The sequence below is a fragment of the Sylvia atricapilla genome, chromosome 11, assembly GCF_009819655.1.
Source record: "Sylvia atricapilla isolate bSylAtr1 chromosome 11, bSylAtr1.pri, whole genome shotgun sequence".
NCBI lineage: Eukaryota > Metazoa > Chordata > Aves > Passeriformes > Sylviidae > Sylvia > Sylvia atricapilla.
In genome coordinates, this window is record NC_089150.1 from 21,471,534 (window position 1) to 21,593,429 (window position 121,896).

Genomic DNA, 121,896 nt, shown 5'->3' on the forward strand with positions numbered 1-121,896 from the left:
CAGGGGGAGGGGGTGGTGCCTTCTGTCCATGGGCAGATGTTAAACCAGGTGGGGCACGTTCCTTATCCCTTCCAGGACCCAGCCTCCCTCCAGGTGGAAAGCTTCTGTTAATGAGCCATTAAGGCTCACCAGGTGACTGAGACAATTCCACCATCCCATTGGGAGATGCTCCACCCAGGGGGCAGAGCCCAGCATTCCTACCTGGATAAAAGCTGGGATTCAGAGCACCAGCACAGCCTGTTTGCTCTGGATTCCTAGAGGAGCACTGGGCCCATCTCAGCACCACTGGGCCTTTGGAGAAAAACGCCACCCTCCTACTGGATCATCTCTGCTCCAACAGAACCGCATCTGCCCCTGCAGGAGGACTGGATTGGGCTGCTCCCAACACCCTGACCAACAGGGGGTCAGGTTGTGTTCTGGCTCTGTCAGTGTTTCTGGGGGTGTTTTTTGTTTGCTTGGGTTTTTTTGTACTGCTGCATTTGTATTTTTAATACTTCTAAGTCAAAATTGTTATCGCTATTCCAGTATCTTTGCCTGAAAGCTCCCTTAATTTCAAAATTGTAATAATTTGGAGGGGCGGGGTTTGCATTCTCCATTCCAAGGGAGGCTCTGGCTTTCCCTGGCAGACACCTGTCTTTCCAAACCAGGACAACAACAAGGAAATGTAAGTGCTCTGTAGCAGAAAAAGGAGCTTGAATCCAGCTGGAACCACCGCCAGCAAGCATTTAAGGGTTACAAGGTTTTAAATGTCTATTTTAGAGTCTCAGCTGCTTTCATCTCCTTCCTGCACTGCACTTATTTCCCTTCTGACAATAAGTTATGTTTGCACGAGCAATAAAGCTAACTCCAGGGGGTACAGCCATCAGAACTAAGCACAGTCCCAGAGGGAGCTGAGCCACAAATCTTATATAAACAGTTTGGGTGTTGCTTCCTTATCTTGGCGTAACTTTGCTGCTTCTTGTATTAGCTGCCCAAATAAATGATAGTCGTGTAGTGCTGTGGCATAGCAGGAGTGGATTTATCTGCCTCTGGGGTGCTGCCCATGGCTGCCAGCATTCCTGGCAGCTCAAGGGTGCACTTGGTCCTATCCAACATTACTCAGCTTTGCCTCATGCAGAACAGGAGCCAGGCTGTCTGCTCACACAAACTGCTGACCCAACCATCCCAACAGGGAATTTGTTTCACTTGCAGTCATATTATTGCATTTTAAAGCCACATAATAAAATTAAAACACCAGGAAACTAAATCATGGAATTCAGTGAACATAATGATAGAGATGGGAAGAGGAAAGAATTTCAAAGGAGCTGCAGAGAGCCAGGATCAAAGATACCATGCCTATAACTTTCTTCTTTTTTTTTTTTTTTTCCCCTAGGTTGAGATGTATCTTCTTTGTGAAGGAATTGTTTAATCATTTGTTCTACACTTCTGGGGATCAGAGAAACCCTTCCATTCTGGTACTGTTCTCTCTTCTTATTGAAGTTGGATTTGCCCTTTCTAATTTTCTAAGGGCCAGGCCCTCACCACCCTCATGGCCAATTCCTTTCCTGTGTCTCATCTAATCCTCTGGCAGTGGGAGGCCATTGTCCCTTGTCCCCAGTCCCTCTCCAGCTCTCCTGGAGCCCCTTTAGGCCCTGCAAGGGGCTCTGAGCTTTTCTTGGAGCCATCTCCTCTGCAGGTGAGCACCCCCAGCTCTGCCAGTCTGGCTCCAGCCCTGGGAACATCTCTGTGGCCTCCTCTGGATTACTCCAGCAGCTCCAGGTCCTTCCTATGCTGGCTCCCCAGAGCTGGCCACAGCTTCAGATGAGATCCCACCAGAGCAGAGGGACAGAACCACCACCCCTGACCTGCTGCCCACACTGCTGGGTACAGAAGCTGTGTGGGTCTGACAGGGGACTGAAAACTGCAGGCAAAATAGTTCACAGCATAACTATGTCTGGATAAGCACTGGCTGTTATTAATTGGATTAATCAAGAACTTAATTGGCTGGAGTGATGGGAAGTGCACCCATTCTCCTTTTTGCAGTGCCGAGCAAGAAGTGTGTTGCAGGTGCACCTTGGTGTATTGTACAGCAGAACTGAGCTTATTAAAGATAGAAAAAAGCTCTTTTGCTGCAACTTCCATGTTCTTGAATTTCAAGCACGTGTTTTTGATCTCTGCAGAGTATGGCCAGGATTGAAGAGGCTGTTTGCCAGCAAGCTACAGTAATTTGAATTTCAAAACTGAAGCTTCAGAACTGCAGGTCATTAGGGGATACCTGATTCATACCAAGGGGATATCATAAAACAATTACTGCAGCTTGCTGTAAGGTCACGTGTCTACCCATGAGAGGGATGAGTGGTGATACCCATTAAACAGCTGATGACAGTATTAAGTAAGTCTTCAACTTGAAAAAAACCAACTATATTATAAGTAGAATATACATCTATTTGCATATAAACAGAAGAAAAAGAACCATATTAGTTACTTAACTACTCAAAAGGGACAAAACAAGAAAAAACCCATCTTGTTTCCTGGCACGGTGGACAGATTAACAACAGCAAAAGAAGGCAGGCTTTCAAAATCTACCTCAGCCCTTTATTCGGAGAGCTCTCCCAGGGACAATGCTGCAGGGATCCTGAGCTGGCTGCTCCGGGAAGGCTCCACCACTTTCCCCACACCAGCTGCTCTCACACTGGGACACCTGCAGAAGCTACAGGAAGTCCCTGTGGGGGCCCAAAGTGCCACAGCACGACAGCCCATCCCTCCCTGTGCACCTCCCACAGGCTGGCAGACCTGCACATGGGCCTGGGCTGCACACTGTCTCTAAACACACAGCAGATGAATTAAAAGACCTCCCTGATACAAAACAATGCAGCATTTAATTAAAACCTTTTTTTTTGTAGTTGTATCATTCTATTTTGTAAAAATATAGGGGACTTTCCTTCCTGAAATTCTTACAAAACCCACTGTTTCCGAGAAGATTGGAATCTGAGGGCTGTGTAATTATCAGCAGCAACTTTATATGAGGCAAATATGCAAACTGGGTTCCACCTCTCTAGCTGTGCAGAAGGACATCATGCTTTTGCCACGGTCACACTGCACAGCACATCACAGAGAACAGCTCTAAACACTCATATCTTTATTTGTATCAGACCTTGAAGCATTCCTGTTAAATAACCATCTTGGAATATACAAAACTTACAACTCATATGAATAATGAACTTTCTATGTTGTCTTTAAGGCACATATTTCTATAAAAATTTCTTTTTGGTCCAGAGCAGCAGTCGCATTTCAGACACCAGCTATCCAGGTATCTGGCGGGTTGGTTTGTTGGAAGAATCCTTGTGAGTGTAGACCTCCACCAGGTGTATGGAGCTGGCCGCCGGCAGGGCAGCGCCGTGCCCCGGCCCCGCGGCTGTCCCGGCCCCGCCGCTGCTCTTGGCTGCCTTCAGCAGGTGACTCCTGCCTTTGCACCCCCCAGGAGCCGCCACGTCCCGACTCCACTCCTCCTGGGACCTGGGAGCACAAAGGGAAATGTTATTTCTGTCTCGTTAATTCTGCTGAGGGTACAGAATTTGTGCGTTTTATTGGCACATCAGTGAAATGAATGAAATGTAAGAAATTCCCTTTTTTGACACAGTCTGTCATTTGTTAAGAAAGTTATGCTGTTTAAAATGTTATGCCAGTTGTAACCTGTCTGTTAAGAAAGTTATGCTGTTTGTACCAAAATTTGTACCCTCAAAACCTTATTCCAAGTTGTATACCCCCTCTAAAACCCCGGGGTCCCCCCCCCTTCCGTCCGGCTAGGCTGTCGCCGTTCCCTGCCAGCTCCTCGAACTGCTGGCCCCGCCTAATAGGAAAATCCAAGGACTTCCATGGTGCACCGCTCCAAACCGAAGTGCAGTTGCCGGCAAACGGACCCAAAAGCCGGGACCCAGCACAAAATCCAGATAAAAGGGAGACACTACAACAACGAGAAGACCCTCAGCTACCTAAGGACTGAATTCTGCTTCTGCCGCCTCGCCACGACCACAAAGGGACTGGGAAGAAGTGACGCCCCTAGACCACACGAGCCCAGTTGGGTTGCCGGGAATTCCTGCGAGATCGGAGCTCCCGACTCTGCTGCGGCGAGAGCAGAAGGTCCGACTGACACCTGATCCTCAGCGGCGACAGGAGCGAGGGCGGCGACAGGAGCAGCGGCGGCGCAGGCGACCCCTCGAGTTCCCCCTTTAAAGAGCTGACTAATAAAGGCCTTTCAAAGGAGCAGGTCTCCTGGCCCATTTATAACGATCAGGCGTTTAGCAAATTATTTGTGCTGTAAGGTGAGGAATTGCTTCTCCCGGCACCAAAACCAGTCGGTAGCAGTGGGGCAAATAATTGTGTCTCTGTAAAAGCCTCAACAAGACCTCAAGTGCCTTTTTGCTGGGTTCCAACTGAGCACCGAGCACCCCTGTGACCTGCCAGCAGGGAACAGGAGCTAGATGGGGTAGTGCTGCACACCTCACTGCCAAAAGAAAATATTCTGAGATACTTGCTGCTGTGCATTTACTTATTCTTTTATAGTATAAGGAACTCAGGTCCATCTTCTTGAGGTGCTAGTCACAGGTCAAAACAAAAATCAAATCAAAGCAGCACATACACAGAGAAGGACTGCAATAAAGTTTTGTGTGGGCCAGCAGAACAACCTTTGAAAATAGAAGTATTTGCAAATTGCCCAGCTGGGATTATAGCTCAAGTCTATTCTGGTTATAGGGCAATAAATACAGCTCCCCTGGGCAGAAGTCATCCCACCTGATGTTTTCCCCTATAAAGCTCTGTGTTGTGGAACACTGTGATTACCTACAGTCCACCACCAGCTCAGGAACCCAAACTGGCTAAAACTGAACTTGGAGAAGAAATGTTCTCCTGCCTTAGCAACCCGTTCCTCCCACTTCAGGAACTTTTAAGCTCTCATTGACACCTGCCAGCATCTCTGGGTGCCCAGAGCAGCTGTGGCTGCCCCTGGCAGTGCCCAAGGCCAGGCAGGACACTGGGGCTTGGAGCAGCCTGGGACAGTGGGATGTGACCTGGCCCACAGCAAGGGATGGAATGGGAGAGTCTTTAAGGCTCCTTTCTGTTGTGACAGGTAGGAGAATTATAAAGAAAGGTCTCATAAAATCAGGCCTGCTCTATTAAATTAATAGCTAGCCTGTCATTTCTTCTAAGTGTAGTTAAGCAATTTGCAGGTTCCCATGAGAGAACAACCTTGGCATGAAAGGTTCGTTAACACAACAACCTATTTATTCATGGGTTGAAAAATAAGATCTGTTCTATGAGAACCCAGAAAGGAAAAATGTGAACAACCTAAATCTTAGCATGTACACACAAATCACCTTCTGACCAAAAAATTAAGCAGTCAGAAAACGACCAATGTGCTGCACACGAGGTGTGTGAACACTGTATAAAACAAGTGATGTGAATAAAGAATAGGCTTTTCCCAATGAAGAAAATGGAGTTTCGGCTGATTTATTCCAGCATCCGATGACCCGAGGGGATCGCGGGAGGCGCCGGGAAAGGAGCCGAGACCGAACCGAATGGAACCGGGACCGGGAACACAAAGTGCCGGGGAAGGAGACGGGACCGAACCGAACCGAACCGGGAACACACAAAGTGCCGGGAAAGGAGGCGGGGCCGAACCGAGCCGAACCGAACCGGGAACACACAAAGTGCCGGGAAAGGAGGCGGGGCCGAACCGAGCCGAGCCGAACCGAACCGGGAACACACAAAGTGCCGGGAAAGGAGGCGGGGCCGAACCGGGACCAAGAGACAGGATACACAAAGCCGGGAAGGAGCAGCCCGCAGCGCAAGGAAATTAAAGCAGCGGATGCACAAAGGCTGCGGCTCCAGCCGGCCCCGGGACGGCCCAAAATACACAAAGAACCGGGCCGGGAGCGGGACCCGAGCGGGGAGAGCACGGGGAGAGAAACAAACCCAGACACACATACAGAAACAAACACAAAACCAAACAGAGAAACAAACCGAGACATAAGCACGGAAATAAAGACAAAAACAAGCACAGAAACAAGGCCAGCTCCCGGGAAGGCGCCGCCCGGGTGCTCAGAACGGACCGAAAATGACATTGCGGCCGCTGAACCGGGGGAGGGACAGCGGTGTCAAAACGGCGGAATGGACGGTCAAGAAGCGGAGATGAGGGAGACACGATCCCGGATCGTGGCAGGTCACGGCCGAGTGCCAGGAGAGGCGGGCAGGGGCTGGAGAGCCGCGAGGGACACCCGGGGGACGGCCGCGGGCGTCAGCCGGGGAGACAGCGGCCAAAAAGGCCTGAAAAATGCGCTGTGCAAGATACGCGCCGCGGAGCGTCACAGCCGCGTAACTACGCAAATACTCCGCGGAGTAACGGAGAGTTTAAAATAGGGGCAACATGCAGGAAAACTTAGATCGCGAATTTCACCTGACTAAAAACCAGTAAAAAGGGTGTGGGCACTTATTTTGCACAAACAGGATAAAACAGGATAAAAGGAAAGCACGGACTTTATTGCTCTGGGTGTAGAAAACAATCTGAGAGTAGATGTACAGAACGCCTTTTCTGTCTAAAGGTAGGACGAGTTGGGGCAGTTTTTGTGGGCAGCGGCCATAAAGAAAGAGACAGTAACCATAAAGTGGTTACCTACATGTTATTTTATTAGAAATCCGTCTTAAAAAATGACAATCTGCTAAAGAAACCGCAGCTGCTGCGGCAACCGGGTCCCCGGCGAGCTGCGGAGACCTCTTGCTCACTATCTCCTGTGATAGGGCCGTTTCTGTTCCCTCTACCCACGCACGGTGGATAAGTTACCTTTCAATTCCGTTTTTCATGTAGAAAAGACTATCAAGACTGATACAGCTACTTATAAACTCTGTTCAGTCCCAGCCGGGCGCTAGCACCGGGAGGGGACCCGAACACGGGCCGGAAACGGAACTGTGTGCGTGTGCCTCTGCAAAATGCTTCCGGCGGGACACAGTGTCCCCAGAGCGCGGGGTTCCGCCTCCCGCTCCGCGGGTTCCGCCTCCCGCTCCGCGGCACGCCGCGGTGGCGGGCGGTGGCGGGCGGTGGCCGCGAGAGCTCCGCCTGGATGAGTTTTAACCTCCAGAAAATCTCCGAGCCCCGTCCGGTTCGCAGCTCCATATGGAACGCGAGAGCTCTGCAGACGGCAGGAACCAGACAACATTTCCTGCAACACAAGTTCTTCCCGGAGCCCACAGTTCCATTCCCGATCCCTCCCGGAGCTCACAGTTCCATTCCCGATCCCTCCCGGAGCTCACAGTTCCAATGCCGATCCCTCCCGGAGCTCACAGTTCCATTCCCGATCCCTCCCGAAGCTCACAGTTCCATTCCCGATCCCTCCCGGAGCTCACAGTTCCCATCCCGATCCCTCCCGGAGCTCACAGTTCCCATCCCGATCCCTCCCGGAGCTCACAGTTCCCATCCCGATCACTCCCGAAGCTCACAGTTCCATTCCCGATCCCTCCCGGAGCTCACAGTTCCATTCCCGATCCCTCCCGGAGCTCACAGTTCCCATCCCGATCCCTCCCGGAGCTCACAGTTCCATTCCCGATCCCTCCCGGAGCTCACAGTTCCAATGCCGATCCCTCCCGGAGCTCACAGTTCCATTCCCGATCCCTCCCGAAGCTCACAGTTCCATTCCCGATCCCTCCCGGAGCTCACAGTTCCCATCCCGATCCCTCCCGGAGCTCACAGTTCCCATCCCGATCCCTCCCGGAGCTCACAGTTCCCATCCCGATCACTCCCGAAGCTCACAGTTCCATTCCCGATCCCTCCCGGAGCTCACAGTTCCATTCCCGATCCCTCCCGGAGCTCACAGTTCCCATCCCGATCCCTCCCGGAGCTCACAGTTCCCATCCCGATCCCTCCCGGAGCTCACAGTTCCATTGCCGATCCCTCCCGGAGCTCACAGTTCCCATCCCGATCCCTCCCGGAGCTCACAGTTCCAATGCCGATCCCTCCCGGAGCTCACAGTTCCCATCCCGATCCCTCCCGGAGCTCACAGTTCCATTGCCGATCCCTCCCGGAGCTCACAGTTCCCATCCCGATCCCTCCGAAGCTCACAGTTCCAATGCCGATCCCTCCCGAAGCTCACAGTTCCAATGCCGATCCCTCCCGGAGCTCACAGTTCCCATCCCGATCCCTCCCGGAGCTCACAGTTCCATTCCCGATCCCTCCCGAAGCTCACAGTTCCCATCCCGATCCCTCCCGGAGCTCACAGTTCCATTCCCGATCCCTCCCGAAGCTCACAGTTCCATTCCCGATCCCTCCCGGAGCTCACAGTTCCCATCCCGATCCCTCCCGGAGCTCACAGTTCCCATCCCGATCCCTCCCGGAGCTCACAGTTCCATTCCCGATCCCTCCCGGAGCTCACAGTTCCACTGCCGATCCCTCCCGGAGCTCACAGTTCCATTCCCGATCCCTCCCGGAGCTCACAGTTCCCATCCCGATCCCTCCCGGAGCTCACAGTTCCCATCCCGATCCCTCCCGGAGCTCACAGTTCCCATCCCGATCCCTCCCGGAGCTCACAGTTCCATTCCCGATCCCTCCCGGAGCTCACAGTTCCAATGCCGATCCCTCCCGGAGCTCACAGTTCCATTCCCGATCCCTCCCGAAGCTCACAGTTCCATTCCCGATCCCTCCCGGAGCTCACAGTTCCCATCCCGATCCCTCCCGGAGCTCACAGTTCCCATCCCGATCCCTCCCGGAGCTCACAGTTCCCATCCCGATCACTCCCGAAGCTCACAGTTCCATTCCCGATCCCTCCCGGAGCTCACAGTTCCATTCCCGATCCCTCCCGGAGCTCACAGTTCCCATCCCGATCCCTCCCGGAGCTCACAGTTCCCATCCCGATCCCTCCCGGAGCTCACAGTTCCATTGCCGATCCCTCCCGGAGCTCACAGTTCCCATCCCGATCCCTCCCGGAGCTCACAGTTCCATTGCCGATCCCTCCCGGAGCTCACAGTTCCCATCCCGATCCCTCCCGGAGCTCACAGTTCCATTCCCGATCCCTCCCGGAGCTCACAGTTCCCATCCCGATCCCTCCCGAAGCTCACAGTTCCAATGCCGATCCCTCCCGAAGCTCACAGTTCCAATGCCGATCCCTCCCGGAGCTCACAGTTCCCATCCCGATCCCTCCCGAAGCTCACAGTTCCATTCCCGATCCCTCCCGAAGCTCACAGTTCCCATCCCGATCCCTCCCGGAGCTCACAGTTCCATTCCCGATCCCTCCCGAAGCTCACAGTTCCATTCCCGATCCCTCCCGGAGCTCACAGTTCCCATCCCGATCCCTCCCGGAGCTCACAGTTCCCATCCCGATCCCTCCCGGAGCTCACAGTTCCCATCCCGATCCCTCCCGGAGCTCACAGTTCCATTCCCGATCCCTCCCGGAGCTCACAGTTCCCATCCCGATCCCTCCCGGAGCTCACAGTTCCCATCCCGATCCCTCCCGGAGCTCACAGTTCCAATGCCGATCCCTCCCGGAGCTCACAGTTCCCATCCCGATCCCTCCCGGAGCTCACAGTTCCCATCCCGATCCCTCCCGGAGCTCACAGTTCCATTCCCGATCCCTCCCGGAGCTCACAGTTCCATTCCCGATCCCTCCCGGAGCTCACAGTTCCCATCCCGATCCCTCCCGGAGCTCACAGTTCCATTCCCGATCCCTCCCGGAGCTCACAGTTCCAATGCCGATCCCTCCCGGAGCTCACAGTTCCATTCCCGATCCCTCCCGGAGCTCACAGTTCCCATCCCGATCCCTCCCGGAGCTCACAGTTCCATTCCCGATCCCTCCCGGAGCTCACAGTTCCCATCCCGATCCCTCCCGGAGCTCACAGTTCCATTCCCGATCCCTCCCGGAGCTCACAGTTCCAATGCCGATCCCTCCCGGAGCTCACAGTTCCAATGCCGATCCCTCCCGGAGCTCACAGTTCCATTCCCGATCCCTCCCGGAGCTCACAGTTCCCATCCCGATCCCTCCCGGAGCTCACAGTTCCCATCCCGATCCCTCCCGGAGCTCACAGTTCCATTCCCGATCCCTCCCGGAGCTCACAGTTCCACTGCCGATCCCTCCCGGAGCTCACAGTTCCATTCCCGATCCCTCCCGGAGCTCACAGTTCCATTGCCGGTCCCACCCGGAGCTCACACTACCAAAGCCATTGGGCTCCGGGGGGAGGTGGGAGCCGCAAGAGCTTTATTTGTGTTTTTAACCTCTTCTGTTTTTGTTTTCGGTGTTTCCCCCCGCTTTTGCCACATGCGGCCTTTAGAGGGTTTTTGTGTGGCGTTTTCCCGTCCGGGTGTCCCCCGCGGGTGTTCGGGCTGTGCCGCCCGGGCACTGCGGAGTTGAAGATCTAATCCCTACGGATGGCAGCACAACTCGGCGGGGTTGTGGTTCCCTTTCCCCGCAGCAGCTGCAAGGCGGCAGCGCCTGGAGTTCTCTTTCCTCTCCTCTCCCTTTTCCCTGCGGGGCAGCACAACCTGCCCGCTCCTGCGCCGAGTGGATGCTGACTACCTCTGTTTAATGACGCTTCACACGCATTGTGTTTGTATGCCAAACGTGTTGATATAGGGTTTTTAAAGTTAATTTTGTTTTCTGACTGAATTCTAATTTTTACGTTTAAATTTTTATGTTTTAAAATTTCTAATTTTCAGTTTTACGGCACTTGCCAATGGGATTTAGAGGATTCACAAGAATATTTTCCTGTGTGACTTGAGAGCTGTACCTTGCTGGAGGGAAAGTACTGTTAACAGGACATCCGAGGTGTGTGAGGACACAGCCACAAAGCTGCCTGGTGCTGGCACTGGCTCTCAAAACAGCTTTTAGACTAGAGGATGGGAGGGGATTTTTTTGTTGCAGTATGCCTGGTGGTTTTGTACAAGACCCTGGGGTAATCAGGAAAGCATTATGAAAACAATAATAGCAGCTCTATTGAAAACACATGTTGCTTTCATGCCCCCTTCGAGCTCTTGCGATGACAATTAAGATTGAAATTCAGATATTGGTGTAACTTAAAAGCCAGTTTATCCTACCCTTTTAACAGGGCCCCAAGGTGAAACCACAGCTCACTTCCCCTGTCTCAGCTTTCTTTAAAACTTGCACGTCAAAAAGTACTGGGAAGATCTGAGCCTCTAAAAGATGGTGGTGGGGAACACAAAGCACAGGAAAAACAAGAGGGAAAAAACACAAACAACTCCATTAATAGAGAAGCTCAAGGCTGGACCAGCAGGGAAAAGCAGGGAAAGGAAATCTGCCCCTCTCCTGTGCTGGGTCTCCTCCCCTTCAGTCCCTAGTGCCATGAAACTAAGCAATTCCTGTAGGGAACAGTATCATTTCCATACAATTCTATCAAACAGGTCATTTGCCCTTTGCAGCCCTTTCTGGATGTTCTGTGTGCTGCAGTGTTAAACCCCACAGTGACATTAAAAATGCTGAGCTGCCTCTGCTAATAGCATGCTGGCTTTGGGATTTTCTACAAAACCTTTTCAGTTGGAATTCTTTGTTGTTGGATTGCCCTTACTTGCTTTTTGCCAAGTACAATGGTAAAGCATCTTGTAGTCAGTCAGAAAGGGCTCTGGTACCAAAATTTCAGCTACTAAAAATATCTTCTGTGGGAGAACATAGCAGCCTGCTTCTCTGCAGAAGGATTTTTTTCTTCTTGGTAATATGCTCCAGCTGTGTGAATAGCTGAAAGGAGGACTTCAGGCCTACTGAGACATGGGCTTTTCCATTTCACTCGCTCCTGCAGCCAGATCATCTACTTCATAGAGAATGTTTTATAACTTGACTTAGAGCTGTGAAAAATAATTCACCTCTAAACAGTCCAAATCTGGAATGCCCAACTTCTTCCAAACACTTCCACACTAGACAAAAACACACGCCAAATTTCTTTGATTCCCCTTAGATGCTCCAGCATTTTTGAGCTGAACTACTTTTTTTCCGGTTGTCATCTTAGCTGACAGAGAATGGAAAGGAGTTAGTGTACAGCTACATTCAGTTCTCTTGAGTGTGGAAAATGCTGGATCATCAGTCCTCCCTTATGAAAAATCAGCACATCCCTTGAGTCAAGGGACTATCTATTCCAGGACAGGTTACTGGACTTTTACACTGCAAAGCAACAGAAGGTGTGGTTATTTTTGACCATCACTAGGAAGCTAATGCAAACTGAAATGAGCTCTCTCTGCGTTTTCTTTACACTGGCTATCTGTGCTGCTCCTGGGATAGTATCTTCTACAGATGCTGATATATAAACAGGTTCCAAAAGAGGAGTGCCTGGTTCTTTAATGTCTCTTCATGCCAGAAGGGTTTGCTGTTTGCTTTCCCTATGTTACACTGGGTTCTGTGCATTTTGCCAGACCAAAAGTGGTTCCAATTGTATTCAGGCTTCCATTTCTGGCACAGAACATTTGCATCTCCTTGTGTTTTTAATGGAACTGATGGCTTCGCTTACAGAACAAGTGAAAATGCTACAAACTACTTAAACAAGCACAAGACAGCCCCCTCTCTGCATGGATGCTTAAAATTTAATTGATGTACATTACAGCAGGATAGGATAATTCTTTACAGATTTAAAAACTGGCAATGATGTTTATCAGAGCAATTGCTTATTTGTATTTCCTCATCCTGTATTTTCCCCAGAGCAGCAGCTCTGCTGAGGCTCTTGCACTAGTTTGCTGTGAAGCTTTGCCTGCTTGCTGAAAACTGAAACACTTTATAAGCTCTGTCAGTTTGGGGGAGGTTTAGGTTGGATATTGGGAAAAAAATTCTCTACAGAAAGAGTTGTCAATCCCTGGAACACCTTCACCTGGGGAGCAGTAGGTGGGTGAGTAGTGGTGCTGGCATTAAGCTGACCCCACTCTTCTCTTGGATACCATTTTTTTAACACAGCCTCTCTGTGACCTTCACCTCCATCTTTCAAACACTACCAGCAGCTGGCACAGAGGAAGGACAGCTGCCATTGAGAATCTCTTTATGGGTATTTTACCCTGTGCCTGTCACGGGGCAGAGGACAACCTGCCTTCCAGGGCAGCTGCCTGATGCCAGCTCTCCCACGTGGGATCCATCTCTTGCTGGGATGGCAGAGGACTCTTTGTCTCGGCTGCTGGGTGCCCAAGCAAGTGCTCCAGAGAAGAGTTACTGCAGGGTCAAGTATTATTCTTCATCAGAAAAGAACTGACTCAAAAATAAGACATGCTGGTACATCTTGCAGTCAGGCTGTGAGAGCCATTCCCAACATGCTGACCAGCCCTCTGCCCAGCAATCCTGGGGACTGCTTTGGAGGCCCATGGACATTGTTTTTTTCTAACTGCGTGGCCCAGGGCTGCAGCTAATCTCCCCTCCCTAGACACAGACCCTCGTTTTCAGCTAATCTGACTCAAACCTCTGCACCACAGAGAAAGCTGCTATCTCTGCTGCTCTGAATTTCTGAGAAGCAACGCTGGGGAAACACCTCCCTCCCTGCAGCACCATGATCTGTAACTTGTTTTTCCCTGCTCAAGATTATTTAGAATTTTCAATAATATAGGAGAGCAAATATGCTGTAAATACTTGCAGCTCATGCACATGAGACCTTCTGCTAAAAATTGGTATGTTTGTCCTCATTATGATTCTTTACATCCAAATGAAAGAGGTGGCATCTGGAGTGACTGCACTCTGTAGTTAATGATCCCAGGTACTTGTACACATACTTCTTACCATTTTAGAGCAATTTGTGCAACCAGCAAAGCAGTCAGAATGAGGCTTATTAAAATTAAAGCAGTTGCCACTAAAATCCAATGTTCCCCTGCAAAACTACACGATGTTTGTTCTATGCTTCAAACATGAGGGGGAAAAAGTTCTCATTTTGTGGCAGCCAGGTCCAGAACAGCACCAGGAGCCCCTGCTGTCACACAGCTGGGCTTCTCTGTTATTTATAACTTCTACACAGCAGCATTCTGCACCCACCTCGTGTCACCTCATTGCAGCCAAAATTATCTCGTCAGGATACTAAGGTGCGGCTTTAACTGATGAGAGTGTTTTAATCCTAAATTTGTCTGTAAACCTTAACAAATACCTTGCCTGCCTGAACGAATTGCATTTTTATTTTATGTTGCCTTACCTGAAAGAATTGGCTTTTTATTTTATCTCTCTTAGAGTATTTTGATCCTAAAGCACTGAATCAAAATGTTAATCCCTAAATCCATTCAATTAAGTCTGAAAAGTAGCACAACCTACATGGTTTTCTAGTCAAAAATAAGTTAAGTTGTACTCAAGAGAGTCTTCCTCAAGGGTGGAGGAGTTGTTACTCTTCCAGATACTCCATATGCTACAAGAAGCAGCAGAACAGTTTTCTTTAAGAAAAGAGAAAGCTGTCATAAAAATGACTGAATTTGTCAGGCCTCCACCCACTCCCTTGTCAGACACGGGCAGCGCTCGTCTCAACTTCCCCTTCTAAGTGGGCTGCAGAGCCACTTCCCATGGCTGGGCTGCAGAAAACAGCATGTACCACAGCCCTGCAAGAGGCAGGGAGGAAAGGATTCAACCCCTGTGCTTCTTCAGACAGCTCCTGCCTAGGAAAGCCAAGGAGGATAACTGCTGTGCTCAGAAATCTCATGGTGCATTGGGCAACTCCTCCCAGTGTCTGAAACCTTAGCACAAGAAGAGGATAGGGCAGGATAGAATAGGGTAGGATAGGGTACAGTAGATTACACTGGACTAGACTAGATTAGATTGAAATATTTCAGTTGGAAGGGGCTCACAAGGATCATTTGATCCAACTGCCTGACCAAAACCTAAAGCTCATTATTAAGGGCATTCTCCAAATGCCCCTTGAGCAACACCAGTCTAGGCCACCAACACCAACTCCCTCTCCAGGCCCCTGTTCCAGGGTCTGACCACCCTCTTGGTACACAAGTGCTTACTCATGCCAAACCTGAGCCTTCCCTGAGGAGCCCTGGTTAAATTCTCTTTTGGTTTGTTCTTGACCATGGATACGCAGAAATATAGTGCATCTTTCCTTTGGGACTGCCTGCCCCCTGTTCTGCTGCTGTTTGCCAACCATGCCACATGCCTGTATTTATTCCTTTGGACAATGCTGTAACAGCTTCACCCCTGCAGCAGCACCCACAGGTTTAGAGATTTCCTGCAGGCACAGGCTGCCAACATTCCCAGCTCATCCTGGAGGGGAAATGGTACCACAGCAATCACCCAGACAAGGGGACGTGTCCTTTCATGTTGGTCCTCCCAGCACAGCCCAGCTCCATGCAGCACCTCCCTGCACTGTCCTCCAGCTCCCAGCAAGCCACATGAACACGGGATGAGGTAACAGCCCAACGTGCCACACACACACACACAAAAGCCTTCCAAGTGAAATACAAAACCGACAAGCCATTTTTTGTCTTCATAAAATCTCTTAGCAGAATTCCCACATCTCACCTTCCATGTCTATTCATTTCACAAAATTAAAGAATAGAAATCAGCATCTTTTACTAATTATTTGATTAAACAGCTCTTATTTGAGTAGAAAAAGGGAACAAGGTAGGGTCACATCTGTTCCAAGAGCAATTCCAGGACAGTTTTGTTCAGAATCACCTTTAATGACACTTCTATCTCTGATTAGAAGCAGTGCCCACTCTCCATATACAAAACAGCCAGACTTTTGTCTAAGGGTGCACAGGCTGATATACCTGCCCTCACAGCTGGTTTTAGCTCTGGTTAGTGATTGCCAAGATCCCACCACCTCATTCAAACCAACTATATTTTAACAGCCTTACCTGTAGAAGCCTTGGTTATCATATGCCATGTTGGTCACGTCACCAAACACAGATGTATTCCTGTGTTTCTTCTTGTTGTTGTTATTGTTTCCTCCCTTAAAACCAAAGTAAGCAGCTTGCATGTGCTCTAGTTCTTCAGTCCTTAGCTGGTACCACAGCTGCATTTCTCTGTGAACATATCAAGCAGTAGAAACACTATTGTGATACGTGGCTTCTCCTTGGACTGGGCTCTGTTGCCAATGGGATGGAGCAGCTCCTTCAGGAAACAGGGAAAGGAGCACAGGGGCAGCAGGGAACGGAGAAGGTCTCAGCAAAAGGAGTAATTTTACAGCCTGATGACAGAATCAGGTCATAATGTCCAGTGGAGCTTTTCTTTTGTAAGAGAAAAATATCAAGTCATAATAATGGGAATGGCTAGTTTTTACAAACCTTCATTTAAAATAAATTAAAAACAAGGACTGTGATATGAATAGGCTTATCAAAAAGAAAAGTGGCAATTCCAAAAATGTCAATTAAACCTTTCATTTCAAAGCAACTTATTTCATACGAGGTACCCTGTTACACCGTATTAAAACTGTCTTTTTGACGTACCTTTGAGTTCTCCTCCTCTCACTTTTCTTCACACACTTGATCAGACAGCAAGTTAAGAAAGCCATGGACATCAGCAGAATGACAGCACAGCTCACAATGGAGGCAATCACTGCGACCTTAAAGCCAAAAGTCTCGTATTTTGATACAGCTGCAGCAAAGCAAATACAGAAATGTTTCTGAGATCAGTCCTCAAATTTATCTTTTACATTTTCATTAAACCATGCTGAAACTTGCTGCTCTGTTTTGGCCACAGACCTCAGAAAAAGCCCGAGCCAGGGAGGGAAAGCACTCCTGCTTCACCTGCTGTGGCTGTGGACCAACAGCAGATTCACTGGGTGCCCATCTGTCTGCCTGAGCTGCTGCATGAACCTTTTGGTCATTTCCCTGAGACAGGAGCTGGGGCCATCCTTCTCCCCACCTGGCTGCCAGCCCTTGTGGGTTTTTATCTTTCCCTGGTGTTTTGGGTTGGCTGGTTTTTTTGTTTGTTTGGTTGGGGATTTTTATTTGTTTTGTTTGGGGTTTTTTTGTTTGGTTTTGGGGTTTTTTTTCCAGGGGATGGTGGGGTGTTTTAAGGTCTGACAGTTCAATATCCAGCATTTATTCTTTTTTCCCCGTGCCATGTGGGCAGTCTGTCTGTCAAGAAACGGTTGAGTTTTTTCATTTTCATCCTCTAGTATTAATTTCTTATTGGTGGAAAGAGATCGTTGGAACCCTTTTTTTTAGAGGAAACACTCATTCCAGAGTGCCTTTCTCCTACTCTTGTCTCTAAACAGAGACACCCACACATCTCCAAAGAAGCACACAGCTTTAGCTAGAGCCACAGCTATTCCAGGTGCTGCCAGCGACATGAGATCGGGGATGAACACAACAGAGTCTTTTCTGTGTCTTGATGACGGCATGTCAGGACACATACGGAGCGCAATTACCATCAGTGGGGCAGCTTTGAAAATAATGGAATTTGTCGTTTTCTTTGCCCAGGTGTCTAGAAGGAGCCCCACGGCGGCGGCCGGGCAGGGCAGAGCAGGGGAGCTTTGGGCAGAGCCTTACCCTTGCAGGAGGGCACTCCGGCTGTCCACTGCGTGCTGCTCCCGTTCCAAACGCAGCTGACGACGGCCGCTCCCTCCAGCTGGTGCTCGGCCGAGCACTGGAAGGCGACCACAGTCCCCACATCGGTGCCGCTGCCCTGCAGGACCTGCAGCGAGCCCAGCCGGGGCGGGAGGAGGCGGCCGCACTGCCCTGCGGAGCGAACACACACACCATGCAGCTCCTCGGGGGTTTTACTGCCCCCAGACCGCAAATGGGTCACAGTTCCTGGCCCAAGAGCAAACGCAGGCCCCGGGAGGCCAATGCTGGCCGCTCTGCCAAGCCCCAGCCCGCGGCCGCTGCGCCCTCAGCGCCCTGCCCTCATTGCCCTCAGTGCCCTCATTGCCCTCATTGCCCTCATTGCCCTCATTGCCCTCATTGCCCTCAGCGCCCTCATTGCCCTCAGTGCCCTCATTGCTCTCATTGCCCTCATTGCCCTCATTGCTCTCATTGCCCTCATTGCCCTCATTGCTCTCATTGCCCTCATTGCCCTCATTGCTCTCATTGCTCTCATTGCCCTCATTGCCCTCATTGCTCTCATTGCTCTCATTGCCCTCATTGCCCTCATTGCTCTCATTGCCCTTATTGCCCTCAGCGCCCTCATTGCCCTCATTGCCCTCATTGCCCTCATTGCCCTCAGTGCCCTCAGCGCCCTCATTGCCCTCATTGCCCTCATTGCCCTTATTGCCCTCATTGCCCTCATTGCCCTCAGCGCCCTCATTGCCCTCAGTGCCCTCAGTGCCCTCAGCGCCCTCATTGCCCTGCCCTCAGTGCCCTCATTGCCCTCATTGCCCTCATTGCCCTCAGCGCCTTCATTGCCCTCAGCGCCCTCACTGCCCTTATTGCCCTCATTGCCCTCATTGCCCTCAGCGCCCTGCCCTTAGTGCCCTCATTGCCCTCAGCACCCTCATTGCCCTCAGCACCCTCACTGCCCTGCCCTCATTGCCCTCATTGCCCTCATTGCCCTCATTGCCCTCAGCACCCTGCCCTCATTGCCCTCATTGCCCTTATTGCCCTCAGCGCCCTCACTGCCCTGCCCTCAGTGCCCTCAGCGCCCTCACTGCCCTCAGTGCCCTCATTGCCCTCATTGCCCTCATTTCCCTCAGTGCCCTCATTGCCCTCATTGCCCTCATTTCCCTCAGCGCCCTCATTGCCCTCAGTGCCCTCACTCAGTGCCCTCATTTCCCTCAGCGCCCTCATTGCCCTTATTGCCCTCAGCGCCCTGCTCTCATTGCCCTTAGTGCCCTCATTGCCCTCAGTGCCCTCAGTGCCCTCAGAGCCCTCATTGCCCTCAGCACCCTCACTGCCCTCAGTGCCCTCATTGCCCTTATTGCCCTCAGCGCCCTGCTCTCATTGCCCTTAGTGCCCTCATTGCCCTTATTGCCCTCAGCGCCCTGCCCTCATTGCCCTCATCGCCCTCGGCGGCGGCACGGCTGCTCAGGCCTGCACCGGCAACCAAGGGACACCAACAAAGGGCAGCGCTGAGGGCACGGGCCCTGCGGATCCCTGCGTTGTCGGATTCCGGTCAATTTTGTACTCAGGTCGCCCGGGAGTATCCATTACACGTGAAACACAAATTTCCAACAGCTGCCGGACGGATGGTGCGGTTCAGCCCAGCCGGTATGACCTTGGCAGGATCCCCCCAACCTTCGGACCTTCACAAGAACTGCACCTCTGCCTGGCCTGGCTGAAGGGCCCAAGGGGGCCAAAACCACAGGGAGGAGCAGAGAAACACATACACATATCTCCCTTTTCAAGAGACAAACTCTGCTTTGCAGTAAATCGTTAATTTTTAATACGTTTTTATTCATTCTGCTTTTCTATTACTTTGTTGTTTATATAGCAGCCCTTTGAGCTGTGGAGCTGTTCCCCCCTTGGCCACCTATTGTCAGCCACTAACCTCATACACTAAGTTTTATTGTCATAACACTCCTTGTTCACAGTAATTTTAAAACTTTCAATGTCAGGTCATTAAGACAACACATAACATCTAGATAACCTCAAAGGTAACAAATACTTTTTCTGGGTCTGTACATGTGCATTGACAGAATCTAGAATCTCGTTTTAACATTTACAAAATACCAGCACTGCTTCTGCATCAGAGCCCAAGTTCCCTATTTTTCACTAGATTTCTAAATGACTTGAGAAAAGAGAGGCATAGTGCTGCAAGCACTATGATAACACACACACAAATATTGAAGGAGGGAAAAGACATGTTCCACATCTACAGGCAAAAAGAAACTAAAGCCTCCATGAAAACATCCTGACAGAATCACATGTTGCTATGGAATCTCTTTTATTTTTAATGCTAAAACTCCCCCCATGTCATTACTTGTTAAGCCCCTAGATCACAGCACAGCAGAGAGGCGTCTAACCTATCTCAAATTCATGCTCTTAAACTCGCTGTCCCTGGAAAACAAACACAAAGGAATCTCAGCAAAAGACCAAACAGAAGTCCCAGTGACAATTACTGGGCTAATCTACTGAGTAAATATGCACCAAGCACTAGCTTTTAAAACTACAGCTCTTTAATTCCATGCAGATTATTTCTGTTTGTTTTGCCACTTCTTTCAGCCCCTTACTATGGCAGCAAGTGGCCTCAATGAGAGCAAATATTTTCTATACAACTGGCTTCTCCTCACCTCTTGTCCTTCCCACCCACATCCCATTCCTGGAACACACAGGATGTATCAGACAATTTCCCTCCTCCCCCCAGATGAGTGTTACGAGTCTGGGCTTTTCTATTCATTTTAATCACTCTGTGGCTTACCATGAGAAAACAGTGTCCTAAACCACAAAATAAATTACATATAGATACTTCTTTTTTAAAAACAATTTCAAGGCTATTTTTAGAGATCGGACCACATTCTTAAGGTTCACATTGGTGACTCTTGTAGCTGCACAAGATGTAAAAAGTAATTAGAGCTGAACTGGACTTGATGCACACCTGCTGGGCCACCACATGCAGCCTCAGCAGAGGCATTCAGTACACCTGCCCCTTTACCTGGACTCATTGTTCACTCTTTGTTCTCCAAAGAACAAATAATTTGGCACTGGATCCTTCTTTTCAAGATATATTTCATTTAATCCAGAACTGACCATCCTGAATAAGATGTGCAGCTGTAGCTGCTGTTTTGAGCCCTCCTTGCCCACGATGGAGCCTGCCAAGTGCTCAAACCCCTGAAGGGCAGAGACTTTGTCAGCACCATTCCTCAGCTGTGGGCTTTAAAATATTTTTGCTCCACTTGAGCTCTACAGAAATGTCAAGTAGCCAGCGACCCCTAAAAATGTGGGTGTTTCCATGTTCTGCCCTGGGCTGCAACAGCATCACAGATCATCCCCAGAGGATCATTCCCAGATCAATGTAATTCGGGCCAGAACCACAGAGGCACCTCTCAGTGACAGCTACACATCCAAAACCTTTTACACCTGAGCTGTAAGTTCATCAACAACTTTGTGTCCCTGCACTTGTGCAGAGGAGAAACACTGTTCTTCTTTTAGGAGCTTCTCAACACCATTTCTTCCCACTAAAGTCAAAAACTTAGATATGTCACTGCTTTTTGCTTTTCACAAATGCCTTTATGGAAATGCCCAGATGGAGTTTTGCCAGAATGATTTTTTTGAATTTAATCCAGGCTGAGATTTAGCTTCTCTGCATAAAATTTGCCCTAATTTTAAGCATCAGTTATCTTCTAAAAATGCATTTGGAAAACTGTTCCTGCAAGCTCTAGTGTCCTTCACTATCAGCTAGCTGTTATGTTTTCATAGTTAGCAATGGCATTCCCTTTTCTGCTGAGTTAATTTTACCCTTACATCTCCAAAGAATCATGTTTGAGCAAGCTTCTATCCTTATACTTACATAAGCAGATTTACATATAGACTTCTTTTTTGAATATTCTTCAGGCATGTTTATCAGACTAAATCTACTACAATCAAGAATTTTATTATTGTTTTTATTAATATAATTAATTTTATTTTTGTTTTCAACTGAGACTGGTCTTTGAGGCTGCACTGCTGCCTGGTAAAACACAAACATTTGTGCTGACCAGATTAACATTCTGATTTGTATTTCTTTTAGAAATATCTAGAAAATGTCATGTTCAGAAATATCTAGAAAATGTCTTGGTTTGCATAACTGCTGGCACCCAGAAATGTAAAAATGAAAAACTGTAAAACTGAATAAATACCCTAATTAGAGAGCTGGAGGCCCTCTGCTCTGGAGACAGGGTGGAAGCAATGGCATTGTTCAGCCTGGAGAACAGAAGGCTCTGGGGAGACCTTAGAGCCCTTTCCAGTGCCTAAAGGGGCTACAAGAGAACTGGAGAGGGACTCTGGACAAGGGCCTGCAGGGACAGGACAAGGAGGAATGGCTGAGGCAGAGTAGATTTAGATGGGATCTTGGGCAGGGATTGTTCCCTGGCAGGGTGGGCAGGCCCTGGCTCAGGGTGCCCAGAGCAGCTGTGGCTGCCCCTGGATCCCTGGCAGTGCCCAAGGCTGGACATTGGGGCTGGGAGCAGCCTGGGGCAGTGGGAGGTGTCCCTGCCATGGCAGGGTGGCACTGGGTGGGCTGTAAGGTCCCTTCCAGCCCAAAACCTCCTGTGATTCTACAGTTCTAGGATTCCAGCTTCTGCAGCTATTTCTGCAGCTTGTTGTAGAGCAGAGGCTGATTTATACAAATGCAATGCTCAGCTTGGCCTCATGCTGGGAGGATATCCAGTGCTCAGAAAACCTCTGAATCTGCTGCTGCTGGCTGGCTGTGCAGAATGGCTACAACAAATGGGTTATTGCACAGGACAAATAACTGTCCTCAAAGTAAAGGCAGACACTAAAGCACAGTGTCCTCCATAAACTCTTAATGCATCCCAAACTCTGGGTTCAGAAATAAACACATACATAATTTCCAGGCAGCAAAAAAATAGAGTAATGCAAGAATTAAAATAAACCAAAATATCTCTTCTCATGTACAGCCAGGATTATCTGTATTGCAAAATTGATTTGTCAAAACGAGGAACCATATGGTTTCACTGTCAACAAGCTGTGGGTTTATGTTTTGCTGATAGGAAAAAAGAAATGAGAGAGCAACCTAGGCATGCCTGCCTGGTAAACATTTCCTGTGCTCCTTCCACAGCAAAACAGTGACTAAAAATCAAATATGTTGCATAAGTATCTACCAAAATGATCTAAACTACAGAAGTAATTACCTGGAAGCATGTTAGCAGGGCTGCCACTTGGTGTCTGTGCAGAAAGAGAGCGACCCATGCCTTCACCTCATTATTCCCAGACACACAAAGCTCACCCCTTTGCACTACTTACTGTTGGTGATTTAATATCACTAAAAAATCCTGGCATAACTCGATGCCAGGGATCCAGGGGCAGCCACAGCCTCTCTGGGCACCCTGTGCCAGGGCCTCACCATTCTCTCAGGTCACCATGGGACCTGCAGCATGGGAGTCCCAGGAGAAGTGTGCACTTTCCCTCTGCCACCAGGTCCCTCTGTCCTCAGACAGGTTTGAGGGGGCACGTCCTTGCTGGTGTCCTTCACTGTGACACACAGACAGTGAAGTCTGCATGTTTATAATTTCAACTTTCACCATAATTTTTTTCCCAGTACTCAGGAGTAATCTCTCCTTCATTAAACCTTGTGCAAGCAATTGTAGCATTTCTGCAGAGGGTGCAAAGTGATCCACTAGCTGGAAAGGCAGCCAGCAGAGAAGCCAAAAACAAAGCCCACATGTATTTCCACAGGGAAAGCACACATCTGTTGGGAGCCATGGACGGAGGAGGGATGAAGGATGCCCCACCAGAAAAGTGGACAGGACGGAGGTTGTGTGCTGCCCCGTGGGAAGCCTCCAGTGCTCAACACTCTCCTGCAGTGCTCTGCGTGCTGCAGGACACAGAGCTCAGCCTGGCTGCATATCTGCCTTGCCTGGCTCTGGGTTATCTGCTGCAGCAGCTCTTTGGTCTGGCCTGTGCACAGTGACAGGCACACACCAGCGTTCTGAACAGGGCTGATAAGAGCAGCTGTGCCTCACGATGTGCCCATGGCCTCCTGCTTGTGCACCACACTTGCCAGGCTGGCCCAACCTCTGTGGACCCCACCGCCGGGGCCACACTGCACTCACCTACCTTGACCAAAAGAATTCTCAAGGAGGAAGGGTCCAGAGTTGGACAAATAACACTTCAGTCATTAAAAAAAATCCACTCCCAGTGTGAAATTTTAGGCAGATCAGACCTGCATGCTACTTGATGGTTATATATATTTTTTTGCCAAAAAGCTTAAAATGTAAGAATTGCATTTCCACAAAGAACTTACTTGTAAAGAATACAGAAACTTTTCAACCTTTTCTCTTTGAAACCACTTTCCTGTTTTAAAACAAATGATGGAATACAGGTTTGTTAATTTTCACGGGGAATTTCCAACCACCCTGAATGCTACAGACCTTACCTGCATGACCTCCCCTGGCTGACCCACTTTGGCTTCCCTAAGTCTTTCCCAAGAGCAATCTGAAGCTGCTCCTGTCCTTGGTCTGCTGCGTTAAGCTGTGAAATGCGTTAAGCACACCACAGAGCTGTGACCTGGCACCCACAACTGTCAGCAAGAATTCCTGTGAATAATTGATTTAGACACCAGTCTGAAAAAGTTAGCAGTAGCATGCTTTTTATTATGGTGATAGAAGTCATTCACGGCTGAGAAACCAACAGCCATATTCAAAACCCTTCTCTGCAGTTTTATCACTTTTTATTTTTCCTCTCTCCTGGCTGTTTCCTTTCCTGACAGAGTCTGGCTTTCCTATTCTGGGCTGCATGCAGAGGGACATGCTGCCAGCAGCCTGGCCAGGGCCACCAGAGCCCCTGCAAACTGCCACAACCGCCCGGCACAGCAATGGTTAACAACTCAATTAACACATCTGCCTTCAGCAATGATTAACGGCACAAGTCAATTAACACATCTGCCTTCAGCCTCCCTGCACACAGGAGCTGGTGCAAGATGGCACAAGACTGACAGGAATGCCGGCGTAAAGACAGGGAACCAGCGCATTCTGTTTGCTGTTTCTCATCGAAGAAGTCAATGATTGCAGGGGAGGTATGCACAGAATAACAAGCAGCTTGAGAGAGCAGGGCAGAGGAGAGCAGCCCCAAGTCCTGCCCTTCCTTTCTACATGGCTAGGGAGCTCAGGGCTACACCTGAGAATTCAGCTTCTGGGCTGAAACAGATTAAAATTAATCAAAACCTTAGTCCTAATTTAAATTTCTGCAGGTCTTAACAATAACGGGCCAAACACCAGAGGTCTCTTGCCTGTGCAGAACTGTTTTGTGGGGCACAGCTCCTTAAAGCAAAGCAGAACCTCTGTGTCCAGTCCAGAGGCCTCTTCTGACCCTATCAACTAGCAGAGATCTTGGAAGTAACTGTGGCTGTAAGCAGAAACCTTCCTGTGTGTAATTCTGCTTTTACACAAAGGCACACATTTCTGCTTCTCTGAACAGGAAAAATCAAACCCCAAAACTTGCCCTTTGCATCTCCCTGAGCTCCCACAAGCCACACCACCCTCCCACACACTGTTCCCAGCCCACAGATATGCTCAGGGAATTTTATACACCATCCCTTCACCCTACTTAACTTCTGTGCCCATTCTCACCTCTCCTCAAATCCATTCCCAATCAAAGCTTAGGAGTCTGGAGTACATGAGCAGCACTGAGACTGGCTTTATTTCATCCCAGAAATGATAATGGAATCATCTCTCCCAGGTCTGCTGGAGGAAAGGCAAGCAGTTAACCCATCCCTTTCTCCAACACTGCTCACTACAACTCCAGTTTGGGCTGAGGTAGCTGCCAGCACTGCCTGGGCAGCTACAGACACCCCTAAAGATGCTGCAGGGCCACAGGGGCTCTGATCTGCTGCAAAGGCTCGTTCGTAACGCAGGCACCAGCTCAACCCTATCCCTGAGACCCTCAGCAGACACAGGAATTGATTTATTTTGGGGAGCAGTTGCTCATTCTGCAACTTCTGCATTTCTCTCTGTCATCTGACAACCAAACGAGAGGCAGACGTTCACGGAGACTGCAAAATCACCTCTCTGCCAATCCTGATCCACTCAGCCAGACAAAACTGTTCTTTAAAATAGCATCTTGCTCATCTGCGGCTGCATTTCAAAGACAGTGTGTCAATAAAATGTCTAAATGAAAACTAACAATTGTCCTATGTGTTAGCTTGTCCCCATCATAATACTGAAGACAAGACTCCACAGCACACATAAAAAGTCAGTGGCAATCATGATTAATAAGCAAAATCAGGCCAGTTCTAGCATAGTTATAATGCTCTTTGCTGTAGAGTTGCAGAGATTGGGGCTTGGGGATGCTCTGCTTTTCCAGGGAAAAAGCCCAAGGATGTCATGGCTCTGCCACAGTGGGAACAGCAAAACTGGCAGTGGTTTTGCCCTTTAAGATGGATCACACCACCCAGAAAATGCTGGGTTACCCACTGTCATTGGGCTGCTTCTGTGTTTTAAGACCAGCTTGTGATTTTTTTTAAATTTCAGTGTTTTGGATCCAAAGCATTCAGCTCACCTCATTCATCAGCTAAAATTCAGCACTCTGCTAATAATCTGCCTCTAATTTAGGTAATTTCGGAGTAGCAAGGAGGAAGCATTGGAGAATACCACAGGGAACAATCTTGCACTGTGGAGGACTCAGAAAACCCAATAACTCTCTTCCTTCTCTATTTTACACTGGTTCTAGAGCTTTAATGGCAAGCATAAAAATCCTTCCCTCAAGGCAGTATCAATGCCTGGTGCAAATGCCTAACCACCCAGATTAACACCTTGCAGTACAGGAGATAAAGCCAAGGAGCTGACATTCTGCAACTGTCCCTTCTTTTACGTTACTTAATACAAGGTTTGACTTTGAGCTCATGGGAGAACAAGAAGGGAGAAATAACCCTGGAGGAACTACAAGCCCACACATTCCAGGTTGTATCACCATCTGCCCCATGGAAATGTAAACTTGGGATCCATGTTTTATTCTGCAGCCTAAAAACTGAACCACATCCGAGGATAAAACTCCCTGCGTCCGTTCTGCAGAGCAGCAGCACTCCTGGCTGTGAAGAACAACGTTGTGTTTGGAAGAGAAACTGTAAGTTCTTAGTAACATAATTTCAGCTTCTGCACTGCCAAGGAAACTCCCTTCAGAAAAATAAAGTTGCTCCCAGCAAAAGAACGGACAGGTTAAGTGCCACCAAAGGTACATCCACCCCGGCACCGGCATCCCACCACAGCCACCAACACCCAGGCTACAGCTGAGCCAACACGTGCTGTCCCTCTCCCGTCCTCCAGCAAACTGCAGCTTTTATCTCTTCCAAGCCAAAGACCCCGTCCCTTTCTTTCGGTGGGGTCTGCCAGATAATTCCTCCCCCAGCCAGGTCCGAAGGGAGCCTTCACTGCCGCCTGCAGCACTTCCCACCACGTGAAACCTCTCCCCTGCCCCGGTCTGGAAAGTGGAGGGACGGGGCAGAACCACAACTCCAGACAACAAACAGGCCAGCGGTGAGACGTGTTCATTTACAGCCTGTCATAATGAGTGCTCCTGCCGGATCCTGCACAGGCTGTTCGAAGCTCACAGCTGTGGCTCAGGAGGCTCTAAGACCCTCTGAGTACTGCAGGCATCAGGGCTGTACTAAGGAACTTCCTTTCATTTCTCTCTCATTCATGCGTTAATTCAAATGGAAATCCTGCCACGTTTTTTTCATCAAAAGGGACATGTGAGGGAGTTTATCTATGCAAATCTTTAGTATCACCCTATCGCTCATGGCCTGAAGTAATGTAAGGGAGCACTCGGCATCAAAAAAGGATCACCAATAAGGACAGAACAATGAAAGGTACTGTATAGGTGCTGCACAACGACTGGCAGCAAACACTGATGTATAAATAACACGGTTGCATTTAAATGATTGAGAGTTTAATTTAAAATGATACAAGTAGTCATCATTTTAGCTATCTGAACTGCTTAGGGCTGCCAGCAGAACGTCCACCCGCCTCAATATTCATAGTTCCAAATGGGTGCTCGTGAGGGTGCTCCGTGGCAAAGGCCCATGAAGCAGCAGTGAGGGTGAAGAGCATGAAGAGCAGCCAGGCAGCCAAGCTCTGGCAAAGCCCCGTGTGCTCAGTGCTGAGCCCACAGCCAGTGCAGCAGCTCCGTGCAGCACAGCCCTGCCCCAGCCTGTGCCAGTGCAGCACCCTACTGAGAACTCCTGCTCCACAGCTTTGCTGTAGTTGGCTTGGGAGAAACGGTCTTTGTTGTTCAGGCTGGAGACATGGCTGAGAGGAGCCAGGTCTATGGATATCCAAGGGATTTACTGAGGGTGGATTTCTGAATTTTTTGGCAGATTGGCATTTCTAACTGTTTTGCCATAGATCTACACAGAGCAAGATTAACCTATACGGAACCAGTGTAACACAGGACATGCCACTTCCAAAACTCCTTTTAGTGTGGGCAAACCCAGCCCCACAAGACTCTGACACAACCTATAAAAGCAGCCAAATAGACATGATTTTAAAAGAGGCAAAAGTCAATAATTAGCAGCACTATCAGGCTAGAGCAACAGGGTCTACGCCTGGGTTTGAGTTATTTCTCTGAGCAAGTTTCCCAGCACTTGTTTTGCATTTTCAAATTAACTGCTCTATTAAATTCAAATTAAGCAGTTAAGCACATTCAGAGGATACAATTTAAAGCATTGCTATGCTAGTAGCCAAAATACATTTGCCAATTTCTATAGGCACAACAAAATCAGGTCTTAATAAAGTCTGTTAGACCTTCACAAGCCAAATAAATAACAAGGCTATGAGAAGACAGGCTGCACATGAGAAGGAGGCCCCTGGATTTCAGGAGCACTCAGCCCTGCTTGCACTGAAGCCAGGGAAAAGCCCATCTGCCCCATGACCTGAAGGACAGAGGAAGAAACCCCAGCAAGCGCCAGCATCCTTCCATCTCACCTTGCCCCCCAACTCCAGAAGTGGCTGTGGCCGGGAACAAGCATCTCCTGCTGCCTGGGCCAGTGGGTCCAGATCATGGCTCTGCTCCCTCCACGCCACCCACCAAAGCCACAGCCCTGTGCAGTGGACACATCCCACCAGTTCGGACTCTCTGTCACCTCACATTACCCCCCAGTTATTGAACCCACACAAGCCAAAGACGTTTTGAAAGGATGTTATGGTCTATGCAATAGAACTGAGTAACAAAACTCAAGAGAAGAGAAAGATAAGAAGGAAAAAGCTTTGGTTTCTCATTCCACCCCTCAATGTATCACAATATCCCATTAAAACACTGATATCCTAATTTCCTTCCCAGCCCGGTGACGTGCCCAGGAGCGATGTCTCTTGAGGACCAGCACCTTCCATCCTTGCCAGACACTCCCCTCTGTCCCCCTGCCCTGTGCCCGCGGCCATCCCAGCGATTAACCCCCAAACTTGTATCACTGAACCGCAGCACCTCCTCCCCGGGAGCAGTCACCCAGCCGCGGGCTCCAGCGGCCCCGGGCGCGGCGCTCGGACGGCTCCGGAGCGGGGCTGCTCCGGGCGGCCCCAGGGGCTCGGCCCCCGCTGAGCTGCCCCAGGGCCGCCGGGACCCGCCGGGACCCCCCAAGCCCCGTGCCCGGGGTGGCTCCGGGACACCCGTCCCGAGGCGCCGCGTGCCCGAGAACTTCAGGGTGCGGACCATCGTCCCGTCCGCGGCCGCAGGGACCGGCCGGAGGCGGCACGGGAGCGGGACGGGAGGGGCCGTGCCCGGCCCGGGCTCCGGAGCTGGGTGGGAAGATAACGCGGCCCCGGCTGGCGCTTCCCGCGCCCCTTCCCGGGGGACACGCGACACCTCTGTCCGGGAGCACCGCATCCCGCCCCGTCACCCCGAGCCCCGACCGGGCTCTGCGCTACCCCCGCTGGCCTCGTCCCTCCCCTCCGCTGCGACGCAGGAGAGAACTTGTGCGAGGAACGACGCGGGACCACGCTCGTACCTGTGTATCCGCTGTCCCGCCCCAGCGCGGGGCTGCGCGGCGCGTCCAGCGCGGGCGCGGTGGCCGCGGCCATGGCTCCGGAGCCCCGCCGAGCCGCCCGGCAGGTGCACCGCGCCCGCCTCCGCCCGCCTCCGCCGGGGCCGGCCCGGGGGCAGCGGCACAGCGCGGCCCGGCCCGGGGAGCCCCGCCGGGCGCGGAGGAGGGGCAGCGGCCCGAGAGGAGGGGCCACCAGGGCTAGCGGAGCCGGGCGGCCGCCGGGGCCTCGGGGCAGCGCCGTGCCGTGCCAGCCCCGTGCCGTGGCAGCCCCGCGGCCCGGGCCGGCCCTTCCCCGGCTCGCACGGCGCCCACGGGCGGCAGGCGGGGATGCGCTGTCCGCCTTGCCCGCTTTGCCCCCCGCCCGCCGTCAGCACCCGGTGCGGCCGCGCTGTCCTCACAGCCTGCAGAGCCTCAGGTACCCCCGGCTGGTCCTCATGGCTCTGGGTCTTGCCAAGTCTGCTGCTCTTCATAAGGTTATATTCCAGGAGTAGAATCTCTCACATACGTCCAGTTTATCGTCTACGACGTTGTGTTTTTCACTGGGATGTGCAGCTAAACCTACTGGACGGTTCCCAGCTGACCATCCTCTCCGGAGCTGGGTGGCACACACCAGCCTGCACAGGCTGCTTGGTGAAAGCCGAGTGCCTTGCACTCAGTGCCTGTGGCATTTTGTGCTCATCACATCCTGACCATGTCAGCCCCTGGTACCATTATCCCAGTGAGTCTGGGTCTCAGCAGCGTTTGTTGGGATCCTTGATTTGCTAGCAGAGGATCCTCTAATGATCTGCACCTTGTTTTCTTCACAGAAAACAAGAGAAACAACTGGCTCTGCTGAAGCAGCTCTGTGTGCTGGTGCTGTGCTTGTAGTCTGGAGGCCACACCAAGCACTGCAGCTGTTAACACTCTCTCCACTTATTATACCCTCTCATTTTTTTTTCACCTGGAAGTAAAAGGAAAAAATAGTCTGCAGGAGCAGATCAGAGACATGAAATTCCAAGGTGCACCAAACCCAAATAGACTGAAAAACCTCTTAAGGCTCTTCTGGCAAGATCAAATGGACCAGGATGATGCCCACATGTCATGGTGACACAGCGCAGTGTGCTGCTGGCCACAGCACTCTTTCCTGTGAGCTTATCTGACAGGGAGGCCTCAGGAATATCACAGATACAAGGGGCTGCTATTCCCATCTCTACAACATTCAAAAAGCAATGCTTGGTCACATTATAGCAAAACCCCCAGCGTTTTTGAAAATGGTGCCGCTTATGAATTAGGTTTGTATTTCCAGTAATGCCAAATATTAATCAATCTAAATAAAGTCAACAAGGAACTACTGCTCCTTCAGTCAAGTCCAGTGAAACCAGAGGAATAGCAAAGACAGAGAAGTAAGGTTTTTTCTGTAAGCCACTACCGCTGCAGCTCCTGTTATGCAATTCAAGTTGAACACCACAACTGTGTTGCAAGTCAAATCTTTCCTTACAGGCACTCACAGAAGCAAATCAGGCAGCAGCACCGGAATTCCACTCACCTCATGGCAGCATTCAGATTTGCTTTGTAAGGGAATGCATAACCTACAGCAGTGGTTTTGCCCCACGTGTCCTGAACACCACAGGCAGCCCCGTCGTGCAACCCCCCCAGAATGTCACTCACTTCCCTGGCTGCAGGTGAGTGCTTTCGTCATTTTTAAGGCCCCTGGTTTCACCTTCAGCATCAGGGGAAGCCACACAGCCCCAGCCAGCCACTGCTTTTGCTTAGGGACTGTTTAACTGTTGGATTTCACTAAGCTGCCCTAAGGCTTTGCCTTTCTTTTAATCCTAGTTATTAGAGCTGACTGCAGGCATGCCAAGGGCACAACACTGCTGAAGTGACAGTCCCCAGCAAAGCTGCCTGGGCGGCTGCAGGGCTTGCCTGGCCACAAGCAGGGACATGCTCCCAAGTCTCAGCCTGGCCCTGGCAGCTTTCCAGCCCTCCAGCAGCAGCAGCAACTGTTCCCCTTTCTCTTCTCCTGGCTCCTTCCCTGAGCCTCAGGAGCTGAGCATCAGCCCCCCTCAGCTCCAGAAGTGACTCTTGTACAGTAGCAAAGGCTCAAAGGTAGGTGGATCAACCGGATCCAGATAATTTCTGGAATGCTGTGTCTCTCTGGGTCGTAGTGCTGTGTTGCTCCTCATCCCGGTCTCTGCGCTTGCTCAGCACCTGCAAAACGAGCCACCCACCAACATGCATCCCACCTCTAGGAAGGAGAGAAATAATTGGAGACTGTCCCCGTCTGTCTGCTCTGTCACTGCCTTTTTCCCTTGCACTTGCCAGTTCTTAGTATTTTATGCCTTTGCCAACTCTTCCTTCCGAGGGCATAACACCACATTTTAATGGAATGGGAAAATTAATAAATAAGCACTCAGAATGAAAAGTGTGTGGGAATGAGATTAAATACAGTTAATTGTTTTGTTAATTAAATCTTCCTGAAACAAATCCATGATTAAGGGTTTGAACAATCTGCGATTATCAATTTACAGAAAAAAAATAAAGAAAAAAAATGACGGACATCAGTTTAATTCATGCAAGAGATGATGGGCACCTTGGAGCGAGACAGCAGCTCCTGGAGAAGCAAAAGGAAGGTTTATCCACCTGTTGATGGGAAGGACCAAGCAAGCTCTCACAGATTTGTGAGGTTTAGCTCCTAAACACAGCAGAATTTTGGGATCCTGCAGTACCTGAGAGCCCAGAGCATCACAGCCTGGTTTAATTCTGCCCCACCCATGCACAGAGCAGGAGTGTTGTGGCTTTGAGGCAGGGTAGGGTCTGGTGCCTTGACCTGACAGAGTCACAAAGACCTGGTGTGTTTTACTTCATGGTTGTAAGCAGCAAAGTGGAAAGGATTTGTTGGCAGCCCCACAAGCCACATCCCTCAAGCACAGAGAAGATTCTTGGCTTATTGTGAGATTTTGCCATCTTTTCTGAAATGTGCTGATGTCAGGACACCACAGCTATGGGTATTGTATTTGTAATCCCCACTTCATGAAAATTCAGTCCCCTGGTTAAACTTAACTGCTGCTGCCACATCTAAATTTTTTTCTCTGATCATGGCAGCATATACAATTCAGCTCTGTGCAGAGCTAGAAAGGGGCTAGTAGTAGCTTAAATCTTATTTATGCACTAATACGATGGCATAAGTAGGATTTATGGGATGCTTAATCCCTGTGCTAACCCTCTGCACAGAAGCAGGCTGAGCTCAGAAGAACAGCTTTTATGACAAAGGAAAGTCTAAAGCTTACAGCTTTTATGACAAATTATGTCAGCAACGCCTATTTCTTCAGCATTGGGAGTTCCCACTTCCTTCCAAAGGAGAGAAGATGGAGAAGGAGAATGAAACAAAGGTCCTAACCCTCCAGCCTTTGATCTGGACCAGATTAGATCCTGTGTAAATTTAGGACAAGTCTTCAGAGACAGGTAGGGATTTCTCAGAGCATTTGATTGTGGTTTCACAGCAGAACTGTACTCTGGGACCTGGTGCTGCTCAGTCAGTGCAGACCAAGAGAGGCTCTCCCAGGACAGGGTTCTGCAGCCTGGGGCTGTTCTCTGAGGTGCTTTGCCCTTGCATTGCTGCCTGTTGGTTTGTTGATGTGTCCACTAAGCACATTTCCCTTGGTTTGCCTGGAATCATAGACTGAGAGAATGTTAACACACACAAACACCCCACCTCCCAACCAGAGATTATACTCAATGAGTAAATTTTCAAGGTGAGCACAATACATCGTTATATTTTCAAGGAAGCTTGGGAGAAGAAATAACACACTGGAAATAATTCCTTTTCATGGTAAAAGCTACTCTTCAAGAAATATTCTCTGGAAGAGGTGAGCAGGGAGAAGAGGAAAGATGCAAGTCTCAAGAAAATTTTCTAGTGGAAAATCAAATACATGGTCTCTAATTTTTCATCATCATGGACATCAGATATATGATTTATTCACCAATGTAAAAAGTAAACCAAACCCCAAACCAGGATAAGTCCTTTCCTGGAGGTCCAAAAAATACTCACTGATGCAGATCACTAATTTTCAACAATCCTAAAAAACCTCTGTCTGTATGGAGCATTTCTTCCTCTCTATCAGTATCAGAAAATATAGAAGGCTGAAGAGGAAACAAAAGTTAAACCAAACCATTTAAAAATACAGTACTGTGACAGATTTTATTTCATTTTGATTGATACTACATGCTTACTACCACTAGGAATAGATATGATTTTTTTGTTTGTTTGTTTGTTTGTTTTGGACTTTTATGTATTTTTTTAACCTATATTAAATATTGACCTAAACTTTGCTGTGCCTTGGAAATCTGGCTCAGGAGTTAACTGCAGGAATTTTTATTTAAATAGATAAGCATTAATGTTTGAAAATAAGACAAAAACAGATGAACAGGAAAATTAAATTACAAATTCACTTCATACAAATATCTCTTACACTATGCACTAAATCCTGTTAATTAGCTGAGGTCTTTTAAAAATTCTTAAAATACTTATGAAACATTATTTACAAATTATATAAATAAAACCTAGGCCACTTAAATTAATCAATACAACAAAAAAGTCATCTTTTTGTATGGTGTGTACTAAAAATGTTCTTGTTTATTGATCATAACCCAGTTTGCAGTATAAAAATGTTTGTTCACTTACATCAAAATGGGTTCCAATAGAAGGAAGGGAAGTATTGGTTCCAGAAGAAAGCAATCAATATAATAAATGCTTAAAATCAATGAGGCTTCTTAATGTTCTGTTCTGCACCATTTGCAGTCATTTTTAGAAGTCCCTTCTAGAGTATTTGTCATTCGAACAGGTCATCTCAAAATAGCAGAGACAGCAATACTCAGAACATTGCTCACACATCACAAAGACCTGACCAGGAGGGCGAGGCAGAGAATGGAATGTCAGTGGCCAGCACAAGCCTTTACAACACTTAACTTAAAAGGCAGCATTTATAGAACTAATCACAGACTATACACATCCTGCACTCAACAGCAATCAAAAGGACTGGAAAATATACATTTAGGAAAACAAAAGACTGATGGTATTCCATTACCTTTGTTAAAATTAATGCTTTGCTCCTTGTCTTTTGTTTTAAAACCAGCATTGACACCACCAACAACTATAACTACTTTTTCCTTTAACATAATATATGGCAGGTAGCTACCGTACGTGAAAAATGTACAATAAAAGGTGAGAAACCACTGAATTTCCTATGCAGACACATGAAAATATAAAGCCATACAGATTCCAAAGTGCCATGAATACAAAATTCAAGTGATGGTTTATAGCGTGGAGGAAAGAAACTAAATGAAACTTGCTCTATGGGTTGCTGAGCCCTTCGGCTGTATCCTCAGTCTCCCCTTTGGCAGCTTTGGTGAGAATTTCCATCCATTTCATCTGCAGCTCTTCATCTTCTGCACTGAAATAAAGAGTTTGATGGGACTGGCAAAGCTTAAAAACATGCTTCACTTCAAACTTCTCACCAGAACCTGGTAAACTGACTTCGTAGCCAGGCAGAGGGATGGGACGTGGGCCTCGTGTGTCCTAAAGGAGAGAGCAAAGTGTGAGTTTGGGCAGCACAGGGGCTTTGGGGCGGGCACACACTGCAGGAAGCACACGGACACGGCCCCAGGCTCCCGCCAGGCAGCACCACTGCTCAGCTTACACCTGCAAAAGCAACGACTTACTGCTGCTTTATTCTTATTTCACCCATCTGCTTTCTCAGCAAATATGGCCAGGGATTTTCATATAAGTTCATGTAATTTAATGCATTTGTCTGTTACAAAATTTCCTCTGCATTAGGAACAGGCAATGGGATCCAGCTGAGAAAGAGTTTGGTGTTGTCCCTTTTGAACATCATGGGATATGTCACAGGATTGGTTAAAAGCAAGCAAATAAGCAAAGCTGGACCCTGAGAGACACCAAGACAACTAAAGGGCAAGGAAAAAGTCTTTGAAAGAAAAGAGAATTTTTGATTTTCAGACATTTATGATGCCTTTGAGAGTTGTCAAGGAAGCCAATGCTCAAATTCCTGACCATCCTTTAAAAGCCAGATTGACTCACAGATCTAAGGAGCAATACAGCTCTCTAACTGTCACATCTTGAGCATCAAACCAACTCCTTTCCTAAACTCTCCAGAAGGACATATTTTAGCAAGGCAGGGTGTGCCATGGCCAAGCAACCTCTTCAACTGCTTCCAGCAAAGTGTTTCTAAAGATGAGCCCCCAAACTGAGGTCTGAATCACACAGGCATCAAGCATCTGTACAAAGCTGTCACCTTCTGTAGCAGCTGCTTGTGTTGCAGCCCCATACCAAAGCTAATGAAGAATCCCACAGAGAAGTGGCAAAGTCATTCTTTTGTCAGCCCATACCAAATGCAGATGACTTGGTAAATATCGAAGAGGACCAAAACTCTGAGAACAATGGCCAAAAACGTGCCTACTTTTCTAACACTTTGTCTAAAGTAGTTCAAGTGTCAAAACTGCTCACATCAATGCAAACACGTATGTTAACTAAATGGGCAAGAAATACACAGTGAAAAATGTATCACTGTTTATTAAATCAATACAGGCTTCTTGATTTATTCATCCATTGCTTTTGCATGTTATTGTCATGCAAAAATGCCAGAGTCCAACTGCTTTAAGACCAAGCACTATTCAAGGAGATTTAAGGCAGCTTTAGGCCAAACACTAAAGCTACACTCAGTTCCCATCTGAGTGTAACTAGTTGTCCTAAATGTGGCACAGTTTCTATTCCCTGACACCACAGCCACATCCCTATAAACAGGAAGGTCTTGCCCATGCAGAAGTACAGAGCAGCTCCTGCACACGTGGCACTGCTCAAGCAAGCAAACATGGGACTGATGAACACAAATGCACAAGAGCACATGCAAGCTCAACCATGCCTGTTTCACTGGTCTTGGTTTGGAAGAGTAGACATTTAGACTTGTCAAATGGAAAATTGTAGGCTGCCCATGACAATGACAAATGATGTTGTTTGTAGCCACGAAGTGCAGCGTAAGAGCAAACTGATGTTTGAGTTGTATGTGTTGCACCTACCCAACATGTGCAGACACAGGCAAATTAAGCAGTCTGCCTTTGGTCTTGCATCCTTTCCTTAATATGCTGCCTTTGGCACTTTGTCTGTACCTGCCTGATCCAAAAGGAAGGGATTTACATTATCTCTGAAAAGCTGTACTACTGACAGGAAAAGGTGAAGCACTTGGCCTTGAGGAACACCCCACCCCCAGTCCAGACTTCTCTTTGGGACCAGCAGCATCTGTGGATGTCCTTTGCTGCTGAGCCCTTCCCTCCTACCTGAAGCCCAGCAAATCCAGGGGCTATGATGCACCCATGAGGAGGAATTCCAGCCCCATATACTGAGCATGTAAGTAGGATTTACAGGCCTTACAAGAGAGATGAAATTCATGATTTAGTTTTAAGAGCCTATTGGATTTGGCTGGTTGGACTGTATTTTTTTTTAATATTTCTGCAGGCAACATAGTACAACTGCATGATACTGGTATTTCCTCAAACCAAAATACCCAGCAGTGCTTAAAGAACTTTACTTTAGGGCTGATTACAACAATTTTCCTCAGATAGTGAGTGGTAGATAAAAATCTAGTGGCTGTGTAATGCTGTCAGCAGTCACAAGCACTGTGCACTCACCCTGACTCTCAGCAGCACAACACAAATGGGTTATTTATCTAGGTCATTACAGCAGCATGTGTTTATTGCTCTGTTACAGCCATTGCAACACCCAGGGTTTAAGATTTGGGGACAGACAACTCAGCTCCACCACATAGGCAGTGCTGTGTCCAGGCAGCCCTGCACACTGACATGCCTCTTGCACTGCACAGATCTTGGCAGTGGATAAAAGCTCTCTCAGACAACAGTGACCCACCAATAGCATTTTCCCTCTCCTTCTGAGTAGGTTTAGAAAATCCCTGGGTTTTTCTATCCAAACTCCACTTTTATCCACTCATGATCTACCCCAAACCTTACACAAGTCACTGAGAGACTCCTGTGGTGCAAAGATCTTCAGGACCAAGAAAGGGCAGGCAGAGTTTTTTGCTGAGCCAGGTATAGCTTCTACTAAAGAGAATCAACAGGCAAGAAAAGAATTTCTAAAACCCTGAGCTCAATTTCAAAACCCAGCTACTCCCTTATTTTCTAAAAGTAAATCCCATTTACATAATGAGTGGAAGATTTTTTTCTTTATAAAGCAAAATTTTCTCTTGGATCAAGCTTTAACTGATATATACATAAATATACTAACTGTAGCTATACTAGTTTTACTCTTCATATTTCTCCAAAGTCCATTACTTTTCCAGCTGGCCTGGAAGCCTTTACTTTGCACGTCTCATTCAGGTAACTTCATGTCAGAGTTTTGCAAGTAGCTGTGCATTTTACAAGGCCAACAGGGGCAGAAGGTCCAGGTGGAGCCCTTGAAAAGACAAGACTAATTTATCTTAAAACTGCTGCTCCTTACACTTGAAGTGGTCTTTGCTTATGAGTAAACTTATCATTTCACTGAGATAAACAGGACAAAGAGCTGTACAAGTTGTGACTCCGTTTGAGGACAAATCAAATTGGTATGATTCCCAAACCTAAACAACCTCCTGAGTAAAGCTTTGTGCAAGACTTGAACTGTAAACACTCAGAGGATTAATTCATTCTCCTGGAACAAGCAAAAGAGCAGTTTTCTTGCCATTTTAAATTTGCAAGTCATGTCTCTACCTGCACTACCATCCCTTCTTTGGTGTGAGGGCCAGGGGTGCAGAGGGAGAAGCTTTCACTGTGTCCAAACCTCCACATTCAGCTTGGTTTGCTCCTTCTTCCCAAGAGGCAGCTATTCTTTCTGTTCTTCTTAACACTAATCCCCCAACTTTCAAACTTCTACAGTCACGCTTTAGTCTATGTTTCAAGACCTTCAGTACTATTGTTGGCAATATTATTCCCAAAAGACACATCTCAGGCACTGAAATGCTTCTTTGCAGGTCTAAAGAGGTCTGTGAGACACACGGAGGTCGTTGTGCAAAACAGAAGTATGCCTGGGAAAAGAATATTTAAGCACATGAGTGGCTCCCAGCTGATTCCAGACATTCAGACACCAGTAATGAAGCTCTGGAAGAGATCTTCCTCAGAAGTCTAGTGTAGCCTATGCAAATCTGAATTAACAAGAATGTTGGATTAATATCAAGAAATAGGACTTGCTTCCTCATTTTTTCCTGCAGTTGGATGCAAACTGAAGTATACAAATGGGAATGGCAGGCCTTTGAGGAAGGGAATGACTTCTGTTGTTTATAGTCTCCTGTTGTTTACTGTCTCCTTTATTCCTGACAGTAAATCCTAGTTTTGGAATGTAAGATAAATAACCTTGTCCTTTTGCTTTCTAGACACTGTATTGAGAGATTTATTTCACCCCCAAAATAGCTGAGGACACTAACCACTAATTTTAACTGTCATAATTGACAATCAGTGCCAAAAGGCATCCTTTTCCCCTAAAAAAATAGGATCTTACTAATAATATCAGCAGAGGCTCAAAATCAAATTTGGCAGGACATGGACAAAGTACGCAGCAACTGAAGCAGAGAAGCTCCTCCAGCTTCCATCTATGGCTCTGCATGACTGTCAGGTGGGGCCTGCAGGATCCAGCACCACTGAGTTTGCACTGAATGCAGGTGATTATATCCGTGGGTTATTATTTGTGCTGTACTGCAACAATCAGCTGGGCAGTAGGAGAAATTCTCAATCGTAGTGTGCAAGGGATGTTGCTTCCTCTCAACTTCTCACCCCTGCCACCTCTCAGATGACACATGTGTAAGGAAGGCCAAAGGATTTAAACTTCTCTTCCTCTGTTCCCACTCTCCTTTCCCAAGTGGGAGACAGTCAGGCTTGGTTTGTGTGGATGCAGGGCTGGCACTGGCCCCTGGCTGAGGCACAGCTTGTGCATCAGTTGAAAAGTTCTGTGGGTGAAGCTGTTCTCTCTGCTTGGCTTTTTAACACACAGTTCCTTTCCCCAGAGCCTGACTCCAGAGAGAGCCAGAGACTGGATTTGTTGCCTTCATTTCAGTGCCTTGTGTGAGGCTGTTCCCTTTTCCAGTGTGTCATTTCAGCATGTCCCACTGACCAGGATGAATTGGAGGCTTTCCCAGGGTGGTTCTGGAACCACAGATGGAGCCAAGGGGGCTGAAGCTCCAAATTTAAGCTTTCAGCCTCTTTGAGCACTATGTCTAAAACATTACACAACCTTAGTTAAAGTTCCTGCTGACAAGATGCAAAATGAACACAGCTCTAACGACAAGGTGTAGTATTTGTTGATCAGACAGGGTGAGTTTTACTTTGAAATGCTTTATAAAATCACAGGGAAAATCAATTTCCTCTCCACTGTTCCTAGCCACAAACAGATGCTAATAAAAAGAAAACCCTCTTATCACTACAACTACAGCAGGGTAATTGCTGGCTGAATTCAGTTTCATTCCTTCTTCCATCCCACACAAGAGATAAAACAAAGCTGTGTATAAATGTGTCAAATGCCAAATGCAAAACTGGATATGGGAAATCTCCTTTCAGCATTGTTGCTCTTCAGTGCTAAGGAAGATATTTCTAGTTTAGATATAGATGTTTCTATCCCTTGCCTTTCATCATACACAAATGGTAGTTAGCTTCAACAGTACATTTAGAGACATAAAACTCTTACCAATGTAAGTATTTCAAGTAAAGATAAAACTCCATGATGCTATGACAAGGAGCTTTATAATTTTTCAGGCTGAAGAACATCTACATTTTCACAAATTCTTTTATCCCATTAACACAGAACTAGGCTCAAAAAAAAAAAAAAAAGCTTGAATTGCAATTCTAGAAGTTGCAATATCTAACCCCCTTTGTCGTTGTATATATTTAACAGGAAAGTGCTTTCCCTAATGACAGAGTAATAAACCCTTGACTACACCTGCCTGAAACCTTAAAAAAGCTAAAGCATAACCTAATTATCCTTGTTTTGTCCTCTTCTTTTGCTAAAAATTTGAATGGAAAAGCAAAGAGCTTTAACATTTGCTCACAACTGTATCAGCAGTAAGTACAGGTAACAAGGTAACATAAAATCTCTGAGGCTTTTTGCCACATCCAGAATAGGAAGTTCAGTTCTGTGGTTGAAACCAAGCCAAATCCTTTGACCCATTTCTCAGCTCGACATATTTAAACTTATGCTTTTCTTTTCCTGTGTGTTAACCCTCGTGAATGCCACCTCACCTGGCTGCTTCCTTGCAGATACAGAACAAGAGGTTCACTCTTGGGGATGGTCACCCACATTTTGTACCAAGTCTTCCCTTTTTCAAGGAACTGGAGGTAGCTGCTGAAGAGGCTGTTCTCAGCCGCAAGGATGCTTTGCTTCTGGATGAAGGGAAAAAAAAATAAAACAGAGCTGTTTCCATTTATGCTTAAGTGTGAAAAATACTTAGAATTAATTATAAAATACTCAAATGGTGCAGAGTCAAATAACACTTGAGGGAAAATGTTGGATAGGCCATAACCAAATAAAAAATTAATAAATATTATATACAATTAAGAAATAGCATAATTCTGTGTAACAGAGGCAGAGGCTGAACAGCCATTCCCAGCAGAACATGAAGCTAAATTCAACTTCCACCCAGCAAATTGAGAATGATAATTAAGATGATGCAGCTCATTTTTTTTTGCTTAGCAAAGTAGGCTGGGAGATTACTTCAAATTAATGTAAAGGGTTTATTAACAGATCCTCTTGTGCATGGATGGAGCCAAATCAGAGTGCAAAAAAACCCAAAAAAAACACACCTGGAAGAAATTGTTGTGTTCTGATAGAAAACAAAGAAAATCAAAATTCCTGTTTGCATTATGATTTGCACAGAAGTCTCCTGAAGATTTCTGGCAGCTGGTAATAACATTTGTTAAGTGGCAATCTCCTCAGCTGCTACTAAGCTTGCTAAGAAAGTTTAATGTAAATAGACGGGAAATAAAACGCCTGACTCTGATATTTTCTTTCTATACGCTGGCTTTCTTGTATTTGACCTCATTCTTTGAAGATTTAACAATAAAACTATCAGGGTCATATAGAGGAGAGGAAAATTACACTTTTCCTGGGTTTTTACAGCTTTTTGCCATAATCTGCTTTCTGAAGTAAAGCCATGGGTTCCATTTCACTGGTTTGCCTCTTGGCTTTTCAGATTAACAGGGCTCTCTCTTCTCTCTGTAGATGCAGGTTTGTGTCTGAAACTTCTCCCACTGAAACAGTGCTGCGAAGTTTGTCATGAGACACCACAGACTGTGTTGGCACCCATGAAGAGCTCATCATCTGCAGGCCCAGCTGGAGCACATATCACAGAACCACAGAATGGTTTGGGTCAGAAGGGGCTGTAAAGGCCATCTCATTCCAACCCTCTGCCCAGAGGGGAATATCTGATACCATATCTGAAGGTTTTGATGGGGTCAGGTTCCAGATACAGAACTTTCTCTGCACTTTGCAGACCTGGCAGCTCAGGGCAGGGCAAGGTGGACCTGCAGCTCTACCCCACTCTACTGCTGACACCTTGGATGTGTTTGGGTACAAAGCTGACAAAGCCCCCAAGCAACAGAGTTGCTACATGGAATTAAAAGTGAAAAAACCAGATCTTAGTTTTTGAAAAGTTACCATGCACAGCTCAAGACTGGAAATACAGCATAATAAAAAGAAGTCAGAGGGTTTTCCATCTTTCTTGTAAGTTTGGAAGCTGAAGCTTAGCTGCCAAAACTGTCTGCATCCCTGTGTGACCAGCACCCTGTGATGAATGCTCACCATCTACAAACAGCATCCAGGCTGCAGGTGTGTTCAATGGAAGTTATAGGTCAGAGGATTAAATACCATGGTGGGGTAGAAAAGAAAACCAATTTGATTCGTTTTTAATAAATACACTAAAAAAAAGAGAAAGCCTCACAAAGCTTCTTAGCCAAAGACTGTACCTCTGCAGCCAGTCTTTTCTTCTGTTCCCCAACTGCTTCCAGCCCAGGGCTGCAGGGGCTTGCTGGGAGCTGCAGGAAACACTCCTTACACACTCGATTATGGCGACTGTTATCTGCAAGTGGCTTAAACTCAGAACATTTTGCACAGATCACCTGTAACAGAGAGATGGTGTTTAATTAGGCATGTTTAAAACACAACCCTTTATCAAAGAAATTAACTTGCAGAATGGTTGTTAGTAAAGGAAAATTCTATGAAAGCTAATGCAAACATAGAGACAAATATAATATTCACTCTATCTGCCTCTATTAACATGTTTGTGATCCCATGCCACGCACCAAAACACCAAATTAAAGAAAACTTATGTCTTTGGGGGAATACTGTATGACTAACATCAGGTAAGTTTGCTTCTCTTGTCTCTTCTTATAAGCTTTTATAAGTCAGAAAGAGCTTAAGTTGATGATGCAATTAGTGCTTTTTAATGGTCCAAGAAGGACTGATTTTCAGAGTGAAAGTGGCTGATATTCCTCATCAATCAAGGACATCCTGGAGAACTGAGGAATCCAAAAAGCACCAGCTATTTTAAGAACATAGTCCAATATATTATCCATTAAAAATGATTAGTCTGCCTCAGCTGCCAAGAGCATGCAGTGGCACACTGGGCCCGAGGAGCCAGTGCCTGGAAACAATGCTGGATCTGCAGCTCCAGAACCTGTTCTCATGCTGAAGATTTGTCTCTAAGACATATGCTCTGGGTTGAGAACTGTCCCCAGGCTGCCAGCCTGATGGACATCCATTCTGCATTTCTGTACAGTAATAACCACAAACCCACAGCACACATGTATGCTCTTACATGGGTCACTGTGAGACTTTAATTACTGTATGAAGAGGACTGCCTTAATTCAGGAAGTGTTGCCCAAGTAAAAGCAAGCCAGCATTTTTAGCAACATGACAGTCTTTCCTTGAGACAAATTAACTTCTTTAATTCGAATGTTATTGCCACACCACAAGGCATTGCACAACAAACAATGGTTTTACAATAAACTATTAATGATGTAATTCTTGTTATCTCTCTGTTCCTGAGGGAAAGCCATTATTTAATTTCTTTAGTAGCACTGACTTTGTAATGGGATATTTTAAACCTCCAGAAATGTTTTTAATGATTTAAGCAATTATTAATAAAAAGAAACCCAAAAGGTTGAAAATCCCAACTCTAGGGTAAAAATGCCCCCTCCACAGCAATTTAATTTAAACTGCTGAGACTGAGGTTTCTTCAAATATCTTAACTATACATTTAGACCTCTCTGCAGCTGAAAATTTATCTCTACTTCAAATGACCAATGTTGTTTAAATAACATTACTTTTAGTTGCATTACAAACACTAAATGACATTTCAAGTCATCTGGCAGAAATCCATCTCATCTTGGCCATGATTACGATTTACAGGAAAAAAAAGGGAATTCAGCTGTTGATAAAAGGATTTAGGGGAAGTGGCTAAGGGCCTTCAGTAAGCCAACCTTGCCTTTCTGGGACAGATTTTCTTTGGATTTTCAAGCAGGAGGAAACCACTTTTGCACAACCTTTCTTTAGGGAATGAAATGCAGAATCACAGAGTATGCTGAGTGGGAAGGGACCCACAAGGATCAGCAAGTCCAGCTCCTGGCCCTGCACAGGGCATTCCCAAAAGTCACACCCTGTGCCTAAGAGTATTGTCCAAACTGTCCTGGAGCTCTGGCAGGTTTGGTGCTGAGACTGCTTCTCTGGGGAGCCTGTTCCAGTGCCTGACCACTCTCTGGGGGAAGAGCCTCTATCTAATATGCAACCTAAACCTTCCCTGACACAACTTCAGGCCATTCCCTTGGGTGCTAGAAACAGACCAGAGTCTGCCCCTCCTCTTTCCCTCAGAGGAAATTGTTACCCCAGTGAGTCTCCTCTCAGTCTCCTCTCCTCCACGCTGAAGAGATGTAGTGCTCTCAGCTGATCCTCACATGGCTTCACTTTGCCATCTTTGCCTGCCCTCCTTTGGATGCTCTCTAATAGCTTAATAACACCTTTAATATTGCATGTCCAGCTGTTCATGTTACAAGAGCTGCTGTCTGGGTGAAGTGAGGCTGGCCTCTGCAAACAAACCACAACGCCCTCCCCACATAGACAGCCACCTGCACTAACTGGGACCCTGCAGCAGGTTACTCTTTTTATCTGTGATACCCAGAGAGCAAAGCAAGTGCAAAAACCCGCTCTGTCAATGACTTGCCACAAACCAGAACGTGTTTTAGTCCCTGCACTGAAAAAACAAAAACTTGTCTCCAAAAGTCTCAGCAGAAGCAGCTGGAGAGCTGATGGTGCTGGGATACTTACTGCCCCACACTGCTTACAGTGGTGCCGCCTCTTGGTGATGGAGTTAAAGCTCTCACTGCAGCTCTTACAAGACTGTTTCTCCTTGTCCCGCTTGGATTTGGAAGATTTCCTAGAGGAATCACTCTGAAATTAAAAACACAAGTGCATGATTAAAAAATAATAATTAAAAAAATGGCAAAATTGTTCATAGAGTTCTACTGACAAAGATGCTCTTTGGGGTTCACACCATTTTAGGAAAGAATTTGCATGACTTTGCTGCTTGCCTCAGCTGGAGGGCTGGCTGAACCATCAGGGGCCTCGGCAGGACATTAGGTGGTCTCAGCCCCTCTCTGCCCACTCATCTCCTCATGGCCACAGAGCAGTCTCCTCTCCCTGACTGCCAGCGAGGAGGTGGAGGGATGGCCAAGGTGGGAGTCTCCAGAAAAGCTTCCCTTCCAGCACTCACCACTTGCTTTTTCAAGGTACGATTTTAAAATTCTGGTGGAAAAACAGCATCTATCCCAGCAGGAGGTACAACTCATGTGACTGCAAGATGAAGGCCTGTGGCTGACCTTCTGAGGTGAGCAGACATCTGAGCTTACTGAAACATGCTGCCTCCATTTTGCTTCTGAAATGCAGGGAAGAATCACCAAAAAGCTGCTAGGAACACCAAGAAAACCAGTGGGCTTAGGAGACTGCTGTTACCATTGTTTATTACTTGCTGTATAGGTGCAGAATCACACAGCCCCAGAATGGTTTGGGGTGCAGGGACCTTACAGCCCACCCAGTGCCACCCCTGCCATAGCAGGGACACCTCCCACTGTCCCAGGCTGCTCCAAGCCCTGGCCAGCCTTGGGCACTGCCAGGGATCCAGGGGCAGCCACAGCTGCTCTGTGCCAGGTATTTCATCCTGTCTGGGCCAGCAGGTAGAAATTCAGCCCCAGTGTTGATCATGTAACTCATAAATACAGTCTGATGAGACTTACATGAGCAGACACATGAGCTAGAAAGCAGTTTCAACTATTTTCCTTCTCATGCTCTTACAGGTGTATTTTCCATTTATAAATTAACAACCTGGAGCAACCCACAATGGGGCAGAACATCAGCAAGTGCTTCTGGAAATGCTTAGTATAAATGAAAAAGAATTTGAAATTATATAGCAAATTTTGTACTTTGTATTCTTTTAGTTTGTTTCTCTACATGCCAACATCAGACGTGCAAGAGTATGTGTAAGACATTTTCCACAGGCTCGTATTTCCTCCTGCACACAGAAGTCTGAGCAGAACCTGCACTACCAGTGCAGAGCAGCAAGACAATTCAGCAAAGAGGTACCATGATGCTGCAGACAAGCAGATGATCCTTCCTGCAGTAGGATTTCACAGTCTGGTTGTGCAAAGGTGGATGCTGAAAATCCCAGAAGCCCCTCAAGCTGGGGAAGTGCAGAAGGCACTCCCAGTTTGCTGGCCACCACTACCACCAAGTGGTTTGCAAGTGAAGCTCTTGAGCACACGATTTATTGCTTATGCTCTCACTGAGCTGTTACTAAAGGGATATCAGAACTAAAAAAAAATATTTTCTGAAGCTGCAACTAACATATTTTTCATTATTTTCATTGATATTACCCATTTTTAGCAAAATTAGAGCACAGAATCAATACTACACAATTTTGGCTATTTTTAACTTTGCCTTTTTGATCAACTCTATTTTCATGCCTATGTCAGGAATTAATTTTTTCTTTAGATTTATGAATTAAGGAAAATCACTGAAGATATCAAGATACTCTATGCAGATCACTGACACAACTATTTACAATCAACTAAAAAGATACAAGCTTTTTATTTATTAAATACAAATAAAATTTACATTCCCCAAATACTTAAGACCAACCAAAATTATTATGTTGGTTTGGGGTTTTTTAATACTATAAAACATTTTTTTAAAGTAGCTTGCCAGATACAGCATCTGTAACTCAATGCACAAAACGCTAATGCAAAACTGATTATAAATAAAAGAAAAACTGTTAAGCTTTTCTTTTATATTAAGTGAGAACAAAAAATAACCAGCATGGATCACAGTAATAATGAACACTTACAACTTGTTTTTTTGTATAGGTCAGGTGGCTTGTTTAACAGCTTTGCACTGACACTGTGCACTGTACCAGAAGGTTCCAAGCTTGGCCAGAGCTCTGGAGGAGCTGCTAAACGCCTCCTTTGTTACCAAAATCGTCATGCGAATGCACAACACCCTATGGCACCAATCCTCCTGCTACACGTGATGGTATTTTTGGTGGTTGGTTGTTCCTGTTGAGGCTAATTTTCAGTAAATTCAACTGACCCTAGGCATTTCCTGAAAAATCTTTTAATCTAGAAGAGAGAGATTTGAATGATAAAAAATAGACCTTCTAAGGACACAAACCCTTGGGTTTGACTCAGCAGCAGTCACAGCCATTTTACTGAGCAAAATGAATAATACCTGTGAAAGTGTATTTTGCTTCCGTGGCAGCCCATGTTTCACAGGCCAGAGACATACAAAAGTACTACCACTATCACCTCTTCCTGTGCACTGGCAGAAACACGGAGAGCATACTGTGGAAGACGTGTTACTCAAAATTTGGTTCTGAAGATCAAATCCTGAGTTACACAATGCAACCGCATTAATCAGAGAAGTTTCCTGGTATCATTTTTGCCCTTCTCCCTTTGAGCAATCAGTGTAGCTCCCTATCACAACTGAAACACATTGACACAAAACCAAACAAAACAAAACAAAAAAAACCAAAAACACCCACCAAAAATCCCCACAAACAACCCACAACAAACAAAGAAAGGCCACACAAAGGTCCCCTCTCCAAACGCAGTGCTCCAAAGTGAAGGAACCAGCTCTGATGTGTGTGCAGTGTTTATCCACTGCCAAACGAGTTCCATTGCTTTAGGAAGTCTCTGCATGCTTTGAGGACAAACCCCAGCATCTCTGGGGACAAACCCCCACGCATCCAGCACTGTTAATAAAGTAATGTCAGCTTTCTAAGCCAGCAAAGTAGTTGGAGAGTTTATTTCCTGGGGTTTGTGACACATGTGAACAGGATTCAAAGTCCCTGATGCTGTAAATGACAAGTGGCTATGGGTATAACTTAGCCAGGAAACTAATGGCAGCACAGTTGAAGCCACAGACAGCAGGATATAAACCCTTTAAAACCTGTACTGAAGTATGATTACCTTTTCCGGCTACAAAACAAACGTAACCCACCTCCCAGCTGCTCTGACTGAAGTATTAGCTTCAAATTACTCACCCCTCCTAATGCACCACCACCATCTGCTCCTGGCATTGATTCCACTGAGCTGGTGCTGGCTATCTGAGAGGAAACAGAATGACACAGAACAGTTGCAACATGGACATTCTTCCTCAAATATATTAAACACTGAAAAGAAAAAGAAAAGAAAAAAAAAAAAAAAAAAAACACCAAACAACCCCACCAAACAAAAACAAAACCCCTCCAAACAAATTAAAAAAAAACACAACACCAACCAACCAACAAAAAAACCCCAAAAAAACCACACCAACAAAACAGACAAGGGGGTGGGGGAAAACAAAAAGAGTTTGCTTTCAGCTCCCCAACTCTTTGCTTGTGAGCACATTTTAATTCTCAAAATCAGACCACAGAATCATAGAACGGTCTGAGTTGAAAGGGACCTTAAAGCTCATCTTGTTCCAGCCCCCTGCCATGAGCAGGGACAACTTCCAGTAGCCCAGGTGCCCATGTGCTCAGTCACCCTCAAACATGGGGTGGGCTCTGATGTGGATGATTTTACAGACAGCACTGAATTGCCAACTGCCTTTGGGTGCAACCTGTGCCTGTCCCCCACATGGTGCAGAAAAGCAGTGCCCTGGTTTGAAGGACACTTCTCTCCTGGAGCCTGTAAGCCAGACCAGCAAGGGCTCTGTGGAGGCACTTGATTCTGAGAAAAATAAAATTTACTCCATTAAACCACCACTCAGTTAAGTTTCTCTTCTTCACAATACACCTCAATCCCTAAATAACTGCAAAGTAGCATCTCCATTTATTCAATTATAGAGATGCATATGTATTAAATATACCTAGATGTTTGTAGATCTATAAATATTCCCATAGCATTCATGTATAATATTCATTTATCTATATGTATGCCATACATATAGATATATACACATTCAATAATATTCATTACATATAGAGGGAAAATAACAAGCTTTGTACATTGAGTACCAAATCATAGGCTACATTATAAAAAAGAAAGGACAACCACCTTATCTCCAACTAATTTACAGGGAGTTTGCTGGTTTACACGGGGTTCTCAAACTACTGGATTCTTTATGATAAATTCTCCTGTTATTCCCGTAGATCATTCTTCCTTTGCCAATCAGACATCTCTTATTTCGAGGTTATCAAAATGGCCAGTGCATTTTGGCACTCTGGCTTAATTTCATTTTAAAGCAAAAATGTTAGATCTCTGTTTAAGTGGCCAAATTGAAGAGCTATTCATTCTGATGCCTCATTGGATCTACTTATATTCTAGTACAATCAATCAATTCTTCAGAACAAGGAAAGGAGCAAATGCATTCCCTGGGGCCAGGGATGTCACCCTAGAGCACTTCCTCAGAGAATTCGATTGAATTAAGAGAAGCATCACTACTCAGCTTTAACCAGCTGTTTCTGCCTTTGCAAAACCCCAGTAACCCTGGGTGTTCACATCATCTGGTCCTCAGTCCTCTGCAAAGGGGGTTCTTTTCACTGGAATCCTAATCAACCCAGACTTTTACTCTGCCTAGTAAAAAGACACGGGACTTGGAAAAAGAAAAATGTGGAGAAAAACCAGAGTTTTTTATGTTTGAGAAAACCCCCAGCAAATTAGGAGAAAATAGTAAATTTCTCCAGTTGCCTATTCAGATCCCCATGTCTGTTTATTTGGAATAATGGGCTAAAAATCAAATACCCTCTACTCTTACCTGGAAAATATTTCAAAAGGGCTTCTCCCTGTTATGTTACTATTACCACTCACAGTGTCTCAGATCTGGTAAGAATACAGTTCTTGACATGTTTGTCAGAACCACCCCAGATCTATGGGGAAAGAAACAGCGGAGGGAAATAATGGTGATTCAGTGTCTAACATTCATGATTTAACTAACAGATGCATTCTCAATCTCAAGTCCTAGGGATGCCACTTCCACAGGGCTCAGCTCTCTGCAGCACTTTCCCTTGCCAGCCTTCCAAGACTGCACAAACTGGGTCCATCACTACACCAGCAGCCTGCAACTCTTCTGAGATGAAGCAGTGGTGAAAGAGGTTCTTTTCCTTGGGAGCATTTTTAGATGGCTTTAAAAAGACCTTTCACATAGCCTGGAAATGGTGCAGATAAAAATGGAGGAACTAAACCACAAAGGAACCTGAAAGCTTTCTAAATATACTATTTACACAAACACGGTCAGAGTTGCATGCACTGGTCATGAACTGCAACCAGTCCTAAGCACTGTAACAGAGAAAATGTATGGCCAAGGATGGGAAAAAACAATCTCACTCTTTTTTACAGGCCAATTTCTGGTAGCTTTTACAGATCTAGCCAGTAATCCATGAGTGCATACCTATTTCTTGACTCACAGGAGGAAAAAAAGGGTCACATTTTCCTCTAAAGTTGCTGCCCAATATTCCATAGATGATGTGTCTGGTAGATACTACCCAGTGCAGTGTATTGCACTTAGAATGTTCTCAGTATCTGTCCAGTTTTCCTTACAGAAATACTTTCAGCTCATTTTAAATGACAGCAATTTCTGTCACATTTAGCTCTGACATCAGTTTCAAAGCTGATTATCTAGAGAAGCTTAATCTCCTAAAAATGCAGGTTAGTATTCTGGCATTAAAGAAATGACAGCACAGACTGCATTGATGTCACAGCCAGGGATAAACCAGACTCCTGCTCTGCTTGGCTTTTATGAAGACTACAGTATAAATATGTGGCTACACCATGAACATAGAAGCAAAATCAAAGTGAACTTACACTTTGTAAATTCAAAGTGAAGCAAGATAATAATAATGAACTTGACCAGATGCTGTGTTTTAATTACACAGACAAGTGTGCTTTTTAGTCTGCTTATTAACAAAAGATTTTTTTCCATCAAAGCATCCTGGCTCTGAATGCACACATGAGTCAACTGAAAAATACAGGCATAAATGGATTATTTTCTAATTTTTTTCCCAAGTATTTTTAGCTGATGAATAGTTCAGGATAAGTAAGCTATGCTAGATCCTGAAAGTGGCTCATTGCTACTATCAGTAGCAGGATTCTAGACTCTACAGAGTGTTGAGAACATCTTCACTGTCAATCTGATTATACTGGGATGAAAGGCATATCTCTCCTTAGGCCCCTGGAAAATCAGGCAGATAAAAAATCCAGATCATTGAGTCACCAAAGCAGTCCTGAATCTCCAAGGAGAGATGTCAAAAACGGTTAGGTACCATCCCCACCCCCACCCCCCCCCCAAAAAAAAAATAACCCACCCAAACAAAGAGTTTAGGAGGCAGGGGAGGGGAAAGATAAAAATGCTCCTCAAAGTTCAGTCTGCTCCAAAATCTGCCATGTCTGAAGTCAAAGTCACAGGCAGCACTGTACAATATTCCTAAATATTTTGCTCTCCCAGGCCCCATTCCTCTTTAGTTGGTAGCAAATGCCTGTGGCTAAGGTTATCACCATCATTTTCAAGTTGAATGGAGAGATACTGTCCTGATGTGAATACTTCTGGGACAAAATGCCTAGCAAACACAACACAGAGTGATACCTTAGGGCTGTAGAGAAACAAACTTTCAAGACTATTTTACATATTTAGTTAAAGAGTATGTTTCTTAAATATACTTACTATCTATAAGACAATATTTTAAAATCCTTTTTAAATGCACAGTTTTCCTTATGAGCCTTTAAAATATTTTAAATAATTATAAAATAACATCAAAAAAGTAATCTCAAAATACCACCTCTGACAAGATGGAGAAAAGTAATGAACAAAATTCCCCAGGGACACAAATAACATTCCAGACAGCTAAAGACTTATAACATTGAGGAATTATACCTGTTCTGCTAAAAATAGTCACCAGCCTGGAAAACATGCCTAATGGGTCTGGCATTGAATTGTCCTGGGTAATTTATTCTGAATCTGCATGGCTGAGTAACTGTAGGCATTTGAGAGCCAGAGAAATGGAGATGACTGCCCTGTAAAGTCACGTAACAATCCAGAACAAGACTCCACTATTTTAAAGTTAGCTGTGCAGGTCTTAACTGCTGATAAAACTGTTCTGGAAAAGCAGAATGAAGCACTGGTACTTACTGAGGAATCAGGAAGATGGTCCTCCTCTTGTGAAAAAGAGCTATTGAAAGCTCTGAAGGTCTCACTGTTCTGTTTGTGCTTTTCTATTGTGGCTTGAATGACCTGAGACAAAGATGTCAGCAAAGATGAGAAGCATCACAAAAAAAATTATCTCATAGGAAGATGGGTAGAAATATCATTTGGTGAAAAACCCTTACACTCCTGTAACTGAAAGAATAACTTAAAAGCCTTAAGTGCTGGTGTTAAACCCATTATTGTGTCAGTTAAAAATTAAGACTGCCATCAGACAGTGTCTCTACAAGTAAAACTGGAAGAATATACAAGGTCTGTTGCCTCAGTCTCTTCTCATACTGGGCTTGAGGAATGCAGGAAAGGGGAGCCCAGCTGGAGCCCCCAGATACTTTCTGGGGCCAGCTGGTCAGCACTGGGACCCTGACTGAGCTCCACACTTCTCCATGAGCAGCTCCACCAGACTGGCCCACCCGGCTTCCCTGCACAGCCACATTAATTCAGAACCCCAAAACGATGATTTCAAATGCTGCCCAAATGGTGATTGCCCTCCTTATCATTGGTGCTTTGTACTAACATGAATCCATTCCATCTTTTCCTCTTCTGTCCTGTTAAAAAAAAAAAAAATCATCATTCTCCTTACAGTATTTTCAGTCAATTCAATTCACAGCTTCACAGCTTTATATTCATTAGATTTTTAGCTTTGCTACCCACTATTTTATAAATATTATTGATAATTATTGACACTAATTACTATCAAATGCCAAAAATACTTGAATTGTTGACACAATGGGCCCTACAAGCACCACTGTAAGCACTTGTAAGCATTCAATAAAGGCAACCAACAGACTTTGACTTCGGACCAGCATCCTCTTACATATCTCTGTTGCTCACCTCATCATTTAAAGCTCTGTCACACTAGCACAGCCCGTAGATCAATTTCTCCACACATATTCACAAACCTTCAAAGACAGAACAAGAACCATACCTGGCTTGTAGTTCCAATGATCTCTTTTTTCCTGTTATGGAAAACGTATGAGCCACATTTTGTTTGGCAATTTCTTGGACCTATAAAAAGCACATCAGCTTTTTACTCTTTGTCCTTGTCTTCCCAACACTTTTAATGACATACAAGTAGAGTCATGCTTTGAAATGCTAAGTCGAAAGGATCATTTGGAATCAAGTGTAGAAGCAGAAAGAATAAGGGACTGTTTCCATAGTTACCTGTGCTGCTACAAAACTTGTGGGTCTGCATCACCAAGCAGACTCCTACAGCACCAGGGGGAGAAGGTGGCTCCTGTGCCAGCCAGGGGACAAGGGAAGGCTCTCAGTCCAAACATGGCACACAGCCACCACTATTCTGCCACCCTTGGAATGATTCTTGCAAAAATTTTTAAAACCCAACTGTCAGAAACTGAAATGTTATAATTTATGTCTTAAACATCTTTATGAAAGACCTTTGCCCATTATAGCAAAACTGTACAAAAGCTGTAGAGAAAACCACCAAAGCCCTGAATGGAGCCCCCTACACTGCTCATTGAGGAAGACAAGATAAAGTGACTCAGGGGAGAAGAATACATTCACAGAGGGATCAAGCTCAGCACCTTCGGGGTGGAGGCCACAGCCCCGGAGCTCTCAGCTGCCAGGCTCCAACAGACCCTCACACCAAAGGCTGTGGGGAGGAGAGGTTTTGGGAGTGTGATGGAAAAGCCTCTGGTGAGAGGCAGTGAATGCCCATCCTCTCCTGTACAGAGCTCAGCTGTGGGCCCCTTCAACCTGGGAAAAGCTGCATCTACACGAAGGAGAGCAGCCATAGCCCATCAGAGACACCCAAAGGGGTCCCCAGACCAGAGATGATGTGACAGATCCACAGTGTTGCAAGGGACAGTGTCAAACTTGCCCTACCCAGGGGAGGGAAGCACATGGCCATTCCCACCTGGCCTGAACCACTTCATTAATCCACTGGAGTCCATACTCTTCAGCAGTGGGGAGCAGGGGTACCCTCACCACCAAGAAGAGCAAATGGAGGGGAGCAAGGAGATGCTGTTGGTACCCTGGGAAGGGTAAAATGCTTCCACCTAACCCTTGTCACCCTCTCCCAGTCCACCCGCCCAGGCACACCTCTTTTTCTGTTCCTTTCCTTCTTTTCTCTTTCTTTCTCTTTGCCTCTTTTACTATTAAATAAAGTTTATCACCTTTTTTGGCATCAGTATCTAACCTCGTTTGGCTTTAATCAAGTTTTGGGGTATATTTTGAACATTTCGGGGTTTGATCCATTTTATTCTCAGAGGCTTAGTTTCCTTTGGTCTTCTGTGTTAAAATGGTTGGTAACACCAGCCAACCAAAAAAAAACCCAGAAAGAGATAGAATCATTAAGGTTAGAAAAGACATTTAAGATCCTCAGGTCCAACCATCAAAACAGCACCATCACATTCACCACAAAACCATGTTCTCAAGTGCCACATCCACTGTTTTTTAAACGCTTCCAGAGACAGTGACTTCACCACTTCCTTGGGTGTGGAAGTGGTGCCAGGGCTGCACAACCATTTCAGTGAAGAAATATTCCCTTATATCCAACCTAAACCTCCCTTGGTGCAACTTGAGGCTGCTTCCTCTCATCCTGTCACCCATGAGAAGAGGCCAACCCTCACCTGGCTACACCCACCTTTGAGGCAGCTGTAGAAAGCTAGAAGGTCTTGCTCCTTATCTCCAGACAGAATCCCCCCAGCTCCCTCATCAGACTTGTGCTCCAGACCCTTCCCCAGCTCTCTTGTGCTTCTCTGGACACACTCCAGCACCTTAAAGTCTTTCTTGTAGTGGAAAAGCTGCATTGATCCAAAGTGATCCAAAGCCAGGTTTTAGAATTTTATTATCTTTTTACATTCACATAATGTTATGTGTTTGGATTCGGCAGGGATCCAAAGCAATCCGGATGCATTAAAAAAAGGGCAAAGAAGAGATGCAAACCTGCAGTCCTGCAATGTCCATCTTCTCTCGGACACTGAACTTCTGGCCGATCAGCCTCAGTTTTGGCACACAGTACAGCACCATGCTGTTAAACTGCAATGAGACAAGAGTTCAGCTTAGGTCCTTACATGCTGGACACAGCCTGCACTGTGAAAGTTTAGGCCTCTGGTGGGTTTTATTCTAAGATGTAAGTCTCAAGAAGAGACTTAAGGTGAAATTGAGGCTGATGGATTATTACCAAAAGACGTGGGCAGACAGAAGCATGTCAGCCAGTCCCTCCTCCCTTCTGCCCCTCACTCTGAATTTGCCTTGAAAGCTCGAGAGCTCTTCTCCCAGTGCCAGCAACAGCTGGCCATCTCTCACAGCAAGAGGGTTGGCTAGAAACCACCTCCTGTGGCTCTCTGCAAAAACTCAGCCTCTGAGGAGGGAGATGGAAAAGACCCCTTTGGGCCTGACAAGGCACCAGAAAAAGCACAGCATGGAAGAAAGAAGCAAATCCTTGAGGAAAAAGCTACAAAACTGCTGCTTAGAAGGAGTAACTGGGCTCAGCTGGTGAATGCTTTTTGTCGTTAAGCTTAGGAAGATGGAAACACACCACAGAATCACAGATTCAAAGGATTGTTTGGGCTGGAAGGGACCTTACAGCCCGTCTTGTTCCACCCCCTGCCATGAGAAGCAACCCCTTTCACTAGACCAGTGTGCTCTAAGGCCCACCCAACCTGAGCACTACCCTGAAAATTGAAGAGCAACTAAAACACTCACCAGAAATAAATACCTATCCTGTGCTGTGCCATTCTTTGCTGAAAGTTTCTGAATGTGTCCTTCCTTAATGAGCTCATTGGCTGGGTTAACAATATCCTCTTCACCACCCAGGCGTTCATAGACTTCCAAAAGCTTGTGCATCTTTTCCTGCAGGTACAAACCCCCAGCAATTTAAATTTTAAAAAAATATTCTGTGTGGTCTATTTCCCACTGTTTAATTTCTGTAGTAAATGTAAGTTGAAGGAAAATAGTCCTTCACTTCCTCCATAGATTTGCATTTATATTAAAACCTGCTGCATACCCTTCAGTGCTATTCCCCACTCTGGATTAGTCATACTGGATTAGTTATACTTGGACTGCACCATGTAATGACATTTTGAAATAAATTTATTTGACACTTTCAGACTATTACTATTCAACAATAAATACGTATAGTAGAATCAGAAAGGTTGAAATAGATCTCTAAGATCATCAAGTCCAAATATTAACTTTTGGAACTTTAGAAGCAACGTCCAGTAAAATCAATGGCCAAGTTGGAGGCCTGTACATTACCAAATAATGGAAGCATGATTTATTTCTTCTACTGCACCACAACAGGAGTAAGCAGCCAACAATTAATGTAACTGTCCACTAACTTTTGGAGATTTTGCTACAGCACTCACTTTAATCTGGCTTGGACCTCATGGAGCACAATTATTATAGCAGCCTTTTCCAATGGGTTCTTGTATACTAACAGAAAAAACAACTGACACAGAAACCAATGAGCCAACGAGTTGTTTCATATTCCTGATATCTGCAGAGATACTGTACACAGCCCTCAGGAAAAGAGTTGTTAAGAGGCTCCAAACCAGAAAAATTTCCACCAAAATATATCCTTATCAAGAAAACATGCCAGACTCAAATAGAAACAGATGGTTTCCTAACTGTGTTTTCAGACATACTGACAATACACAGACATCAGCTGGCTACTTCCCCATAACAGCCACAGGAAATGTGGTCTCATGGTGTCCCCACCAGCTGGGGGAGGAAGTAATGGTCTGATAGGGAAGCAGATATAAACCTTGGGCCCCCAAATGTTCAATGGGTGCTAAGCCACATACACAGCATTTCAGGTCTGTCTGCTACAAAATGTCCTGAGACACCGAGGTGCACCAAAGGGATAACATCTGCAGCTATAAAGCCCATTTACTTTAATGGTAATACACTAGCTCTTCTATATGTAAAACCTGTGCTACTGTCCAAGACCTCCACAGTCTGACTGCTCAGCTTTTGAAGCACGGCTTTCTGAAGTTACTGATGCATGCAAAATGCACACTCTGTGCACTTAAGATGAGCCAAAACCAAATCAAAGCAACCTTCATTCTGCTGAAGAACTGTAGGACTAAAAAAAACCAGTGCGAAAATCTGCAAGAACACCTTGTGAATGGGCCTAATTGGAATACTTTCAACAGTTTTCAAGGAAAAGCAAATAGTAAGTTTTATGAAGACTTCCTTTTTCAACTCATTGGGTTGAATGAGGGAAGTGGAATTTAGGCCCAACAAGCCACAGAAAACGGCACTTACAATAAAAAGAACTCAGGCATCCAACACATGTTTAAGGCCTGACTGACAGTCAGATATTCCTCTCCAGTTCCCATACTGAGCCTGTTGCAATGGGAGGCCCTCAGTTTAGCCAAGTGTGTCAGTCAGATGACAATTCCATTCTGGAATTGTTACTCACCATCTTCCGGATGGCTGCATTGGAATGGTTTGCTGCTGTTGATATCAGCTCCAGTGACTCTGCAATACAGGTACCAACAGTTATGCATTCTCTAGATTGTATCTTTTAATAGCACATCTCTGAGCATTGTTCTTCCTTCAAAGCTGATGATACATAAGCAATTATAGACACAATCACTTCTGCCTGTTCAGCTGATCTATGTTTCATCTTTCTCTCCTAAAAATCTGGATGAGCCAAAGCACACAGTGACAAAGAACCCTCACCTTCTAGGAATCACCTTTTAAAAGTTAAGTCTCACTTAAGTCTTCCCAAGCATATTTTTAAGACTGTTTTTCTAGAACAGGGCTTGCCTGCTTATGGAGATATGGACCCTGTTCTGGCTGAGATCAAAAACTCCTCATAATCAAGAGAAGTCCATTTCTCCTGTTTTACCATATAAACGGAGGCTATCTGGCTTTCTTGGCAAGAATTATGCAATTAAATACAATACAAATTTAAAACCTTTCTTCCTCTGCCTACTGCCAAGGATGCCCTCCTGTCTTTGTCCTTAGCATACAACTGATTAAACAAAAACGTTGGATGTTCTACTACAGCAAACTTCATATTGCCGCTGTTTATTTGGCAAAGCTGCTTTCATTCCTAGAGCAGGCATTCCAACCCTTTTCTTCTCAACTCCAAAAGCATTCCAAATCCCTTTGGTAGGCAGTAATTTGATTAATTCAAATCTCCATTTCTACCATAGTCCTGGTTGTATCTGAACATGTGAAGAAAAAATTGCCCAAGATTTTAGACAGAGAGGAGTTGACACGTACTCTCAGCATCTTTCCTGTCTGGAGATTCTTCTGGAAGTTTCTTTAAGTAGTCCTTCAGGAGAAGCTCATAACGAGGAATCCTTTGCACTGGTTCAAGCATGTGATGCTGCAAAGTCAGGTTTCCACACACCTCCTGTTTCTGTAATGGAGAGAAAACAAGAACAGGAGGGTTTGGTTTTTTTCCTGCCTTTGATGCTTAACAGAAATAAAAAATGACCATTCCCATGCAGCTAGAGAGTGCACAGGAACTTCTCAAGCCATCATGAATCCGACAGACCTATTAGGTTGGAAAATACCCTTAAGATTATCAAGTCCAAATGTAAATATAACACTGTCAAGGCCACCACTAAATCCAGTCCACAGTGCCACATCTGCGTGTCTTTTAAATCCTTCCAGGGATGGTGATTCCATCACAGCCCTGGGCAGCCTGTGCCATGGCTGGACAACCCTTTCCATGAAGAAATTTTCCCTAATATCCAACCTAAACCTCCCCTGGCCCAGCCTGAGCCATTCCCTCTCCTCCTGTCCCTGTTCCCTGTTCCCAGAGCGTGACCCTCCTGTCAGGGAGTTGTGCAGAGCCAGGAGGTCCCTGAGCCCCCTTTTCTCCAGGCTGAGCCCCTTTCCCAGCTCCCTCAGCCCCATCCCCTCCTCTGGACACACTCCACACCCTCAGGCTCTTTCTTGTTGTGAGGGGCTCCAGACTGAGCCCAGGGCTGGAGGTGGGGCCTCAGCAGTGCCAGCACAGGGGATGGCACTGCCCTGCTCCTGCTGCCACCCCAGGGCTGGAACAGGCCAAGGTGGCCTGGTCCTTCTCACCCACCTGGGCTCCTGTTCAGCTGCTGCCACAGCAGCCCGGGGCCTTTCCAGCCCCTCTGGCTCAGCCTGGAGCTGCAGGGGGTCTCTGTGACCCAAGGGCAGGACCTGGAACTTCTTCAACCTCAGACCACTGGCCTGGGATCCAGCCTCTCCACATAAAACTGTGGAGCCTTTCTGCCTGACAGCAGATATCAGAGCTGGAAGGTTTTGTGTGACTCTTCATCCCATGTCTGGCATTTTCTGCCAATATGCAACTATCTTCTTTCAGAAGGCTCAGAAAAGTTCTTCCCACCCATGGCCCTGTGCAGCATTGTTCTCCCAAGTACACAAAATTAGAATGCCCTCGGGGATGTACTGCTTGCCAGAGCTCACTATATGAGTATCAGACACACTGCTTTGAAAGGCAGAGCTCTCTCAAATTCTGCTTCTTTTTCACTTGGCCAAGAAGGGGAGGAGGCTTGAGTCTGATTACACTAAACATCATCTGATAAGGCACCAATGTGCTCTTTGTACAATGGCACTGAGTATTGCAGTGTACCTGTTTTCATAGGATCCTGTAAAGCAAAAGAATATTTCTGTTTAAAAGAGATGAGAATCTCAGTAAGAACCAGTGACTTGCTTTAAAGCACACAGGAAGTTTCTGCTAGAGATGTAATCTGACTTCACAGCAGCATGTTAACCACAGACACACATGAGCTCTTCTACACAGCGTAATTTTTACTTCAGCCCACTAATGTGATCTGTTCTAGTGTAAACAGCCCCTCTACAACCACGTTAATGTCACTGTGTATTTCTCAGAGAAACGAACTTCTTTCAAGTATCTGCAATTTCTCATAAATATTCCAGCCCATACCACACTGCTGACTCGCTCCATTGTCACAGCAAGGCTGGAGATAATGGAATGAATGTCTGAGAGAAAAATATTAGCTATCCTTCCAGAAATTCAAAGAACTAAACTTGATATGTCACAGTCATCAGCTTGTTAGTAACGTTTGATTTTTGTTTTCTGCTTTCCCTAATTTCACATAACTAGTAACAGTGAATATCTTAAGCTGTATATTATATATACACTATTCCCTTAGCAGCTTAGGTAGACAGTGCATCCCTGAAGGATCAGAACACACCTCAACTGGTATGTTGAAAACTATCAGTGGCTTTTAATAGTGCAGAGATATGGCAGGTGAGTGGATTAAGCATTTTGGGTCCAGTCTCTGCCTCCTACTGCTGTGATCACTGTAGAGCAACAGGCACTCTTTAAGCGTGGCTGAAAAACCTACAGTGCAATTCTGTCATCAACAGAATGACATTCCAGGGCTATCTCCTGCCTGCACTGCCAGTGCCCACACTGCCTGGCAAGAGCTCTTTGCTTAAGCAAGAGCAGAGCTGCCCCACGGTCTGGAACCAGTGCAGACTGACAGCAGACACACATCCTTTGTGTTGGAAGCTCGCTGGTGGGAAGAGGCAGGTGAATTTTACGGAAGGGAGTTGCCTGTGCTGTAGGGAAAACAGTTCCAAATGGATTTACCCTGCAGAGAGTAATGCCTTGCCACAGGCTGAGGACAGCAAAACACAGTGCTGGTCTGCATGCCCTTAGTGGGAACAGGATGGGTACAGGCAGTAAAAGGGTAAGAAAAGGCCACGTGGAGCAGCAGCATAGCAGGAAAGGACATCCCCCAGTCCTTGTTTCTCCAAACTTCTGTCTGAGTCTCTGACACAGCCCTAAATCTCCACACAGGGCCTCTCTCCTCTCCCAGCTTGCTAGGGAAGGACTTGATTCTGCACAGCTGGCCCAGCCTCCCATTGAGGGCAGGCAGCTGTGCTCCCTGCTCAGCTTAACCCGCTCTTTGCCAGCCCTCCCCTCCCAAAGGTCGGTATCTGCTTTCCCAGGACTGGTGCAGGGATACTCCTGAGTGTGCTGGAGCCTGCATCCCTTCAGCTGGCTGAGGGGACAAGTGGGACAGAGCAGTTTGATACATTGACATCGCTGGAGATACATCAGCATAACTGGAGCTCTTCCCCTCTCCCTGCACAGCTTTTTGTGTAATTATGAGGAAACTCATGTTAAGCATCCTCCTGTGGAGCTGTGATCCTAAGAGCTGCGTGCCACTTTGGAAGCCTCAGGACAACCAGACAAACAGCAGATGCTGTGAGTGATATATCCAAACTTAAGCACAGCCACCTGAGAATGAAAATGTACTTATTGAAAAAAAACTAAAGTTAGAAATGAGGAAGACAAATCCAAAAGAGTCAGAATTACTGGACCATGGGTGAAGTTTCATTCTGTGACTTCTGATACTCCTCTTAAACCGCAGAATGATGGAATGGTTTGGGTTGGAAGGGACCTTGAAAACCATCCAGTGCAACCCCCATCCACTGTCCCAGGTTGCTCCAAGCCCCATCCAGCCTGGTCTTGAACACTTCCAGGGATGGGGCAGCCACAGCTTCTCCAGGCAGCCTGTGACAGGGCCTTAACCATCCTCACAGGAAAGAATTACTTTCCAGTATCCCACCTAATTCTGCCCTCTGTCAGTTTAAAGCCATACTTAAAAAAAAAAAAAAAAAGAAAGAGAGAGAGAGAGAGAGAAGAAAGGAATGCCACTAAAATTGTGTAGTTTTAGTATTAGTGTCTTATGTTCTTGACAATGTGTGTCATACCTTGGAAACAAATAAGCATACTGAATTAAGTGAGGATCTCTCACTCCTGGTTCTGGCCAGCAGAGAGTCAATTTTTTCCAGTAGCCAGAAGAGCATGTGGCCAGGGTCCCAGTGTTATTGGATAACACCTCTAGTCTTTGCCAGGCTGGAAGAGAGGGTCTCACTTCAGAGAAGGCTCCTTACAGTGGAGCAAGTGTGGCACATGGAGCAGTTTGAGCGATGCTGGTCCTGACCAGAGAGAGTGGTTTGGTGACCTGGCTGCAGCTGGATTGAGCTCTGCACTCTCTTTAGTACAATTTTATTTTTATTATTAATATGGTTGCTCTTACTGTTTGTTTTCTTATCTCGTTGGTGTTTCCAGTAAATTGTTCTTACCTCAACCCATAATTTTTGCCTTTTGTGCCTTCAGCTCTCCTCTTCAGATGCTCCAGGGGGACGGGGAGGGAAAAAGGGCAGAGAGCGGAAGCAAAGGAGTGGCAGTGTGGTTGTGGAGTCTCTAAACTGAGGAGTATCATTCCTAAACCATCACAATCTCCAAGTCCTCTTCTGCCAATTTACAACATACCTGTATATTCTGAACCACGTCTTTGAAGGGAGAGGACCGCTGCATACACGTGTTCACTATGTCCATTGCCCTGTCAAAATTCTTTACATATTCTCCATACATTTTCAGAAAAGGAGCAAGTTTCTGCAGGATATCTCCTAGCCGTGGGTTGATGCTCCTATGATAAAGAGACAGGTAAGTACTGAAATCTCTGGGAATTAATGGTATCTTCACAGAGAAAAGGCAGCTCTCAGATTTCCACAGTTGTCTCCCACATGCACAAGCACTTACACATATGTGCAAACAAGACAGGCTAAGTTTAGTTTAGGGTAATCTATACAATATCCCAGATGAAACTTCAAACACAAATCCTGATGTACAAGGGATGACATTTCTGCCCTCAGTATCTTCAGTGAACAGCAGACTGACTGTACATCATTAAAGGAACATCTATATATCTCTTCTGCCCAGCACAAAAGCTTATGAGAAACTTTTTCTTATCAAAAATAATCATTTCCACCACAGTCAAACATCTGAATTAGTTTTAGTGCAAAGAGTTCAGTTCAGTTGGGTAATCCCTAGGGGCCAGTAACTCCAGGCTGAAGCAGCAGTAGCCACACATCTCTTCCCTCCAGAGTCTTGGCCATTCTTCCCCAGTCTCCCTGAGCAAGGCCCTCTTTGGCCAGCTGACCAGCTTCTAGCCTGCTCTGACTCCCAGACTCTGCAGTTTCCCCCCGCTCTGTTACAGCTGTCCCTGAAAGTGCAAATCAGGCACAGAGGTGCTGAGACTCATTTATTCCTTCTGGTCACTGATGAACGTGTGAAGACTGGACTCAGCCAAGAGAGAGGCAAGCCCTGGTCTTGTCTTGGTCAGTCGGGGTACCTGGAAAGCTCAGCACTGTCTGCACCTGCCACTGCAGGACACCCTACAGTGTGCCCCCTCAAATTTGGGTTCCTAGATCTGACTTATACTTAACCTTTCTACCTATCACTGCATTTCTGCATTATCTACAACTTACAGAATCATTAGGGCTGGAAAAGACCTCTAAGATCAACAAGTCCCACCTCTGACTTATTATAGCAGCCAAATTTTAACTGGTCTTTGAAAATACTTATTTCAGCTGTGGGGCCAAAACAAGAAATTGCATTCCTTCCTAGTAGTGTAGTTTCATAGTACTGCAATAAGAGGAGAGTGGGAATGCAGTAAGGAAAATGGCTCTGGCAATACTTTGAAGTGAAAAAATGCTCACAATGTATTCTAGAAATTTTAAGTGCTCAGGCCTACTCCTCAAGTCAGAATGTTTGAGAGACTTCACATAAACATATTAAATAACTAACATAACTACTGCATTAAACAATAAAAAATTTGGAATTAGACTAGACCTTATGGTTGCTACAGTTTCTTGAAAATGTATTTTTAAATAACTGTAATGACAGCTACCTACCATTCTTGTGTAATTCTTGTTTTGAGCTCAGGAAGAAGAAATTGTCCATGGAAACAATAGATGGAAGAAATATTTGAGAAGATGCCTGTTATCACTTCAGAGGAAATCCCTGCTTCGGACAATTTAGTGCAAAAAACCTGCAGAAGGCAACAAGACAGTACCAATATTTTTTTCTAAAAAAAAAGGTTGAAATTACTGAGAATATCAGAAATCTCATATTTGAGAGTGTAAGCTGTAAAGAACATCCAGTCTCTGAAAAGCATTTACTGCTATTTACACAAAGCAAAATAAACCACGTGACTGGGTTTTTCTCAGTAGGGAAAATTACACTATACTGAACAAAAGAGAAAGACATTCCCTAGATTTCTATGGTCTAGAAACAGTTTCTGTTCATCTAATACAAAAACTGGAAGTCTCCCATAGAGCTCCAAGAGTTTTAGGGTGAAGGGTTCTCCAAGTTACAGCTTCTAAAAACATTTCTAGCCAAGTGACAGCTTTTTGGTTTTTTTTTTATTCTACTCATTTTTAAAAAACGCTTGGCTAGCAATGTGTCTCATCCTATTTTTATTTCTTTCCTGCACATTCACGGATTTCTTCTTTGAGATAATTATAGAAACGCCTGAATTGTGTAGCATCAACTCAAAGTCTATGGGGAAGAAAGTTCAGACTAAGCACACCAGTTTCACTCCATCCCCATGTGTAAACATGATGGGCCACAGTTACAAAACACAGTGGTAAAAAAATAGCTTGCTGTAGGCATGGGGCTGATACATGTGGCTTGATTTTAGTGAAACTTCTTGCACATCAAAGAGATCAGAGATTTTGTTATTTGTTAGTGCCTTCATTGTCCCTGTGATTTCCTCTCCCCATACACCCAGGGAGGAACCAAAAGCTGGCAGTGTCTGTGTCTTGGGCTGCTGCTTTCCCATTTCCCTTTCTGCCACCCCAGCCCTCTGGTTCCTTCTCAGAGAACCCTCTTGCCCAAGGCTCTCCTCTGGGACCCACAGCACACAGCCTGGCAAGGAAACTCCACCTTCCACCTGCACACAGGAATTTGAATTAGCTATAGCTTAGGCAACTGGCAGGAGGCATCACTGCTGCTCACTGAAAGGAAAGAGTTAATTCAAAATGGAATTACCTGATCCAAGAGATGGAGTCTTTTAACGTAAGCTTCTTCCGTGTGGAGCAGCTCATTGGCAATGTTGAATAGCTTTTGGGGCTCTGTACACTGAAAAAAACGTTACAAATGACACAATCCATCTGCACCTCCACACCTGAGTTCCACTAACTGTTCTGATTTTCATTTTGTCAGTGGCCAAAATCCCTACCAGCAGAAGAAAAAAGGTTAACACATTTCAGAATCTGCTCCACGTCACTCAAAAGATCCCTTTGCTCCAGAGATATTTTTAATGCTGTTTTCTGAAAGAGCAATTAGTAACGCAATCAGTGGCCGGTCAGGATATCATTCGAGTTCATTATGGCTTTATAAAAAGAACCAGAAACATCCCCTAAACCTAGAAATAAGTCTAGTCTATTTGAAAAACAGGGCAATAGACTATAAATCAGCTGTTCTCCTCTTTGGACTGAGATCCTGTAACTAAAATGAAAAGTAGAAACGAGGCTCTTTGGCCAGATTTCTACCCTTGCCAGCACAGCATTACTCTCTACGGCATATTTCTAAGATTTTTGGGCAGCTTTAAACACAAGCCAATTCCCTGGAAAGAATTTTCAGCAAGGTAACCCAAATCACTCAGTGAAGCCTTTCATTAAGTTAGTTTTAAAAAACAGAACCAGAAAAGACTACTTAAAAACTCTATTTAGAGTTATAAAGCACTGACTTTAGGCAAAGTTCATCCAAAAGCTACATTGGTTCCCCAAGTGATTAAAAATACCTGAATTACTAGAATACAGGCTTGAGCTTTCCAACAATTTCTTAAAGTGTTAGACTTTAAACACCATGCCTACGTATAATGAAACCAGTCCAGAGCAGAGCGTTGTGTTCAGAAATACAACCATGGAAAATGGGCAGCAAGGATGATCAAATGTAGGGAAACTATACTGGGCTGGATCCAGATAAAAAAACAAATGCAATGAAGGTAAGAGGTGCATTAATGATTCCTGAAATGGAGAGCACTGACTGGGTGCGATTCATCACTATTTCTGTGGGAAAACTGAAGGGCATCAAATAAAATCACCAAGGTGCTGCTTCAGGGGCTGCTTCCTCAAGCAACACTACACTGTCAGCAGTAACCTTCACACAGGTTCACAAAAGAACCAGAAATATCCACAGAGGAAAAGCTCAGCTAAAGTCTATTAAACACATGGAGCAATTTCCATTTCAGGAAGCACCTGGGCCTGTCACCAGTAGCAGTGGTCCTTCCCAAATGCCTGTCTCTGCTGCTTGCATTTGGGGCAAGCACCTGTAGATAGAACCCTGTGGGCCACTACCAGATGGTTGGAAAATATCAAATAAAGGCTCTCTTTAAGCTTCTTCAACATCACCTTATTTTGTTTCCAAAGAAAGTTGATGAGAAATATTTTAGCGCCCCCCTCCACGCATGTGCAGACAAACTGCAGTACAACTGAAAACCTCAAAAGCTTTTCAAAGCAAGCCATGAACTCCAACAAATCAAAGCCACAGTTATCCTACATAGAATGAGGTGCCACTTGGCATGAAGTACCCACAGCTCCACGATGGATTACTGAAGGAAAGTGAATAGCCTTTTTTTATTTGAAGCAACATCAGGGTTCCTTTGAAGCAATCCCTCTTTTTTTCCAGGCACAAATATGAAGATAGGCAAACATGCCATGAGTGAAGTTTTGACATGGACTCTCTCTGCTCTGCCTCTCAAATTATTCCAAGTCAATTCAAATATCCTTTTAAGCTCTTTCAACATGCTACACAGCATCCTGCTCTGTTAAATATGTATTAATATTTAGGGGAAGAGAAAAAAAAATCACAGCACAGTAAGTTTTGAAGTTGTTCCAAGCAAATACACCTTATTTACAAGTTTACACTGAAGTGCACTGTGGGCCAGTCAAACCCAGTAACTACAAGGATCTCTCACTGAGAAAGAATTTATCTGCTGGTTTTGCTGGGCACAAAGGAGCACTCAAATGAAATGCACTGATGTAACCAGCTGGCACCAAGAGCATCCTTCAAGTTGTTTGAATTCAGAATTGGAAAAATACTTATTTCCAACCAAATACATTTGTAGTCAGAAGTAAATCTTTACATAGCACAGGCGCTTTTTAACCTCCTGACCTTCACCATCTGCAATTCAGTTTATATTTCAAGAAAATTTGCTGACATCTGCTTAAATACCAAACGAGGACTGAACAGGCTCAGCTTGAGCTCAGTTTTACAGAGTGACTCTATCTGCAGTTGCTCTCTGCTAGGCAGAGAGATAGGCACATTTTTCAGACAAATTTGCAACATATTTGCCTTTCAGTGGGCATAACATTTTAAACGAAACTGTAGATCAATGAAACATGAGGCAGTCCCATTCTTCCAACTTTGTTTTGTACAAGGGAAAACCTGCAGTGCATCACATAAATGCACCTCAGGAAGAAGTGTAATAATAAAAAAAAAAAAAAAAAAAAAAAAAAAAAAAAAAAAAAAACCAAAACACCAAAAACAACCAAATGAGTTTTCTTCTGGAGATACCTTTCTCATAAACTCACCAGGTGAGCTCCAGAGAATTACAACCTAATAACTGTTTTGTCATCCTTATTTCCTACTATATGGACACTTAACGTAAGGACAAGACTTAAAAACAGCCATCAAATCATCAGTGTCCTACAAAACATTGGTAATTGTCAACAAAGGACTTCTTAATCATATGGTAAAGTGTTCAGCTTGGCATGTTCACAGTTGGTTTGATACAGCATTCCTAGTCCAAACAGTAAATTTAATTACCAGATTAATGATTTTTTAATGTAATGTATTATTTTCCAGAAATTGGGCTTTGATGATTGCTATGGGCTCCTTCCAACTCAGGAAATTCTACGATTCTGTGGTTTCTTGCTGGCCTGTTGTAACTAATAACATATCTTTGAAATACTATTTCAGTGGCACACATGCACATACACCACATGTTATGAATATAAAATAATTGAGGTATGTAACTGTGTGTATGTGTGTATAAACACACTTGTCGAGCTCTGAGGTGCAGAACTCACATGCCATTTTCATAATTCTTTTATAGTCACAGCTGATTGACCTAGAAACTTAGAAATGCATTGTAATGTCTACATTTCCCGAGGGACAAGCCCTTGACAGACACAAATCATTGTATACTTGGTGATTTCAACAGAACCACCCAATTTGTACAAACTGAGGTGTGGACACTGCACTTCACAGCTGCAGCTGCTCATCATATTCTTTAAAACACAAAAATCCCATATATTAACTTTACTGTCATCATGGCTTGGGGGGGGGGGGGGGGGGGGGAAGGGAACCTAACAAACTCAAACACCCCCAAATACAAACAAAAAGAGCCACCAAACAAAAAGTGCAAAAAGTGGAATATTTTTGAATATTCTGTTTTGGTTTTCTGGAAAAATCTAATCCTTTTTAACAGCACTATTTCTAAAAATATCTGTCTTGATAAGCTGATAATCAAAGGAATCTGTCATTAATCTTACATAGCTGCTGCAAATACACAACAGCCTGGACTACACTAGTCTGGAATCAAAGAAAAATCTCTTTTCCAGCTACAGTTTCCTGAGGAGTAATTTGACATAACCACTATTAAAACAACTTCTTTGCAGAAGTGGTCACACCAACAAAAGCACATGTTTCTTTAAAAAAAAACAAAAACCTCTAAATTTTGTGTGAGACAAGATTCTGATCCTGCCCATTTTACTCGGACGCAAGGTCCTGACCCTGCAAGATGCAATTAACTATCCAATTAACTCTGAATACCACAAAGCTCCATGGAAAACAACATGCTCTAACAAGCTGAACCTAGACAAACCCAGACAACAAAAACAAGGTGAGAGTCTTTATCTACAAAAGTATTTGATTTTAACAGCTTACCTCTGACGGTGATGGCTTCCCTTATATGAAAACTTCTAAAGCAAGCTGGGAACCTTTCTAAAAAACTATCTAGGTCAGGAACAAGTTAGAACCTGCATAAAGCAGGAAATAAAACTGACTATCATGATCCTTTGATGAAAAACCAACCAACCAAATAATGCAAACAATGTATGAAAGTGATGAAAGAAACCTCTTGCCAGTGTCAGGAACTGGCTTCTGAGCATTCAATAGCAACAAACTCCCTTACCTTGTTTACATCCAAATACTCTAACTTTGGCACTTCTGCTATTTCCTGCTCCTCGCTGCTTCCTTCATCAATGTCACTGTCCTCATCCTGTGTGGAGTCTCTCTTCTGCTCCACAGAGGCAGGTTTGGTGCCCTTTCTGTCAGGTTCCATCTCTCCTGGGTTCCCAGCCACACTGGGCTTCTTCTGCTCTGCCCCTTCTTCACTGGGGAATGCTTCCCCAGCCACACTACAAGAAGGACTGTCAATGCCACTGTCTCTGTTGGGAATTTTACCACTCCCATTCAGTTCTGCAGTTGAGTCTTTATTGCCAAGCTCTTCTTGGGGCTCTTTGCTCACCGTCACAGCAGTGCAGTCTTCATGGTTTTTGTTATCACCTATGCTCAGCTCTTTAATTTTCATTATGTCTGTGTTAGTTAGATCCGTGCTGCACGGTACATTGGGCTCAGCTTCATCCAATTCAGTTTTGTCATTTGTGGAAGAGCCACTGGAAACCACTGTGTCACAGTCACACAAGCTCGTCTGCTTGGGGGAGTCCAGGCCAGGTTCCATCTTAAGAGCTAAATTTAGCTGGTTTCTTTGAAGAATATGTACAGGTTGCCTGTGGGCGAAGAGAAAGCACCACAGTCATATTAACACTCCAGTTTTACAAGCAGCCTGAAAGAGAGGGTCTGATTGTCATTTGATTCAAGTTGGTTTTTTTGCACCCCACTGACAATCCCAGAAGGCAAGAGTGTGCACATTGCAATAGTAATGATCACCCAACAACACCCAATGAGAAAACATCATCCCTACATTCTACTGAAATGGCACCACCACAATACTGGGCCTTTAGTGCTTTCCATGTCACCTTGAAGGACAGCCTGGTTTGAGAGTTTGGAGAAGAAGGAATTACCTTTAAAAAGAAGCAATTGGTTCTGGACTCATTTAAGCAGGAACTCGCATTCTTCAACAAAACCAAGCCTTTGTGGCAAGGTACTTTCTGCCAGAGAGGATGTACTGAAGCATGAGAAGGCAGTACTTTTCTGTTTTGAAAGACATCAGGTTCACCCAGGTGAACACACCAAGGCACAGTACAGTGCCTGTCTCCATCTTCCTCTTTGTGAAAAAAACCCCCATCACTTAGCTCCATCAGGCAGATTTGTTCTTCAGGGAAAGATTTCACATGTGTGTCAAATGAGCTGGGTTTACAGCAAAATACGTATAATTTATCCAAGTTGGTGTCTTTCATATACAAAGGTCGTATACAAAGCTGCTGTTCTACATGACATTTTTTCACAGTACTCTATACCCTTCCCTGCCTCCAAGAAGCAAGATCTGATGTTTATTGTATCATAGACAGAAAACTCAATTATTTCATATCATAACAATCAAGTTCCCACGATGCAATTCCCACATCAAGCCAACTTACTGAAAGCAGACTGCAGGCTACTTGCCTCTGTTAGAACCTTACCAAATTCAGCAGGTGTTAAGCTCCTTAGGCATAACTGTGTTACAAAATAAAATTCACAGCTTTTATTAAAAAGATACTTTGTCCTCAGTGAAGTTTTGCACTTCCAGTAGAAAACATCCCAAGAGGACTTTTCAATGTGATCATTACAGTTAATGTTTTCTAGTGTTATATTCTAAGTTAAAAATGCAGAAAAGGGAGAGGAGAGCAGATCTCACAAAGCCATATTTACCTAATACTTTCAAATTTCTCAATGAGCGTGTTGACTCCTGCTGATACTGGTATTTCTTCCTCTCCAGGTGCTAAGCTCCTTGATGACTTGGGATCAGCTGGCAAAGGCCGAGATGGTGCAGGAGGAATTCTTTCCTGCCCAGGTTTGAGATGGACAGGCTTAGGAGGTACTAATCAAAGAGAAGAGAAAAAACAGGAGGATAAATCTCTTCTTTATCCTCAACTGGGAACAAAATCCAGACCGAGGGGTATGCATTCTTTCCTCATTCTTTATAAACAGCACAGGTGCAATCCTGAAGTATTGCTTGCACCAAAGCAAGTGGCTAAAGGAAGATGACAGCCTTCTGTTTTGTGTTTCTACTGCCGGTTTAGCCGTGCTAGCAAACCCAGCAGCTCGCAGCACTGCACTGCTTCCTCATTGCCAAACAGGATGCACAGCTTACGCTTCAGTTTGCAAGCTTACTTGCCATCTCAATCACACCAATGAACTTCCGCTTCCATGACTTCTCAAAATTCTGGCACCCCACTGAATCTCTTATATTGGCGAAAAAAGGCAGAGAGATGAACCACACCCCAAAATAGACCATCAAAACCCAACCCCAGCGTGGATTTCAGTGCCTCGTGTTTGCTTGGTCCAAAATGCCACAGGGTGAACATAATGTCTTTTCTTCCTCTCATTCTCCCTCCCCCCTCTCTTCTGTGGTGTAGTAGTCTTCAAAAATTTCCTTCCTCTTTTGGTTATGTTGAGTTGCATACGGTGTAAATAAAACGAGTATTGTAAGAACGCTAACATTCCGCTTCAGGACTCACGAGGAGGCCAAGGTACAAAGTTTAACACACTATTTTTAAAAAATGGCATTAAAATGTAATGTCATTTAAAAAAAGATTATTCATATCTTCCATTGATTGTAGAATAAACAGTTTATTATACACAGGCAGTAACTTGTGGCAACAGGTTCCCATGTTGTCACGGTTTTATACAGGGAAAGCAACTGCCATAGGGAGAACTGACACTGGGAGGCAGGAAAACTGGCTGTGGGATTGTTCCCAAAGCACACACTGCGTCCTGAGCTGTGCCCTGAACTTAGTATTTTCATGGGGCTGAGCTTCCTTTGTTCCAAACATGTCTCAAGCTCCATGCTTTCTGCATTCCTCAATTCCCTTGAGGCAAGCACCCATTACATACAGGAGTGTAATCAATTCTACAAAGCGTGGGGTGGTGAGAGTCAGGCTCTTGGCAAACTGGCATTACAAAGAGACACCACATGCCATTTCACTGATGAAGAAACATGAAAACAATTCATACTCTTTCAAGAAATTTCCTGCAGTCCTTTTTTTGTAGAATTCAGGAGCCTGGGGAGAACACAAGAACAGCTGGAGACCAGCTGGAACACGCTTCTTCCTGGCTTCTCTTCCCTCACCCTTTGGGATTGCTGCCTATTTAACTATTAGCTGGCAGCTCTGCAGGAGTACCACAGCCCGCAGGTGACTGGTTTAGCCTCTACTTTGTATTTTCAAAATACCCTTTTCCACTTAGGCATTTCCTGTTGCCATACATAGTTCTCACAATAAATGGAAAACAGACCAGGTTTTAACAATAAGATACTATTATACTTAAAATGCTACTAAAAAATTTATGAAAAATACAAACAATATGGTTAAATTTAACTTGCACTTCACAGCTGCATGAGGTATAACAACAGGACAAAAACCACAAAGTGGTAAGTTAAGCAATTGATCATTGCTGAATCAATTTCTTCTTGAAGGCTTCTCTAAGTGGTTATCTAACATTGGAAAATGAAGATAATAAAACCTTACCAGCTATACATTACAATGTAAAAGTAACTGTTTTGCTGTGACTCAAATTGAAACAATAATTTTAAAATACTATACTTCCTGTGCAATAGAAGCTTGTACAATTTCTTGAAGGACAAAGCCACTTGCCTTGGGGTTTCTGTAGAGGATGCATTTTGCCCAGTGCAGTTTTGGTTTTGGGCTTCCTTCCAGCCTGATGTAGACATTGTGCTGAGCTGATGTGCTGCAGCTCCCCACATGCTTCCAACACGGGACTGGAGTCAATATGACACTTGATTTGAAAAGGAGAACAAGGGCAACCTGAGGGAAGGAAGGAAAGAAGTCAGTATTTATTTTGTTCCATTGATCCTGAAGAAAATTTGTGCTACTTCTGGAAGTATATCACTCATCCAAGTTCCTGAGGAAGAGAAGTGGGAAAGGAGAGAGGTGAGCCATTCACTCACAAGTTATTACTACCAATATATCCAGCCTTAATAATCCTATTAAACTGCCTGACTGATAAGATAGGCAGAATTTCAGCAATCCTGTCTTTAATTATTTACTTCTTTACCACAGACATACAGAATAGAAAAGCAAATATAAAAGTTAAGAACCATTTCAAAAGATTTTCTCCAAACAGAAATACAAGTGCTACAGCATATAATGTTATGTTACTTGATAAAATACAACTCTATGAGGATGACTCAAAAATATATTCCACGTGGTAGGAACGGTACAAGTGCCATTTCTTCAGATTTAATCACTTAAGTTGCATTTTATCCCTATTTATTACTCCTCCTTATATAAAATATTAACATGCCTGTAAACGGCTCCAATTTAGAAGATGCCATTAAGATACAATCCCAGTGGCAGCACAGAGAAAGAAGTGATAAATATGATTGTTGGTGTTTAGTTTTACATTCTTGATTCACTTCTGTGAAGACTCAGAAAACAAACCATCACAGACGCTGCGGTATTTGCTCTGGAGTGTTTTTGGACTTGTGGCAAGCCTACCTAAAACCTTCACGTCAGCTTTTCTAATATGTCACGAGAAGGTTAAAAAAGAGTTTAAAACGGAATGTGGTTTAAAGTTGCTGCATATGAATATATAAACATATAGGGTTCTGGCAGTACTCAGAAATGAAAAACACGTCAAATTTAGAAATCTGAACATAAATGAACTAAAAAAGGGCAAAAAAAACCATGGCAAACATTCTTTCCCCACTACTATTTCAAAATGGACTAGCTGAATTTACCAGAACCTCACCAGAGTGGCCTGCATGACAGAGAAAGGATGCATCTAAAGGTGAAAACCAGTCTTTGCCTTTCTGCAATGTCTTCAACAACATGCTTTAGCTTCAAAAATGCAACCTACTTTCAGCCAGATTCTTATTAAGATCAAAAACCTGAAATGAAAAGCACTCCCATTCACATCAACTAAATTATCCTGGATTTATATTAATGGTATTAAATCAGGAGGTGACCTTTTGAATAAAGCCCCTGGAGTCTGAGCCATGCAGACTGCAGATTTTGTTGTCAAAAATAGATTCAGATGGCACAAATCTACTTACTAATCGCTGCCACCCAAATATACAACCCCTGAATTCCCCATGTATGTCGTTGCCGGTAGAAGCTTCATTTGCATTTCTACCACAAAAAAATCACCTTTTCAGCAGATTTGAGACCAGCTATTAAAACATCCTTCCAGTTAAACGCAGGAAATTTTAAGTACTAGGTTCTATTCAAATATAATTTCATTTAACAGAAAAATGCAGTGAAAATAGAGAAGATTATTAGAGCAGATTAATAGATGACTGCAAACACACCATCACTGACAGAATTTATGCTGATGGCTTGGCTCTGGGTACCAAAAGCTCCCTGTGACACCAGCAGTGCAGCCACAGGCCAGCTTTTAAGGGAAAGGACTAGGACTTCTTCCTCCTGAACAGTAGCTCAACACAGCCAGAAATTAAAACAGTGCACAAGGGAAAAGCCTGAATTCAAGAAAATTAAAAGGGCAGTGTGCAGAAAACAGAGGCCACTGTTTCAGCAGGTATTCACCAGTGTGTGACTGGAATACAATCTAGGAATGTTGTATTTTCTTAAAAATCGCATCAGAGATCCAATTCCTCAGTGGACAAATCTCTGCAGCAAGCACAGAGAAGGAGGTCTGAGAAGACCCCTGTAACCTGTGCTGTGTTGCCTGATGACACAAGCACAGCACGGTTTCAGCTCTGACAAAGCACTGACGGCCTGGTAGATCCGGACACGTCCACAGTGCCCCACAGCAGCTGGGGGAGGAGAGCTACAGCCTCTCCTGCCCTCAGGCACCACACCTCTGGGGCATCCCAAGGGGACATCCGAACCTGAGCCCAGCTACCCCGTGCTGACTGGGGTAAAGTGCCAGTTACCCAAAGCACCACCCAGTCTTCCTCAACCACTGCCACAAAAAAAGGACTACCCTGTTGTATCATTTTGTGAAGTTTCAAATGGAATTCAAACCCAAGTCCTGTTTCTTTCCTCCTGGGATTCAGTGCTGTGAGCCACCTTACTTTTTTACTGAAAACAAAAACTAGTGGATCCCTCATTGGTCTCAAATGTGTGGCACCACCAGACCCCCCTTCTGTCTAGGCTAAAACCCCTTATAAGCTACTTATGGTACCACAAAGTAGGGTGGTTTGAGCCTTATTTTATACATTCACACATAAATTCTTCCTCTCATGCTGCTTTATTAACTCCAGCATTTTCCTCAAAAGCCATTTAAAGCTCACCTTTTCCTCCTCTCCATGGCCCGGCTGAGACCTCGGCAGGGCTGTAAGGCAGTGTGTGCTGGGGCTGCACAGCCCTGCTACAGAACCCAACTCTGTCACACTGACAACAATCAGCTTACATTTTTCTGGCATTCCAAAACATCAAATCCAACAAAAAGAGTGACAGCAAAGTTACTGCCATAAGTTTTCAGAAAGACATGCAATGAAGCAAACACTATGTTCCAAAGCAGGCAAGAATCTGGCAGGGACTGCAATTCCCCACCAAGAGAGAGGCATATCACTTACTTGTGCTTGAGCAGAGACTCACATATTTTTCTTACTTGCTTAAGCTGTAGGACAACCAAAGAGAAGAAGAAGAGCTCGTGCTGCAGCTTTCATTTCATGGGTTAAATGCCATGCTCACAGGAACTGACCTCCCTGCTCACTTCCGACCACCACTGCGGTTGGTGAGTCAAAGCCTATAAACGTGGCAAATGCCCCTGGAGGAGCTGTGCTAAGCACAAGTCACAGGAGATTACTGCTGGCTTTGAGTTTCAAACCAACTGAAAGGCAACACAAAGGATGTGGATGGTTTAGAAGCCTGAATCTTCTGAAACAGAAAAGAGAAAGCTAGATCGTGGAATTACAGATTCTCCAAATCTATGGATGGATTTGGATTCTCCAAATCAGGATGCTTTGGAGTGGACGGCACCTTAAATAAAAACCACCTTGTTCCAGCCCCCTTCCACTAGATCAGGTTGCTCAGAGTCCCATCCAACTGGTCCTGGACACTTCTGGGGGTGAACAGCCAGACCTTCTCTGGGCAACCTGTGCCAGAACTTCACCAACCTCACAGAGAAGAATTTCTTCCTAACATCCAACCTAAACCTAAGCTCTTTTAGTTTGAAGCCATTCTCCCTTGCTCTATCACTACATAGCCTTGTGAAAAGTCCCTCTCCAGCTCTTGTTAGCCTCCTTCATATTTTTATAGGGGTTTTTGCTTAGATATAGTTTGGTATTACTGCAAGAACAGTCAGTAACAGCAGCAACATGTCATGGAAACCAACAAAAACACAGTTCTCAGCACACAAACTCTCAGTCTGCATCACAGTCCGAGAAGGGAAATGAGGGACCAGAAAAAGTGCCAATAATGAGAGGCCACAAAAGTAACAATAAATGCAATTCTACCAGCATGGGGTGGAGCTTGCTAAGAGATTTACATCAAATGTCTTGAAAATATTCAAAGTTTCTTCTTCACCTATCCTGCTCTCCCATCAGAATATCCATTTTAATTTTAACTGCCTTAGGTGAAGATGTTTTTTCTCTAACAGATGTTTCATAGCATCTTGAGTTCACTACAGAACATCACTGTCATTGCATCTTCCATAAACCTGCATCAAAACACCCCACCTTTATTCTCATTAGATTTTCCTAAGGTACATTTCTGCAAGCGAATCCAAATAAAGACTGCTTTACCAGCACTGGCACACACCTTACATCTCTCATCATCGAATAACAACAGGCATGTCCTGAAGAAAGGAGTTTTTAGCTCTGACTTCTCTTCTTCATGAACAGGTTTTTACATAAAATGAGTAAAAACCTCTTTTACACACTCATTTCAGTGCCGTCCCCGTATCTGTCATTGCAATCTTGTTTTTCTTGCCCTGTCCAGAACAGCACCTAATCCAGGTATGTGTAAAAAGCTTTTCTAACACTCTTCTGCCTCTGGGACATTTCACACCTGATCCTGCAGCCAGGGATTTCTCCACAACTGCTTTAAAGAAACCATTACAGAATTTTAATTACTCATTTAATCTGGTATACTTTCATTTAAAGAATTAGCTTTTCAACAGACCTACAGCAGCCCTTTCCTCACAATGACAAAGCATACTCCTTGTCCCACTCAATGCTCCCCAGACAGGGTACTACAGCATAGTCCTCATTCTCTACCCAGCACGTAAATTTAAAAACTTCCCACTCCAGACTCACATTAGTCCAGCCAGAAACACTGCTGGCACTGTTAGCTCTGCAGGAATGCAGTGCCAGAACAGGCTGGCTGCTTCCCCACCATTGCAGGCAGCCTAGGCAGCCCTCAGACATAGGTTACCTGGCAAACTGCTATTAAAAACTGGCTATAAAAATGATTCTTAAGTGTTTATTTTACATTTATAGAATTACAATGATCAGGAGGTTTCTGAGTGACAGAAAGGAGGAGTTTCAACACCTAATTCTTTACTGCAGCACTACTTAACACAGATGTATAAACCAAATTCCTGACGAAATCTTCATACTTACCCCATGATAAGGTAAAGAAAAGGCAATACAAAAAGAAAATACAAGTGCATCTCAGAAATCTTGCTGCTAGAAAGTCATTACATACAACTTTACACTGGGGCAAGGCAAAAAAAGAGACAAAAAAAAATCAAGCAGGCACTCACTTCCACTTTTATGTGTTTTATGCTGCCCTGTGTAGAGCTGGCCACCACATCCCCCACAGACAGCACAACGCCAGGATCCTTCCGAGGCCAGTCCAATATCCCAGCATTTCCACCAAAGTGGCAATAACATCTCTTGAGATGTAATACAGGATCAACCTAGCTTGCCACTGACAGAGAAAATTTAAAATCCTTTCCAGGACAAAAATCCAGAGTCTATCATTATCTATATGGAAGGTCATCTTTCCCCAGTAAAGAAGAAAAGTGGCATTTCTCATTTTATTTTTATTTTGTAACAGACTGCCAAGCAAATTTTGGCCAAAAATGAGTGAAGGGGAAAAACACATTAGCTGAATGGGAAGAAGGACAAGATTCTAACTCTGCCAATTCCAAGAGGGCTTGAGGAATGGAGGCAACAACCAGAAAACACATACTGAGGACAGAATAAATTCACTCAAAAGGAAAATGAGAAAGAAAACAAAGTAAAGCACCAAAGAATATATTCTCCAGGACTAACAACAGGCACAATAAAGCCCCGAAACAAAAATATTTTTCTTTCCTGTATGAAACAGGAAGTGGTACAGCAGTTAGCAAGAACTTACCTTCAGCTCCTGGGGTTACTGGTACAGATTAAAAAGTCTTGTGTTTTGACTGACTGTGTTTTAATGGAGCCCTCTGAGGACACGGTGTCTGCTGCACAGCCCCAGGTTCCCTCAGGCACAGGAGCCAGCCCAAATGACAGGGCTGTACCAAAACCTCTCTGGAAGAAGGCACCCAGCTCATCCAGCTGGCACTCCAGGGACACGTCCAGCCTCAGCATCTCCTGCCGAGAAGGAAGCAGCTCCTTGCTGTGCATCACTGTTCTCAACAAACTGGATGGATGCAAGTCCCAAGAGTGGAAAACTCCACATGTCATTATTTCTTTGCTAATAAACTTCTAAATGATTATAATGTAAACTCTGCTGGAGTAGGGATGAGGACTAATTGATTTGGGGGGAGGCTTGGGAGATTTTTTGGAAGTAGTTATATATGTTCTCTCATGTGGTTTAATGCAAATATTATAATTTCTAGATCTGTGTCTGCAGGGCTGCTGAATGTGACAATGAACTACAGAGCCAATGTCCTGAACCAATATTAATGTTGTGTGTTTCTCCCCACTATCACAGGATCATAGAATGGTTAAGATTGGAAAAGACCTCTAAGATCACCAGGTTGAACCATCAGTTCCCCCCACCACCTGCACGTTCACCACTGAACCATGTCCCCCAAGTGTCATCTCCACACATTTTTGAACATTTTTCAACACTTTCACTTTTTGAACACTCCACTAGAGTCCTGGGAAGCCTGTGCTGTGCTTGACCACCTTTTCAGTGAGGAAATTTTCCCTAATATCCAACTTAAACCTACCCTGGCACATCTTGAGGCTGCTTCATCTTGTCCTGTCACCTGCTACCTAGGAGAAGACAGTGACACCCACCTAAGCGGCAACTCTCATGTTCTTTCATGCTGTTCTGTGACAAACTTCTACCAAAGTTATTCCTTCTTATTTTGCTTATATTTGTATCTCTTTGGAGAGCATCAGTCTGGCCTCAGGTTTCATCTCTCAGCTGACTTGGACACAGGTGTCCACCAGCAACTTTTTCATTAGCATTTCTATCATATCTCAGAATTTGGGCATATCTTTACACACCTGGTCCCAAACCTTGGCATTATGATTTCAAGCCTCCAGTGACATTCCCACAGGGCACACAGGAAACAGATTTCCAATTGGAAAAAACATGTTTAATTGCTCTGTCTGGTGCTGGAGACTGTTCACTGGTAAGCAAATTCCTCCATTTAGCCATAGTCTCCTCAATATTTACATTTGGCCTGTTCTTCATACTGATACACAGAGAACAGACGTTAGGGGATACTGAACATCAAATCCCCATAAATGGAAGGCAGTTACAAACTTTTATGATCTAACAAAGTGTAACAAAGAGGCTGCGAAAATCTCATTCTTCTGGAGGAAGCATTTAGTGACTTTTCCCCTAAAAATTGCATGGTTTAATTAGGCTAAAATAATCACCACAGTAACTTTCTGTGACACAAGATCAAAGGTAGAAGAGAAAAAACCCCGAGACTATTCTATCTAGTCAGAAAAGCAGTTGAGATGACATAAAAAGACTGAGGCATAAAAAATGACAAAGTAAAGGAGAAGGAGCCTGGGGTAGGTGTCAGGCAGCCTGACACTGCAGGAGACAAAAGCCCTGTCAGAACACTGCTCACAGCACACATCAGGAGGTTCAGCCATCACACGGGGCTGTCAAACGCTGCTCCTCTGCTAGGGAAAGGGAGGCAAGAAGGGATGAGCAGCCAGACTCATTTCTTGGGTGCATACAAGTCTTGTCCTACTTTTTTGCATGATGAAATGCAAAGCAACTTGTTTGACTCCAGCAGTAGATTTCAGGACTTAATTCCTGCATTGGCCAAGGTGCAGATGCCAAGGTCCAGATATCAAAGTCCATCTTAAGCTGTTGCAAGTGACTAATTTAGAAGGGGAAACGAGAATTTGGTTTCAGTCATATATTTCATTACAATTAACATGAAACCCGGAATTCATTAATTCGTAAGACTGTTTTGCTTTGCTTTTTTCCAAAAGAATTCATTGAAGATAGAAGATAATGGACCTTTCTCCCTAATTTTTTCCTGAGTTCAGGATTCAGTACTGGGCAGATAACATGCAGGGCAAAAATTAAAGTAAGCACTTGAAACAGACTAGAACTCTCTCTAAGGAAGTTTTAGTTATAGTGAAGTATTTCTCATCATGGTTTTACCCTCATCGTTCTCATTCTAGCCAGGTGAGCAGAAGCAAGGGCATTTCTCTGACTCACAGGACAAGTCCCACACACCACCACTGTGGGGTCCTTCAGCACAACAGCAGCATTCCAAAATATCTTTTTCTCCTCTTGCCTCTTCCCCATTTAAAATCACGTTGCATCTCACGTTTCTGGTTATGAACTCAGTTTAGCTCTCGTCTCCAGTTTAAGTGTGGCTGCATCCTCCACGACACAGGGATGTTACCCACGGACAACTCCTGGTCTCCCAGAAGGGAAGGGAACACCCCACACAAAACTGATCCCTCTACAGTGTCCTCAGAGATCAGCCAAAGGCAGCTGAGCAGGAGGTGCAGTGTGTAGCTGCAACTAGAAATGCATTTTCCCCATGGATTTCCCAAGCTGAAGCTATCATTTTGCCTGACAGCCCTCACTGATGTCTGTATCACCTCTAAGATGCACACACCGGATCACAATGAAAGGATGCAGGCAGAATTTTTATCCAGTATTCCTGAGACTCTCCTCTTAGATGAGCACAGTTTGCTTTTTTTTCCCCTGACAAGTAAAAGGTTTTTCATTATGATGAAAGAGTCTTAATTTATAATTACACTGATTGTGCAAATCAAAGACTTATTTCAGGCTAATAATACACCTGCAACTTCACATCCTTACTACTGTAACACAGGCATTGCAACACCAGAGCAATCCATTACTGTGAAAACCTAAAGAGATTTATTCTACAAACAAATCACTGCAGCCAAAGCCATCTCAATTTGCTCCTTTCAGGTTACCTGCAGCTGGGTGATTTACTTTGGGATTCTCTCCCAAGAACAAAGAGAAAGATGGCAGATCTCCAATTCCCAGAACTGGCAATTTGCTGGAAGTGGGCAGAACAGAGAAAAGCACTACACTGCCCACCTTCCAGTGATTTGAAAGACACAATGATGAGAAACTGCACGATCAAGTCCTATGAGCAAATTCTTTCATTCAAAGGAATTTGAAGGCTCAACCAATCAGCCTTCATTCAAAACCATTCAAAACCAAAAAGAAGAAATGAAGCACATGAAGCATTTTACTAAAAGCTTATTATATTGTTATTCCTAATGACAAACACAGCATGCAAGGATTCTCTCTGCTCAGTTTGATGTGCCTGTGCATCTTAATGCTACACACTGCAACGTGTAAGATCTCACTTAACCAGCAAGATGAGTGAAAATTATCCTCCACTTAAGATTTAATGACAACATAATTCATCTCCAACAGTGTTCCAACCAACTGGCTTTCTCTTTATAATCCTGAATTGTTTCATTAGTTTTAGTAAACCAATAATTAGCCTTTGCTGATTTAAAAGTCTACTTAGGTAGTAAACAAAAGTAGGTAAAACTGAGCTCAGGTTCTTTGCCACATAAGTGATCTTTGTGGAGCAAGACTAGCTTTTCTGTATGATCACAATGTGCCGCCATTCCACACTGCAGAAATAAAGAAAATTCAACTTCATTATTGAAAAGCACAGTGAGTATTTTTTCCACTATTTTGACAGCAGAGCTGCATATTTCAAAATCCAGAACAATTTCACAGTAATCACTAGAAGAAAACATATTTCAGCTCCCAGGGTGGCTCAGTAACACCCTACTTGAAGTTTAAAGCTTTGACAGAAAATGGCCAAGCCACAGAGTCTTTGAGGCTGGAAGGGGTTTGGGGAGATCACCCAGTCCAACTCCTCTGCTCAAAGCAAGACCACACGGAGCAGGCTGTTTAGGACCTGGTTTGACGAGTTCCAAGCATGGACACACATATTACAATATGACATTTATAATAATATTTTTCCCTTTTAAAACCAATGTGACAAATTAGCAATAAATAATGTTCTCCAAAAATAAGCCCTTTATTGAGAAAAGGACACAGAAAAAACCATTTCTGACTGAAATGGGCTGAAAAGGGGCAGGAACTGGAGAGAAGCAGACAGGTGGCTGTGGTGCCTCTGCTGTGGACTGGATGATCAAGTGGCACGTGGGCTCACAAAAGCACAGTCACAGTTTGGAAGAGCCTTTAAGAGCCTGGACAGCACTGAGAGGCTAAAAGCAAAAGCATCCCTAGTCTCATGCCTCTTCCTCATATCTATACTTCCAATAAAGCAATCCCACACAGTGACTGCAAACCCAGCACAAGGAAAGCCTTGGAGGGGTCCAGCCACAGTGAGTCTCTACTTTCTGGAGGCTTGGAACAGCCTATGATGCTGACCAAAGGTCCACATTACACTGCACTGGTTTCTCTGCTGGCTAGAGAACACAATCTTTACCCTTCTCTGCAGCCTCAGGCTCTGCACCCTGCTCCTCCAGAGACCCACACCCCCAGGTTATCCCAGAGACCCACACCGCCAGGTTATCCCAGAGACCCACACCCCCAGGTTATCCCAGAGACCCACACCCCCAGGTTATCCCAGAGACCCACACCGCCAGGTTATCCCAGAGACCCACACCCCCAGGTTATCCCAGAGCCACTCCTGGGGGCACACTCCACATCTCCTCCAGCCCTGGGGGGACACACAAACATACCCTGTACACTGCAGATGGAGGAAGCAGGAGCAAAGAGCATTCTTTCCCTTGCACACCATCTCCTTAGCTTAGATCCATGCTTCCTCACTCTGTGATCCCGTCTCTAAGATCCAACTTGGGAGCAAGAAAAAGAACCCGGGAAAAGTTAAAGGTATCCACGGGAAAAATGCCCAGATAAATAAAGTGGAGGAGACTGAAAACCACTGAACCAGCTCCAGTACTCTGGAGCCCAGTCACGGGATAGCATAAAGCATCCTTTATTTCAGCCTGACAAGCTCCAAAGAAAGTAACACCACATCAAAGGCCTGTAATATAGAGTACAGAGAAAAACTGGAGTAAAAGGAATTAGAATTAGCTTTCCCAACAGAACTCCAGTTAATTTATTGTATCTATAGCAGCTATTTCATCTCTCCTGTTATCTATAATTGCACTTTCACCCAATCCATAGCCACTACAATGTGAAAACCAAAGACATTTTGTAAGAACCCCAGTTATCATTGGGACATCAGTTATAAATCACAAACAATAAAATCCCTGTGAATGACTGCTAAATCTTCACTCTAAAGAAAAAATAACATCCTTCATCTCAAAATTGAATTACAACTCTGCCAGAAATTATTTTAAAAGAATTTTTTTAAGAAACTGGAGGCTTAAGCTGAGAAGAAACAGGTAACAATTTCAGAATCAGACCATTAGCCCAAAATATGCATTCAAATTATTATTGTGAAAACAGTATACATCCTTTCTTGGTTAGGTGATAGATTTCAATTCTGAAGTAAATTTAGAGTACCATCTATCATTACATAAGATATGACAGGCAACTAGCATTTTCCAATATACTTGTATAGTTAACATGGATAATTATTTACTATGTCACTTGAACAGGATGTTTGAATATTTGTGTTCTAAATTATATTGCATAAAACAGCACACGCTGCATGGCAGCCACTGTTTCAGTAATTACTGGTTTCCATATAATTTCTGCATCATTATTTCATGTTACTCTTTCATTAATGGAGAAATGCATACAATGTATGCTTGTTGGCAAAGCTGCATTATTAAGAAAGGATGACTGGAGAGATTTAAAAATAAAACCCACTACAGAAATTTAGATGCTATTAAGAAAAATGCAAGAATTTTCACTGTAGAAGAAAAACAGTAAAAGAAAAGATCATTACAAGATTATTTCACATAATAAATTACTCTTGTAATGAATTTACAATTTTGAGCTCTTATAATAATTGACAGTAAAAGTCTAATTTAGTAATGACTCATAATCCTCTCAGTTGCTTAGAGTGGGTTGTGGATAAATAATTTTTGTTTGGTTGGAGTTTTTTTAGATCTATTATGGCATATTGGCTTCAGAGAACTTTAACTGCTGACAACATCACAAGGACAGGAACAAGACACCTTTCAGAGCAATATCTTTACATGTAAAGGGAGAACCTGAGTTAGCACCCACCGATAATAAACAAAGCAGTAATATTAATACATCTCCAAATTGCCAAGGCCACTTCCTGCTTCCTTGACAGCACTCTGCTGTCAGCAAACACCACTGAGCTCTCCGTAGCCCTTCCAAAAAAACCCAGAAACCACCAAGCACATGCATACACAGATTGTAATAAGGTCTGATTGTGCCCTGGCCACCCTGGTCCACTCTGGGAACCACTGATACACACCAACTCATTGAGTGCCACTGATCATGACACCGACTGGCTGCACAGTCCTTAGCCACACTCCCCTGAGGTCAGCTGCTGCACATGATGGGCAGAGCCCTCAAAACACCGAGATGATTGCCACCACACAAAGTTACTGCTCAAAAGGCACCTTAAGCCATGTCATCGTAGCTCATAAATAAATTGAGGCTAATTCGGAGATGTTTAGAGCTCACATGTCATCCCCCATATCCAAATCTATATTCAGAAATACACACAAGGTCTGCACCAGCCTCATCTCCCCCCCCAGCCCTGCTCAGGAGGGACAGCTCTGCCCAGGGAGGCCAAACAGGACAGCTGCAGCTCTGCCTTTCTAAGTCAGGCCAAGGGCACCTCGTGTCCTGCACAGCCCAGCACACAGCCTTGCTGTGCCCCCACCTCACCCCAGTGGGGCCACCCCTCTTCTGGGCTCCTGCCTCACCCCTCAGCCTTCCTGCAGACACTCCATGGGGACACACGCCATGGGGACACGCGCCATGGGGACCAGCCCTGAGCTCAGTGTCTCTGGCTAAAGCCGTGTTCTCAGAATGGGAAAATGGGACTGTGGGCAAAGGAAAAATCAGACCTGTCAAGCAAAGTAATTGCTCCAAGGTGGTTTTTAATTAAACAGCTCATTTGCACTAATGGTCAGGAAGAATAGGGTATTTTGTTCCCTGCAGGATGCACAGTTACAGAATCACAGAATGGTTTCAGTTGGAGGGGACCTGGAAGACCAGCTCATTCCAACACCTGCCGCAGGCAAGAAAATCTTCCACTGGACTAGGCTGGTCAGAGCCCCATCCAATCTGGCCTTGTGAAAAAACAACCAGAATAAAACTAGAAACAAGTTGAAAGTCCAAGGTAATCTCTCCAATCTTCTGGTCACAGATCCAGAGTATTTCTTCTTTCTCACCATGGTGCACCTTCCTTTCCTGCCCAGATACTTGAATGCAACTCCTACAGCATTCCCAACCCAGTATCTACAAAAACCATTCTTGGACTGAACAGATCCCTCTTCCTCTCCTCAGAGCAGCCAGTTTGGGATTCTCAGATGCACAAAAAGGCAACATCCCTTGCTACAGGCGTATGTTGAGAAAGGCATAGAGCACAAGAGGCACTCTACTGAGGACTACTACATTCATCTGCTACTAATCTTCTACACATTTGATAACAGGAACATGTGACTTGGCTGAGTGTAACAAATATTAGGTTTGTCAATCTCCAGTTCCTCTTGCATTTAGTACAAGCGGCTACCAACACATGTAGCAATCTTACAATCCTGTACCTCTCATTTAAAAACATTAAATAACATTTGAATGCCAGAGTGAATAGCATACACAAAACACAGGCAGTTTTCAGGATAAGAGACCCAACCAGGGATGTTTTCCAAATACTTCAGTTCAGTGACTTCATCTGATGATGGAATTACAACAGCCAGATTACAGTTCCATCAAAGAATTCATTCTAGCCATAAAACTCAATTTACCACACATTCTAAACTATATTATATAGTAGATTCCTCCTTCTTCTGTACAGTAAGATATGTTTTTTCTAAAACATTTTCAGAATTAAAAATATAAAAGCTATATAAAAGCCATAACAATATATTGGCTTATTTGACTAAAGAACTTAAATTGTAATAAGATTTAACAGCATAAAAGTCCAATCCACTCAGCAATCTATTGGAAATACTCATGATAATGTTAAATTAAAATTACTGGCTTTTGACATTTGAAAAAAAAATATTTAAACAAATTGTTAAATTTGTTAAATTTGATTTTTAATCACCTGAAAGTGGCAAAGGCTTCAAGCAGTTTTGGTGTTGAAGGAGGATGCAAAGAAGCCTTTGAAGAGTGACCACCATCTGGGCATGAGGGACAGCTGGCAGGAGGTGCCTCTGTCCCCAGGGACATACACACGCTGTGAGCTCAGCATTATCGTTCTTATGTAGATCACACCACGGGTGTTCAATGATATTTTACAGAGAGCCCTGTCCTTAGGAACCAAAGCCTTTGAGGACAAGGCAAAACCCACTCTTCAAACTGGAAGCGTGTCATTAAGAAGTGATTTATGGGTTTGAGCCTTGCAAAAAGTCAGTAAGACATTGAATTTTGTAACTATTTCCTCAAAAAAGATAAATTATGTGAAGATTAAAGGTAATCTTCAAAATATCTGTGATTATTAGGAAGTCAGCTCCAAACTAGTGCTGCAGGGCATGATGCAAGACACAAGCAACGGCCCTCGAAAGCGCATTTGGAGACTTATTGAACACCTCACCTCTTGGAAAGCAACAGCAATGCAGCTAAGAATATAAACACAACAGAAAGTACAGCTACAAAGTCAAAATCTGATGCTACTACTTGATAGAAGATATTCCCCAGTCCACTACCAGTACAAATCCCCTGGCTGTCAGTAATGTTCTGTCTTTCTCCACTCCGAGTCCTTCATGACCTAAATATTCACTGAATAGTACTTCTGTGTATTTAACTCTTTGAGGGCCCAGTCCTGAAGCCCTTCGTATTTTTCCATCCAGGCTGGTCAGAAGAAACACAAATGCACTGGGCAGCTCCTTAGAAAGGGAAACTCAACACCTGGTAGGACCAGCACATGCTTTGTGTCTATTGTCATTCTGCTTCTCATAGTAGTATTTCCAAAAAAGAACATTTTAACAAACCAGACCAAACATCCAACAGCAGAAATAAATGGTAAATCCTGGGCTAAAGGACAGAATCTTAACACAGGTGCAAGATACAGGTGGTGGGACTAATGGTGTGGTTTTATACCACACTTAACATCCTCCCACTGCAAAAGTCTTCCTGCACTGCTCCCTCAACCACAAACATTCCATTGTTCTTACTTAGAAGGTTTTGACCCAGCTCAGAATTGATTGAGCTGATCCCATGCATAGGGCAGAGGTGTGAAGGCTGCACCAGTAAGACCACAGGCAGGAGAAAGAACTGGGCCTGAAGGCATCTTCTACAGTGGTACTGCAAGCAGAGCTGCTGTTGTAACAGGTCCTACACTCTGCAGAACCCTAGGGATGACATGGTTTACTGCAACACAATTGGCCAGCAAACAGAAACACTTCATTTCAATTATTATTACCTAATGGCATGGAAAAATATATCAAAACCTCTTGTCCTGCAACAAAACACTTTTTCATTGGCAATCAGAAGTATTGGAAGTATTCATAAACTGATGCCATTTATTCCTCTTAAAAGCAAAGTCACCTTTACAAGGAAAATAACCCCAGTTTGATCTTTCAACCTTCTCAGACCATGGCATTTTTACCACTTTTTCATTAAATATAACCCAAGTTAAACTAGTTTTCCTTTTGTAACCAAAGAGGTCAAGACCTTGAGCTTTTTCAGCGAAGTGTGTTTTCCAGATCTCTATAATTTTTGTGGCTAGGGTTTTTTATTGCCATATCACATTTATAGGGAAAATTAAACTTCAACTGATCCCATGCTTAAGTGAAAAGGCTCAGTTTTGGTTTCCTGTTTGAACTGGCATATGCAGAAACTTCTTTTTTTTGGGGGGGAGGGGGATGGGGGAAGGTGGAGCAAGGCAAAGAACAACAGCGCTACAAGAAGCAAGATTAAATTTTAACTATGAATTGTGAATTTATCCACTATGACAAAGTCTTCCCTTTTTTGAAGGGGCGGTAAGTTGGACCCTGTAAGCTGGAAAGAATTTTTAAACTTTGGATGCATTTCTTCATGGCAGTCCATACACCAACACTCCCCATCTCCCAGGAAGGGACAGGAAGCAGGATTACACTGCAAGCTAGTGCCAGTCTCTGACACACAGCAAAACAAAGTTGCTCCTAATAACATACTGCAAATTAATTTAATTTTATTTTGTAGGACTGAAACCAAGACTTTCCCCATTTAGAAATGAATAAAATTAATAGGGGAAAAAAAAAGCACAGATGCCTTGTTTTCAGGCACCTGTCACTGAGCTCTTAGAGCACTACTGCTGAGAGCAGGTGGAATAAAAAAGCATCATTTCCATCACCAGAGTGTTTAAGTACCAAGACTGCTGTAATGGCATCACCAGTGTCACTCTGCCCTATCCCCACTGCATTGTCATACGTTAGAAGGATTTCTTTTGGTGTTGATTTCCTTACAGCATCAAGCCTGACTCCAACCCTAGAAATAAGAAGAGGTTTCTTTTGTTGTTTGTGGTGGGGCTTTTTGGCAGGGAAAGGGTGGGTTTATGTTTGGTATGTTTTGTAGCTACTCCTAAATTCAGGAGTTTCAAGTTTTTTTGCCTCTAGCATTATGATACGTATCCTAACTGTAAGAATCCTGAAAGCAAGGTATATAACCACAAAAGGCTGTATAACTCCACCAGGCTCTTGCTCTTACTTGTTTTTCTCATAACAGATTTATCTCGTTATTTGAGCCTCTGGCTCAAAAGAAATCTTTTCTCAGATACTTGAGACAAATTTCTGAAGGACTAAATTTTCTGCACGTTTCTATATTCAAAATTATAACACCAGGTAACTCCAAGAAAAAGGAAAAATCAGCCACATCACACAGACATGTGGTTTGTCAAAGGAGATAATCCTACACAGCTGCAGAAAATTAATTTTAAGCATTACTTGAAAATTTAGCTACAGCATAAGACAGAACTCAACATTTTTCCAAATTAAAAAAAGTCATTTGATTATCCATTTGGCATCAAGTAAGATGGTATTAGATTATATTAATGGGTGTCAAGAGGAAAATGTGTGGTTCTTCACATTCTCATATCTAGATGTAGTGTAATAATACAAGGTGAAAGTCACTGTCACATTGTACTTACTTTTCAATTGCCTCAGTACTGAAACATACTCACAGCCCTGCCACAAGGACAAGTAAATCCATTCATTCCCAGAAGATGTCACAGACATACTTTCCCTCCAAGTTTAGACGGGCATAAATGACAACTGCAACGATATTTACTTTATTACTTTACAAATTACAGTGGGTTTTTTTTCCATCAAGAAGTACGATGAAAACTGAGAAGTACGCAATTACTCTCCTCTGCTGACACTGAAATGTCACCTCCACAGAACATCTAGTACTACTCATTATTCCACCAAATTCACTATCAGCTACACAGGCTGCAGTACAGGTATGAGACAAACACCTCTCCAACCCTAGAAAACCTGCCAGGAGGAGTCAGAAGACAGTGCCAGGGAGAGAACTCCAGGTAAGATGTCTCCTCTCTAAAGTAAATACTCTTCTAGAAGATTCCTAAGCTGGATCACCCCAAAATATTAACCACAAAACAAGCACATCTAATTCCACACACGTGCCTGCGGCTGTGGCAGTAGACAGAAGTCAAGTGCTGTTCCTCCACAAGTCCCTATTAAAGCCTCCCACTCAAGGTGCTGCAGCTACTGCCTTCCCTGCACACCTTCTCCAACCTAGGGAATCTTCCATTCCCTTGGGAACAGTGCCAGGGCTTCAGGGCAGCTCAGAATGCCCTGTATGGTCAAACGTCTCACAGTCTGTGCTCACCACCCCAAAATCTGCAAGTGGTGACATTTGAATGCCTCAGATGAAGAAAGAAACTGAACACAAACCTTACACCCCTGGGGCAGCATGGCTTCACTATGTCCCAACAAGTGCAGAGGAACAGCCAGCAACACATCCAGCAAAAGCCTCTTCCTCCCTGAGTGGTACACTCAGCACCCCTGAGCAAAGGAGGGTGAAAGAACTTTGTTTCTTGACCATGATCGGCCTTTTTTCTTCTTCTCCCCGAGCCTGCCCCTAACTCAAGGCACACCTGAACAAAGATTCTCTTACCCCTTAGCTTGGGCATAACTTTCGGGAATCTCCAGGCTCTGGGTCCCACATGGGAACACCACAAGCACACAGGAATCCTCCGGACCACGAAGAGCTCAGCAGAAGTTTTCAGATCTGCAACACCAAAATTGCCAGAAAGGCGGATCCTTAACTCCTGCTGGAGGTGCTCATGTTCTTGTTTAGATCCCACCTCAATTGTACAGCAAACTGTATGCATGGGAGTGCTGAATCCAAAAACGCCCTGCACACATCATTTCCTTAAAGAGCTGGATAGCATTAAAAGTCCTGTAGCAATAGGAGCTGTAAGATGCTCCCTTAAACACCTTAGAGAATGCCTAAATAACAAATATTTTTAAACAATTAAACAGCAAAAGCATGGAGGAAAAGTCTGATCCAGGTCCCCATGTTGTCATGGTGACTTCTCAGTCATTTATGTACTTCAGACACATTTAGAAAAAAAGCTACATTTTCACCCCTCCTAACCAAATAATGTAAGAAAGGGGAAAAAATCCTGCCAGCTTGTCCCAAGCCAATCAAATGGCAACCAAATCCTTTGATCAGGCAGCACGTCTGAAATATTTTAACCAGTATTTTTCTGCACTGTACACAGACAACATGGAAACAGACATCAGCAGAAAATTCAAAGTAATGATCCATCCAATCCCTTAATCATACAAGATTCTGACCACACTTGAACCAGACCGGTTTCTGCTTTCAGAAAATATAAAAAAAATATTTATTTAAAACATCATTTCAGTCATACCCCATTTGCAGACACTGTTTGCAAGCAATTGGTTTTCTTTTACCAAGTGCTATACGTTCCACACGCTGCTGCTATCACACAGAGCAATCAGACGGCCTTACCCGGCTCAGAAAGAATAAAATCCTCTCAAAATTTACACGCAGATGCCACATAAATACGGATTTTAAAAAGCATAAAATCAATACAGCTCATTATGGAGCTGTACGGAAAGAGCAAATGTTTTACTAGCAGCTCTAAATGGCTCACACCCAGCAAGCACAAACCCCCGCCAACCCCCCACTTCCAGCCCAGGAAAAGGCATAGCACAGTTGAGGAGCAGGCATCTCGTACGACACCATTTTCTGCGTGGTACCTGAGGAGCCCTGCAGCCCGCACAAACAGCGCTCTGGAAGCGCTGGCAGCACGCAGCTCTCCGGCAGCAGCCATCGGCCCCGCACCGCACCGCACCGCACCGCCCCGCACCGCACGGCACCGCACGGCACCGCACGGCATCACCGCACACCGCACCGCACGGCATCACCGCACACCGCACACCGCCCCGCACCGCACGGCATCACCGCCCCGCACACCGCACCGCACCGCACCGCATCACCGCACACCGCCCCGCACCGCACGGCATCACCGCACACCGCCCCGCACCGCACCGCCCCGGCCTTACTCTGCCATGGACGGACACCGGGGCACTCGAAGGCTGCCCGTTCCTTCCCGCTGCAGGGCCTCCCAAATCAAAATCGCCCGGCCAAATTCAGCCTGTTTCTTTTTTTTTCTTTTTTTTTTCTTTTTTTTTTTTATATTCATTCAAAGCTGTAGGAATACACTCAGCCCTTGACAATGCCGGCTTGAATGATGAAAGAGCAAAAGTAGTTTTGAGGCTGCAGAATGCCTTCTCCGGGTTACCATGGAAATAAATGTGGGAAGGGGAGGGGGCTTCTCTGCTGGCAACTGCTGCTGCTCGGTGGAGATGTTCTAAAGCCAGACTGCGTGGGAGTGTAGACCAGGAGAAGGAAATGTGTTTTACTATTACTACTAGAGTTTTACCTGCACTTCCTTTCATTTGTACCAAATCTCACCTAGTTGAAAAGCGTGAAACCTCCCTGAGATGCTGAGGGGACGCTGGTTTAAACAAGTATGGTGTAAGATCCCTCCAATGAGGAGCTGAAGAAAAATTATTTACTTATTGGAATTTACACAGATGGGAATTAACGCTCAATTGCAATTAACACTTGGTTGACAAAGATTAACCTGTTGCAGAGCTGAGGCTGTAGCAAGGAGGACTAGTTTCAGGAAGGCAGGATAAGGAGCATCACCTTATTATTAAAACACAGCGTAGCCTTTCTCTTACAAACAATTCTCGCACATAGTATAAAACAGATCACCTCAAGTATCTTCCTGTCCCTTGTGGAACTGAGAAAAGTTCATCAACAAAAGCAGGATAGACACAGAGACACACTGCTCCACAGCGCTCCCCCATGAGATCCTGACGCACAGCACTGCCACTCTCCCTCTCCTTGGGTCTTGGCAGGGTCTCCATGGAAAGTCAACCAAAATAACCCATGGGATGTGGAAGCCTGGCACCAAAATCACAGAGAGAACAGCCAATACAATTTCATCAAATCGATTATATTTAATACAAATTTAATTAGTATTTTTAGGATATCATTAGTAATATTTTTGGGATATTAAGAAAAATTCTTTCATTGAAACAGAATGGTCAAACATTAGAACAGGCTAACCAGAGCAGTGGTGGAGTCACTGACTCTGGAAGTGTTTAAAAAACAAGCAAACATGGTGTTTGGTGACATAGTTTAGTGGCCATCATAGGATTCAGTCAAAGGTTGGATTTGATGATCTTGGAGGTCTTTTCCAACCTCAGAAAGAGGTAAGAGCTGCTCACTACAGTGACATTAACACAATGCTCCAACCAAAGTGCAATACTCACGTCCAATATTTGCCACAAAACAAGCAACTTTCAGTCATCAGTTTACCACTATTACCAATGTAATTTAATTTTGCACATCAAAAAATTCTCCAAACGCTGTCTCCGAACACACAGAAAAAGGTTTTTAACAACAGTTAATTAATAGAGGGCTCTGTCTTGGCACAGCCTTCTCCCTCCTCAGCCTCTCTGCAGAGAGCACTAAGAAGCCCACACCAAGACAAAGACCACTTTGATTTGCAAGCACAGCAGCTAAAGGTGATCCACTCCCAAATCCCCCCCAAAATCCACCATTTATTTACTTATCATTTCCAATGTGCTTGTTTAGAAAGTTAAGCCAAAAAGAGAGGAGGTAAGCACTTTGTGGACTCTATAAAAGGACAGAGTAAAGCTGTGGTAGAGACACTGTGAGAACAATTACCAACCAGCTGGGCACAAGGCTGGAAAAAAAACCTGTCAGGCTTTGGAGTTTCTTCTGAAAACCCCAGTGCTGGCTGCTCTGCAGCTGCTCCAGCCAGCCCCACGCAGCTGCCTTCTCCCTGGAGCTGCTCCTCTCCAGTCCCACGTCAGAGAACAAGGAGACACCACCCAGGGCCCAGTGCCCCGAGAGAAGTGGCTGGTATCTTCTACCCAAGGGGGACCAGGGGAGAACTGCTGGAAGGATTAACCTAGGCCAGGTCCCTTCTTGACTCCTCTCTCACTTGCAGCAATTTCTGCCCCAATCTGAACTGAAAGAAAAAACTGAAAACATGTTTTTTGCAACATGTCACAGCAGTAAGATGAACTAATACATTACATTTACACAGATAAAATCCCTAGGAGACACACTGGTGGCCCAGGAGCTGAGAAATCCCTCCTGGACCTGAGGGAAAGTCCTTCTCCTTGTGAAGCAGAGAGCAAACAGACCAATACATATTTCCACCCGTGTCCCTCTTCAGCCAAATACGAGTTCAATATTTCTTTACAAGGCCACAAATCAGAAACCCTAAAACAAATTAAACACAGATCTGATTTTATGATATGACAATAAAAAGCAGTTTTGCTGATCACACGTGACCCAGATCACACAGTACATCCCTCCATGCTTTCCCCAGTTCCCACAGGTGGCCTTGCCACTATGTCTTTATAACTGCCAACAGAAAAATTTCACTCACAGCAAAATCTCCCTTCATACACAGAGTCAAGGAAGAGCAGAATTAAATCTACCACTGCAAACACAGCAAAGTGCTATAAAATGCTAGCTGCTACACACAAGCAATGGGGTACGACTGAAAGGGCTTAAAAATCCCAACAGGCAAAAACCAGAGCAACCCAAAAGCATGGAGCAGCTCTGCAGGGCTCACCTGGCATGGGCTTACTTGTTTTAGCCACATCCTGTCACACCATGCCACTCTCCACTGTGCCCCCTGCCAGCTCCAGCAGGCACCAGCCAGTGCAGGACAGGCCTTGTCTGGAGGAACTCATATGTCCAGCTGGCAGCTGCCATCCTGAGGCTTCTGCCCACTTGTCTCCTCTCTAGGGACCAGTCTATCTGGCTAATAAATTTTGGAGAAAAAAGAAAAAAAAAAAAAAAAAAAAAAAAAAAAAAAAAAAAAAAAAACCCCACACCACCACATTGCATAGCTCCTTACCCTTTTTACTGACCACTCTCAAATGAGCCTGAGGAGCAAGAAGGGACAGAAAGCACAATGCATAAATCTCACTTACTCAGGAAACCAAATTAAAAGCCACACCATCAACTACCAGGAAAGCTCAACAAGACCAGGGAGCAGCTCGGATTGATTATTCTTTTCTTTAAAAGGCAGCTGCCAGGGAGAGACAAAGGTAAACAGCGAGGCTGAGCAGAAGGCCAAGAAATTACAGGGAAACCAATATAGTGATTTTTAAAAGTGAAAAATATATTTATTTCTATGTGTATACAAAAATCATATGTATTCAGGCATGTCTGGAAAGGGCAGCCAGGAGATTTCTTTGAAGCCTCCCTGAAGAAGCAAAAAAGCATCACTGTTTTAGACTTTCTAACAGCTAAATAGCAACAGACTGACCAGCCAACATTCCTGTGATTATGTGGCTAAAACCACTGTGCTCCAGGAGAGGAACATACACATCATATGAATCATACCTCATCTCCTAGTAACAGGGCAAGGTATCAGATGTGTAAAGCTCAGTCTTTTACTGCAAAAAAATAAATTGAACAAAACTGACAAATGACTGGCTATTATTTATTACATGATCCTCCTGTAATCTTCTTGAAGCTTTTTATCAAAACTCTGCATGTGCAAAGAAATGAAGAGTTAATCTTATGGTTTGTGGTAGCTTTTAGATGACTGATAACCTCATATTGGAAGAACAGATATAAAATTACCCAAAAAAACCAAAACCAAGACATTGTTAAAGACAAACTATCACTTCCAATCCTGTACCCAGCAAAACAGGGAACAAGTTGATATCTATTATTTCTTTACCCTATATTTTGTTCTGACAACTACATTCATCTGCCAGTGAAACAAAGGAAAAGTCAGTTTGCCTAACTGCAACACTGATATCTGATGCAGACACCTGTGTTGCTGTGTATTCATACTATCAGTAGTTGGATGCACCAAAAAAAAAAAAAAAAAAAAAAAAAAAAAAAAAAAAAGAAAACCAAGAAGAGGCAATTAATCCCTCAAGCCACAGTGGAGCAAGCAAAAGAGCCTTGTTTTTTTAATGGAATAATATCTCGTAAATAACCAACAAAAACATGTACAATTACTAATCTGTCTGAGAGCTGCACAAGTGCATCACATTATCCAGTCCCCAAATAACAGCACTGAAGGTGAAATGGTACAGCAGCCCATGGAAATGGAGATTTATAGAGGTCCCCCTTACATCCAGGGACACTCTGTGGTTTGCAATATGTGTTTTTACATTTTTGTCCTGTGCAGAGCCAACTGGTCAGGAAGGCAGAACACTCAGGGTACTTTTGTGAGCCATATAGGTTAGTCAGATACTTCAACCCAGTCCAAGTCACCTGAAAGGAAACCGAAGTGATTTTTTAAAAGATGACTTTTTACAACTCTCCTGAAGATTTTAAACCCCATCTCTGCCAACACCCAGCATTTCCTTCTCATTATAGCAGCAGAGTAATAAGGCATATAGGTGCTTCCTTACCGACCATGGCTGCTTTAAAACATCACTTTAAAAAAGCTATATGAAACAGTGTCCATTAATTATTATTTCCCTCTGCATTTGCAATCACTACAAGGGCATTGCAACTTTAAACCTCGATCATTCCAATCTACTAGGAGATACCTTAAAGGCATTAACACACCAAGGGGGTTTTAGCACTGTTCTGTTGCAAAAGAAGCTTTTGAAAACCAAATAACTTTTGAGGAAATGGAAGTAGCTCTGCTGTCAATCACCTCTGCTGCCAAAATATATTCCTTTAAGAACTCAGCATCTTTGCTCTTTTAGTCTTAAACAAAGTAAACAGAATTTTTTTCCCCTTGTCATACAAATTTCTGAAACTTATTCTGGAAACTCTCCCCATTAAGAACTACAGTAAAAATAAAGAGAGAGGTTTAAATTACTTGCATGGTTTAAATGGTGGCAAAGAAAAGGTTAAACGCCCAAATAACTTCACCTACTTAAAATGGGTAATTTTTCTACTAAAACAAACAAACAAAAAATATTCCTCAATAAAGCTAGATGAACAGGTCTTTAGAGACCCATTTGATCCAGCCATTTCATACCACATCTTCAGTAAGTGTATTAAATGTCATTGTACTAATAATACATTACAATTACTGTTATCATCATCAACAACAGACAGGCAGTGCTGGCTATTCCTTTAAGCACAAACACTTCTGAATTTCAACCCCAGACTGCGTGTCCCCAGAGTGTTCTGCTCTGAAACCACACCAGGAGAAAACCCAGAACCGAGGCAGCATGAAGTGGGGAACAGGGGGAGCTGGAAGTTCAACTCAGTGAAATCTATCAGAAACAAATATGAAAGGCATAAGGTGCCTTTTCCCACTTTCATTTTATTTTCATTATCAGAAAGTGCTTTGAAAGCAAACAGAACTTATTTGCATGAGGTCACTGATGGGAGTTGTATATTTCTTCTAAAACATTTAGAAAAGAAGAACAAAACTCGAAAGCTGAAACCATAAACTATGACATGCACATTTACTCACAGTTGACTTTGCAAGTTCCAGTTTGGTTTTTATCAGGACAAAACCTCATAGTCTCATTTCCTTGAATTTCCAGTGAACTTCATTATTAAAATATGAGGTTTAAAATAGACCATGACTTCACCCAAAAAACAAAGGTAGTCTTTGTGCAAGGGGAACCACCGTTGTACGCTCTGAATGGTGCCTAAAACCCACAGCTTTAGCAAGAGCACGAGCCAGGCAAATTCTTTTTCATTTTTTACATGTAATTCCTAATCCTTAATATATGTATACATGCACCCATACATTATATACGTACACATGTACACCTTGACAAACACTTCCTTTAATAGTTCAAACTTAAGGAGACACAGTTTGCTAGTGTTACACTAATTATTCATGCTTAATTTTGTGTATCATCTCTTTAAGAAAAATATGAATATATATCTATCTGCAAATAACATCACTGGACAATTTTCCTCCCAGGATCCCTATCACTGCTCCCATAGCAGACAGCGCACAAGAGCAGCACACTGTGCTCAGGTCCATGACATTCTGAGGTCGTCAGTGAGGAGAATAAATCTCTGCAATTTGATGAATACACGTGTATGTATAATGTAGGCAACTTGCTGTCTGCATTTTCTGGGATTTCACAGGTTTTTGGAAGCTCAGGGATGTGGAACACCAGGGCTTGCTCTTGGTGAGAGCACTTTGATAGCAGCTTGTTGCACCAGTGGCCAGTTCTAATTTTATTATTCCTACAAAGGCACCCAAAAATCCCAAAGGAAAGCAGAGCCCATCAAGATAGGCACTGTACAAATACTTACTAAAAACAGGCTTTGTGCATAGTTCAAACAAAGAATGCTTGAAAATGAAAGAAAACTGAAAAAAAAAAGAAAAGTGTTGCCAAGGTTTCACAGCAGGAACAGAACTGTAGCATGGACTCCTACCCAGCTCCTGGGACAGGGCTAACTCCCTTCAGCACCAGTTCGTGAGCTGGTAGTATTGTTACAAACAAAAAGAAGTCAATAGGAGCCTTTGTTCTCCACCCCACAAAGTAAATAACTGAAGTACATGTATTCTTGCTGCACACAACTCCTCCACACAGGAGAGGCAGGGGAATTCTTGTGGGAATCCCCCACTAAAACACTGGCACAACATCACTGGCACTACAGAAAGCAAATCTGTACATTAGTCACAGCCCAGTGCAAACAGAATGCACAAGTCTGCAGGAAGAAAAAAAAAAGTGAAGAAGTGCACAGAGACTGACACCATGTAGAGAAGTTAGTATCATAGCTTTTCATGCAAGAAGCAGTAAAAAAACAGAGTATTATCCCATATGGATTCAGTTGAACCAAGCAGTAAGCGTATTCAAAACACGTTTAAATCAGTTCTTCCTAGCAAAACCTCAAGTTTTCAAAGAATGTGAATCTTCTTCATGGCACACTGAAACAGGGTCATCCCACTGCTGCCATACAAGGTTTAATAGATAAAAGATTTTGTCTTCCACAAGTAGAAGAGCCTTGGATTGATTTTCACAAGCCCATTAAAATTGTTTTTAAAGATACTTGTTAGAACATGGAAAGAAGCAGATGGGCTCATATAAGGATTTATATCAAGGAACAGAAACCGTATTTCCATAAGGATCTATAATGTAAATACGGGATGTCCAAAACAAGGGGCAATTCCCATCCAAATTCCATAATACAGCAGCCTTAGAGAAAAAAAAAGTGGAAAGCTTTATTGAATTAACATCTATTTTTCATGACTAAAGATGACAGACCCATGCAATAGAATCATAGAATCATTAAGGCTGGAAAAAATCTGGAAGATCATGAAGTCCAACCTCCAACCCAGCACCATCACGTTCACCATTAAACCATGTATTTAAGTGCCACAGCAACATTCTTTGAACACTTCCAGGGATGGTGAGTCCACCACTGGCCTGGGCAGCCTGTCCAGTGCTTCACTTTCAGTGAAGGAACTTCTCCCTAAGAGCCAATCTAAACCTTCCCTGGTGGGGAAGAGGTCATTTCCTGCTGTCCTGTCCCTTGTTCCCTGGGAGAGGATCATGACCCCCCCTCTGGCTGTCCCCTGCTGTCAGGGAGTTGTGGAGAGAGACTAAGTCTCCCCTGAGCCTCTTTTCTCCAGGCTGAGCCCCTTTCCCAGCTCCCTCGGTCACTCCTGGTGCTCCAGATCCTTCCCCAGCTCTATTCTCTCTCCTGGACACACTCCAGACCCTCAAGGACTTTCTTATCATGAGGGGCCCAAAACTGAACCCAGAATCTGAAGCACAGCCTCCTCAATGCCCAGCACAGAGGTCAAACAGGAGACTTCCCCTCCAGGCTTCTTTTGGGTTCAGTGCAGCATCTCCTGCCTGAGCAGGCAGAATGCTACACTGCTTTCCTCTATTTAAATATCCAACTGGACCATCAGAGGTCTTCTTTCTCTTACTTAGTTTCCAAATTAATTCAGAAACACCAAAAATTATGTTGAACAAATTACTCTGCAAAAATTTGCACAGTAACAAAGAGCCTGTGATTATATCAGCAATTTTCACGTGGACTATTGCTCTGCTTCTGATTCATGAAAAAATCTTTAACATTCAAAGCTTTATTCTGCAGCTTTTGTAATTAGCTGTACATATGCACGCTTTCATGAAAAACAAAGCAAAAGTCCTTTTGTTTAATTTTGCCTTTCAATTTATCCTTTGCTGTAAAGAAAAAGGTTACAATTCACTCAATTGCTCATTTCTCTACCAGGCCTAAGAGGTACAAATGCCCCTGTTTCCTTGCCAGGAACCACCAGCAACACACTTGCTTGACATGGCAAATCCATGCCTCTCACTCCACACCAAAGGAAAACTTAAAGCTTTATAGACACAAATTTAAAAATAAAAAAGCCCTAAACAACAAAATCCTATTAATTTCAGTATTGCATCGATCCAAAATCAGTGCCCGTACAAAGATCTGCAAAATTAAAAACAGCTCAAGCCTGTAGTTTTTAGAGCCCTCATCTTGGATTTTGGAATGTGCTCAATTATAATTAAACAGGCTTAATAATAATCTTATTATACAAAAGGTGTTTTTCAAAACCCCCCAAAAATCCCAAAGCACTTCATGAAGTAACATTTCCACATGAAACAATATATCAATTACAGACACTCAAACAGCTCTCAGATGAAATTTTGCAGGTTTTTGCTGAAGGGACCTAGACAAAGAACTACAAATCAAGAGAGGCAGTTCTTTGAATTTCGCCAGCTGCTATTTTGGGCACTGAACATGGCACTGTGACCAGAGCCTAGCCTGAGCTGTTCTGGACCCAGAACTAGCTCAGTACCTGCAGAAAGAGGACTTGCTTTTGTCCTTTGATTTTTCAAATAGCCATGAAACTGTTCCCTGGTTTGAGGAAGAAGGCACTAGTCTTGCACTAACTTGCCTATTTTATGGCTACCAGGGCTTCTGGTTTTAATGTTGTTCTTTTAAGCACAGCCTCTCACACGGGTTTAAATGTTTGGCACAAGACAGGCCAAAAAGCTCTTTGTTGTAGCTTGCTGCCAAGAGGTTTGGATTTGGGCTGGTTATCATTTGTTCCCTCCATACTAATGACATCCTTTAGACAAACATTTGGCAATGCACTCTTGGCTCAAAAAACCCCACGTTTTCTCAAGGAAATGTCCTTCCATGTTGTTAAATGAATATGAAAAATTAGGATCTCTGTATGAAAAGGGTGGAAAACTACTGTTCTGGTTATGAAACAAAGCAAAACTTGGACTTGTTGGGCTACAGGAAAAAAAGTAGAGCACAAGTGAAAATAGAAAAGGCAGAACACCACTTTCAAGAAATTCCCAAGTTTCCCACAGTGAGAAAATGTGTGTAAATTGAGTCAAACCACCCATGCCCTCAGTTAATGCCAACAGCAACCAGAGCCTCACAAACCCACCCTGTGAGTGGTGTCCTGCTCCACTCTTCCCCGACCTGTAAAACACGATTTTCCACACAAGTAATTTCATGTTCATATTAAGGTAAATATTTTGTTGCCCTTGGAACATTGCAGTTTTCTGCCTGCCTTCAGGAGCTGCTCAGATCCACTTAATTCCAAAAGAAAATATATTTTATGCATCTTTTGCTCCCTTCAGTAGTACACCTTGAGAATACTCTGGATCTTTTTTTTCCCAGTGAAACAAGTTGATTTTAAGAAGGGCAATTTTCTGGACACTTGTAGTGAAGCTTGCACAGCAGACAGGATAGCTGGGACTCATCCTGCAAACACACCACAAGGCAGCTCCTCCAGAGTCCCACCGGCACCCAGGAACTGCATCTGAGGCAGCAATAATCTGCTGTCATTTATTAAGCTGAGCTTCAACAGATGTTTAAACAGGACTGAGGTTTATCATCAATAAATCTGTCATGCTCACTGAGCTTTGCCTCTAATTAGGGATGCATAAACTCCCCCTTGTTCAATTTCAAATCTCTTTTGAACACAGTTTAAAAGCTCGGTTTGTCTCAGTTACTGCTTTATGGTTTTGGTCTTATTCTTTTATGGGGTTTTGAGACAAAACTGAAGTGGAACAAAAGAGTTGATCATGAACATTATAAGAAAAGTTGTGGAAAAGAGTGAAAGTGAAAAATAAAGGATTTGGGGAACAGATGGTAAGGGGAGGGCAGCAAAGAACATGACAAACGCATAGCACGGCCTGTAACCTATTTCATCCCAGCTTGGAGGATTTGTAATTGCTGCCAATATTGTGGCAAAACCTGCAAAGGCACCAGGGCTCCACCACAGAAATGGATGTCAAAGCTACTCACCTTCTGATGAGTTTAACAGGGCAAGGAAACTCCCTTCTGAGGGCCTTTGCTCCCACCAGTAACCTCTTACTAAACAAGAGGATAGGCTCATGGAAGAGCCCTCAGGGCTCATCTCACCCCATCCCCTGCCAAGGGCAGGGACACCTTCCACTGTCCCAGGCTGCTCCAAGCCCCACCCGGCCTGGCCTGGGACACTGCCAGGGATGGGGAGTATCATTTGTACACGCACCTCAAATTTTACAAGTACCACATGATAACAGTTTGAAAATAAGCTGTTCTGAAATATTTTTCTAAATCAGCATATGCAGTGATGCACCCCACACCCCCAGCAGGTGTTTCCATAAAGGAAAAGTTTAAGGCTCATCCCTTAAAGTAAAGAACCTAGATTCTTCCATACCCTTCTGACAAAGATTGGCTCAGGGCCAAGAGAGAAGCATCTATGGGATCTTGCCACCCTTCTTCAAACCCTGTATCTCTCTCTATTGGCTGCAAGCCAGGTTATCCCTCCTACAACATTCCGTATTTAAGAAAGAGTACAAAAGAAAGTAAAGGCTTTTCAAGATGTTCTAGCAGGGTGTCTGAGATTTCTCAGGTGCCTGTGCACTGTTTATTATTTTTGTGTTATTTTGTTATTTTTTTCTTTATTAAACCTTTTGATTTACAAAACATCTTCGAAAAGCAGTCTCACTATTATTATAGCCACTTTTCTGCCAGGCTGGACCCTTAGAGTGTGGGACAAACCCACAAACATAGGAATACAGAATTTTTCATGCAGGACCACTTATATTTTCATCCTTAAGCATCAAGTGTCATCTGGTGGACTGACACAGAACTGCACCAAAGAACATCTCACAAAAAAATTTAACAGGGAGGAAAAAATAAATTAACTAAATGGAGACAGGATTTACCTATGGCCTCAGGGATGCAAAAAATAGGAAGCTCAGGAAGCCCAAACCTCTGCCAGGGGCAGGTATTTAGAAGATCAGCCACAAGATTCTTACAATACATCCAGCAATTTGGTGGACTTACCTCTCTGTATTACACATATCCTAAGTGGAACAATGTCAACTATAACTGCTTACTACTTCTGAATCAGAAACACTCCAGGAATTGTTTATACTCCTCCCTTACAAGCCAAATGTAGTCTTTACCCAAACCTGACATAAGAGAGAAGACAACCACGAGTCCAGTCCATCCAGGAGCAAGTGAGAGCAGACTTCTCAGCAGGGATTTCTAACAGGCAGCATCCCCTGAGAAAAGGTTCCTAAGAGACTGTTAATCCCTGCATACCAAGTCACAGTTGCCACTAATAAAGGCCGATGCTACAGATGAAGTGCAGATCCCTCTGGCTACAAGGGAGACCATGTATCTGTGCACTCTGGATCAAGCTGAAACCTTAAACGTTTCATGTTTCAAGTCCAAAACACCACCAGGTCTTCATGCAGAGAGCTGTCTCGCTGGTAACACACTTCCCTAGATCCAGTCCAAGCTTTTGGGCAGCCTTAAAGCTGAACCAAGTCCAACAGGGTTTTCCAGACAGCTCAAATAACCTGATTCTCTTTTTTCACAGATGCCAAATAAAGTCCTCAACTGACCAAGATGAAGTATGGAAGAGACAAAAAGCTTCAGAAGGTCAGAGGAAATAAAGCCAGTCCTCTTCTTGACTTTCTCAACTGCTGTCAGAGGTCCAACTGAGCTGACAAAGACCAGAAAGCCTTACCTCAAAGCTCAGTTCAGAGGTAGCTGATTCAGTCAAAGTGTAAACACTGTATACTAACATCTAAAAGGTCAGTTGTTTCAATTATACAGTGTAAGTCAGTACTTGAAACAGGACAAGTTTCTGATTCTCCTGATTAGAAACTGTCAAGCAACCAAGTGCAAAACATGGTCTGCTTAACTGCAGAGAAAGCTAGAACACTAGAGCAGCACCTTACCTCTCAGTAACCTCCTAGTTCCATGCCCAGCTGTTTTGGGTGAAATCTAAAAATACTCCAGGTAGCTAAAGAGGTTAATGCAGTCATTAAAAAAAAAAAATAAAAAAATCAGTATACAGCAATATACCATGCATATATCCCTGGTGCTTCACAGTAAAGATATGATCTTGCTATTAATCCTAGAAGAATAAAAAGCTCCAAACTCTGCATATATAATAAGAGGAGTTCTTCTCCACCAACTGCAGGGCAGCAATGGTGCCAAAATTAAGTTGTGTTACAACTCAAGGCACCAGAATGTCTCACCACAGTGCCAAATAAAGCCACTTCAGTGAGGAGCCCTCATGCCCCATTAGGGATTGCAAATCCTGTGTTTAGGAGCATGGAAAGAAGCTGAGAGATTTACAAGAATCAGCAGGGCCATATCTTGTGTTTCCTACAACACCCACTTTTTGCAGTGAAGGAGATCTGTGGTCTTCTGAGGACTCAATCAAATTCCACTTTATCCAATATAAAAAGACGTAACTCCACCACAATACCAGCTTCTAGCTAAAGGAATCTTTTCCTGACATACATCTTACAGATTCCTTAAACGCTCATCTTTCCAGTTTTGCCTTTGTGTTGGTGCCAAGACTGCCGGCTGCCAGCACAGTAGCAACTCCAGTTTGTACTAGGGGAGGGGGGCAGGGAGCATTCCTGACAATATTAGCAATTAGGAGTTTCCTGTAACACCAGCAGAGCACTCACTGGTGTCAGAAATACAGAAAATTATTTTCTTCTCTCAGACTTGATCAGCCACTCTAAGATGCCAAGACAACCTCTGTTACCACTGTGACTGCTGCAGGACCCCAGAACTGCTGCAGAGCCAACAGTTTGGACTGTTCCTCAATGAATAAGACCATTGCAAAGCTCCTTTCTTTGGCAGAACCCAAATTCCCCCACTTTTCAGCATCTCATTTTTCCCCTGTCCTCATGTAACCACCTGAGCCACTGATCACAGAACACCTTATATTTACCTCAAGAATGACAGATTCTTTTCTTTGACTGCTGTAATTTTTCCTAATCTCCTAAAGTGGAAGAAATCTAGCCTTTCCAGATGGACCCATGTACTTCACAAGCTGAAATACAAAAAGAACTTCTTCAATCATTTTCCACTGTAACAAACACATCCCCTCTGACAAAGATTAAAATGAAGGGGGAAAAAACAAAATTTTGTTCCTACTTTTATTTTCCCATTGGAACAGAGGGGTGTAACAGGCAGCAAACTTTTTTTTTCTTTCTGTCATTTCCTGCTCTTATGGACCAAAGTCTTTCATGCCACATAAACAATAAAACTCCTATCAAGCCTGGAAATAGAGAGTGGAAATGATAATGGAAAAACTATTGAGAATAGCCTGGGCTTTTTCCTAATGATATTGACATGTTTAAGACAATCCTCAATTGTTAAGCACCCCAGATCTTAAACTAAGATTACTTTACAATCTGTATCCTCAAGCACTTTTTAAAGATAATCTAAGGAGATTACCCAACATTTGAATATGAAGAACACTCATAACATGACTTGTAGGAAACTCTACATTTGGTTCAGATCTCTGAGCATACTTGGGACCTAAATCTTGGGAAAAGAAATATCCATTTTCTTATAAAGCTGCATCTAATTGCAGAGGAATATACAGAACCCCCATGAACTCAGAAGAATTTTTTTTCTCCCTAACAAGACACTGTTGGGGGGGAAAAAAAATTCCCTACAGTATTTTCCCTCTGCTGTACTGGGTCTGCTTAGCATTGCAGGCTGAATGCAGCACTAAAAACTCGAGTATCAGTGCTTGTTTCTGAAGTGTCATCCCAAAAAAACCATGGCTCCAGCCAGGATGTAGTTCATTTTTACTGTAGAACCCAGAGGTTATTCCATACCACTTCACATCATTTTCCAGGATGGGGGAAGGGGTCCCTTCCAGGTGGCACAACGTGGCATGCTCAGGTATTGTCAGGGTCCCACGTGGTGATGAGCACATGAATTGCTGGCCCCTTTCCTGTTTGTTCTGTATTACTATTGCTGCCTTTACTGTTAATTTTCTTACCTCATTGCCCTTTTCAGTAAACTGATCTTCTCTCAAAGATCATGATCTTTATCTGCTGTCCCACCAATTCTCCTGTCCAGCTGCCACAAGGGAGAGAACAAGTGGAGCATGGCTCAGAGGGTCCTGGTGTGAACACTGAGTTGGGGAGTACCATTCCCAAACCAGGACACTAAGCATGATGACAAAGGGCAGAAATCACAGCACATTTATAATATTCCTGGCTACATGACATAAAACTCTGGTGTGCCCACATTTACAAACACTGCAAGCCAACTTCTAGTTGGTTAGCCCACCTGAACTCAGAGAATAAGGCTTCTGTTCTAGTGGAAAATCCATCCAAGGGTCCCATAACATATAACGCAAACTAAAGATAATCTCATACTCCCAAGGATCTGATGTTTGCCTTCACTGGGGTGCAGTTATTCCAGCATGTATACAACACATGATGTTATTTTTGAAGGTCTGCTTAAAAACCAATCACACTCAAAAAACCCTCAAAAAAAATAGCCAAATTCAACATAGACAAAAGAAACCCTCCCCCCAAAAAAAATCAAACAAAACCAACCATAAATCCCTTCTTCCACAAAAAAAACCCCAAAAAACACCAACAAACAAACGCACAAGTCCCTCAATAAAACCAGAAAAACACCCTTAAAACAGTACTTGTAACAAAGATTTTGTTATCTTCCCAGCCAGAAGACCCTTAGCCATGCTGGCCAGACCTCAGCTGAGTTTACATGGACAGCCCCAAAAAGGCAAGAGCTGACTACCTGCAAGTTGCTTCAACAGAAGAGAGCTTAAAGAGTGCTCCAAATGTTGAGATTAGCATAGGGAAACTAATCAAACCTAAACACCAATAACTCTTTTTACGTGGTCAATATGACAGAAGCTAAGGGAAGAAAGAAACTGGAGGTATTTGCACTAACTTTCTGGAATGGTTAGTGCACTGGGAATGTATTCAGAAGTAGGTCTGCCTGACGGAGTGTGGATCTGTCAGCTCAGATCTAACATTTAGGAGACAATTCTCACCACTAAAAAACAGACTTGAATGAAGGAAGTAATACTCCTGATTTCTCTCAAAAAGCAATTAGTTTAAAGAAAAAAAAAAATCCCAACCCTACAACACAAAACCCAAGCCAGAAAACACATTAGATTCAATATCAGTAATCAACAAAACCAGAAAATCTATTTAATTCAATTTTAGCCCTTGTATTCAGACTACCAGAGACCAGGCGCAATGAGTAGGATCGACAGAGAGCAGCAACGCTGACCTATCGTGGTCAACTCCAAGTAAGAGAGCAGAGATGTCAATATCTTAAATTTATATGCTACCTATTTCAGCCAGACAACAGAATCAAACACTGTCACTATCTGGCCTCTTCAAACCCTTCTAAGCAATCTATAAACTGCTGTAGAAATCCACAGCTGAGCTGTCAACTCCTGCATAAACCAGCCTCTATCCTGTCATTAAATAAACGTAAAAACAACAATGTAGAAAAAATACAGACTTCCAGTTTTTGTGGGTTTTTTCTTAAAACGAACTAGTTCAAATCCTGCAATTGTGACATCTAGCTCTTAAAAATGCATTTAATGTATTCCAAAAGGAAGAGGGAAAAAAAAATTGGACACTACAGTTTAATGAGTATCAGCAAGTGGAAATGAAGACTCTACAGCACATCTTGAATAGGCCAGCTGGGCGCAGGGAGTGGAGACTAATTCAGAGTCAGCTAAAGATGCAGCAACACATTTTCATCACTGAAAACCAAACCCACTACAAGTCAGAACCAAAGCAAGGAAGTGTAACAATCTACCTCCAGTTTCTGCATATTCATAGAATTAGAGAATCACATGTGGTTTGCATTGGAAAACACCTTAAAGACCACTGCACTTCAATCCCCCAGCCATGGGCAGGGACACTTGCCACTGGCCCAGGCTGCTAACATAGAAAAGATAAACTGATAAATGCCGTCCTGATGAAAAAAATCTTGTTAATTACATTTCTTTTATTCTGGACATTAATTGCACATTCATTCAGTAGACATATTTACACAAGACTATTATCCAGCTGTAACACCACTTAAAAACACATATAATTAAGAAACATAATTTTAAGCACAACTCTGATTATAAATCCAACAGTAACTTGAACATTACCACCATATTTCCAGTTCAGGCTCCCTTTTGGATAAAGCATTTTTCCAACAGATTCCCTTTCTCTGGGAAACTCGGGGCATGCAATCCAGCTGATCAGCTCTAGTCCTCTACTGGTTACCCACTGATATTAGAAGACATCCAAGAAGCAATACCCAGGCAAAGCTTTGCCTACTCTGTTCAGACAAGGTTTTACCTTGCTCCAGCCTGTGTTAATCCCTGGAAGTGTGACCTCCCTCCAATATAGCTATCTGGCACCAAAACCATCGGGGGAAAATGATCAAATTTCTTTGGGTCATGTCTTTTAACACCAAAGTTGCTGAAAAGCATACTCTGCTTCTAAGTGAAATAAATGACCATAATCATCACTACATCAGACTGATTTGAAGGTCTGCCACAAGTCTTCTCAGCCAGGGCATACCATGGCAATCCCCAGCATCAACTTAAAAAATCCATAAACCATCACTGTCTGATTTTCATGTCTTAGAAAAATAAACAAACAAAACCAAACTGGAAGATACAGAATCACATTTGAACTACTCCCCCATCTGTAACTATGCTCTCTTTGAAAACTCTTACTAACATTTTGAAAAGCAAAAACAATTATATTTCATTAAAAAGTATTTCAAGGCCTTTACTGCAAATGATGATTCTGCAGTATTTTTAGAAACTAAGGCACATGTCATTTAAGCATCTTTAATGCATTTCAAAACATACATCAATATATTGATTTACTAATCAAATGGAGATTAGATTAAGCCTCATGGTGTTTTCCCCACTACGTAGTGAAATAAAAAATCAGCTTTTAGTGCCAAGCACCTCCTTAGTAGATGCCCAAAGGATTCCCTGTGGAATGCATGGTACTACAGAATGACAATGATGATTTGTTATTCATCATATCACCACACCCAGAATTCTTCAAGCTACACCAAGAGATTGCACGCTCAAAAGTCTCATTTAATACGTACAATTGCTTCTTCCGTCACAAGATAGAGGAACATAAATTCAGTGGGGGGTGGGGATTAAATTAAATAAAATAAAAAATCAGGGAAACAGCAGCACAGCATTACCATAACTCCACAAACACCATCTATCTAAACTTCAATGTTTTGGATATAAAACTAAAAGTTTTAGAGGGCTGAAAGTAATGCACAAAAATGGGCATTTTTGCAATCTGGTCTCCAGAAGGATCTGAAGATCAAGGCTAAGTTCAGCTCAAACAGCAGTAATTCAAAGTTTATTAATTTTTATTAGTCAGCCAAGCAGATGTCACAGCAGAAACATCTTGGGAAAAGATGCCATCAGGAATATCCTGGAGCTTCCACAGAACTGGAATATGTCAGAGGGAAGAGACCAAGAACAGCTGGGGAAAAAAAGGTAGATTGATGCTAAGCCACGTCAGTAGTACTCAAGGATTCCTCAGGCATGGTAAAGTGGGACAAACAGATGACCAGGACTCAACAGGAATCTGATGTTCATCCAATAAAGCTGATGGAACAGATCAGGAAACAGGAGACAGGATAATCTAATGTGTTTGGCAAATTTGCAATATACTCTTAGCAGCCAATACCTTTGTCGTTGGGAGACCCAAGCAATGTAGGTGCAAAAGCAGATGTAGGGGAATCAAACAGCCAAATTAAAAACCTGTGTTCTCCCAGTCTGAGATTTTTGAGAGCATTTCACCAAGCCTCTCCCAGATTCCAGGCACCACCTATGACTCCCGGGTTTCTGACTCTCCATCGAAGAGAGAGGAAACCACCACCCTACAGAGGCTCTGCTGTCATCAAAAATCATTCTGCAAGACCCTGTTCAATTCTCCGTGGTGAAATCTAATCCAAAATGAGAGAAGAGAGAAAAGGGAGCAACAAAACAGTGCACACTGTGCAGCCGGAGGTAACTCACCTGCAGGTTCCTTACAGCTTTGAATCAATCAGCTCAAACCCAAAATGCAATGCCTTTCAAGAGGAGTGGGGTGGAACATGGACCCTCATGATACAGTGTCATGATAAACATTTTAACACTTCAAACATACAAGTAAAACTGTGGCACAACTCTGTATACAGTTTCTGAACAACTAGAAATTCTGCTGCCAACCACAAGAAAATTTCAATTTCCATGAATTCTGTGAGTCGGTGAACCCTCCAGCTTTAAGACACAATGGAATTTTTAAACAATTGAGCGTAGGGAGAAGAAAAGAAATAATAAAACCACCTCTTGCTGCCAGCTATTCCATAACCATTTGCTACAGAGGTTTTCAGTCTGTGGCCAGAACCCCCAAGTAGATGGACAAGTAACACAGCAGCTCTCCTATCCTCAAAATTTGCTTCGGCAGTTTCTTTGTCCTAAGGAGAGGATTAGCAGTTTTTAAAATAACTTTTGGGACTTGCATGGTCTGGGAAATACCAACAAAACACCAGACTATCCTTTCAAGTGAATAAGAAAAGCATCTGCTCTGCATTCTAAGTGAAGCAACATTTTTGACTACATAACCAACAAGATCAAGCAGCCATAACTCCAATCAAAGACCCAACTTTGAACCTTGAACAAGTCCACACAGTACAATGAGGCAGGATTTTTTAAACCATTATTTTATTTTACTATTTTGAGGAAATCTTACTCTCCCCTAGCTGTGAACACTTACACTTCCACCAGTAAATTAGGAATGGCAAAACAAGGCGTGTATTTGCCTAAGATGAAAAAAATTTTAGGAAATGCATTTCTCAACCATGCAGTAATTAGAGGGAGACTTCTCCTCCCAATGTTGATATTTGGCTCTGCATTTCTGCAGCCAAGAAACAGGCTGTAAGAATTTCAATAGCAATTAGTTAAACAGATCCAGGAGAGCTCAGCGGGCAGCACTGTTTGTTCCTCCATGGGAAACTTCACTCTGCATGAATGGCTCCCACAGCCAGTGAGAGCGACTCACAGAGGTGGAACACCTGGCTCCAACAGGAAATTAGAATAGCTGAGGTTTTCCTCCAGGCAAAATTCATCTACCCCCAGTCAGGGGCTTTGCAGATATTCAACAAAAAAGGAAAAAATGGGGAAAAAATTTAAATAGAGAACACATATATGTTACTTCAATACAAACCCCTAAGAGTCCCCAGAGGCAGCTGTACACTACTGCAGCCTGGGGGTTAGGCCCTAATCACTGTCAGTTTTTGTAGGTTCAGCCACAGCTCCAGTACAACCATGTCAACCAACAGCACAGTTTTACCTATGGGGGAACAATCCCCTTCTCCAGCCAATTTAAGAGGGAATACAATGCCCAGCTTGCACTGGGTGATGTGTTCAGCTCTCCCATGTAGTGCACACATCCCTGCTCTCCTGGCAGCTCACCAGCAGCAACACGGAGCTGCAGTGGGCTGACCCAAGGACCAGGCCACTGCCAAATCCCTGGGGCTCCAAACACATCTCCAAAGGCGTGGCCAAGGTGGGCTTGGTGTGAGGAAGCTCTATCCCCCACTGGTTCCTCCATGAGGAACCTTTCATATTTCTCCCCCAAAGGGTGTGAGAACTGAGTGCACTCTCATCCCCTGTCTTTCCCAGAAACACTGCAGCCAGCACCAGGCATGATGCTCAATTGTAACAGCATAATCTAGGACAGAAACTAAGCCCATGGGAAGCTGAGATCTGGAGGTATTTTCATTCACTGGTCTGCAGAGAGATCACTCCTTCCTTTACTGTATTTATTCAGCTCTCTGTTAGTGTTACCCTGGAGAACTTTTCCCTTACTTCTGCAGTGCCCCACAGGTTAGTCTCCCAGAGCATTTTGTACAGGTTTCCTCTTTGACAAATTTCAAATTACTTGCTGATTTTGACTTTAAAACCCTATTTCTTCAAAATCTCTTCCTATGCCCCTATCACATTTTTTTGCACTGTAACTCACTTTTTCCTTTTTTCCTATCTCTGTCTTCTATTCTACTACTTCATTTCCTTCAGTTTTCACACAAACATTTTTATTCAGCTTTTTAAAGTGGCGGGTGAAATTCAAATCACAAGCCCCATCAAACACACAGGGCCAGTGGTAGAAAACACAATATCTCTGTAGATCTCATTCTGAAAGTGATAACCAAACTACACTTAGCAGGTGATTCATTTCAAACATGGTAAACCCATGTTTGGAGGCTTCTTCAGTCTTCCTTTCACAGTTCCTTGTCCCAGTGTTTGGTACATTAACTTTCACCCTGTTCCAGCCTCAAGACCCAAAATGATTATGTAGTAAGAATCTTATGAATGTAAATATTTGCTCAGGGTTAAGTTACCAAGAGAGAATTTCTGCTCAGAGCCTGCAAGCCCAAAAAGAAAGAATAAAAAGAGGCCAAGAGTTTAAGAAAACTAGAGTCCAGTGTTAAATTCCTTCATTATATTCAGACACCTGCCTGTTTTTAAGAAGTATAAAATACTGCCTGCTTTTCAGAAGTATGAAACAGACAGGAGAAACCTCTGACATCCAAGTGATATTTAGATGTCACCATGTCTTTCAAAAAATACTGGGACTACTGGGTTCTTTGGACTTTTAGAAATTAGATTCCTTAATCTCAAGACTGGTATCCTCAAAAAGGCCCATGCAGAGTGCCACGATGCCATGTACGGATGTGCACACTGCTTGCACACACTGTATCCAAACGCTCCATCCCAAGGACAGCGGCTGTGCTTCCCATAACAGGCTGACATCTAACCAGAGTCAACTTTGGACTCTGTGTTAGTGTTTTGGCCATTCACACTAATTAACCAGCTCAGTGAGCACCAGAAATTAACCATAAAAGTACTACACTTTTAGCAGTGGTTTTGTATACTTCAGCAGAGATTATTGAAAACACTTGAAGAGAGAAGAAAGGCAAATACCATGTGTAATTGATTCATTTCATAGCACAGCATAAAAAGGCTCTCTCCTTGAATATTCCTTAAACAAAAGAATTTCTATGAAGCAGCATCAAGTTAGATGAACAAAGAAGAAAAAAAGAACCAGAACAATCCTTCAGGAGGGGACATTTCAGGATTTTTAAATGCAATTACAGTGAAGTAATTGCTCACAGCCATGCTGAAATGCATGAGGACCATTTCACCTCTCACAGCAATGGTCAGTGGTCTGCTCTGTCCCTGTTAGTACCTTCAAAGTTCTGTCATCCCAAAAGATGCATTTTTCCTATGACTAACAACAGATTTGAAGACCATTAATTCTACATGACTCTATTCAGGGCTCAATGACTGCTTTTGATCCAACCTCAAAGAGTGCCCTCTGAACAGCTATCAATACTTCCAGCACATTTAAATATACTCTAGAGGCCTACAAAATTTTAAAATTTTATTTTAAAATTATTACTCTTGCCTTTAATGACTCTGAGCTCTCTAGTAAGTCACCAGCATTTAAGACACCAAAGCTGGTAACACTTGATGTATTTCTTCAAGACACAAAACATCCTTCTCAGGCCATTGGTGCCCAACACAAGTACAGAGAGGGACTGACAATGCCTCTTGGGGGTGCCATGTGACAGTAAAGCCAGATTTACCAGCCCCACCACTAAAACACATTACATCATTCAGTCAGTACCAAGCTTCTTAATAAAGGAGAAAAAAATCCATTTTAGCACTCCTGCAGTTTTTTTATGCTGACAGTTAACTGTGAAAGAGCTGTTGGTTTTTAGAGTTCATAACCACAAAATAAATTATACTAAGAGGGAGAGAAGAAAGACTGAGGGACAAAAGTATTGTGCCCATATCTGAAAGGTTATTCAAATGGCCTGGCTTCAAGGTAGGAATTTCATCCCTTTGTTAATGGAGGGACTATAGATGAGGAGTTGATGAGCTCACTTTGCTGAGTCCCTCAAGGATCCTGCAGGCAGTCCTGCATGACATGACTGAGATTCTGCTATGTCAACAACCTCCACCTCTCAGCCTTCCACCTCAGTGTTCACCTGGTCTTCTCACAGCAGTTAAATCATTGGCTTTCTGTAACACAAGGGTCTTAACCCCAGGCAAAGAGCAAGAAAAGTGCAACCCAGAAAACAAGAAAGCAGGTAATACCAATAAACTCTTTCACAGAAAGAGAAAAATAGCAACAAAAGTCAGTAAAACCAGAAGGAAAGGGAGAGAGCAGCATCTTCTGAGGTAGTGGTCAGGGACCACAGGGGCAATGTGCTTTCAATAATGCCGCTTAAACCCACCAAGTTAACCCCGAGAAGCCAGACCACAACTGCAGGCCGCGGTATTTCTCACAGAATGACGTGGTGAGCACTGCCAGAAAAGGCAATGGCCACACCAGCAAGAGAGCAGAGGTGAGCACGAGGCTGTCACTGCAGCTGGCATCGCCGGCGGGGACACCACCAGCAGTGTGCACAGGCTGACACAGCACCAGCCTGGCCCCCAGGCAAAGCACTCGGTGTTGAGCATCACGAACTCCGAGCAACAGGCAGCACAGAGAGAATGAACAGTCACAAACTGAAATAAAACCCAAAGACCCAGAAAATTTTAAGATACTGCAAAGCGTAAAATGGAAATCTAGTTATAATAACTGTTGCTTTTAGGAGCTGGCTGGAATGGGAGCGGGGTGAGTAGAGGGAGGGGAAAAATAGTTCCCCTGCAAGCACTTTCCAGTGTACCTCACTATTGTTCCGCCAACAAAGGCGTCTCAAATTTCACCACACATAACCTCCAAACCAGCCGGCGTTCCACGCTGTGACTTGACTGCCTCCCAAATGCTCCAGAGGATGCAACACTGAGCTGCAGACATCCATTTTCAATTTCATATGGATTTTCGCCATGGAGGTCTAGGGTCTGTGCTCGGGGGTGCCAGGCTCAGTCCTCAACAGCATGTTCAAAACGGGTTGGCAGAGGACAAAAAAAAAAAAAAAAAAAAAAAAAAAAAAAAAAAAAAAAAAAAAAAAGAGTCTTGAGAGTTGATGACAGGCATGCAGCACGGCTCCAGAGCTGTCACATCATGGAAAGGAGTTCAATGATACTCCCTCCTATTTTCTCTCTCTCGTCTCTCTGACTCATGTCCAAGTCCATCTTAGCTCAGGCTATGTCATGTACTCAGTTCCCACATCTGAGAAATATATGAAGTCACGTTATTTTTTACTTAAAAGGGACTTTTGGGTAGGTCAGAGAATTCAGAACAAGAGACACATTTTCAAAAGGGTATCAATATTCATCATTATGTAAGAATCACAAGTCATTGTCAGTCTCTCGAGTGAAACATCAAATTTCACACTAAAGTTTGATAATGCCAATACAAATGGATACCACAGTACTTATTATTGCTTTTAATCTGCCACTGTTCACTCAAGTCAAGTTAACATCTACACAATCAATGGCTCAGATGTCTAACACAACATCTGTATCCAGGGAGCTAGAAATATTCATTACTTAGGTTTTACCTGTCACCTCTTTTAGTTTTAAATTGAGTTTTCGGTAAATGAAAAAATTAAATTTCAAAATTAAAAATGTAAATTTTAACACAACAGCTTGAAAAAGAAAATTAATTTTACTCAAAAGCATTTCACAAGTTCATAGCTTTAGTAGAAACCCGTGCACAGTCAGAGGAATTAAAGCATTCATCACATGTACACTGCATGTACACTCCCTGCCCTTTCCATTCTCACACAGACCATTGGATCACACTCACTGACCAAAGCAGGAACCATTATTGATCTCCAATAATCTTATCAAGATCCCTTAAAAAAAAAAAAAAAAAAAAAAGACTAGACAATGTGGGAAAAAACCCATGCATCCATAATTATTGAGCCTGGTCAGCAGGAACAGACATGCTTCAGTCAGGAACATTCAGGGTTCTTTGAGCTTTTAGACACATGGGAAGACAAAGCTGTTCCCAAAACCTCCTGCAGAAGTTAGCTGTACATTTTTCATTGAAACCATTAGGAAAGGATTGGATTTTAGGTCATATTTCAGAGGGCTGCACTGCCCACATCACTCCATCTCACATAGCTTGTTTGAGAACAAAGCTTTCTCAAAACCAAATATACTGAATCTGATCAGGGAACTCAGGAGTATAAAACCGTTGGAATGCTTTAGAAAACTCAGCCACAAAAACTGCCTCGAAAACACTGCAGTGCAAACAATGCACAAGTGAAAAATCATCACCTGGGATTCAGACTTCCCAAGTCTATCGCTCCTGGTGTCACAAGGTTTCAACATCCCACTTCCACCTAGATCTGCACACTCAGCAAGAGGCAGAGGTCCTCCGGAAAAACAAAGTCCCGGCTTCATTTTCAGCAAGAGTTTTAGACGTACATTTAAATGCAAGAAGCTGCACCAAACGAGACTGGACAACAGCAATTCCAGCTCCATTCAGGAACAATTCCAGACAGGACTATGTGCATCTTGCCGAAGAGCATCAACCACACTCAAGAAAATAATAAACACACACATACAGAAGGTCACGCATTGCACCAATCTACACGGAACTGATCTTACAATGATGTATTGCTTGTATTGCAATCTACAAGCAACAGATATGAGAGCCCTGGCTCCTCCACTGACAGAGCAGGAGGCTGCTGATACGGACATTTCAGCTACTGCAGGCTCCAACCCATGTGGGAGGACTAGCCTCTAAAAATTAATGTACTGAAGATTGGTACTCAAGGAGCTCAGGACATGCCAGAGGTCAGATTGCCTGGATCTCTGGATCCAGAGCAGGTAGGGAACTTCAGCAGCTCTGCAACTCACCATAACCTTTCCTAGGTTGATCCAGCTTTTACCTACCAAAGAGGTAGGGCAGAAAATTTCCACTTTTTAAAAGTAAGAATTTTTTTCTTTAAAAGGAGTTCCTTCAAACTCAATCTCATTTTTTATAATTTTTCTTTAGCATTGTTAAGGTAAGAACACATACACTATAAAGAACTAAATCAGGAACAACTCAACTTATTTCAAGGGATATTATAAACACATCTGCTAGACGGAGTATGAATTCTAAAACATCCTCCTAGTGTTGTCAAAAACAGCTTTCTATGAAAGATAAACTTTTTCTAAATAATGCAAGAATGCTTTTATCAACGTATTGGTCACCATGCATAACCCCTTTCCATTCTGCATGCTTCTCAACAAAACCAGTTCTGGTCATTAACCATTACCAATGGTCTCTCCCATTCCTTGGTGCCACTACATATCAGGCCCTGCAAGATTCTTTTACGTTGCAGAGCTATTTTCCTTTGTGTTAAAATTCCCTAAAGCTTGCAATGGAACTAAGGTAGTATACCGTATACCCCTTTAACACAGTTAAACCACTCTTAATATTTGGAATGGAAAATGTGACACAGGTACTGAGGTTTAAAAAACAGCTACGATGCATGTGGCCAGTTTTCTAAACATGAATCTCATAAGGAGTTTTAGGGCTTCCCCCTCCCCCTTCCTTCTTTTTTTTTATTTTTTTTTTTTTCTTTTCCCCCCACAAGAATGCTGGGTTTACAGAAACAGCTAAACACAGCAGACCATTATGGTTCAGCGATTTCCAATTTGCAACTGGAAATGGTTTACGTTTAGTCTACTAACAGTTCCAAAAGGTATTTAAAAAGGAGGGGAGGGGAAACCCTCAGCATTTCATAAGTGGATAAATATGGATTGGCAGGAAATAAATTTAATCTATACAGTTAGTAGCAGCCTTACTGCAATGAATGTTCAGCAGAACTGATTCTGTGTAGCTTTAGGAGCACTACACCCTCTGTTTATCAAACATGGACTCCCGGGCCATTGTGAGGCGCGCAGGGGCGCGGGCAGTGTGCGGGGTGAGCCCGGCGCCGGCGCTCGGGAGGCCGCGGGCAGCGCGGGGAGGGCGGGCCGGCCCCGCGGCGAGGGGTTGGCATCAGAACGGCCAGCCGCTCGGGGAGGCAGGGAACGGGGGGGGGGAAATCAATTAAAGAAAGAAACTTCGCTGAGCGCGCCCCCGGGTCCGTGCGGCTGCCCCCCGGGCCCCCACCTTCCCCCGGCGGAGCGGGCCGACCCCCGAGCTCCCCGCCGAGGGCGCGGGCGGAGCGGGGCCCCGGCGCCGGCAGAGCCGGCGGGACGGCGCGGGGCAGCGCCCACCCGGCCGGCGAGGGCAGGGCAGGGCAGGGCGGGGGTCCGCACACCTGGAGCGGGGCCGGCCCGGGAACCGGCCTCCCCGCCCGCGGCCCGCCGGGACCCCCGCGCCGCCCCGCTCCCGGCCCGGCGCCCCGCAGCCTCCCCCGAGAGCCCGCCGGGCCGGGCGGGGCTCCCCCGGAATCGGGGCGCGGGGGGCTGCGCGTAGCCTTACCCTCCGGCTCCATCTGCTCCCGCCGCCGAGCTCCGGCGCTCCCCGAGCCGCTGCGCGCCGAGCTGGGCCGGGCGCTTACAAAGGCGGCCGCCGGGCGAGGGGGGTGGGTTTCCTCTCCCTCCCACTGCAGCTGCATCGCGCCATGAGGCGCCGCCAGCGGGACGCGGCGCCCCTGAAGGCGGCGGAGGCGGGAAGAGCCCCTGCCCCGGCCCGGCCCAGGCGGCAGCGGGACACGCCGGAGGGGCCGGCCCGGCCCCGGGGGCCCAGGTGCCGCTCCCGGCCCGGGGGCAGCGGCTGGGAAAGGCGCACCCGGCGGGGCTGGCCCCTCCCTGGGGCCGGGGGCCGAGGGGAGGGGGAGAACACCCTTTCCTGCCCTCTGCCCGCCCGGCCCCGGCGAGCGGCGCCTGCCGCCTGCGTGGCCCCGGGCAGCGCCGCCGGGAGCGCAGGCAGCGCCGTCCCGGGCTGACCGAGGGCACCGCTCCTCACGGGCGAGGCCGTGGGCTCCGGGACGCCCCAGGGACGCCCCAGCTCCTCACCGTTCGCACGCGCAAAGACGGTGTTTATGGGTCCCTTCGCGAAGAAAGAGGACGAACCCAGGGCAAAGCTCAAAATCACGTCACGAGTAATGGAAAGGGAAACCTGAGGGCTCCAGACTCTACACCGGCTGTCGCCTTTGCAACAAAAAGCTTCCCGGTGCAGCTGCTGGCGGCGGCTGTGGGACACATGCCGAGGGCCAGGAGAGAGCCCGGGCCGTGCACGGTTCCTCTGCCTGAACTGTTCTTCCATGGACATGCCAGAGAGCAATTCAGATGTGAATGTTCTCTGAGGGACCAAACCCTGCCAGCCTCCTCCCACCTCCCAGAAACATTCCAAGAAACAAGACCTTCTTAAATACTCAGTCCCGAAGGCCCACCTGCCTCACTGCTCCGTGCCTGGACGCTGTAGGTAGGAGGGACTGCAGCTGAGTTGGAGGCTGATGCTCTCTTTTTTAGCCCTGGTAAAGGGCTACCACAGAGGTAAAACCCTGCCTCTTCAAGCGAGGCACATATTTAAAGGAGACCTTTCTGAGATTTAAGGTCCCAACTTCTCATCACAAGGAATAAATAATAGAGAAAAACAAAAGTACCTATCAAGCAATGTATCTCCAAAAGCACGTGTAAAATGGTCTTCACAAAGGCATTTCCCTTCAGGAAAAAAACAGCAAAACAATTAAATGAAAAGTAATCTGTGTTGAGCTTTAGTCTATTTTTCATTACCCAGTAGTTCGTCATTGCTCTTTACCTTCCCCCTGAAATACCCAATGCTGATGCAGGCATTAGTGTGGAAATAGACCGTTGAGTACTTCAGCAGTGTGGTGGAATGGAAACACAGTTTTGCAGTGATATTCCTAAAATTAATTTCTGTGGACTAATCCTTCCAGAATAAAAGAAGTAACTGTTCTAGACCAACTCTATGAATAGGGTCTAAATAAACCAGAGTAAGAAAGCGGATTCATCAGTGATTAACCAATCTGGATTTCTTGTCACTTTGAAAATCCAACCCGTTGCTTTCAAGATCCTACCTTAAAGCATTAACATACATACACAATTTCTATACACTACTAATGATTTCAGACATTTATTGCTGTAAAACATCGATGTGGCTCTCCTAGATTAGTCCTGTCCTTTAGGACAGTGAAGTGAGTTCTCTACAGCGTTTTCAGGAGAACAGATCCAAGCTCACCAATCATTGTTGCATGGTTATCAGGTACAGTGGAGATTCAGTAGCAGAAAGAAACTTACAAATCACTGGAAATTTCCCAGGTTCTTTGCTCTCATGAAAGCAAGATCCATGCTAAAAAGTGTGAAGCTGAGACAAGCTTTATTTTAAGCACATAAACTTGTTAGATATAGCACCAGAACGCCAAATAACCAACATCCCTTAAAATTACATATTTATTTCCTTAAATATTACATATTTATTTCCTGTCCAATTCTTTCCCCACCCTAGCCAGCATTTTGATTTGGGGTTTTTTTTTAGGATGTTTGTTTTGTTTGTTTGTTGGGGGGGGGTTGTTGTGGTGGTGGTGGTGGTTTGGTTTGGTTTTCCTAGAGAATTGGACCATTTTTCATTTTTGGCACTCAGTATCTACAGTCTGGGTATCTGCAGCATTTAATTCGTATCTCTGACCAGAATCAGTCAAGTTGCTCTGGAGTGAGTTAACAATTTCAGCAAGTTGTAGGCAATGCTGTTTACCAGCAAAATTGTAACAGAGGGCCAGTGTCGGTTTCTTTACATCTGCGAAATAAGCCATGTCTCCAACCAAGGTAAATGCTGTAGAGTCAGAGAGAAGTTTCAGCAGATAACCGACAAAGAAAAGAAAGGCTCTGGTTTGCAGCTCTGCTAGGGATGGGAAGGAATAAAAACTAAGAAGAAAGTGGTCAGATATTACCAGCAAAAGAGCAAAACAGTGCAGATTTTGGAAGACAAAAGAAATTGCTGGGACACCTCCCCAGAACACAGGATCTTCCTTCCCACCTGAATTGAGAGCATGCAATCCTTTAAAACTGAGAAGCAAAATGATCCTGGGATCATTTACAGCAGAGTTTGTGATTTTTGAGTAACAAGCATGAGATGCCACCTTTCATTAAGTTGCAGGCAGTAGATAGAGATCTAGCTCTGTAAAGCCCTGTTGTCCTAATCTAACAGTCTCAGGTACCTGAGCTGTTTCCCTTCATGTCTTACGAAGGAAGTCATAATAGGAACAAGTCTGCCTTGTCAACATTTTTGCCATTCACAGTGTTAGTCTCAAAGAAGTTGAGGACTCCCTTAAATAGATTGGAAACTGACTGGGAACCTTCTGCAATGAATTGGACCTTGCTGAACACCTGAAGGTCTTAGTTTTATTAAATCTTAGCTGTGAATTCTGCTTTGTGCCCAGTACAATGAACTTCTTTAAGCTTTGAAGCACTGGGCAATGTCCATTGAATATGGTCTTTATCTTGGGCTGGTTTTAATTGTTTAGATACCGATCCCTTGGTATCTAATGCAGTGTGCAAGGGTAAGAGTGAAGGGCCAATAAATTGAGTGTGAGTGGTTACCAAAGTTCATACAAATATTCTTTCTTTCCAAAAATAAAAAAGTTGCCTGTCACATTGCATTA

General features: G+C 44.4%; 2 protein-coding genes across 4 annotated transcripts; both read right to left on the reverse strand.

The window, feature by feature from the left end:
* Positions 1–3,101: 3,101 nt before the first annotated feature.
* Positions 3,102–29,593, reverse strand: SUSD3 (sushi domain containing 3). Of its 2 annotated transcripts, none has more exons than XM_066327001.1 (5): positions 29,442–29,593; positions 17,405–17,593; positions 16,358–16,505; positions 15,767–15,934; positions 3,102–3,495 (listed from the first exon to the last, which is right to left on the reverse strand). In XM_066327001.1, the coding sequence occupies exons 1-5, from the start codon at positions 29,512–29,514 to the stop codon at positions 3,282–3,284; spliced, it is 792 nt and encodes a 263-aa protein (XP_066183098.1). In that variant the 5' UTR covers positions 29,515–29,593; the 3' UTR covers positions 3,102–3,281. The 2 variants fall into 2 exon arrangements, with proteins under 2 accessions (XP_066183098.1, XP_066183099.1); XM_066327002.1 differs by lacking the exon at positions 29,442–29,593 and adding an exon at positions 26,682–26,716 and having other exon boundaries at positions 17,405–17,637.
* Positions 29,594–33,399: 3,806 nt separating this feature from the next.
* FGD3 (FYVE, RhoGEF and PH domain containing 3) lies at positions 33,400–118,890 on the reverse strand. Of its 2 annotated transcripts, none has more exons than XM_066326994.1 (19): positions 118,755–118,890; positions 72,787–72,957; positions 70,844–71,012; positions 69,165–69,762; positions 65,015–65,104; positions 63,877–64,013; positions 62,453–62,609; positions 58,417–58,555; positions 57,605–57,663; positions 55,885–56,031; positions 55,123–55,215; positions 53,144–53,223; positions 52,733–52,763; positions 52,147–52,248; positions 48,086–48,148; positions 44,821–44,943; positions 42,465–42,617; positions 40,743–40,883; positions 33,400–35,034 (listed from the first exon to the last, which is right to left on the reverse strand). In XM_066326994.1, exons 1-19 carry the CDS (start codon positions 118,888–118,890, stop codon positions 34,810–34,812), a joined length of 2,814 nt encoding a protein of 937 aa, XP_066183091.1. In that variant the 3' UTR covers positions 33,400–34,809. The 2 variants fall into 2 exon arrangements, with proteins under 2 accessions (XP_066183091.1, XP_066183092.1); XM_066326995.1 differs by lacking the exon at positions 118,755–118,890 and adding an exon at positions 75,693–75,818.
* Positions 118,891–121,896: the final 3,006 nt, after the last annotated feature.

Bases quoted from the DNA above. Each gene is read 5' to 3' on its own strand.
- FGD3 (XM_066326994.1), bottom strand. From the start codon at position 118,890: ATGCAGCTGCAGTGGGAGGGAGAGGAAACCCACCCCCCTCGCCCGGCG. The intron at 72,958-118,754 runs GTAAGGCTACGC...TCCTTCCCTCAG, and splicing joins GGAGCAGATGGAGCCGGAGG to GTTGCCCTTGTTCTCCTTTT. The intron at 71,013-72,786 runs GCAAGTGGCTTT...CTCTTTGATTAG, and splicing joins TCCTCTACAGAAACCCCAAG to TACCTCCTAAGCCTGTCCAT.
- SUSD3 (XM_066327001.1), bottom strand. From the start codon at position 29,514: ATGGCCGCGGCCACCGCGCCCGCGCTGGACGCGCCGCGCAGCCCCGCG. The intron at 15,935-16,357 runs GTACGTCAAAAA...ATATGTTCACAG, and splicing joins GAGAGGAGGAGAACTCAAAG to AGAAATGCAGCTGTGGTACC. The intron at 3,496-15,766 runs GTAAGGCTGTTA...TTGTGCTCCCAG, and splicing joins GATAACCAAGGCTTCTACAG to GTCCCAGGAGGAGTGGAGTC.